At 44.9% G+C, this 144,179-nt stretch overlaps 1 protein-coding gene across 1 annotated transcript; it reads left to right on the plus strand.

Annotated features, from left to right (window-relative positions):
- Nucleotides 1-17,521: 17,521 nt before the first annotated feature.
- Nucleotides 17,522-109,305, plus strand: GABRA4 (gamma-aminobutyric acid type A receptor subunit alpha4). Its single transcript, XM_060246302.1, has 11 exons — nucleotides 17,522-17,638; nucleotides 17,942-18,060; nucleotides 47,869-47,936; nucleotides 49,538-49,758; nucleotides 49,868-49,950; nucleotides 50,347-50,490; nucleotides 56,300-56,452; nucleotides 75,007-75,266; nucleotides 107,609-108,470; nucleotides 108,560-108,837; nucleotides 109,181-109,305. Exons 1-9 carry the CDS (start codon nucleotides 17,556-17,558, stop codon nucleotides 108,152-108,154), a joined length of 1,677 nt encoding a protein of 558 aa, XP_060102285.1. The 5' UTR covers nucleotides 17,522-17,555; the 3' UTR covers nucleotides 108,155-108,470; nucleotides 108,560-108,837; nucleotides 109,181-109,305.
- The last annotated feature ends 34,874 nt before the right edge of the window (nucleotides 109,306-144,179 follow it).

Here is a 144,179-nt window from a genome sequence, read left to right on the forward strand (position 1 = left end):
AGCATGTGCAAGTGGAGGAGTGGGGAATCAAACCTGGTTCTCCCAGATAAGAGTCCACACACTTAACCACTACACCCAATTGGCTCTCCATAAGCTTCTTTGTGCTCTGAATTCAGGATATCAATTTTTTTTGATAAAAATAAAGGAACTTCCAGGCACGAAGAACAGAAATATGTCCTCAGCATCATGAGTCCAGCAGTCCAAGAGCCATGGAGCTGCTTCCTTCCAGACTCAGAAGCAATAAGTAAAAGAATGATAAAGTTGGAAGGGACCTCCAGGGTCATCTAATCCAACCCCCTACACATTGCAGGAAATTCACAAATACCTCCCCCCCACACCCCCAGTGACTCCTGCTCCATGCCTAGAAGATGGGGTGGTGGTGGTGGAAAACTTCTGAATCCCTGGCCAAACTAGCCTGGAGAAAATTGCTTCTTGAGCCCCAATGTGGTGATTGGCATTCCTCTGCAGGTGTAAGAAGGGGCCACAAGAACTGACGCAGCCCTTCCTGCCCTCCCTCTCATGAGCTGCCTAAGTTCACAGAATCAGCATTGGCCCTCTCGCCTCTGTTTAAAAACTTCCAAAGAAGAAGAGCCCACTACTTCCCAAAGAAGCCTGTTCCACCACTCTGTCAGGAAGTGCTTCCTAATGTTTGCTGAAAACTTTTAAAAATTTAATTTCAACCCATTGGTTCTGGTCCAACCTTCTGGGGCAACAGAAAAGAACTCTGCACCATTCTCTAAATACTTTTCTCTGAAGTTAAGAGAACACGTTTTGAAGAGTAATTTCCTCCACTTACCTAAGCAGAATGAGATTCAATATATGCCTGTTTAGATTTACAACAAAGTGGATTAAAGCACACCTAGAATTTTATATTAAATATCTTAATTGATTTTGCCTTGAGTATTCCCCCACCCCCTAGTTTTTGAGGCATTGGGTTGTGACTAATCCTGGGAAAACCAAGGTTTCCCCATAGAAATGCTGGGATAGGCTGTGCCTCCTATTAGTCTCCCAAATGACAGATTTCAGTGGAAACCAGAATTGGGTCTATGTGAAGAATCCCAATCAGGGCTTTTGTTGTAGCAGGAGCTCCTTTGCATATTAGGCCACACCCCCTGATGTAGCCAATCCTCCAAGAGGTTACAGGGCTCTTCTTACAGATTCTACTGCAAGCTCTTGGAGGATTAGCTTTCTAGTGTCTCCTCTCTTGGAATCTTGTATTTTGAACTTTGGGGATTTTGTTATTAGTGACCACTTGCCTTTGATTCTAACACTCAGAACAAGCCTTTTTGCCACCCCTTTCTATCAGCCTGTCTCCCCTACCTCTGAGCCAGAAACTTTACCTAAAATTGTATGGAATGACCATTCTGATCAGGTGACCTCCGCTACTTCAACTAAGATGTTTTTCTGATAGAGCCTCTATAATTGATAATATGGTTCCCGCTCTAAATATCTCAGCTTACAATACTCTGATTTCTCAGTTTTCTCAGTCACTCTGTATAAAATCAAATAAATCCAATTGTTCCATAAAAAAGAGTAATAGGGCCATCAACTCTTGGCTTACTGAAGACTGCAGAGTACATCAGGGGTGTGTGGTCTAATATGCAAAGCAGTTCCTGCTACAAAATGATACTGAAAACCAAACACTGCTGTCTCTCCCCCCGTTTATGAGTCCATCCTACATTCTCAAAATTTTTAGAATGCACAATCAAGCTGACTGCTGCTGGAAGTAAAGGATTTCAAGCACAAAGAAGTATGAAAGGAACATACATTTTTAACGGACTGAAGATTATTATGAGGCAGAATAATGGATTTTGAAAAAAAGAGGGGGGCTGATGAAAAGACAATAATCTGTGCTGGCACTTTGAGGACAGAGAAGTGTGAAGGGGAAAAGTTGGAGCAACAGATAGCCTGTCGGGCAAAGCAATTAATACATATTAATATGTCTAAGGAAGTGACATTCTTGCAGATTTGAAATAAAGAAATCATTCATCTTAATTTTTTTTTCTGCTTCAGGCTTGTATGGAAACAAGATGTAGATGGTAAAAAAAAAATAAGACAGAACAGTGATTTTAAAATGAAATATAGTTAAGTAACATGTTTCTGTGTTATCCTACTATACAGAGAAACAAAGTGAAAAGAACAAAGGCCACGATCCTGTACTCATGTACTAGAAAGGAAGTCACACTGAATTCAATTAGAGCGATTTCTGAGTAAGATTACACTGAAAAGCTGCTGGCTGATGAGCCTGTGGTTATAAAGTAACAGATATTCTAAAATGTCAAGGACAAGGTAACCAGGAAGACCAAAATGAAGGAGAGGCATCCATTACACCATTGGATATAGCAGGGGTCCCCAACCCCTGAGGCGTGGACCGGTACCAGTCCGTGACCTGTTAGCAATTGGGCTGTGAGTTATATAATTATTTCATTATATATCACAATGTAGTAGTAGTAGTAGTAGTAGTAGTAGTAGTAATAATAATAATAATAATAATAATAATAATAATAAGACGGATTTATATTCCACCCTCCACTCCAAATCTCAGAGTCTCAGAGTGGCTCACAATCTTCCTCCCCCACAACAGACACCCAGTGAGGTGCGTGGGGCTGAGAGAGCTCTCCCAGAAGCTGCCCTTTCAAGGACAACCTCTGCCAGAGCTATAGCTGACCGAAGGCCATTCCAGCAGTTGCAAGTGGAGTGGGGAATCAAACCTGGTTCTCCCAGTTAAGAGTCCACATACTTAACCACCATACCAAAATAAACTGCACAATTGTATCATCCCAAAACCATCACTCCCCCCCCCCCCCACCCTGGTCAATGGGAAAATTGTCTTCCACAAAACTGGTCCCTGGTGCCAAAAAGGTTGGGGACTGCTGGGATATGAAACCACTTGCTTTGGGTGACAGCTCTGAACTTGGTTGCCAATTGGAGGATGTCTGGATTTGATTTAGATATCCGGATTTGCCACAATTTTCCTGAGGGTTTTCCACAATGTCCCTCCGTTTCTGTTGTAGATAGATGTTTCTGTTGTAGATAGACCTCAAGCTGGTATCTTATGGCTGATCATATACACTTTATTCCCAGCAAGCTGGGTACTCATTTTACGGACCTTGGAAGGGTTGAAGTCTGAGTCAACCTTGGGCTGGCTACCTGAACCCAGCTTCCACCGGGATCAAGCTCAGGTCATGAGCAGAGCTTGGACTGCAGTACTGCAGCTTACCACTCTGCACCATGGGGCTCCTTAATAGGCACTTACATGAGAAAATTAAAAAAAAAGACGTGTTCTCCTTTCCTTCATGGCCTCAGGATTTATTTTTTTTTTTGAGAGGGAGCTGGTTTTGGCTGTCTTCCACTAGGCTTGTTGATACTTTTCCCTAACAGATACTTTTTTCTCACAGTAGTCTGATACTTTTTCCTCACAGAACTCTGTGGCAGTTGATAGAAATAGAGCCCATTATACTTGTTTGGCTGCAGCCCTTCGTTTGCATAGTCTGTCTCTGAGTTCTCTCTTTGTGGTCACTTCAGCGAGTAACAAATAAATTAAGAACATAAGAACAAATTAAGAACATAAGAGAACACATAAGAGAACAAATTAAGAACATAAGAGAACACAAATTAAGAACATAAGAGAAGCCATGTTGGATCAGGCCCATTCAGTCCAAAACTCTGTGTCACACAGCGTCCAAAAAAACCACCCCCCCAGGTGCCATCAGGAGGTTCATCAGTGGGGCCAGGACACTAGAAGCCCTCCCCACGGTTACCCCCACAAGCACCAAGCATACAGAGCATCACTGCCCCAGACAGAGAGTTCTATCTAGACCCTGTGGCTAACAACCACTGATGGACCTCTGCTCCATATGTTTATCCAGTCCCCTCTTGAAGCTGTCTATGCTTGTAGCCGCCACCACCTCTTGTGACAGTGAATTCCATGCGTCAATCAGCCTTTGGGTGAAGCAGTATCTCCTTTTATGCGTTCTAACCTGGCTGCTCAGCAATTTCATTGAGTGCCCATGAATTCTTGCATTGTAATAAAGGGAGAAAAGTACTTCACACATATTTCTCTGTGTTTCAGTGACATCTTTAAAGAGCGCCATTGTTTGATGTGCATTCTCTCTCCTGCCATCAGAAGTATTCCCATTTTATGGGGGTGCATGTATAGAATGAAGAATGTGTCATGTGATTCACTCAACACAATCACAGGCCAAATCTGAACCCAGATCTCAGTTTGAGGCAGGCAGTCACCATAGATCGTTTGTCAAGTCGCCTTCCTGTTATCTCTGTTGCTGTGTTTCTTCTTTCTCTTTTGATGTAGAATGTGGAATGTGTGAGTAACAATGCTTAGTCTGCTGCGTGACCAGAAGTTAACCCGTTTGGCCTTCTAGGAGATGGGAGATATCTTGGTACCAAAGTCGTTGCTCACTCCTTTGGATGTTTAGGTGAAAGCTATGTAGTGAATGTGTGTGAATGACCTGTAGCCACTAAATTTGAACTGTCTTCATGCCCTAAGTTCAGGTCCGCTTTTAACAATCACTGCAAGGGTATATAATCTGAACCTCTACCATTGATGTATTACTTTCGACACTGCATGGCAACAAGTCAGCATCCTGTATCCAGATCCTTACAATAAATGCTTATCTAATTCCCTGGAGAGTCATCTTTATTGAAGGAATATTGGGAACTTGACATTTTGTGATGCATCATCGGAGAAACTGGGCTCTTGCTGCTACAGTAGCTGCTTTCCCCCAATGGGTACAGAGGCTGAGCACCTGCTTTGAGCAGAGAAGGTCCTAGGTTCAGTCCTTGGCATCCCCAATTTAAAAAGATTAGGTAGTAAGCACTGTTCCCTCTTAGCTGAGTTAATGTGAGCTAGCTCACAGATTTTCAGCCTCTGGCTCACATGTTTTTGTCTTAGCTCAGGAAAAATGGTCCCAGAGCAAACTCATCTATGCAGTAGTGCACAACTTTAATTCCAGTAGCTCACGAAGAAGAATATTTGCTCACAAGCTTAGAGGGAGTATTGGTAGTAAGTGATGCAAGACCCCAGAGTCCCTGAAGAGTGTTGCCTGTCACAGGAGATCTTAATAGTGTTGGAAGTGAAGGGCATTGGGCTGTCTTGTAGCCTCGAGCTTCAGAGGGGTCTATAGGAGAGTTAGAGAGATACAGAAGAAAGGACAGTGTGTGTTGCTATCCCTTTTTTGTGCAGACTGCTACTCTCAGGGAATTTTCCTTCCAGTCCTGACACCTTCTTTCCACGCTATGCTGGGCCTTCTCCATCTTGGCAGCATGAGGGCAGGACATGCTCCCAGCATCTCTATCCATCCTAGCTGGTTAGGTTAGATTAGACTCCTATCCAATGTTCCCTCTAAGCTGCAGAGTCTTGTGAGCAAAAATTCTACGTTGTGAGCTCCTGGCATTAAAATTGAGAGCTACTGGCATTAAAAGTTGTGAGCGACTGCATCAATGGGTGAGCTAAGGCAAAAATGTGTGAGCTGGAGGCTAAAAAAATCTGTGAGCTAGCTCACGCTAACTCAGCTTAGAGGGAACGCTGCTCCTATCTCTACTCCATGCTGTCTGGAATGGTGTTCCTTACAATAGAGGACTCCTATTAGTTTTGCAAAGATAAAGAGGCTCCGTTTGTAACTTTGCTTTTTGTCAACACAAATACAAACCAGATAGAATCAGCTGCTTTATGTGCCTTGAGCGCTCTGCTAAAGCCAAATACCGCGTTTCTTTCCCTCCCTGCTGAGACGCTGCAACACAGTGCCGTTGTTTTGGAAGAGATAACATTTGCAAACACCACTCCATGCTGTAGCCAGCAGATGGTAATCAAGAGCAGATTGGATGGCCACCCTTTGAGAATTAAGCATAATACTACTGTGGCAGGCTGAGCGTTTGCCAAATGAAGTTACAGTTTACAAGTTCAGTGCTAAATGTTGGATTGCTCAGCTCTTTCCAGTTCACTGGAGTGCGTGAAAGTCTGATTTGTCTGTTCTATTTGAGATACAGACCTGTTCCCCGCCTCCCCCCCCAGACCTTTCCGTGCCCAAGGATGTCAAGTACTTTTATGTCTGTTGTCAAAGCAGCCACTCTGCTATGGAGTGAACTTATTGCCTGCCCTGAATGGATAGTATTGTTCAAACTGAATGTGGCAGCGTTCACATGCACCACTTACATCAGAGGTGGATGGGCTCTTTTAACTAAATGGCAGAGATCCCAAAAGGACTGCTGGTGGCCAAAAGCTAGACAAGGATCCAGTTTAAAAGGATTCAAGTTGGAGGTGATGTGAAAGTCCTCAGTCTGAGACCACAGAGAGCCACTGCCAGTCAATGTAGACTGTGCTGACTTTGATATGCACTCCCCACCAGTGTTCCCTCTAAGCTGAGTTAGCGTGAACTAGCTCACAGATTTTTAGCCTCTAGCTCACACATTTTTGCCTTAGCTCAGGAAGGATGACCCTAAAGCACACTAATTTCTGCAGTAGCTCACAGTTTTGATGCCCATAGCTCACAAAGTAGCATTCTTGCTCACAAGACTCTGCAGCTTAGGGGGAACATTGCTTCCCACCCCTATTATTTGTTAACTTCATCATCATCATCATCATCATCATCATCATCATCATCATCATCATCATCATCATCATCACATTTTATTTGTATCCCGCCGTCCCCGCTGAAGCAGGCTCAGGGTGGCAACTTCTTTGACCAATGGCCTTAAACTCAAGATAAAACAAGACAGTAAATACAAAACAGATTACAAATAATTTAAAACCAAAATAGACTACTAACAAGGAGGAAAACTAATAGTCATGGTCACAGACTTTGATATGTCAGTGGTTTGATTTACAGTATAAGGATCAGGAGGACTGATTAGTAGTATTCTGTGCAAGTAATCATGTGTGATTCAGTGTTTAAGGTGAGCCCCAGCAGTTCTGCCAGTTCCATAAAGATTGTGCTGGCTGGACCCAACTGGTAGAAATCAGGATAGGTCCACCCATTGCCTCCTCCAAATGTTGCTTAGTAGAAAAAGAGGTGCCAGAGCTCATTAGGATAACTTATTTGCATATTCCACACACTCCTGACATCACCGGAAGGTGTACTAAATCATATCAGCGCAGCATCTACCTTAAAATGCTTCTTGAATCCTAATTGTCGCCATAAAACCTTACTCCCATAATAATTTTTAAATTACTTTCTCCCATGTGGCCACAGTGGCATGATGAAGATTTCCATCTGTCTGCTTTATATGTTTTGGTAATTTCCCCATTTGTGCATGTGTGTATGTGTGTGTGTGGGGGGGAGAATATTAGAAGAGTTTGTCAAATCTTAAGAGTTCAGCAAAATTCCCACCGGGGGCTTGAACAATTAAGCCCAGAAGCAAATATTGGGGGGGGGGGGGGTTAGGAAAGAGCACAATAAATAAAGAGGTTCCAGAGCTCCACTCCTGTGAGCTCCTGCCCAAAACGAGGTCTGCCTCCTTCCATGTATAATATAGTGGGTTCCACATACAGAAGAGGCAAGGTGGTAGTGATAATCAGCTCTTTATTAGATACAGCATGGTCGGTGGCTGCTCTACAAAGACTGGAGAATGGGGCCAACTATATACAACTCAGGGTTCCCACGCAAGCATGTTATTGGTTCATTCAAACCAGCAGGGGCTCGTGATTGGTGCAGGGCAGCAGGGATTTGGATCCTGCTGCCCATCGTTCCCAAGTCCCCAAGCTCCATTCACATGGTTCCAATAAGCCAGGCAGGAACACCCAATTCAGTCCTCACTTGAGTCCACATACACAACACAAGCCATGGGGAGGGCTGTGGCTCAGAGGCAGGATATCTGTTTGGCACACAGAAGGTCCAAGTTTAGTCCCTGGTACCTCCAGTTAAAAGGCAGTAGGTGATGTAGCCGTTATTGTAGCCGTTATTGTAGCCATTATGATGACATTGTTTGGTTGGTAGACCCAGACCAAAGTGGTGGTTTATTTAAATATATTTTTATTATATATTTTCACTAATGTTAATCCAGGGCAGATAGTGGGCATTTTTGCACTTACCTTAAGCCGGAGCGACGTCCCTCTTCACCGCGCAGCGTCTGCACGGTTTTCGCACTAATTGCTGCGGAGCACCTGGAAGAGCCGCAAAGTCCTGCGGCTTTTGCGGCGCAAATGTAAACCGCCAAAAACCGGTTTTGAAGTTTTACTTCATGGGTCTTTCAAAGACAGAGATGAAGGGAAGTGGCTTGTTGTTGTCTTCTTCTGCATCACAGTCCGCCTCCCTTAGTGGTTTCCCATCCAATACCAACCTTTTTTAGCTTCCAAGCACCAACAAGATCAGGCTAACCTGGGCTATTAAGGCTGCTATTCAGAAATTAGCAGCATTCAAATATTCCTGAAAGTACACAAAGAAATGTAAGTATTTAGATAGATATGGTTACATTGGGGGATTATTTGCTCTTTATCAAGTGCCGTTTCAGAGAAGGAACCCAAGAATCAATCGTCTTTTTGAAAGAGACTCAGGTGTATATTCCTCATCACAAAAATAAGCCCCCCCAACCCCAGTTCACATACAAAGCAGATTTGGGGGGGGGAGGGGTTCTGACTTAACACTTTATAGGGCAGGTGGAGAACTGCAATGCTGAATACTGTTACCCCCTGAAAGACGATCTGCACATATTTAAAGAAGAAGAAGACTGCAGATTTATACCCTGCCCGTCTCTCTGAATCAGAGACTCAGAATGGCTTACAGTCTCCTATACAGGCCTCAGATTCAGTGGGAGCTCACAAAAACACAGCTCCTGAACCTTTCTGAGAGTTCCATCTTTTTGTTCATTGAATAGTATGTGCAGCTGCATAACAATCCCTGGATGAGCTCCACCACCTATTTTTCGACAAAATGACTGCTACTCCTATATCTTCCCCCCCACAACAGACACCCTGTGAGGTGGGTGGGGCTGAGAGGGCTCTCACAGCAGCTGCCCTTTCAAGGACAACTCCTGCGATACCTATGAGTAACCCAAGGCCATTCCAGCAGCTGTAAGTGGAGGAGTGGGGAATCAAACCCAGTTATCCCAGATAAGAGTCTGCACACTTTACCACTACACCAAACTGGCTCTCTTACCTAAAACCAGTACTGTGGGTTGACTAGAACTTTCCTCCCTTTTCTGTGTAGGGAGCTTTTGATGTCGAGAAAGGTTCAGTCATTGTCTGTCCTCTGATTTGCCAGCACTGTTTTCACCATGTTGTTTGGATGAAGTAGGTCCAACTCCATGAAAGGAGTGGTGTTGTTTCTCCTCATGGCTAGTCACATCCCCTGAAGTATTCCTGAAGTTTGATAGCTCAAATAAATTATGCCAACATAAATTATGCCAACATAAAACAGGGGTGAGGTGAGAGTTTGTAACTATTAAGAAGTCACCAGTTTGTTTTAAAAAGTCCTTTCCCTCATGGGTCACTGTACCTGCTCAAGCATAATAAAGCAATCTGCTTTAGTATGGGTAAACTAACCTGTGAGGGAAAGGGTTTTTTTTTTTTTTGCCTTTAGGTGGTATTCCTCTTTGAAAACAGGAAGCAGCAGCAGAACTCTCCGGCTACACCGATCCTTGGCAACTCTAGCCAAGCGCAAGGACTTCAGCTCCTTTCTGTTCACCTTCATGGTCTCTGATGGCACCTCCGCTGTGGCCTTTTCCCTTCGCTGCTTCAGAGCTCCCTGCCAGCCGTTTACCCAGCACCCGGCAGCCTTATGTGAAAACGGCAGAGGGATTGTTACTGTTGCTCAGGGCAACAGGAATTTATGATACGTTTTTACATCATAATTTAGAAGCCTGGAAAGGGGAACATTGTGTGCAGGAACAGCTCTCCCCGAGACTCCTCCCATCACCCTTGCTAAGCCCCCCCCTCCCATCTCAACTGCAGTCTATCACAAGTCAAGACAGACATTTAATAAACAGCTGGCGTGTGCTATATACCCTTTATGACCCCTTCCTTTCACCTGCCTCTTTCTGTTTTTCCATTTGCACCTGTTTCTCAACTATGGGGAAAAACACAAAGGAAATGATCCCAGGGTTTGTGACCCTCGGTCCATCAAAGTCAGTATTGTCTGCTCAGACTGGCAGCGGCTCTCCAGGGTCTCAAGCTGAGGTTTTTCATGCCTACTTGTCTGGACCCATTTTAGTTGGAGATGCTGGGGATTGAACCTGGGACCTTCTGCTTACCAAGCAGATGCTCAACCACCGAGCCACCATCCCTCCCCTAATGTGACAAGAGAGTAGAAACTGTTTTCCTGCTGAGTCATGCTGTCCACTTCTCCCGCAAGGAAGTTCTAGGACAGCTTCACAGCAGCTGTTTTCCCTGAAGAAGAGAGAGCTGTGTGTTATATTCAACAGTGTGTTGTAGTCAGGGGTCGTTCTGTGGAAAAATAGGTGATGAAGCTCATCCAGGGATTGTTGCACAGCTGCACCTAATATTCAATGGACAAGGTAGGTAGGTGGGAAGGAGAAGGGGGGGGGGTCATCAGAAATGTTCAGAAGCTGTGCTCCTTGTGAGCTCCTGCTGAATTCAAGGCCTGGTTATAGCAGGGCCAGATTAACAATTAGGCCAAGTAGCCACTGGCCTATGGGCCCCCAAGCCTTTAGGGGCCCCAGGGTGACTTCCCCCCCTGCTTGCAGCCCTCCCAACCTACATGTGCACCAGCAACTGAGCCACTCTTTGCCCGACTTGCCTAGTGTGGCTGCTGGCGTCATCACCAAGTTTGCCTCTCTCTGCCTCTTCCCTGCAGCGTTGTCAAAGGGGCTTTCGAGAAGGTGCCTGCAGGCTGCAGCAGGACTCCGACTCTGAGATAATTTGTGATTTTGACTGTCTAGGGGCCTCCACAGGGTTTAATCTGGCACTGGGTTGTAGTATTTTATTTGGGAACATACAGACAGAGCGCAGAGCTGGCACGTCACAGGCAAGCAGGGAACACAGGATGCTTTCATCTACTCAATTGGATCCTTGGTCCATCAAAGTCAGTAATGTCTACTCTGACAGGCCGCAGCTCTCCTGGATCTCAGGTAGAGGTTTTTCACATCCAGGGCCAGCCCTGCCACTAGACAAACTAGGCAATTGGCTAGGGCGCTGGCCGTCTGGGGGTGCCAAAGTGGGCACTCCCATGTGACTCGGCGATGTTATCCGTGAGAGGTGGGGGGCACTAGAAATTAGCCTTGCCAGTCAGTCTAGGGCTGGCCCTGTTCACAACACCTACTATCCACTCCTTTTAAGTACAGAAGTGCCGTCGAGTGGCAACTGACTTATGGCAACCTCAGCGAGTGGCTTGAAAAGTCTGTGAGAAACAGAGATGGCTTGCCATTGCCTTCCTTTGCAGAGCCTTCCTTGGTGGTCTCCCATCCAAGTACAGACTTTGCTTGCTTAGCTTCTGAGTTCTGAGGAGATTAGGCTATGCCCTGCTGCCTTCCATCTCACCCAATCCTTTTAACTTGAAATTTACCTGGAGACTGAACCTGGGACTTTCTGCATGCCAAGCAAATGTTCTGCCATGGAGCCCCGCCTAGTGGTAAACTCAAGGCTTCTTCTAGATCCAAAAGAAACACCCTTAAAGCATTAAGCTCCATTTTTTTAAAAAAAAAATGCCGTTTTTTTCTGTAGACCAATCTTATCTATACACACTAAGTTTGTCAGCCCTCCTGGATATTTTTATCTACCACTTTAGGAGGGGGTTTGGCATTCTAAGCGTGTACAGCAGTCGCTGTCCAAGAGCACTGACTGGCAATCAAGAGCTTTTCGTCCACTATCAGGAGCTAAGTTAAACCAAAACCTAGAGAGATGGAAGAACACAAGACCATGGCCAGCTCCGAAACCAGACTGCACCCCTCGTCTTCATGAGATGGAGTTCAGAACAGACCAGTTTCCATAGGTTACAAATGTGTTTTACGTGGAGGATCTACAAACTGCGCAGGTCAACGTCAATGTTTCAACCACACACAAACGCAGAATTACAATCACAAAGGAAAAAGTCCATCCAGAAAGGCATTTTGATGTGCAATACTGGCAAGAAAATGAAGATGACTGTGAGTCAGGCAGCCATATAAAATGGTGAGGAGTCTTTCCATTTTGCAAAATGGATGCTGTATCTCTGCAGTCATTTTCTGCCCAACACCAGCAAAAATGCTCTGTCAAATAAATTTTCAGTACAGTACACAGGTACACACACACATACACACATACAAAGCTGCTTTATACTGTCAGATTGATTGGCAGCAGCCATCTAGATGCAGGTTTTTTGCGTCACCTTCTACTTGGTCCTTTCAACCGGAGATGCTTGGGATTGAATCTATGACCATCTGTATTTGACATAGCTGCTCTTCCGCTGAGCTACAGCCCCTTGCCAGGTAGGGCTGAAGAGACGAAAGCTTCATTCAGGTTTAGGGTTAGAGCTTCACAGATATTAAACACTGGTATGTACATGGAATATTTGGTGGGAACAGGGGTGGAATTCTAGCAGGAGCTCCTTTGCATATTAGGCCACACACCCCTGATGTAGCCAATCCTCCAAGAGCTAACAAAAAAGAGCCCTGTAAACTCTTGGAGGATTGGCTACATCAGGGGTGTGTGGCCTAATATGCAAAGGAGTTCCTGCTAGAATTCCACCCCTGGGTAGAAACATCTGCTTGGAGGCAAATTGAGCATTGAATTCTGGAAGGAGCAAAGACAATAAAATATGCAAGGCCTATAGCAAGCTCTTCTGAAGCCATCACTTAAGACATCTCCAGTAAATTATGTGGAATTGTTTCATGTCTAGTTTTTGACATTTATTCTGGTAGATTTTTGAACAATATTGGTAAGTCCACTTCATCCATTTTTGAGCTGTGGTGCTAGAGAAGAATCTTGAGAGTCCCTTGGACTGCAAGAAGATCCAATCAGTCACTCCTAAGGGAAATCAACCCCAACTGTTCCCTGGAAGGTCAGATGCTAAAGCTGAAGCTCAAATACTTTGGCCACCAAATGAGAAGGGAGCACTCACTGGAGAAGATCCTGATGCTGGGAAAGACAGAAGGCAAAAGAAAAAGGGGACGGCAAAAGATGAGATGGCTGGACAGCATTACTAATGTAACAAACATGGATTTGAGCAGACTTTGGAGGATGGTGGAAGACAGGAGGGCCTGGCGTGATTTTGTCCATGGGGCTGCAAAGAGACGGATTCGACTGTGCGACTGAACAACAGCGACCACTTCATCCTTCCTTGTTATACTGTGACAACTACGAAGAGCTTCTGCATCTAGGAAGGGCAGATGATGATAACCATAAAAAGGTTTTGGAGGTGATGTGGATGCAGAAAAGATAGCAACAGAGATCAAGAGAATGAGAAACTTCTAAAAAAGATGCTTTTATTAAATGAGAGCAGGCTAGGATCAGTGCACAGGAATCAGCATCCAGTATGGATTAAAAAGGAAACCAGGTGCTGGTACCTTTTCTCTGTAAGAACATAAGAGAAGCCATGCTGGATCAGGCCAATGGCCCATCCAGTCCAACACTCTGTCACACAGTGGCCACAACCCAGGTGCCATCAGGAGGTCCACCAGCAAGGCCAGAACTCCAGAACCCCTCCCACTGTTGCCCTCCAACCAACAAGAATACAGGGCATCACTTACCCCAGACAGAGAGTTCCAACTATTTGTTGTTGTTCAGTCGCACAGTCGAGTCCAACTCTTTGCGACCCTAAGGACCAAGTCACGCCAGGCCCTTCTGTCTTCCACCATCCTCCAAAGTCTGTTCAAATTTGTGCTTGTTACATCAGTAATGCTGTCCAGCCATCTCATCTTTTGCTGTCCCCTTCTTCTTTTCCCTTCTGTCTTTCCCAGCATCAGGATCTTCTCCAGTGATTGCTCCCTTCTCATTTGGTGGCCAAAGCATCTATACCTTGTAGTTAATAGCCACAGATGGACCTCTTCTCCAGATGCTTACCCAATCCCCTCTTGATGCTGTCTATGCCTGAAGCCACTGCCACCTCCTGGGGCAGTGAATTTCATGTATTGATCATTCTTTGGGTGAAGAAGTGCTTCTTTTTATCCATTCTAATCCAACTGCTCAGCAAAGCGACAACGACTTCTTGTATTGTGAGAAAGGGAGAAAATGACTTCTTTCTCTGTCTTCTCTATCCCATGTATAATCTTGTAAACTTCTATCATGTCACCCCTCAGATTGGGTGATTCCCTGATTGGGAAGGGGGATATCACCATGTTAGGTGGAAAGGAATGAAGGTATCCAATTACCCTGCACCAGATCAAGTGTTCACTTGGTTTTTATGATGGGTTTAGGGATGCTCCATTCAGAAGAACCCTCCCCCAAAGCAATTCATACCATTAAATTGATGTCCATTATGCTGTTCAGCAACTAATTTTAGTCATCTGATGGGTGAGGACCAAAGGGAGGTGCCAATATGTTTCACAGCCTTTGCTCTGGGAGAGCCAGTTTGGTGCAGTGGTTAAGTGTGCAGACTCTTATCTGGGAGAACCGGGTTTGATTCCCCACTCCTCCACTTGCAGCTGCTGAAAAGGCCTTGGGTTAGCCACAGCTCTGGCAGAGGTTGCCCTTGAAAGGGCAGCTACTGTGAGAGCCCTCTCAGCCCCACCCACCTCACAGGGTGTCTGTTGTGGGGGGAGAAGATATAGGAAATTGTAAGCCGCTCTGAGTCTCTGATTCAGAAAGATGGGCGGGGGTTATAAATCTTCAGTCTTCTCCTCCTCCTCCTCTTTCTACACCTCCCAGTCTGACAACTGGGAGAACTGGGACTCTTCAAAAGGGCCATATCCAACATTAAGGCATATAGATAAAAAAATTGCATGCTACTGCCATGAATATTGTTGCTTCATTTTTTAATTTTTTTTGCAAAGAGAATAATAATGGAGTCCATATTAAACTCTGTATCTATAAGGCATTTTCTTGGGATTCCTTTTGTACCGCAATCAGGGCAGGTAAAAGCTGCAATATCCACAGGCTCAGTAAGGTCTTTTTTTAAAAAAAATAAATAAATAGTACTTATCTAGATGAAGTCCATTGAAAGACAAACCAGCAGTGATAAAACGAAGTAGATTTCAATTACAGCTTTAATTGTGTGTGTCTGTTCTTCATCCAAAGGGTTCAAGAAGGGCGCCTTCACAGGCAACAAGATCTGAAGTGTAATCTAAAAGAATTTAGAAGGCAATCAAAGTAATCAGACTCCCTTTCAATGGCAGGGAAAAATATGATCTGTTATAATAAAATGCCTGATGTGTACAGGTTGGTGAGGAAGGGACATATGAGTCATTTAAAGTTCTCTTTTCCCAAGACCCTTGCGACGTAAGATGGATGGACTGTTTGTGTGAACCCCTGTTGTTCCCTAGAGAAATCCAGCCAGCTCTGATTGCACTCAAGTAATTTTCTAAATAGATCTTGGAAAGTGGTGCCTAATCCCTTGGAACTATTTATTTGGGTCACCAAAATCGGGCTCGATCCTTACCAGAGGTTCTCGGGGACGTGTCTATCCAGAAGCCACCCTTTCTGTCACTTTGACATCTCTGTTCAGCGCCTAAGGAGCATTCCCTCCATTTGCATCCATTGGTTGGGGAAGGTAAATCCCCCCCTTCACCACTGCAATCCAGATGTGATTCCCCCTCCCCTTTGTCCAGCCCCCTCCTCTTTCATTTTCTGCTGGGATACCACCCTTAAAAGCCAGCCTCCCAGAGTGAAAGACACAACATGGGGAAAGGTGGCTTTTTTTATTTCCCTCCTCTCTTGTTGTCTTTTGTATCTCTCTCTCCTCTTCCTCCCGCACCCCTCCACCGCCTCCCAACAAAAGACAATCAAGATAAATGAAGACTTCATCACCAGGATCACACAGACTCTGGGAGGAAGGGGAGAGGGGAAGGAAGGCACATGCCCAAGGGAGTCACCAGAAAAGAAGGGTGACAGCCAGCCTGCGTCATTCGGGGATGGAGGGTTTTGAAACAGCCCAAAGTGGTCCAGTGGCCCTTAGGCAAGAAGGCTGGATGATAATAATGAGGGTCCCTGGAGGGCCACGGTGGTGAGGATGGAGGGAGATAAAAGAGGGGAGTCTGCACAAGCAAGCGAAGGGGGGAAAGGTTCGGGAAACGGACCAAGTTGGACTCTGCAGAGACGACACTCCCCCCTCTCCCCATGGCTAGGGCGGCGTCCTCTCCTCCTCCCTCCCAGAGAGAATTAACTAGTCCTTTCCCACCCGTGTTAAGGAAGCGATGCAACCACTGGGGGCCGGCCAGCGTGGCTTTCCTGCAGCCTGGGCTCCGTTGGATAAGGAGTCCGGTGCCAGGCTGGATTAGAAAGTCCATGTCCCGCTCTGGAAGGCTTTCCAGACTGAGACAGGCGAGCTGGACGCTGCGCACTCAGCCAGGAGAGGCAAGGAGCTTTTGCGAAAGCCTGCCGGGAGCCAGATCGCCTGCTGGCCCATTTGGGCACACGAGTCCTGCAGCCCCCGCGGGTCTAGAACAGAGCCAGGACGACTGGCCTGTGGATGGAGAAAGGGACTGCTCCGGTTTCACACCGGATCCTCCTTGTAAACGGCCCCAGAAGAGGCTGAAGCCCCCCACCGGCAAGGAAGGTGCTTCAGACCTGGAAGTCCTTCTTCGCTCCAGCGCAAGGCGGAAAGTTGCGATTCTTCGGATAAGGCGCGCTCTGCATAAGCTCAGAGGAGGGCGTTTCCCGGGACGCTCCGCGGCTTCTCCGGCTGCTGGGAAGCGGAAGGGTCGCTCCTTCTCTTGGGACCCCCTACCCCAGCCCCCTCCCTCCCCGCCCCTTTCAAGCTTGCTAAAAAAAAAAGGGTAAAAGGTAGTCCCCTGCGGAAGCACCAGTCGTTTCCGACCCCGGGGTGACGTTGCTTTCGCAACGTTTTCACGGCAGACTTTTGACCGGGCGGTGGTTTTGCCATTGCCTTTCTTCCCCGGTCTCCCTAGAGGTACCTTAAGAATCCTCCGCGCTCCACTCCCCCTCTCGCTCCTCTTCGCCCTTCCCCTGGACAACCCGGCCGGGGCTCGGGCCGCGAGCCGCCTCTCTCTCTCCCGGCAGAGCTGTGGGGCGGGGACAGCCGAAGGGGTAGAGAGAGAGAGAGAGAGAGAGAGAAGGCGGCCGGGGGGCCGGAGGAGGAAGAGGTGGGGTTTGCACGCCTGTTGCGGCGAGGCGGGGGGGTAAGACTCTCGGTGCGCGCCCCGTGCCTCGCGTTTGGGTACCCGGCGGCTGTAGCCCGGTCGCCAGGGAGGAGGGTTCGGCTGGGGGGGGGACCGGGGGCCCAGCAACCTCGCCCCCCTCCCTCTTTCCCCATCGGCGGGTGGCTAGAGGCGAGGCAAGGCAAGGCGTGCGTGTGAGCCGGTGGCGGCTGGCTCCCCTCCCTCCCCTCCCTCCTCCTCCTCCTCCACTCCACCCGGCTCCACTCCTCCGCCCGCCCGCTCCTTCCCCGCCTCCCCTCCTCCGGCGGCGGCGCGCTCTCTCGCTCTCCCCTCTGGACCAGGCGTTTGGCGACGGGGGGAAAAGGGCGCCCAGGCTTAAAGTATGGCCAGCAAAGATGGTCTCTGCCAAGGAGCCAGCGATCGCGATGTCTGCGGGGCTGTCTGTCGCCTTCATCCACTTCCTGTGCCTGGCGACCTGGTGAGTAGCAGGGCGGAGGGGACACCCCCCCCCCCCACACACACACCTCTCTCCTTCCCCGGCTTCCTTCTCTCCCCCTTGACAAGTTGCCCCGGGCTGGGGAAGCGGGAGCCCTTTGGGGGCCAAAGCCGAGCCGGTCGAAATCTGTGCCCCCCCCCCACTCCAGCCGCCCCCGCCCTGTTGGCAACGGTCTCTCCCCCCTGATCCTCTCCTCCCCCCCTCTCTTTTCCCCTTCCTATCTAATGCTGGGTTTTTGGGGGGTGGTGGTGGTATTTTTTTCTCTCTCTCTCTCCGGTCCTACAGTCTCACGGTGCTCCCGGGACAGCTCAAAAAGGAGGAGAGATTATGGCCGGAGAATTTCACGCGCATCCTGGACCGTCTCCTGGATGGTTATGACAACAGGCTGCGTCCTGGATTTGGGGGTATGGTCACTGCGTAGGGTCTGGCTTTCTGGGATGGGTCTGCCTGTGTGTCTTGTCTGACTGTGCTGGTGGTGGGGGGGAGGGAAGCCCCCCAAGCCGCACCCCGTGTCTCCTTAGGTAATGCTTTTGTGCCTTTGAAAACAAACAAACAAACAAAACCCTCTCCCCGAAGTCAATGATGATTTCTTGTTGACAAATTGCAGGGTTGTCGGACCTCCCCCCCCCCTTCTTTTCTCCCAGCTCTCCAAAATCTGATCACTCTGAGGGGGAGGAGGGAAGGGACTAAAGGGGAAACAGACTTAGATCCTGCTGGTCTCTCCCCCCACCCCAGTCCAGATTGTGGCACCCAAGGCTGTTCCTTGTATGCCCGGAGACGGCCAGGGTCGCCCATGGCTGGCAATGACAGCAGTGCCAGGACGGACGCACTTGCGTTCTCTTATACAGTTTCCAGCAGCTCTCCATCATCAAAATTCCGCTACAGCGAGCGATGAGTAGGAAGGAAGTTTTGCCACCTCCTCCTAGCCAAACTTACACAACCCTGCCTTGATCCCGCAACAGCTGCTGGACAGATTCAGTGCCAGCCGTGTGGGCCCCTGTCAAGTTGCCCCCCTTTGCAGAGAAAACCAAGAACTGCCTGTGCTCCCCCCCCCCCATGGCCCTAACCCATAGATCACGTCCATCATGGATAGGGGAGAACTTGGGAGGTGCTTGCCTGGATCCTGCCACTTTGGGGGCAGCAACTGGCTTTGGCATGTTGTCAAAGGAGAGCAAGTGCAGCTGCTGTGTCTCTATTAAAAACACTCCCGCACACTCCGGCACTCCAGCAGCGACAACGGAGGGGGGGGGGGGAAGAAAAAGCTTGAATTCTTGCACCTGCATCTGACTTGATCTTGGCAACTGCGCTCAGCATCAAAAAGCCCATCTTTTGCAGATTAGAGCAGCAGAGAGAGTGAATGCTCCTCTTTAAAAATAACAGCATCCCTCCTTCCCACCCACCTCGGCTGATTCGATCTGGAATATCTTTCTCCCAACTACTTGGCCTTTCGGATTACCTAACATCAGGCCTCGGATTCAGTGGGAGCTCATAGGAGCGCAGCTCCTGAGCCTTTCTGAGAGTTCCACCTCCTCCTTCTGATAGTTCCACCTCCTTGTCTATTGAATAGTAGGTGCAGCTGCATAACAATCCCTGGATGAGCTCCACCACCTGTTTTTCTACAAAATGACCCCTGCCTAACATCAGCCCTCCCGCCCCATCTTTACTTAACCCCCCACCCCAAGTTCTGTTGCCCCTGTTTATTCTTTCGATTTAGAAAGGGACTGGCCTAAGGAGGCAGAAAATTTGTGTGAAACCAAGGCCAGATTTATGGGAAAGGATACGGGTTTGGGAGATAACACTTCCAGATTGCCATTTAAGACCTGTGATGATGCAACAGGATTATTAGATCCTCCATCCTCCTTCCCTACTTTCATGATAAAGTTTTCAGGTTGAGTTTCAGCTTCTCCTTGTTGCTTGAGTTGGGTCTCTGTGAAAGTGTGGGATGAAGCCAGGAAGAGATTGTAGGGGGCTACTCTACAACCAAGATTGAGTGAAGACTTTGCCTAGGCTTGTTCTGTTGAAAACATTGTGCTCCTTTTCCTTAAGTGCTTTCTTGAGACATGTGATACACCTACGTTGGCTTCTGTGCCAGCAATTTCCACATATGCTGGTACCCACTGCAGGTATAAACCTAATGGAAAGCAATTTAGCTTGTATTAGACTTCTTTTCAACAGAATGAGGCTTTCTCTGAGGTCCATTTAATAACGTGGAGTATAGATGAAGCTACTTTTATCCAGGTTTTCTTGGGGAATCAGTTCCACCTTATGTTTCCTTTTGCTCCTCAACTTTCTGAACCCTTTCTGTCAGCTTCTCCCCAAGGTATGTGTTTGCGTGAAGATGTTACTTTCTGATCAGATGTTAGCTGGTCATGCATGTTTGAGGGTGCCCAGCTAGCTCCTGTCGGTTCAGGGGTGTGAGAGCTTTTGCGCTGAACAGAGCTCTCAGCCAAGAAACAAAGCTGATTTTCTGGGTCAGGATCTGAAGACTTGTGCTGTCAGGTCCGCATGGCCAAGTAAACTTTTGGCTTGTGGTTCTCAAATGACAGTTCTCCATATCCAATAGCAAACTGTCTTGGGAAGTGAGGGATGTTTCTAAAGCAGTTTATGATCTGTTTTATGTGGGGGGGGGGGAGTAAAAAATTCCACTGGGTGCCCCCCAGGCCTGTAGCTACAGTGGGGCTCAGGGGGGACAGGCCCATCCTTTCAATAACCCCTTCCAACCATATGGCCCCTCCATTGGAGGGCCCCCGATCTGTTCCCTTTGCTCACCACCACTCTGAACAAGTAGCATGATTGCTGCTGGTCTTTTTGCTTTTTTCTCTCCCCTTCTGTAACACAGCGTGCAGACCAAAGCGGAGTGGGAAGGAGAGTCAAGAGGTCTCTGTCTTTCTGAGAGAGAGACACATAAGGAAGGGGGGGGGAGCAGAGCTGCTGTGACTGCCCACGCGAAGGGGGTTAGCTTGTGGAACTCTGTGCTGAGAGCCCAGGGCCACCAAACCAAGTGGCCCCCCAGTCCCCCCAAACAACAAATCCCGCAGTGGGCCCCACCAAACCTGAAATCCTGGCTATGGCTCTGGTGCCTCAGTTGCCTCAGCAGCTGTGTTAGTCTTGCCCTGCGTTTGGGACCAAAGTGATTACATCACAAAGTGTTTCCATCACTTTAAACACCTGGGTAGGGCCATGGCTCATGGGCAGAGCCTCTGCTTTGCACTCAGAATGTTCCAAGTTCAACCTTGTGTGTTATTTGGTTTATATGATCGCAGCGAACAACTTACCATCTTCAGGTTATAGACTAGCCTACTGACCCCAAAACGTTGTTTTCTGCTGATCGGTTATTTTAAATTATGTATCTTGAAACAGAAAAGTTTAGAGGAGTACAAAATGGGGCTCCCATTATAAAATAAAACACAAATGCAATGTTATTTATCATAAATGACTAGAAAATGTTGGTGTCCTTCATAACTGTGCTCTCCTAATGAAATAACTATTGAAAGTTGGCCTCTGAAAAAGATGTTCGTACCCATTTTTCATCTTCCCAAGTTCTTAGCTGGATGAAAAGCAGGTCTTTAGAGTTTGCAAAATAGCTAGACATGGTCACATTCAGAATCCCTCACAGGATCCTTCATTTTTTATTCATTAGTGGGTTTCTGTGTAAATAAAATTAAAACAAAATTCATTCAAAACCTACTTATCTAAATGCAGGGCTGCAGTCAGACAATAGGAATAGTGCGATCTATCCCCACCTCTAATAAATCCAGGGTTGATTTTTTGGGGGGAGGGGGGAACAGAGAGTTTTGATCAGACATCCCACTGGAAACTACTTCAGCACATGCTCACCCCATGGTCGATCCATCAGATTACTGCTGTGTGATAGCTTTTCTCTTCATCATTTGTCTTCTGAGCATGCACATAAGTGCGTATGGAAAGCAGCGCTTCATCCTTCTGGCAGGATCACGGCAGCTGGTGGCCAATAGGATTACTGGTGGAGGCTCCTGGGATATGTAGTGCAGAGCAGTGTTCTCTCTAAGCTGAGTTAGCGTGAGCTAGCTCACAGATTTTTAGTCTCTAGCTCACACGTTTTTGTCTTAGCTCAGGAAGGATGACCGCAGAGTACACTAATTTATGCAGTAGCTCACAGCTTTAATGCCTGTAACTCAAAAAAGTAGAATTTTTGCTCACAAGACTCTGCAGTTTAGAGGTGCAGAGGGGGGGGAAGTGTTTTTGAAACTGTGTCGTGGAAGTTTTCTGAAGGAAAACACAGTCTCGAGAAGCTCTCTTTAGAGACACAGAGAGATAGATGTCTATAAGTTGTAAATGATACATAAACACACAGTGATTGATGGCCTAGGGGTGATTATGTGCTTATGTGCATGTCCCTACCTCATAAAAAAGGGGGTGGAAATGGATGGGAAAGTTCACACTTTCCAACCAGCTTAAGTTCAAACATCTAGGAATATGGGGGGAAAGCACTGACATCTGTAATGACCGGACTTTCCTCGGTGCCTAAGAACTCCTCTTTGGAGGTGGGTGAGAACAGGGTGCCAGTGAGTGGGGAACAGGAGGTAGATGTCGCTGTCTAATCATGTACTTTAAATCCAGAAGGGAGCAGCAAAAATTTCAGATCAAACTGCTCATCTGACCACAGCCTAGGTTTTCCTTCTCATGGATGCCCAGCAATGTGAGAGCGAATGTCAGTTGTGTGATCCTGAGGGCACCACTTGCTAATATGATCCAGTTGGTCCAAAGAGCAATGAACTTTCAGTGAATATTTTCAGATTCTTCTTGGTTCATTTAGGAAACAAAACAAAGCAAAACTGGTGAATATTTTGAATTGAATTGACCCTGCATGATTCAATATGTCTTCAAGAATGATCAGGGTATGTGTAAATCGTATCACTGAAAGATGTCTGCTGGGATGATCTGATGGCTGGAGGCTTGGAGGAATAATGCTGCACCATAAATATTTGGCATAAGTCCGGATGGAACAGACAGGAAAGCTGAGTTTTAAAACACTTAAAAGCACTTTTGTGAGGATTAACTGCAGCTCCCTGTAGAGCAGGGGTGGGGAACCTCCATCCCGAGGGCCATATACAGCCCTCGAGGTCACTTGGTGTGGCCCTCGAAGATTGCTGGATCAAACTGAGCCATGTGGCAGCCTCTCTGAGGCCTGGCTGGCCAGCCAGCGAGGATCGTGGGGCCTAGCTGCGCTGTGCAGCAGCCTCCCCAGGGCCCGGCAGGGATCACAGGGCCCAGATGTACTGTGTGGCAACCTCCCTGGGGCCTGGCTGGCCGGCCAGAATTGCTGCAGGGCCTGAAAAAGTTACTGTCACAGTTCAGTTTGCACTTGATTATCCCAGATAGTGTGGCCTAATATGCTAATATCAGGAAATGTGGTCTAATATGTTACTGAGTTCCTGCTGGGCTTTTTCTACAAAAAAGCCCTGGACCTATGTGTGTATGTGTATGTGTGTGTGGTGTGTGTGTGTGTATGTGGGCCAGATTAGGCTCTCCCCACATGACTTCAAATAGAAAAACAATTATTTGCATTAATTTTGCTGGCCTGAATAATTCTCCCTCGGCGGAATGCTGTTTTTGAAGTTGATAATTTTTAATGGCCCGCGAATGATGTTGTAAATATCCATATCGCCCTTGGCTGAAAAAAGGTTCCCCACCCCTGCTGTAGAGTGTAGGAACTTCTCTGCACACATAGGTTACCTTCTGAGACCTTCTTTGTGCCCCCACCACCACTGCCAAAAATTTGGTAGGGGCAACACATAACAGGGGCTTTTTAGAGGTGGCACCAAGACTGTAGAATAAACTTATAAAGGAAGTTCATATGCCTCCCATACTACCTTGCAACAACTTTTAAGGGGCAAGTTAAGATCATATTGTTTTGGCAAGCTTTGGAACTTGTTTGAAAGTATGCACAGCATGAAACTGATCTATTGTGGTCTGTAGCTATTCTATGAGATCTATTTCATCACCTGTAATTTGGGAAGCTGATTTTATTGTACTTTTTATGGATTTGTATGGATCCTTAAGGAATAAATCATTTGAAAAAGATGGGTTATAAACATTTTAATATAACGGCAAACTCCAGGCAGCTGTTAGGTAATGACTTGATTATAGATGTATCAGCAAACTTGAGTTGCCACATGCTATATAAAATGATGTCTAAGTCAGGTGTTTTGGAAAATTAAGGCTCATGAAATGGGATTTAATTTATTTTCCTTACCTGGAATTGAAGGAGAACTGAGAGGAAGCACAGGGAACAACGCCTCATACGTAAGCTGGAGGTTATTTATAATTCTTGCTTTTGTGGGAGAAACGTTGCCCAAGATGGTTTCCAGCAAAATGTAGGCTTGGATCCATGGTCAGTTTTCATCAGTGGAAGAGAAGGGGATGATCTACGAATCTCTTGCAGGCTCCCTGACCGTCCCCTGTGCCCTAGGAGCAGTGTTTCAGGATGCTCCGAAGGCTCACTTAGTTTTCTCTGGGATAGGCAGGAAAGTTCCATTTTATTGACTGACGTTCATTCCATCAGTGGGGAATTAAATTTTGGATCCAGCTCCATGGAATGCAATAAAACCAGTTTAAAAAGTAATATGAAGAAAAGCAGACCACATCATAAAAAGCATAAAAACATCGGATTAAACAGTATAAATGCATAAATCAGTATAAAAGCAAGCCATAAAAATGGCATAAAATATAAAAACTGCAGGAAACCAGGGTTAATGCAAAGTAAATGTAAAGGCAACCCATAAAAATGGCATAAAACATAAAAACTGTAGGAAACCAGAGTTAACGCTAAATAAAAGAAGAAGACCGCAGATTTATATCCCACCCTTCTCTCTGAATCAGAGTCTCAGAGCGGCTGACAATCTTATTTATCTCCTTCCCCCACAACAGACACTCTGTGAGGTGGGTGGGGCTGAGAGGGCTCTCAGAGCAGCTGTCCTTTCAAGGAACACTCTATGAGAGCTATGGCTGACCCAAGACCATTCCAGCAACTGCAAGTGGAGGAGTGGGGAATGAAACCCGGTTCTTCCGGATAAGAGTCTGCACACTTAACCACTACACCAAACTGAAGTCTAGAAGTCTAGGTAAAAAAAGATCAAAATAAGAGTGAATGCTAGATTGCATTGTTGTGTTTCTCTCTGTAGCTCAAATTAAAAACTGATTTTTTAACCCCCCCCCCCCCCCCCAAATTAAAGCTTATAAGAGAGTGAGCAATGCATGCTGATTTTTGGAGATAGTAACTCACTCCGTGTTGCTTTTTATAGCAAAGGTAGTTTTCAACTGAACTGGAAAGAATGCTTTTTATCATTTAATTGCATCATTGTGGATGTTGGTTTCTTGGACATACCTCAGAGTAATGGCAGTTGATTAATCATTAAAATATTTACTATCGCAATCAAGTATCCCCCCCCCCCTCTTGTTCTAGTTTTGGGCTTGTTTGCTAATAAATATTTATGGTAAAACTGACTCACTTTTTAGAAAGTGGGCCATTCACCAGTGGATGCATAGTAAACAAATGTCAGAAAGGAGGCTGAGATTCACCAGAAGAAGAAAAGTTAATGCTAAAGTTGTGTTGTGTGTTGACAAGCAAGAGAATATTTAATAGGGGAGCTGATTCACTCTCCACAGTGAAATTAGCTCCAGAAGCGTTCTTTACAAATTCCAAGGAGGCTGGTCTGATGTCTCCAGTTTCTGAAGTTACCTGAGTGCTGCAGGGATCTTGTTAAATGTAAAAAGTGTTTTCCCATCGGTATTTCCTTGACAATCCCAGCTTTTATTTCAGAATAGTGCATTTTATTTCTAAATGGTGTGAGAGTCCTTCATTCCACACCCACAGGGCTCTCAGCGAACAGTGTTTTAAAGAGCAGTGCAATAAAAATTACGATAAAAAGCAATATCATCGAGGAAGAATGAAAACAAGCCTCGTGGTCTTAAAAGCAGTGGACAGACACCCGGAATGTCTCGGTTAATCCTCTAAAGTGCAGGAGTGAGCTGATCAGACCAGCTTCCCTGGGCACAGTTCCACAGGCAGAATGCCAGAATGGCTTTTGTTTTATAACCTCCGCTGAAACTTTTGACAGCGGGGCACACAAGCAGTGTGCCCACCTGATGGTCTTAAGACATGAGCAGAAATACACAGGAGAAGAAGAGGCGCCACCTTCACAGTTCTTTGCTTGATCTAATAATATACTTAGCTAATAAATAATACACTTAGTTCTCAGAGCCACGAAGCTCCCTGTCCGAAGATTGTTTCTCATAGCTAGACCAGCTGAATCATATCAAGCAAGATGTGTTTTCCCCTTTGAAACTGGAGTTGTATAACCCAGATAACCCAGCACCATCCATTCGGTGTTAAGCTCAGATACATTCTGTTGATTTCAGTTAAGCATGGACTTATTTTTTTCCCCCTCTGAAATCAGTGGGGCCCTCCGTTTTGGCGGACTGTGCCTGCTTCAAGTTATGGATCTAATTCAGTTGCCCTCCCCCCCCCCAAAAAAAATAATAATTATGCAGCACTTTGTTTTCTGGATCAAGACCCCACCCCCTTTTTTGGACAAACCATCATAGACATGATGGATCCAAGTGAAGTCATAATTTCCTACTGAAATTTTCCTCTAAGGCATTTCTCCCCCCCCCCCGCCCCCCCACCCTTTGTCAGTAATTAGTAATGGAGTTTTCCTGGAGCAGGAAAGCAGAAAATGCTATTGGCTTTCCGATGGTTGCCTAAAGATGGGCTCCATCCAGATACAAAGAAAGTGAATTCTCTTTGGCTGTAGTCGAAATTGGATCAGACTTACTATAGATTCGGACTCTTTGCCTTAGCTTTGATCAGCAGTCTTCTTGACAACTTGTAGGGTAGAATCTAGCCAGTGAATGGGGTGTCCTGAGTGCTGTATGGCTTTTGAACAGAAATCATACGTTGAGATTGAATGGCAGAAAGGAAATACTGTGGTAAATCCTACAGGAAGAGATTTGAGATAGAACTTGCAATGACTTGTGCGGGGGTGGGGGGAAGGGGAGTGCTCAAAAATAGGTATCCACTTCAGAGTGCATGCTTAGGAGAACAAACCATAAGTGCGGATCTGTGAGTCTTTCCAAATGTTATGTTCATGTACCCACGGCTTTTTCGGTAGAAAAAAAGCCCAGCAGGAACTCATTTGCATAGTAGGCCACACCCCCTGACATCACTATTATTTCACATGAGGAGTTTTGTTGAAAAAGCCCAGGAGGGACTCATCTGCATATTAAGCCACACCCCCTGACACCAAGCCAGCTGGAACTGTGTTCCTATGCGTTCCTGCTCAAAGAAAAGCCCTGCATGTATCCAACTGTGCATACAGGGAGTAGGCACTCTCCGCAATGCTTCTGATATGCACAAGTGCCCCTTTCAGATCCCTGGGAGTTGGCAATCCTTGTTTCTGTGGCTATGAAGCTATGATTTATGAAGGTGTATTTTACTGGCTGCTAGATTTCTTTTTCTGTTTTATTTTCTGGTTCTCACATGAATAGCTTGAGCTTATGGTTTTTCATTCTACGCCACTTGACACTTCCAAGTACAAATGGAAAAGCACAGAATTTGAGAGACAAGAATTGTAAAGTATCAAAAGTATGTGTGGTTGCCATTTGATGGATTGGGGCTGAGAGGCAGAGAGAGAGAGAAAGAGAGAGAGTTGGTATTGTTAATTCAGGGCACTGTTGAAGTATTTCTTAATGCATATTGGTTTATCTCCAGATCACCACCCCATTGATTAAATGAGCCTTAGTCAGTTTCCTAAATAGAAAAAAGGGCTTTTTTTGAGCAGGAACACATAGGAACACAGTTCTAGCTGGCTTGGCAGCAGCAGGTGTGGCCTAATATACAAATAAGTTCCTGCTGGGCTTTCTCTACAAAAAAGCCCTGTGTGAAACAATGGTGGCTTCAGGGGGTGTGGCCTAATATGCAAATTAGTTCCTGCTGGGCTTTTTCTGCAGAAAAAACCCTGGGAAAAATACTCCAGTTGATGTGTTGCATAGGTGGTTGTTATAGTCAGTAGGATCTGAATCCACCAGTTTATCAGTGGGAAGTGGCACAGATTTATAGGGATTTTGCCCACAGATTTATTGATTTGGGCCTTTGAAAGCCTTCTGTATCCTCTCAACTGACTCATGAAGCAGCTCAGTCTCAGCAATAGGCACTGAATATAGGCTGTGGCTTATGTTGTTCAGAAATAATCCTTGAATGTAAATGCCGGCAGTATGCCCATGGAGCTGCCTTATATGGAATCAGACCTTGGGTCTTTCAAGGTCAGTATTGCCTACTTGGACTGGCAGCAGTTGTTCAGGATCTCAGACTTGCACTGTCTTCCATAGCACCTACCACCTGATCCTTTTATCTGGAGGTGCCGGGTATTGAACCTGTGGCCCTCTTTGTGACAAGTTGATGCTTTGTTACTGAGCCACAGCCCCTCACCTGCTTATTGTAAGGGTATCTTAGTGTTGACTCTTGAACTCAGTCCATTAGACTGAGAAGGAGCTGAGTGACAATCAACAACTTAAACCGTAACCTCATTTTATAAGGACAGCATGATTATTTTGAGCCAAGGATGCAGGCGTTCATGCCCTTAGGGTCTTCCATGGCTAGTGAAGAGTCAGATCTCAATTTCTTTAGTAAAAGAATATATTTAGGCTCAGTATTGGTTTAATGATGTACATTTGTACAGTCATTGACTCAAGATGGCTGCAGAAAATCCCAAAAGGCATAGGGACCACTCAACTAGCTCCTGCTTTTCTTCACATAATAATAAAAGTGTGTGAGATGGGACTGTCCTTCAGGTGTGAGACAAGTAAAAAATATGACATTGTTGGAATTTTGTGCAGTCTCTTGCAACACTGCAATTGATTTTGTGAGAGGATTCACTTAGTGCTGGTATGAAACATCTAGCAAAATTAAGTTTAAGTGTGGGCAAGGGAAAAAAGAAAACCCAGAGATTTTAAAAATAACAAAAAATGTTTTGAGTAATTCAGATTAGAAAGCCACAATTAAGTAAGGACTTGTGAGAAATTAACTAGGAAGTCAATTTAGTGGCTTATGGGCTATGGTGTTTCAATCCACTGACCTTCCTTTATTTTAGAGAAATTTTAAAAATATAACAACTATAGTCCCCCACCCCAGACTCAGGTTTTCAAACAAACAGCACCATTGCCTTTTGCATTCCATTCCTCAGGTTTTGCATTACCCAATGATAGATGGAATACCAAAGCTACCAAATACCACAGTTGTGACATTTATCGATTAGCCACATACACTCTGTGAAATCATCTGGATCTGAATCTCTGCTTCAAATGACAGTGCAGCCACAAACTCATGAGCCAAACCCAGTCTCATAAGCTTTGTTCTCAAGTCACAGTGGATGCGCATACAATTCATATACTGCATGCCAGGGCTTTTTTTGCAGCAGGACCTTCTTTGCATATTAGGCCACACCCCCTGATGTAGCCGATCCTCCAAGAGCTTACAGGGCTCTTAGTACAGAGCCTATTGTAAGCTCCAGGGGGATTGGCTATATCAGGGGTGTGTGTGGCCTAATATGCAAAGGAGGTCCTGCTACAAAAAAAGCCCTGCAGCATGCCCTTCCTTTTTCTTCAAACATGATGCATTCAGTAATTCTCACATTATGCTCAATGTTCACTGTATGATTCAAGCTTCATATGTATCCTGAGTTTCGTTTACAAGGTGAATACACATTGGCTCAAGCTCTGTTCACAATTTCCATTGAACGTACGTACAACCCATGTTCATACACACTAGATTTTTCTTTATGCATGTGTTGGGTAATTCTCATGTTAAATTCAATGTGTGTACAACTGAATGTGTGATTGAAGCCACACATTCACCCAGGGACTGGTCCCCAGTTTCATTTGTAAAGTCAATGCACTTTGGTCTTTCTTCAAGAGTGCACACATATATGGAGGAGATACGTGCATTCACTGTAACTTGTGTGAACAGGGCTATATTCCTATAAACGGGTATATGCATGTGCATGCAGGTTGCGTATGCACTCATGGCAACATGGGAGTGGGCTACAGCAGAGATCCCCAACTCCTAGTCTGTGGGCCGGTACTGCCTGTTAGCAACTGGGCAGTGAGTTGTATAATTATTTCATTATATATTACAATGTAGTAATAATAATAATACATTGGATTTATATCCTGCCCTCCACTTCGAATTTCAGAGTCTCAGAGCGGCTCACAATCTCCTTTACCAGTTTGGTTAGTGGTTAAGTGTGCAGACTCTTATGTGGGAGAACCGGATTTGATTCCCCACTCCTCCACTTGCACCTGCTGGAATGGCCTTGGGCCAGCCATAGCTCTCGCAGGAGTTGTCCTCGAAAGGGCAGCTGCTGTAAGAGCTCTTTCAGCCCCACCCACTTCACAGGATGTCTGTTGTGGGGGGGGAGAAGATATAGGAGATTGTAAGCTGCTCTGAGTCTCTGATTCAGAAAGAAGGGCGGGGTATAAATCTGCAGTCTTCTTCTTCTTCCTCTCCCACAACCGACACCCTGTGAGATAAGTGGGGCTGAGTGAATTCGCTGCAGAAGCTGCCCTTTCAAGGACAGCTATGCGAGAGCTATGGCTGATCCAAGTGAAGGAGTGGGGAATCAAACCCAGTTCAGTTCTCCCAGATAAGAGTCCACACACTTAACCAAACTGATAGAAATAAAGTGCACAATTGTATCATCCCGGAACCATCACTCCCCCTCCCCCGGGTTTGTGAAAAAATTGTCCTCCACAAAACTGGTCCCTGGTGCCAAAAAGATTGGGGACCGCTGGGCTACAGCGCTGTCCTGATTAGAGTTATACCCTTCTAAGTTCCTTGCAGTCAATGGGCACAGAGAGCATAACTCTATTTAGGGATGCTGTTAGCCTCATCCTTCCTCCCTCTGTGGAGGGGATAATAATACTGGGCCAGTCTTCCAGAGCTGTTGCAAGGACTGCTGAGACTGTGTGTGTAAAGCGCTTTCAGCCCTTGAAATGGGATACATAAGCAATAATTATCAGATTTATTACTGTTATTAAACATATTATGGGTAGACTAGGTCTATCACTATTATTTGTAGGATGTTTGCATACGCTGCAAGATAATTACAGGTGTTAGGTTATGAAAAACCCCAGGTATATGCTAGTTCCTGTGCTCTTTGTTTCTTTGGGAGGCAAGATATTTTCAAAGGTAATGTATGGCTTATGTAAGTCCCAATCACAAGCACTGTCAGCTTGGATTCATAGCTACCGCGTCCTCGTGCATCTACAGCCCTGACAAGACTTTCAAGTTTGCCTTCTCTTTGGTGAGATTTGCAAATTTGTAAACAGCACTCAGACACTTGTCCCCATCTTTTACATGCCGTTTTAATGGTGAGTGTGGTTTAACTACTCCCACTGATCACCAAAAGTTCTTTCCATCTGTGGACAGTGGGGTAAGAAGGGTTGCAGCCAGTGTTCCCTCTAAGCTGAGTTAGCGTGAGCCTAGCTCACAGATTTTTAGCCTCCAGCTCACACATTTTTGTCTTAGCTCAGGAAGGATGACCCCAGAGCACAATAATTCATGCAGTAGCTCACAACTTTAATGCCAGTAGCTCACAAAGTAGAATTTTTGCTCACAAGACTCTGCAGCTTAGAAGGAACTTTGGTTGTAGCAATGCTCACGTCTGTGTACCCAAAGAGGCCCATAATGTCTGAGTCCAGTGGGGAAGCTTGTGATAGTTTGATGCAGGGAAAGCAGCAACAAAAAGAAAGTCCTACAGCTCCTTTTAAGCAGCCCCATGGTGCAGAGTGGTAAAGCTGCAGTACTGCAGTCCGAGCTCTCTGCTCATGACCTGAGTTCAATTCCTGTGGAAGCTGGGCTCAGGTAGCCAACTCAAGGTTGACTCAGCCTTCCATCCTTCCGAGGTTGGTAAAATGAGGACCCAGCTTGCTGGGGGGGGGGGAAGTGTAGATGACTGGGGAAGGCAATGGCAAACCACCCCATAAAAAGTCTGCTGTGAAAACATCGTGATGCGACATCACCTCAGAGTCGGAAATAAATGGTGCTTGCACAGTGGACTACCTTTACCTTTTTACAGCTCCTTTTTGGCTCACAGAATTATTATAGGATGAACCTTCACAAACTAGAGCCTTCAAAAGGAGCTTTCACTAATTTCTATCTGAAGGATTTGTGACGAAAAGGAGAATCACTCTTTAAAAAAAAACACCATCATACCTACAGGTCAGTTTATGTTCTTAGCAGCTAGGCTCTCTTTGCCAGCTGGCTGCAGGGCTGAAAGGAAGGCATGAAAGATGTGGATTCAAACTCCTCTGAGCCAGTGGAGTAGCCTCCGTGAAGTTTCAACCCAATTATGGTGAGGCAAAAGAAATCGCTTGTGCGACTTCACATGCGCCTAGGATGTCCTTTAAACTGGGCCGTGAACGGTGCAAAGAGCTACAAGTGTTTAGTTTGCATGGCAGCACAATGTCCTCCCAGGCTGTGGGTCTCTGGCATGCTAATTAGACATACGTAGCTACTTTGCAAGAGTGGCAACATGATTTCCATGAGGTAAATTAAACAGGTAAATTAAAGGACAAGTTCTTGCTAGTGTCACATCAGGCCTCAGTCATTGGAGAACATGTCACTGTTGCTATGGAGACACAACTAAGAATTATCCTTGGCTTGGCTGTGTTGTACCACCCTGCTCTGACACTGAGATGGAGCGGGAAAGAAATCTAGATAAGTTAGTATGGTAACTTATAAAATGCTATTTTACTGTTATAGATGAAGTCCTGTGCCAAAATCTGGTGGTGGTGAAGGTTGAATACAAAGTATATAAAGATGCCTATACCATACTGGCACAGTGAGAAAAAAAGCCCAGCTTTCTGTAGTAGTTTATAATAAAGTACTATTGAAGCGCCATGCCCTAGTACTCCTGAAGGTAAACAGCTGCTGCCCAGGAAGTAGAGGATTATTTGAACCTAGCATTATCTATCCAGGTCTATGATTTGGGAAAAAGCCTTGTTTCAAGCTGGGCAAAAGGGCAGTTCTGACTTAGAGTGCTCAGGCTGCAGTCAGATGACAGGCTTAGCATGTTTTGGCCATGCTTTTAATTTTATAATATTTTTTGTTGCCAAAAATATTGTCAAAACATCCACTCATAACCCATTGCACCGCATGCTTACCCTGTGGTTGACTGTTAACTATGGAGCAATCAGTCGGCATCCTTTTTTTTTTTTTGGATTGCCTTTCACACATACACATAAGCGCGTGTTTGAAGCACCAGTTCCCTTTAGATCGCTTTGTAATCCCTTCTCCAAGTACTGTGATCTCATTGTTTCCTTTACACTTGTATTTCTCTGCCAGAAACATTCCCTTACGTGCCTGATCTTACTCCCTTTCCCACGCATTTCATCGGACTCCATGTATTTCTGTGGCACTGCCTGAGCGCATCTTGTACCTTTTCCTCTCCCCATAGAGTTTTCCTGCCAGAGCAATATTATGAAGTGGCTTGGGGTAAAGTTCCAGGGGCAGAATCCTGGCCACCAATATGAGAGCCTAAATAAGGACTATTTCCAGCACTGTTCTACCCCAAGAAATGGCAGAAGGGGTCATTTTTCTTGAATTTGTCACTCAAGCCGTGGGCTCCTGATCACAACGATGTATTGCAGCAAAGAATGATTAAACTATTTTGGACTTTTTAACCTTAGCTACCTAGAATCATAATACTTGAAGGACAATATTTTTCTTCCCAGGAATTCTAGCTAATAGTTCTTAAAATGGATAGATTATTGGTGTTTTTCTGGTTTGTTTGTTTTTTTAAACTGAAGAAGCAAAACTATTAACAGAGAGTGGGACCAGTGGGTACAGAATAGTAATATAGTAGAAGTCACTTAGAGAGCAACGAAGAAGGTCTACTGAGATCTCCAGGCCCCACCTGGAGGCTGACATCCCCTACCTGTTGTGGGAGGAATCTGGGTCAGGGTTGCCAGACCCTTTCCAGGGGCAGAGATTCCCCATACCCAGCTCCCATTTCCTGCTGCAGCTCAGAGCTGTGAAAGAAGAAAAAGAAATGACTATCAGGCCACCTCTGTGGAAAGTGTCCTTAGGATTGTACTGCAATCCATGAAAGTGTCCTTAGGATTGTACTGCAACAGTACAATCCTGAGCAGGGGCTTTTCTGCACACTCAGCTTACTCCTGATTTTCTTAGCAGTCGATCTACAAGCATTGGATTTGGTTAGGGCACAGTTCTTCTGCATATCTGCTGTCCATCTGCCTTTTTACAGTTTTGAAGTCTGTTTTTTCCCCCTGTACATGGCTTAAATAATCATGATTTTCAAGGGAAGGTGCTGTAATCATCAGTGACATGATTGCTGACATCATAGTACCCCCCTTTTTATTTTTTTAACACATGGTTATATCAATATATTGACTTTTTAAAAAGTCACTAAAAGCCGCTTTGTCCTTGTGGGAGCTTTATGCTCTACTGGTTGAAACTTGCTGGTGATCCCTGGCCCCCAAAAGGTCCAGTTGTCCTCAATGAGGCCCAGGACTTTTTTCAGTCCTGGCCCTGACTTGGTGGAACTGTCTGCGAGAGGACATCGGGGTCCTGCGAGATCTTCTACAGTTCCACAGGGCCAGTAAGGCAGAGATGTTCTGTCAGGCTTTTGACTAAGGATAGCAACAGTTGCTAAGCTGGCATCTTCCCCCCACCCCACCCCTTGATACAGCGTCCGGAAATCTGGATTGGTAGAACTTAAAAGGATGCCGTCAAGTTTACAGTTGCTATTTTAATTGATCTTATTGGTTTTAAATGTTGTATTTATCAATTATGCTGTACATTGCCCAGAGCCCAGCATTAGTTGAGATAGGGTGATCCATTTGCATATGCCACACGCTCCTGAAACCACCAGAAGGTGTACTAAATTATATTAGCTCAGCATCTACCTTAAAATGCTTCTTGAATTATGAGGCCAGTTTGGTGTAGTGGTTAAGTGTGCGGACTCTTATCTGGGAGAACTGGGTTTAGAAGAAGAAGAAGAAGATATTGGATTTATATCCCGCCCTCCACTCCGAAGAGTCTCAGAGCGGCTTACAATCTCCTTTACCTTCCTCCCCCACAACAGACACCCTGTGAGGTGGGTGGGGCTGGAGAGGGCTCTCACAGCAGCTGCCCTTTCAAGGACAACCTCTGCCAGGGCTATGGCTGACCCAAGACCATTCCAGCAGGTGCAAGTGGAGGAGTGGGGAATCAAACCTGGTTCTCCCAGATAAGAGTCCGCTCACTTAACCACTACACCAAACTGGCTTTAATTCCCCACTCCTCCACTTGCAGTTGCTGGAATGGCCTTGGGTCAATCATAGCTCTTGCAGAGGTTGTCCTTGAAAGGGCAGCTGCTGTGAGAGCCCTCTCAGCCCCACCCACCTCACAGGGTGTCTGTTGTGGGGGAGGAAGATATAGGAGATTGTAAGCCGCTCTGAGTCTCTGATTCAGAGAGAAGGGCGGGGTATAAGTCTGCAATTCTTCTTCTTCTTCTTATAATGATAGTGTGGCAGAATTTATTTTGGATTGGCCCTCTTTATGATCTTAACCATTCTCTTTATGAAATTAACTCTGCTCTTTATAAAATTGGCTACAAGAACTCTTTCTGAAAATCGCCATACTCTTATGAAATGGTGATGTCAGGAGTGTGTGGCATATGCAAATGAGATGTACAAATGAGCTTTGGAACCGCTTTTTCTACAAAATGACCCCTGATTATAATATATTACATTACAGTATCATATATTGATATTATAATATAACATATTATGATTATAACACAATTATTATATATTGATATCTTAGCGCCTTTAAAGATAATAAAGAACGAAACCATGTGACTTCAGAGCAGGGGGAAGAATATTTGATTTTAGCAATAGTCCAGTCATTGATGAGTGGGATAGAGGTGGGTAATGCTGGTGAAGAGGAGTAGCAAGCATGCACGTTTGTTGCTCAGTGCATTCAGGAGAGCAAAAGCCGTTGCTACTGCTCACCCACTCCTGGTGATGCTGCTGCCTTGGTGGTCAGAACAACCATAATCTGTCCCTCCTCTATTGTTTGACGGCAGACCAATATCTTTACAAGTGGACAGTGCATTTTCTTTGGCACTTAGGCCAAAAGGGCTGTCTGCTGTGGATATGGCAGGTACATAATAATGCTAACCAGGGCTTTGGGGGATTGCACTGACTGTGGGGACCTTTTTTCGTGACTATCTCAAGTCCTTAGGGAGGAATTGGTAGAAATCGATGTGTCCTGGCTCTTATTTTAACAGAAGAAGCACCGATGCTGACCAGTGTACAGCACTGTTGTACAGGCTGATGATACAATATAGGTAAAGCTATTTTGACACTCAAAAAAGCACTATTTGAATGTAAATGACATTATTAATAGCAGAGCCAAACAGCTGTGCTCTAAACAGAAGCTTCCCTTGCATCGTTCTCAGGGAACACGCACTTTATTGCTCCTTTTCTGTGTTACGCCTGTGGATCTTGTGGTCTCTGCCGTTCTAGATGCAGGGTCTGTTTCTAAAAGCACTTTTGTGGTTGATGTTGTATTCTTTTAGCACCAGTAAACATTTCCTATAGTCCTGGATTCCGGTGTATCAGGAAACCAATTGTGCATGGAGGTGAAATGATAAGATTTTCTGTCGTTCTAGAGATCAAAGAAAACAGCGACATGATAAGTAATGGTAATTGCAGTCACGCGTGTGTCATTACAGTTAGAACTTTTCAAAAAGGAAAAGGCAAACAGCCTTGGTGTGTGAGCCCTGAAGTGTGGCTGATCGCTCTTCCAGGCAGCCATCCAGTCCCTTTCAGTTGGCAAAACTGGATGACTCAGGGGACTGCAGATAGGATATGGAACTGTTTACTATTTACCTGAAAGTCATCTTTCTTGACTCCTTTCCCAGGTTAGTGGTGACTGAAGTTATTACCATCTGTCTACTGCTCAGTGACCTTGGCACAGTAGATGGTATTCTTAGCACTGTCCTCAGCGCGGACAGGTGTTCTGATCACGAACTTGGCCCCCATTATTACCTTTGGTTTTTTCCCCCTTAGCTGCTAGCTGAACAGGAATGAAGCAAATTCCTTCATTGTTTAGGGAAATGACTTTTTTTTGGATCCCAGAGTAAGGCAAATGTCAGAGATATGATGGTTCTCAATACATGTGTACTACAGCATGGGTTTTAAAATGTATTGCAAAGGATCCTCAGATGTATTGGAGTACAGTAGTGGTCAAGAGGGGAAGACAAGTTGACTCTAGTCATTATTTATTAGTTTTGGTTTACCCAGCATTGCTGCGAGAAACACCCCCCCCCCCCCAGTAATTTTAGAAAAATTTGTCTTGCGGTTTCTAGGAACATGGATTGAACATTACAGCAGTACTCTAGTCATTCTTCTTTGCTGCTGAGAAGGATTCTCAAGAATGTTTGCATATTCCATAATTCTGACAAGCTGGGCTTTTTTTTTTGTAGCAGAAACTCCTTTGCCTATTAGGCCACACACCCCTGATGTAGCTAGAGCTTAAAAGCTCTCTATTAAGAGCCCTGTAAGCTCTTGGAGAATTGGCTGCATCAAGGGGTGTGTGGCCTAATAGGCAAAGGAGTTCTTGCTACAAAAAACCCCTGCTGACAAGCAAATAATTTGTAAAAGTCATGGCTTTTAGGGTGGAAGCATGGTTCAGTTGGAGGGTCTGCTTTGCATGCAGGGGTGGGGGGGTCACCAATTTAGTCTCCATCATCTTACTTAAAACAACCAGGCAGTAGGTGATACGAAAGACCCTTGCCAGAGTTAGGATTGCCAGCCTTCCGGTGGGGCCCAGAGATCTCCCAGCATTATGACTGATCTCCAGACAACAGAGATCCAGTCCCTAGGAGAATATGGCTGCTTTGGAGGATGTCCTTTATGGCATTCTACCCCATTGAGGTCCTTCCCCTCCTAAACCCTGCACACTCCAGCTGCACCTTCAAATTTCCAGGAATTTCCCAACCCAGAGGTGGCAACCCTACCTGAGACTCTGGAGAGCCGCTGCCAGTCTGAGTAGACAATACTGACCTCGATGGACTGATGGTCTGATTCAGTATAAAGCAGCTTTCTGAGTGTACTTTAGGGTTGCCAAGTCCCCTGCATTCTCCAGCTATTGTACCATAGAGTTTCCCCAGAAACGCCTAGAGTGGCTGCCGCGCAACATTGCCGGCATGATGATGTCACTTCCGGGTGGTGTCATCATGCTGGCGCCGTAGGGGGAGGTTCCCCTCGCTGGCCCAGTGTGGGCTGGTGGGTTGGGAACTTCCCAGGTGGGGGAACCCTCGCCTGGACCGGGGGCTTGGCAGTCCTAGTGTACTTTGTGCTTCAAAGGAACATTCTAGCAGGTATGGCTACCATGATAAGTCTGAAAGATGGTGGACAATGTCTGAGGAAGCTTTTCTTTGTAGCTGTATCGGCCAGAAACTCGTTTAGGATTTCCAGTAGACAGGAGGCACAGTGCCTTACCTAGCACTTTGCTGTTAAATAATTTATGTAAAAAAACCCAGCAACTTTCCGGCTAACCGATTTATTGTTGATGTCATTGAAGAACGTTTCTGACTGTTGCGAAGTTGGTGAATAACTGGATTTAGCACGGGGATGTGTTTTGTTCTTTGGAACGTTTTCCTTTGCAGCTTGTGATTCATCCTCGACTGTGCCCACTACAGTGTGTAATGCCCCCCTACTATTTAGCTGACATTAAACATGCTCACCATTGAATCCGTAAATAGATCCTAGAACACTGAAATGCAAACAGAGACTTTGAGAAGGTCTGCTGGAGGGCAGTTGTTAACTTAATCAAACCCAACCGTGTTCAATGTAGGTATCAATTAATACCTGTATGTTCAGCAGTGTCTGTAGCGTATCTTGATGTTTTGTTTTTAAAAAGCACCTTGTCGTTAAACTATTTTCCGCATGAAACATGTTATTATGTCACTTGCCTTGGGTATATTAAGTTACAAGCCTAAATAAATTAGAGGATGACATGGTGGGTCCTGGCTGGATTATAGAGGGGAGTATCATCCTAATGAGCAAAAGGGAGTATCATCTTCCTAATGAGCAAAAGGACTGGCACCTGGGAGAGATGTGAAAGCTTTCTCCGAGGTGCTGTTAAGCAGATCAATTAAATCCTAGGAATTTTTCTCACTCCTCACATTTGCACACCTCAGAGACGGTTGACTCCCGTAGCATTAGTTGATAGACCTTAACATAGCACGTTAGTTGATGGATCTTACTGGAGAGACTCTTAACAGGACCATTCTAAGCAGGACCATCCTAAGCAGAGAAGCTCCCCTCTAAGTCCATCGACTTCATTGAGAAAGGTGCAAATTCTGCTTAAAGGAGGTTGCGCTCCTGGCAGCAACCAGTGCTGCCAATCCCCAGGTGGGAAACAAAAAGCAAAAAGCCCCACGTGAACCAGCTTCTATATCCAATTAGATAACAAGAAAAACCATTCAAATCTAAATAATTGTATTTAACCCACATATATTGCTTTCATTAAAACAACCATAATACTCAGTCCTTTGAACAAAAGGAAGCATTTACACCAAGAGTTCTTTTCCTTTATATGGTAAAATTGTCCAGCTTTTCCATGTAATCCTGGTGTGATATTCCAAATGATGATTGTCTCTCAATGGATGCAGCCAAATTTCCAAAGAGGAAAGGGACAAGGTTGTACTAATACCCTTGTTTCGCAAAAGCTTTTTCAAGCTATAAAAGACCTCTTAGCAGAGACTTTTTCAAGCTGCGATAAACCTCTTGGTAGAGAGCATATTCAAGCTGTAATAGACATCTTAGCAAAGAGCTTCTTCAAGCTGCAATACACCTCTTAGCAAATTCTTAAAGCAAAGGCAATCATAGCCCAAATGTTTTCTAACTGAACACCCAAAGGTGGGGGCAGGGGATCCCCCAGTTTGGAGACCTTTCCCCCACTTCAGGGTCATCAGAAAGCAGAGGGGGGAGGGAAATGTCTGCTGGGCACTTCATTATACTCTATGGAGACTGGTTCCCACTGGGTATAATGGAGAATTGATCTGTGGGTATCTGGGGCTCTGGGGGAGGGGTGTTGTTATTTTGAGGTAGAGGCACCAAATTTTCAGTATAGCATCTGATGCCTTTCCTCAAAATACCCTCCAAGTTTCAAAAAGATTGCACCAGGGGGTCCAATTCTATGAGCCCCAAAAGATGGTGCCCCTATCCTTCATTATTTCCAATAGAGGGAAAGTATTTAAAAGGAGTGTGGTCCCTTTATATGTGACTGCAAGAACTCCTTTTGGAGTTTAATTATGCTTGTCACAACCTTACTCCTGGCACCACCCCCAAAGTCTCCTGGCTCCATCTCCAAAATCCCTAGATATTTTTTGAGTCAGACCTAGCAACCCTAGCAGCAGCTATACTGTCTGAAGGATGAAGACAGCATAAGGAAAGAGCTTGCAGTCTAATTACCAAGAGTGAGGGAGACGTAAAGAGAAGAGAAGAAAGGGAGGGAGGTATTATCTGTGCTCTATCACTGAGTTTAATGCTACTTCTAATTTTGATTTGCTTTCTGGAAGAAAGGCAAGATATAAATTGAAATGCACATATATCACCCAACTAAATTCTAGGCTAGGGTTGCCAATCCCCAGTTGGGGGGCAGAGGATCCTCTGCTTTGGAGGCCCTCCCCCTGCTTCAGGGTTATTAAAAAGTATGGTGGGGGAAAGTCTGCTGGGCACTCCATTATACCCTATGGAGACTAGTCCCATTAGGATATAATGGAAAATCAATCTGTGGGTTTCTGGGGCTTGGGGGGGGAGCTGTTTTTTGAGGTAGAGGTACTAAATTTTCAGCATAGCATCTGTTGCCTCTCCTCAATGCCCCCAAGTTTAAAAAAAATTGGACTGGGGGCCCCTGGTCCAATTCTATGAGCCCCAAAAGAAGGTGCCCCTATCCTTCATTGTTTCCAAATGGAAAGAAGGCATTTAAAAGATATGTGGTCCCTTTAAATGTGATGGCCAGAATTCCCTTTAGAGTTCAGTCATGCTTGTCACAACCTTAATCCTGGCTCCACCTCAAAGTCTCCCGGCTCCACCCCAAAGTCCCCAGATATTTCTTGAGTCAGACCTGGCAACCCTATTCTAGGCACCACTATTCCATTTCTAGGTCCTCTGAATCAGAGATTACGCAGTTTATATGCTTGCTATGTTAGCTTGACTTCTTTTGCATAACTATTCAACAAGGAGAGTATGGATCCAAACCATGTATCTTCTGTGAACACAAAAGCAACAGCTCTGTATTAAGTATGTCTCAAAATTACTGGTGATAATTGACAAAGCAATGCAAAGATTGGGGGGGGGGGGGGCTATAAACCATTAAAGAAAAGTAATAAAAGCCTTTTAATAAAAAAATCCTAATTTTAGAGATCTTCAGGGAAATCTAGAAAATATCAGAAGTGCTTTTATTATTCTTAGAAGTCTACTTTAAAATGCTGATATTACCAGTTTTAATATGCTTGGAGGTGGTTTTGCCACGTTTAACGTTAATTAAACTTAAATTTAATTTTAGTGATCCCCCCCCCCTTGTTTCTTGTAAAGTTGTTTTAGTTTTTGAAGCACACATACGAATGAAAGGACTATCTTTCCTCTATGTACCTGTGTCTCTCCTTATAATATGGTTCCATAGGAGCAGTGGTCTCCTGTGATTCTTGCAGGTTTTCCCACTAATTGTTCTGACCCTCTGGAATGGTCTGTAAACAGAGATCAGAAGGACGTCTTTGTTGCTGGCTTTTACAAGAACCTGCAAACCTATTTTGTTTCAGAATGCTTTCACTTCGGTTATGTATAGGTGTAGTGTTTTGGTTATATTCATCAGGACTCTTGTGGCATCTTCAAGTTTAATAAGTTTTTATTCCAGTATAAACTTTTGTGATCTAGAACCTGCTTGGTTAGATGCACGTAGCGGTTCCTGAGGTTTTGAGGAATATTGTATTAGCAAATAATCTGTGTGATTGTTGGTTGCTGTTTTATTATTACTGCTTTCATGGAACATTTGTGTGCATACTGCATGGGGGAGGTTGTGGGGGGGGGAATATGGTTGCCAGCTCTGGGTTGGGAAGTACCTGGAGATTTGGGGGCGGAGCCTGAGGAGGGCAGGGTTTGAGAAGGGGAGGGACTTCAATGGGGTATAATGCCATAGAGGTAACCTTCCAAAGCAGCCACTTTCTCCAGGTGAATTGATCTCTGTTGTCTGGAGAAGAGTTGTAATAGCAGGTGATCTCCAGCTATTACCTGGAGGTTGTGCAACCAGAGAATGGCGGAAAATAGAGCTGGAGATTAAAGCTATACAAGTCTCCGTGAGAGCCAGCCTCACAAATAACAACACATTTCAATGATTTATGAAAAAGTAGAAATTTTCTTTTAAAGTCAACTGTAGACCTTGCATATAACAAGAAAGAACGCCTGTTCCATCTGTAATTTATTGCCAAGTCAGCATTCTTCCACCTGAAGCGGGCGAGGCAGTTGGCCCCCTTTCTGGAACGTCGCGACCTCGCAACAGTGATCCATGCAACGGTCACCTCAAGATTGGACTACTGTAATGCCCTCTACTTGGGGCTACCTCTGTGCCGGACCCGGAAGCTGCAGCTGGTGCAGAACGCGTCGGCCAGGCTACTATTGGGGCTCTCGAAATGGGAGCACATACGGCCGGGGCTGCGCGAACTGCACTGGCTGCCAATTACCTACCGAGTCCAGTACAAAGTGTTGGTTATTACCTTTAAAGCCCTATATGGCCGAGGACCAGCCTACCTAAGGGACCGTCTCTCCCCACATGAACCCCAGAGGGCACTGAGGTCAGTGGGTAAAAACAAAATGACCATCCCTGGGCCGAGAGAGGTCAAACTTAAAAATACCAGAACACGGGCCTTTTCAGCCGCGGCTCCTGCACTGTGGAACCAGCTTCCGGAGGAAGTGCGGGCCCTGCGGAACCTTGACCAGTTCCGCAGGGCCTGCAAGACCGCCCTTTTCAGACAAGCTTATACTGATACCAACTGCTGAGTTGCTTGGAATAAAGAGCCGCCATCCATAATACGATCATGGAACCACTTAAACTGGCAGAACCAGCGCCAAACAATTTTATTGCTGCCAGATACATTTAATACAATTTGAACTATGTATTTTAATTTAATTGACTGGTTTTTATGTTTAAAAATTTTAATTGTTAAATTTAAAGTTTTATCTATCTATGTTAATTGTTTGAAATGTTGTTAGCCGCCCTGAGCCGTCTAGGCGGGGAGGGCGGGATAGAAATAAAATTTATTATTATTATTATTATTATTATTATTATTATTATTATTATTATTATTATTATTATTATTATTATATGTGAGGCTGGTTCTCATCGTAAGGTTGCTAAATCCCCAGGTGGGGGCAGGGGATCCCCTGGTTTGGAGGCCCTCCCCCCGCTTCAGGGTAATCAGAAAGTGGGGGTGGGGGTAGGGGAGAGGGAAATGTCTGCAGGGCACTCCATTATTCCCTATGGAAACTGATTCCCATAGGGTATAATAGAGAATTGATCTGTGGATATCTGGGGCTCTTGGGGGGCTGTCATTTGAGGTAGAAGCACCACATTTTCAGCATAGCATCCAATGTCTCTCCTCAAAATACCCTCCAAGTTTCAAAAGGATTGGACCAGGGGGTCCAATTCTATGAGCCCCCAAATAAGGTGCCCCTATTCTTCATTATTTCCAATAGTGGGAAGGCATTTAAAACATGTGCAGTCCCTATAAATGTGATGGCCAAAACTCCCTTAGGAGTTCAGTTATGCTTACCACAACTGTGCTCCTAGCTCCATCCCCAAAGTCCTCTGGCTCCACCCCCAAAGTTCCCAGATATTTCTTGAATTGGACTTGGCAACCCTATTCGTAGAGGCTTGTATTGCTTTAATCTCCAGAATTACCTGGAGGCTGGCAACCCTAGGGGAGGAGCAAGGTAAGTAAATCTACAGAATAGGGTTTTGTCTATTAGCTTTTTTTGTTTTATTGGGAAAGGACTTTTGCTTCCAAAAAAGTTTTCTTAAGCTTTTCACCCAGTCAGTTACTGCATAAATGTGATCAAGTCTTAATTTATGAGATTGATTCATTTGGAAGTATTATGAGCGTGTGAGAAAGTTATGTATATTTCTTAGAGTTCCCTGAAGAAAATTTACAAAGTACATCGGACATTTTTCATTACATTTCAAATGATACTTCATTGGTTTGGCCTACTGTTCCTTTTAGGATTTGCAAAGCCCAGAATGGCTTAAGCCCCACATATCCTGTAGGAGATGAAATCTTAATTTTCTATTGAATTTTTTCCACCCAACAACAGGACCCGGGGTGGGCGGGCAGGCGACTCCCCTTCACTGGGGGTTCAGCAGCCCTAATGGTTGGGGAGCTGTGCAAGGCATATAGTAGTGAGGCTTGTTTTTGTTCGTAAGTGTTGTAGATGTGATTCTGTGCAGTTCACAAAATTAGTATCACTGTCACAGAGTTTGGTCCTCTCATGTTTCTATTACATTTTTTGAGGTCCATCAAGACGTACCAGGTTCAGATAGCAGGGCATTCTGGGTTCATGCTCTCCCTCTAAGAATGGAGATCTCTTTCTCACTGTGGACTTGCCAGGCCTGAGGATCTTTCTCAGGGCTTTTTTTGTAGAAAAAGCCCAGCAGGAACTCATTTGCATTTTAGGTCACACCCTCTGACATCACCATTGTTTCACACAGGGCTTTTATTGTTGAAAAAAGCCCATCAGGAACATATTTGCATATTAGGCCACACATGTCAAGCCAGCGTGAACTGTATTCCTGTGCGTTCCTTCTCAAATAAAGCCCTGATCTTTCTGAAGATTTGAAATTATAAACTTATTATGGATGCGGTATATTCATATCCCTGTAAAAGCAGAATTGTGTGTTGAAACATGCTTTGGTTAATACTGTCTTCAGTTTCAGACACGCATATTTGAGTCACAAGAGCTTTTAAAGTCTGAGCTGAAATTGTGTCTAGTATAGTAAGAGGCCCTCAGGGCTACTAGTGGTTGGTGGAAGTCTTTCCCCATCTTTGCCTTTAATATCTTAGACATGAGCAGTTAGATAACCAGGACTGTTGTATGGTAACAATAAAACCCTTGAGATTCTCCTCTTTTTACCTCACTGAAACAATGAATAATTTGGACAGAGTACAGTTTGCTAAGTTAGAGGGTGACAAGTCTATACTGAGCTGTGACTTTTACATCCATTAAGGCGTATAGTTGAAATTTTCTACCGTTTGTCAAGAACTGCCTAAGGATATGAGTACCACGGATCTTGACTGCTGAGCACCATCTCTTTTAATGTGTTCTTGTATAAGCAAGACTGACTGGCTTATGAGGGAATATGTGCTACATGATGCTTGTCCAAGATTATAAAGATGAAGCTGTAAGAAAATGACTGAAATTATCCCCTCATCCAGGACTGGGACCCTTCATAGCCACTTTTATCACCGTACAGAATCGTTTTGTATATATCGAACTCTCCTGAAGGTCTGGCCTAGTAAGCTGCTTGAATGGGAAAATAAATTTCCACTTGGGGTTGTCAGGTCCTAGGGTTGCCAAGTCCAATTCAAGAAATATCTGGGGACTCTGGTGGTGGAGCCAGGAGACATTGCGGGCAGAGCCGGGAGCAAGGGTATGACAAGCATAATTGAACTCCAAGGGAGTTCTGGCCATCACATTTAAAGGGACAGCACACCTTTTAAAATGCCTTCCTTCCATAGGAAATAATGAAGGATAGGGGCACCTTCTTTTGGGGCTCATAGAATTGGACCCCTTGGTCCAATCGTTTTGAAACTTGGGGGGTATTTTGGGGAGAGGCACTAGATGCTATACTGAAAATTTGGTGCCTTTACCTCAGAAAACAGCCCCCCCAGAGCCCCCGATACCTCCAGATCAATTTCCCATTATACCCTATGAGAATCGATCTCCGCTTAGAGAATAATGAAGGGCCCAGCAGACATTTCCTCCTCTCCCCCCTCCCCCTTTCTGGTGACTCTGAAGCGAGGGATTGGCATTTCTACTCACCAGTTGCTGCCAACTTCTTAAAAGTAACACAGACACACCATTCCTTTCCAATCGGAGACTGAAGTCTCCGGAGGAGGAAAGTCACAAGGTGGCTTTGAGGGCGGGGGCTTCCCCCCACCAGCCAGCTGACTGGGGGCAGGAAGGAGCCTGGGAAAGCAGAAGAACCCCCGCTGGGACCTGGGGATTGGCTAGCCTACCAGGTCCCCTTGCATGTCTGGTGGGGGGGATTTGGGAGGACATTCTGGGGGTGGGCAGGGATATCACACGATGTCTCCAATATGATGACATTACCCAGAAGTGACATCATTGCATTGGGGTTGTCATGCAGGGATGGTCTAATATTTGGGTGAAACTCTATGGTTTTGTCCACCCTCAAAACCATAGAGTTTGCCCAAATAGCAGACCATCCCTGGGCAACATCTCTGCTTCGGGGAGGGGCTTCCCCCACTGGCCTGCTGGTCCACAGAGGAAAGGAGCCCCCCAACTACAGAACTCCCTGCTAGGTCCTGGAGGCTGACCACCCTGTTTCCATTTGTTATAAAAGTGCTTCTACCACTCACTGTAGTTCAGGATTGCAAAAACAAATGGCCTGATAGGACATTGCCCAAACAAGAAATCCTCAGGGGGCATAACAATAGTTTCCCAATCTCAGCTGTGTCTGAATTCAACAGAAAAGCCTCAACAGATTTTTAGGAATGCCACATATCAAACTGAGGACCTCCTGAAAGGATTAGGAAAGTCCTGGACCTTATGACAGACACTCCTGCCATGGCATGGTTGGATCACACTTGGTGAGTATAGCGGATGGTGAACACCATCACCTGTGGTTTAAATTTGATCCAATGATTACGACTGGAAGGATCAAGCCGCTGCTATGAACTCTCTAAGATCTTCACGTGCTTCTATTTTCTTAACCATGTCAATGTGAAATTAATTATTGATGCCTTATGAAACTGTTTATGAATTATACTAGGGGTGGCCAAACTGTGGCTTGAGAGCCACATGCGACTTTTTCACACATATTGTGCACTCTCAGAGGATGAGGAGGAACTTAATGCAGGCTTATTCTCAAGTAAGTGTGCTTAGCATCAGGACCGCAGTCAGCCTCGGAGAAGGGGGGAGGAGGGGAAATAAGCAGGTTTGCAAGCTGTTCTCCTCTACCACAGAGGTTTCTCAGAGTCCTAGAGCAGGGAAAGAGAGTGCAAGAACTAGGGGAGCCACTGGAAGGAGGTACAAAATTAAAGAGGGGGATGCAGGGTTCCCCTTTAGTTTGATAGCTTTCGTAGGAGCTGTATTTACTAACCGTGGTGTCAAGGCAAAGAGATGCATAATGATGCAAATGGTGGTCAGCAGGGGTGGAATTCTAGCAGGAGTTACTTTGCATATTAGGCCACACACCCCTGATGTAGCCAATCCTCCTAGAGCTTACAAAACTCTTTTTCGTAAACTCTTGGAGGATTGGCTGCATCAGAGGTGTTTAGCCTAATATGCAAAGGAGCTCCTGCTAGAATTCCACCCCTGGTGGTCAGTAATTTATATGGTACATGTGTGTTTTCGTCTCCCACTGGTGCCAAAAAATAACTCCCTAATCTTTCCCTATGCTAGTCTTATGAGGACTGTTATTCCCAGGTGTTTTTTTTTAAGTCTTCTTCTTGCATGGTCATATTGTAAAGTGCATACATATGTATTTTATCTTTCTGTGCAAAGAAAGTATATTAAGAGTTTTAATAATGACATGTATGTAATATTCATGTTTTGTGGCTCTCAGACTTCTGACGTTTATTCTATGTGGCTCTTATGTTAAGCAAGTTTGGCCACCCCTGAATTATATCAGTGAAGCATAAGCAAACAGAATGGTTTGAAAACCAACATTATGCAAGAATTTCCAAGTGCAGCAGGCTTGGCTAGAAGAACATACTGCTTGCATGTTTTCCTCCCTTCAGTGCAATGAATTGTCAAAGTGACAACTGCTTAAGATGTGGCATTATTTGTCAGTGCATTTCCCCCCTTTTTGTTTAACCTGAAATGTTTCCATTTCCCTTGCTTGCTTCTTCTTTATACATTAGGTTCTGTTACTGAAGTCAAAACAGATATCTATGTCACCAGTTTTGGACCGGTTTCTGATGTAGAGATGGTACGTACGTTCTGATTACTTTTATTTTTGTGGGGTTGAGAGGAGAGGGAAAATGAACTCCAGTACAGAGTCATGCTTGGTTTGAATGTCTTTGTGCACTGCTGTCAGTCATGCAAAGTAGGGAAGATTAGCAGCAGCTTAATTTCCAGGCTATTTTTAGATGCAGCAGCCCCGGATTCTGGTCCTCCCATGCACGCTGGATTTAAACCAATGTAACACACTTGCTTGCAGCGGATTGACACCTGCTTTGGAAGCTTAAGCTGCCCAATACAGAATTCTGCACAAGACAAAAGAAAATAATAATAATGGTGAGAGTAGGTGCCATGGGTAAGGACCTCTGTTCAGGTCCCTTTGCCTTAACCAAATTCTGCAACAAAACACCAGATACTGTTACCTGCATATATCATGCAAGTTAAGCATGCTTGCTTGATTTCTGTAATTTCACATAATTTATTCTGCTTTTGCTAGCCCTAGAGAGAGAAGAATAGGAAGCTGTGCAGGACAGTAATGTCCCACCCCAATTGCTGGAAATTTTGTTCAGCATCTTCTCTGTCTTCTGAGCCATCATGATTTTTCTTTTTGTCTGAGGTGAACTTGGCCTGTTACTGCTTGTGATTAGCTCAGCAAGGTAACATTCCTGGACTCCTCTATCGGAGGTGAAATTGTATCAAACTTAGTGGGGCTGAGTTCTAAATAAACTTTGTTAGGAGCCCCCTACCAACAAATGTTATGGCCTTCCTGCTGATTTCTGTGAAAAGAACAGTTCAAAGCTGCCATCCTTTTGCATGTGCAGCTGCTCTCTCTCTTGAGGTTTTCAGCATCTCCAAATGCATCTTGGACCATATAAGGGTTCATATCTCTATTTGTCAGTCCTGTGACTACTTCTGCTAAAGGCCCCTAGGAAGGGCTTTTTTTGTAGCAAGAACTCCTTTGCATATTGGGCCACACCTCCCTGATGTAGCCAATCCTCTAAGAGCTTACAGAGCTCTTATTGCAGGGCCCTACTGTAAGCTTTTGGAGGATTGGCTACATCAGGGAGGTGTGGCCCAATATGCAAAGGAGTTCCTGCTACAAAAAAAGCCCTGCCCCTTGGACTTCCTGTTCATTTGGTAGCTGAATCAGAGACTATTTTGTGGAAGATCCACAGTCTCACCTTTGGGTTATCTCATCTATGTTTTATTACCTGCATATATACAGTATTTCATGGATTTTGCTTGGTATAAATAGTTTAGCGTTTCTAGTACATATCTGAGTCTGTCCATCTGTGGAGAAAAAATACCATGGATGTAAAAATCATTAACGTATGTTAGTAAATTGATCATTTTGTTCCCAATTCTGCTCTTGAGTACAAGTTTAATTGCGTGCTTCTTGCAATTCTATTAGATTACAGTAATTATTCTTGATTGATTTAATATGTATAGCAATTTATTTATATGACTAATGTGGAAAATTAAAGTATTAAGGAGTACATAGTTCAGTTTAATTGATAGAAATGTGTTTAGGGAGTTTACAGTTACCAGTGACTAATCTGTCCTTGAGGGATTTTTGTAGAAAGGCTATGCATATAAAACTACCTTTGTGTTACTTCTAAATTACTGTAGGAGTACACGATGGATGTTTTCTTCCGTCAGACATGGGTGGACAAAAGATTAAGATATGATGGTCCAATTGAAATCCTCAGACTTAACAACCTAATGGTTACCAAAGTGTGGACACCGGACACTTTCTTCCGGAATGGGAAAAAATCTGTCTCTCATAATATGACAGCTCCAAATAAACTTTTTAGAATTATGAGAAACGGCACCATCCTGTATACAATGAGGTATATGATGCATCTGTCTGTATTTCTGTACTTTCAAAATGGCGTAGACAACATTTACCACTGAGACAAAACATCTGTCAAAGATGTGATTCCATTTGTTTTCATGTAGGCTCACCATAAGTGCTGAGTGTCCCATGAGGTTGGTGGATTTCCCAATGGATGGCCATGCATGTCCTCTGAAATTTGGGAGTTGTAAGTCACTCTTATGAAATTTCACATGTTGTGACAGGGCTCTCAGCTTATGTTTTATGAGTGTGTATAAAAAAAAATGTCAGAGTTTAGCCAGAGATATGTCATTGTAATGTTGGAAAGCTTAGATCATTGGAAACCAGAATAAATTTTCCCACAGACTAACTATTATTAGACCAGATTTGGGTGGGTAGCCATGTTGGTCTGAAGCAGCAGAACAAAGTTGGAGTCCAATGGCTCCTTTAAGACCAACAAAGTTTTATTCAAGGTATAAGCTTGCACATTAAAGCTTATGCCTTGATTAAAATTTTGTTGGTTTTAAAGATTATCAGACCAATCACCTAAGGATAGCCCAGACAAACGTCTTATTCATGTGTTCTCTAACTGTATGTTGTTCAGATGCATATCCAAAGAGTGAAATGATTTACACGTGGACAAAAGGACCTAAGAATTCTGTGGAAGTCCCTGAAGAGTCTTCCAGTTTGGTTCAGTATGACCTGCTCGGGCATACAGTATCCAACGAAACTGTTAAATCTATTACAGGTAAGAATCTTATCAATGAGAGTCAATTTGAGGTGTGGAATTAGTGTTGTAATTCTGTTTTCAGTCAAATATATTGTTATAATTAATCCCAACTACCATAAGCAGACGATCACTTTTTTGGTCAGGTTGGTGTAGTGGTTAAGTATGTGGACTCTTAGCTGGGAGAACAAGGTTTGATTCCCCACTCCTCCACTTGCAGATGCTGGAATGGCTTTGGGTCAGCCATAGCTCTTGCAAGAGTTGTCCTTCAAAGGGCAGCTTCTGTGAGATCTCTCTTAGCCCCACATACCTCACAGGGTGTCTATTGTGGGGGAAGAAGATAAGGAGATTGTAAGCCACTCTGAGATCCTGATTCAGAGAGAATGATAGGGTACAAATCTAGTCTTCTTCTTTTTCTGTTCAGGCTTACATTAAATGAGATATTCTGTTGTTTAAAATATTGTTGACCCCCATAGGGAATCCATGCGAAGACTGTTGAAAATGCAGTCTGTAAAAGCCAAAGGTTATATCTGTTGACATATATCTGCACTGATCTTACTGTCTTGGTAAAATTTGTCATGCTGCAATTAACATGCAGATTGTCCTAATCAATCTGTATTAGAAATGTTGCCACAGGGAGGACACATAATAAAGTTTAACAAATATTACTGTTGACTTTCTGTAGTGCTGGAAAATAACCACAGGTAGCAACAGCAAGAGAAGCGGCAGTGTTTAAAGATCGGTGGGAATTTGCGGTTGTTTCTTTAAATTGGTGGCTTGGTTATGTGAATCGACTGCTTAGGATTCTATTCTTGGTACAGTTAAAAATGCTGTAGCAGAGATCATGACAGAATTAGGCAACAGAGGGAGCAGATGAAGCCGACAGATTTCTGAGTGACATTATTGATAGCAGGATGAAGCAATATTTTCGTAACGTATTGGATATTATCAGCAAGTGCGATAGCATTGATCCATCAGGGAGCAACTAGCCCAGATTCTTGTTCTACTCCTCAGGAAACCATCTCCATCAGCTTGGTCAAGATCTCAGTGAGCGCTTATAATCTGTTCAGCATACTAGTTCATGGGAGGCAGTGAAAAAGAATGGTCTTCACAACCAGATGGCTTTGCATTTGCTTCCCCTGTATTCAAATCCCTGGTTTAAAATTAAGTTTGAATAGCAGCCAGAAATGTGGAGTGATTATTTCATACTAGAATTTCCACCAGAAGGCTCAAGTTGTTTATAGCTTTCCTTTGTGTAGGTGGGTGAGTAGGGAAAGATGGGCGGGAGAGTGGCAATTAACTGAGCAATTCTAGCATGCTCAGTTTGGGGAGGTGAATTTGCACTGTGTGGAATAAAGACTGACGGGAAAGTAGATGTTCTGTCCTGCATGGTTGCCCATTAGATGATGATGATATTGGATTTATATCCCACCCTGCACTCTGAACCTCAGAGTCTCAGAGCGGCTCACAATCTCCTTTATCTTCCTCCTCCTCAACAAAAAACACCTTGTGATGTGGGTGTGGCTGAGAGAGCTCTGACAGCAGCTGCCTTTTCAAGGACAACTCTGCGAGAGCTATGGCTGACCCAAGGCTATTTCAACAGGTGGAAGTGGAGGAGTGGGGAATCAAACCTGGTTCTCCCAGAGAAGAGTCCATGCACTTAACCACTACATCAAACTGGCTCATTAGCGCAGTCTCATACCACTTGTGTCCTTCCAAGCTGAGTACAAACCACTGATGGTTTGGTCCACCAAGGATTCAATAAATGTCCATTTTGTGTTGCTTCACAAAAACAGGGATGGAAGGAGATGATTAAGTCTCCAGCAGGCTGCAACATGTATTTTGGGGGTTTGAATTGGTGATTCAGGCAATATCGTCAAAGAAGGCACGCGCTTTTGACTTTTGCTTCCTAAAACCCAAGCTCTCGTCAGAAGAGGCATTGAGAAATCCAAGACAAGAATTTCAACATCTTTTTAATGCTTCATTACAGCCACGCAGGGCCTCAGTTTAGATCAATAACTCTTTCACCCCACACTTAGATACAAGACAGGCAAAAGACAGATACCCTTCTTTTTCCATGGAAAGACTTAAGATTTGCGGTAGCAGTTGTATGAATTATATTTCACAGAATGCAGCTGTGGACATGTTTTTTTAAATCATTCATACAGACATGTGGTCATTCTTTGCATGCTAAGATCTCCCCCTGGTTTCCTTCCCCCTCCGTTGATATTTGAAGCGAATCCCACTTCTTAATTTTATGTCATTCATTTTCTCTCTTACTTCTCTTCTTTATTGTACTTCTCCGTCATGTCGGTCTTGATCAATGACTTGTCTAAATCGGCTTAGTCGTTTCAATCTTTCCTGACGCGTCTTGACACTTTTGCTATTACAGTGGCCTCTGTTTAAAGCCTGGAAGCCTCTAGGTGTGGAATACAAATTAGAACCCAAGGCTGAACTCTGCTGTTTAACTACCTCCAGTCATTATTTATGAATGATCTAGTGATATAAATGGCAGTGTGATTATAAAGATAAATGAAAAAAAAATTCACTAGCCTTTTAAAAATGTCTATTAATATGCCTGATGTTAGACTACATGGAACCATTCTTTCATTAAGGGTTTTAAAGGTAAGTACTCAGCATCACATAGTATTTTTTTATTATTTTAATTCAGTCACTGGTCAGCTAGAACTGCTGCATTCAGAACATCAAAAACTCATGTGAGTGTGATGGGACATAATTTGTGTGCTGGGTTGTATTTGGGTCTTCTTCCCGGAGTGTTTATTGTACAGGGGTCATGGAGTAGAGAATAGCAGCCTCGTAGCGCAAAGTGGTAAAGCTGCAGTACTGCAGTCCGAACTCTCTGCTCAACACCTGAGTTCAGTCCCGATGGAAGCTGGGTTCAGGTAGCCGGCTCAAGGTTGACTCAACCTTCCAGCCGTCCATCCTTCCAAGGTTGGTAAAATGAGTACCCAGCTTGCTGGAGGGAAAGTGTAGATGACTGAGGAAGGCAATGGCAAACCACCCCGTAAAAAGTCTGCCGTGAAAACGTTGTGATGCAACGTCACCCCAGAGTCAGAAACGACTGGTTCTTGCACAGGGGGACTACCTTTACCTTTTACATGGAGTAGAGATGATTCCCTCATCTCTTGGGAACAACTCCTGCCAGCTGAGTGAGATCTGGTGTGAGCTTCTGTGACCTCCTCTGCAGGTATTTTAAGTCTGCCATGGCCAGAGTCTTTTAGTATAACCCAAAAGGGCAATAGCCAAGGGCTCTTGGTTCTAAATGAGCCAAGCCAAAGGGCCCAGGGCCAGCTCAGAAAGTTGAAGTTCTGTTATATATCTGTTTGCCTAATTTGTGTGTGTGTGCTCCTTGCAAGCCTCTTTGAGTCCCCCATGGGGAGAAAAGTGGAGCAGAAATACTTAACAGTTTTGTAACTCAGACCTATTTCCCACTAGCCTTATGCCGCTCTCACGCTCCTCTCCTTGGCAGGGCTTCCATCGGATTTCACACTATCCGCCCCGGGGCTGCAACTTGCTCCGCCTCTTTTGCGCAGCAAACAAGATCCTCTAAAAACCAGTTTCTGTTTGGTGTGCAAAAAAGGCAAAGCTAGTCGCAGCTCAGGGCAGATAGTGTGAAAACTGGCGGAAGCCCCGTGGAGAAGAGAAGCGTAAGGGTGGGGTAAGGCTAGCGGGAAATCGGTCTCAGTTTGTTGGGACTGCCCAAGCCCTGCTGAAATGAATTGAAGTTACTCTACAACATGGTGCAGGTGCAGTAGAACTTATTTATTTATATTATATTTAACAAATTATATTTAACAAAGTGAATGTTTAAAGGTTTAAATGGTAATTTTATTTATTTTATCTTGCAGTCATAACCCTTAATCTCTCAAATTGTTATTATAGGCTCCTACTTGGGTCCTAAGCAGCCCCGTGGTGCAGAGTGATAAAGCTGCAGTACTGCAGTCCTAAGCTCTGCTCACGACCTGAGTTCGATCCTGGTGGAAGCTGGGTTCAGATAGCCGGCTTCAGGTTGACTCAGCCTTCCATCCTTCCGAGGTCGATAAAATGGGTACCCAGCTTGCTGGGGGGAAAGTGTAGATGACTGGGGAAGGCAATGGCAAACCACCCTGTAAAAAGTCTGCTGTGAAAACGTCGTGATGCGACGTCACCCCAGAGTGAGAAACAACTGGTGCTTGCACAGGGGACTACCTTTGCCTCTTTTTTTTTTCTTGGATCCTACAATGTAGGTTTTTGTTGGGATTTTCTACAATGTATTTCAGGGTTGTTTTAAATGATTGAAATGTCCTGGTCGATGACTGTAATAAACCTAAACTTGAACTTTATATTATATAATTTCTATTTATTTATTTATTTATTCAATTTATAAATCACCTATTCCCTATGACGTAAGGCACTAGGCGATGTGCAATCAATAGGCTGTGCTGTTTCAGGGTTCAATGAGGTTAACATTGATTGCCTTTTATTTCCTTTAGTTTTATTGATGGGCCCGTTAAATATATCCACAGCTAAGCTCGTGGGTGTCACGCCAAACAGAGAAGCCTTGTAGGTGGAAGCCTGACTCATAGGAGAGAACCAATGGGGGCAGCACTAATCATGATGCTTATCTGAAACTAATCTTATACCAGGTCATATCATTGCTCCATCTAGTATAGTATCATCAGCTGAGATTGGTTACTGGATCTCCAATGTCTTAGACAGACAGTAGCTTCTACCTCAGGTCTTTCATATAGAGATACCAGGAGCATGTGCTCTGCCACTAAGCCACAGCCTCTCCCCATAGGATTTGCAGTGGCAGGTGTTGCAATTTGTACAGGTAGCTGTTGTACTGTGGGTGAGTGGATGGGGTAGGGAAAGCAGCTGACAGCACTGGGAAAGTTCCTTTCCCAATATCATTGTCTTCTTCTTCTTATATCCCCCCTTTCTCACCAGTGAGGACTCAAGGCAATTTACATTTTTCTCCTCACCTCCATTTTGATCATCATGTGAAGTACATGAGTCTGAGAGTGTATGATTGGCCCAAGGCTACCTAGCAAATTTCCATGACAAAATGAGGGTTCCAGTCTGGATCTCCCATATACTAGTCTGGCATTCATACCACACTGGCTCTCAGGGAATAAATGGGACTTGCAGAAGACCACATTGGTATAGTTCCCATTCTTTTTCAACGGTGTTGACATATAAGAAATTCTCAGTGATTTTTGCCATGAATCAACCAATATTTGATGAAAAAAACCCCTCATTTTGGTAGTTATGAAATAAAAACCTGATTTTCTTTAATGAAAGGAAGAACCTTTCCCTGATGCAAGTGTTCAAAATAAAAAGCTGGAGTAGTAATTATGTGTTATCCAGATGCTACAGCGCAGAAGAATAACCAGAACAGAAGGCTAATAACGTTTGTGATTTCTTCCTCACCAGGATATAGCCACAAGATTTTTTTAAAAAAATGATATATAGAAGCATATGGGATGGCCAAACAGTGCCTAATTCCCATTTTACATTCAGCATCCTGGATAAACTTCAGAAATTCATTAACTCCCCCTTGACTCATTGTGGTTTTCACTTATTGTTACATTCATATATCCTGCTGTTCATTCACAAAGCTTTATGTAGGGCTTACAGGAGACTATTCCATCCGGAGCTCTGACCGAGCTGCAACTGACTGAACTTTAATAACATAAGCGCATCATGTGCTTTCAGGCCAAATAAATACAATGGGGGGTTGTTTTTAATTTAATACAGGGCACTTTGAAATGGATGAAGGATTACTTGTAGAGCACAAAACATTACCTTCTTCTTCTTTTTTTTGTAGGGGAATATATTGTTATGACGGTGTACTTTCACCTCAGACGGAAAATGGGTTATTTTATGATACAGACATATATCCCATGCATCATGACTGTGATCCTCTCCCAGGTTTCATTTTGGATCAATAAAGAGTCTGTTCCTGCCAGAACTGTTTTTGGTAAGTACAGTGGATATCTTAATTGTATCCTTCATTTTCTCTATAATTTTGTCTCAGTTGTTAGCATAACTCTGCTACTACCAGGGGCGGTAGGGTAAGGAGGGAGGGAGGGTAGTTGCCTGGGAGCCCAGGGCAGCATTTTGTATCTCCCGTGGCACCCCATAATGGTCAATATATGGGGCATGCTGGGAAGAGGGGGCAGGGTGCTGCCCCCAAATGAAAGGATTTACTTTGCCTGCAAGGCTCAATGGCAACCATTTACACAGCATAAGAAAACATTAAGGGGTACAATGGTGGGGACGCAGTGCTGACTCTAGAGCACATGGCACCCCAGGCAGGCTCCCTGGCCCCCACCACCCTCCCTCCCTCTGCAGCGCTGTGCTCCATTGCGCCCCCCTGATCAATCAGAGGTGCGTGCCGGACGATGCTGGGCCCTACGGCTTCAAGGCATCTGGCATCTGAATGGTCTTTGAAGAGAGACTCTGGAGGAGACTTCGCCCCCCCTCCTTCAGAGAACTGGAGCTTCCTCCAGCTCTCTCTTCAAAGAACGCTCAGCTGCCAGCTACCTCGAAGCCGGTAGTGCCGACCCTCATGATGGCACACTCCTCTGATCATGCAGGAGGGCAGGTGGAGCGTGGCGTGGCGGAAGGGAAGGGAGAGGACTGGTAGTGGTGGCTGTGGTGAGGGGAAGAGGCAAATTTAGGCATTTGTGTTGGGCATCGGGAGCCCAATTTAGCGCCCCCTCCCAGCGCCCTAGGCAACCGCCTTGTTTGCCTAGTGGGCAAGCCAGCCCTGTGAGGACGCCACTGGGGAGTGACTGCTGCTCTTTGTAATTCCATTTCAGGGGTGGGCAGAGCACATTTTTCTTGGACTAATTGTTCCCACTGCCACACATTTAAGTCAGATACTGTATCTGGATTGGGATTCAGCTGCCTCCCTCTGCAGTTTGCGTCCCGCAATGGAGCGTTAGCCATATTGGGAAAGCTCTTTGGATAAATCTGAGCAGAGCCAGCAGCGAGTAGCTAATCTGGAGTCTCGTTACGTTTTAATGTCTTTCTTGTATACAGTTATCAACCAGACGAAATGGTGTTCCTCTTTGTGTGTTACATCGTGCAATGCATGTTTGTATCTTTGCTGCTCTCTCAGTATTGCAGCCCATTTACTTTGGTTCATTGAGCTTAATGAGAGCCACTGAGTGCACAGCAGGCCTCGGATTCAGTGGGAGCTCAGAGGAGCACAGTTCCACCTCCTTCTTCCCACCTTGTCCATTGAATAGTAGGTGCAGCTGCATAACAATCCCTGGATGAGCTCCACTACCTTTTTTCCTACAAAACGACCCCTGGTGCACAGTATCTGGAAGGCCTTGCTCTGAGTCCTGCTACTAGGTCGTGGTAGGATGTAATATACTGAATTATGATAAAGAGACAGATCTCAGGTTGTATCTATTGTGATCAGTACTGGGCAGCTACAGCAAATAAAATTTGTTTCAAAGGGAAGAAGAAGAAAGAAGAAGATTTCAGATTTATACCCCGCCCTTCTCTCTGAATCAGAGACTCAAAGCGGCTTACAATCTTCCATATCTTCTCCCCCACAACAGACACCCTGTGGGACTGAGAGGGCTCTTACAGCAGCTGCACTTTCAAGGACAACCTCTGCCAGAGCTATGGCTAACCCAATGTCATTCCAGCAGGTGCAAGTGGAGGAGTGGGGAATCAAACCTGGTTCTCCCAGATAAGAGTCCTCACACTTAACCACTACACCAAACTGGAATATATTTATTATATAGTGCACAAATAATATAATTTTATGGTGCACCATATTAATGCAAATATAAGTCCAGCTTGTGTTAAACAATGTGGGAAACTAGGGGATTACTTCCACTGCTGGTGGACATGTGACTATAGACAAAACTTTTGGGGAAAAAAATAACAGAACATATATTCTTAATTACAAATACATACTTATCTTTAAACCCTGAAATATTCCTATTTGGCAAATGATTGGACCCTGCAAAAGACAAAATAAAGTCTGAAAGGATACATATTTTAATATCTGCAGTGTGCACAACAATTGCTGCACATTGGATAGATAAGTTTCCTCCAACTCTCTTAGCTTGGCAACAACACCTATGAGAGTATTTTATAATGTCAAATATCTCCGTGCAGACCCAAAACGCACTTTCTGAGAAATATGAAAGTTTTTTCATTGCTACTTGGTTTCCCATAGTTAATTAGTGAACCGAACAAGATATTCTTCCATGCAGGATAATCTACAAAAAAAAAAATGCTGTATTTTTAGTTCTACCTATTCAGAGATTTCTGTTTATAATGTACAATTGAAAACACTTACCTATGTTATTTTATGTACCTAAACATTAAAAACATAGGGCCTGACTATCAGGCTATATTAAGAATCATCAAGAATAAACTTTACATAAATTGCTATAATTCCCTATACAAAGCTAATGAAAATATCAAATGACCAGCATATAGGCATTTCGGCCACAAAAGTCCTCCTCAGCGGTCAGTAGTACACAACCATCTGGAAAATGACCAGTGAGGAAAGCCTTTGTGGCTGAAACACTGATGGTCTTCGGATATTTTCATTTGGTCATTTGATATTTCCATCAACTTTGTATAGGGAATTATAGCAATTTATGTAAAGTTTATTCTTGATGATTCTTAATATAGCCCAGTATTCGGGCTCTATGTTTATTTTGTAATTACATTATCATTTACATCATATAATAAACATATTCCCATCAAATTGGATTTGCTGTAGCTTGACCCTTGATATTTTGGGTTGAGTTTGTTTCCCCCCGTCTCCTTTGTTTGCTTCGGTTCTGGACCAACTTCCTCAGTGCACTTCCCCCAAGTTTGAAATCCTCTGAAGAGCTGAAACTTAATCTGCTGTTGTTCCTGTATCTGTGCTACCGCCTCCCTTCATTCCTAGAACCTTCCCTCATTCCCAGAAACTGCCAGTGCTGCAGCCTTTGTTAGGGTTGCCAAGTCCAATTCAATAAATAGCTGGGGGCTTTGGGGGTGGAGCCAGGAGACTTTGAGGGTGGAGCCAGGAGCAAGGTTGTGACAAGCATGACTGAACTCCAAAGGGAGTTCTGGCCATCACATTGAAAGGGACTGCACACCTTTTAAACGTCTTCCCTCCATTGGAAATAATGAAGGATAGGGGCACCTTCTTTTCGGGCTCATAGAATTGGACCCTGTGGTCCAATCCTTTTAAAACTTCAAGAGTGTTTTGAGGAGATGCATTGGATGCTTTGCTGACAATTTGGTGCTTTTACCTAAAAAAACAGCCCCCCCCCCTCCAGAGCCCGAGATACCCACAGATCATTATACCCTATGGGAATCGGTCTCTTTGGGAATAATGGAGTGCCCAGCAGACATTTTTCTTCCCTCGCTTTCTGATGACCCTGAAGCGGGGGAAGGGCCCCCAAACCACGGGATCCCCTGCCCCCACCTGAGGATTGGCAGCCCTGGCCTTTGTATATGTAGACTTGCCCTAGCCCAACTAGCCAGTTTACTTGATGCAGATAAGGCACTACACACTTTGCAGTTCCTAGGGGGCTGTAGAACACACTGGGAGATGGCAGGGAAAGTGTTGTATGTGCTGCCTATAGATCAGGCTCTCTGATAAATTTGCAGAGATGGTGGAGTTTTGTAGCAGGAACTCCTTTGCATATTAGACCACACCCCTGATGTAGCCAATCCTCACAGGGCTCTTACTACAGGGCCTACTGTAAGCTCTTGGAGGATTGGCTACATCAGGGGTATAAGAACATAAGAGAAGCCATGTTGGATCAGGCCAATGGCCCATCCAGTCCAACACCCTGTGTCACACAGTGGCCAATATATGTGTGTGTGTATACACACACACAAACACACACACACATATATATATATACACATACATACATACTGTGGCTAATAGCCACTGATGGACCTCTGCTCCATATTTTTATCCAATCCCCTCTTAAAGCTGGCTATGCTTGTAGCTGCCGCCACCTCCTGTGGCAGTGAATTCCACATGTTAATCACCGTTTGGGTGAAGAAGTACTTCCTTTTATCCGGTTTAACTTGACTGTTCAGCAATTTCATTGAATGCCCACGAGTTCTTGTATTTTGAGAAAGGGAGAAAAGGACTTCTTTCTCTACTTTCTCCATCCCATGCATAATCTTGTAAACCTCTATCACGTCACCCCGCAGTCGACATTTCTCCAAACTAAAGAGCCCCAAGCGTTTTAACCTTTCTTCATAGGGAAAGCGTTCCAAACCTTTAATCATTCTAGTTGCCCTTTTCTGCACTTTTTCCAATGCTATAATATCCTTTTTGAGGTGCGGTGACCAGAATTGCACACAGGGGGTGTGGTCTAATATGCAAAGGAGCTCCTGCTACAAAAAAGAAGCCCTGCTTAGCATGATGAAAACACCACCGTAGGCAGAAGATTTTGTTGACGTTGTCTATGTGTAGCACATCTTTTTACGAGTTCTTTCACTGAAGCCCCGTTTGCCTCATTATGAATTCATATTTTTTTTTTGTCTGTCTCAAGAGGAGGCCTATTGAGGGGAACAGGAGAGTTGCCCAAGTAAGCAGCATGCCCTCAGGCCTGAATGTATGCCAGTTTCACTGATATTGTCTCCATTTTCCTCCTTGCCTTGGTGAGAGCAAATTGAAAAAGCAATTAGGAAAATCGATTGCTGGATATTAGAATGAAACACATTAAAATGCAATTTGCAAGAGAATGCTAAAGCGGATGCTGAAAGTGAAGCAGATGAACCGCATGGAGGCAACAGACAGGGAGCCAAGGTGGGGCAGGGGGGCCTGGATACCTGACAAAAGAGTGGAGAAGAGAGAAGTGGCTAAAGCAGTTGGCTAAAGAAGGTATTTGCCAAAACCTCCGTTTTATCTTGCATTGGAGAAGGATTAGTCAAACAGAGACCATTGCGCTAAAGCACCTATTCATACATTCTGGAGGAATGAATTGGAGACGTTAGGTTGAAAGCTAGTGAGACCCTAAAGGAGAAACCTTTCTGTTAAAATGAGAAATCTAAATATGTGTCACTCATCCCCACCCCCATATTCTCTGGCTGATTTCGCACTGACCTTTTACTGGCGCGACCACCCTCCTCACGCCGGCGGATCTGCAGGGATTTCGCACCAGAAGCGCCGGCGCAGCCAAAAGAGCCGGCAACTTCCGTCGCGAAACCAGCTCAAACGGAAACCGCCAAGAAGCAGGAAAACGTTTGAGCGGGTTTCGCGACGGAAGTTGCCGGCTTTTTTGGCTGCGCCGGTGCTTCTGGTGCGAAATCCCTGCAGATCCGCCGGCGTGAGGAGGGTGGTCGCGCCAGTAAAAGGTCAGTGCGAAATCAGCCTCTCTTTAAAAAAAAAAGGCATTCATATCCAGGGCTTTTTTTGAGCAGGAACGCACAGGAACCCAGTTCTGGCTGGCTTGGCATCAGGGTGTGTGGCCTAATACGCAAATGAGTTCCTATTGGGCTTTTTCTACAAAAATGCCCTGGCTATATCTAAAACAAACAAACAAAAGCTACCTTTTAATAGGAGCAACCAAACCAAAATGACACAAAGCTGTGAAAGCTTTTGAGTTCTTCAGGAATGGTCATCATGATTCAAAACATCATGGACCATGCCAGCCTGCAGGTGGGACCTGGGGATTCTCCAGAATTACAGCTTATCTCCAGGTTACATAGATCAGTTCCTTTGGAGACAGTGGATGCTTTGGAGGGTGGACTCAAGGGTTTGGGGTTTTTTTTGTAGCAGGAACTCCTTAGCATATTAGGCCAAACACCCCTGATGTAGCCAATCCTCCTGGAGCTTACAGTAGGCCCTGTACTCAGGGTTGGCTCGCCCACTAGGCAAACTAGGCAGTTGCCTAGGGCGCCGAGAGATGGGGGAGGCAAATTGAGCTTTCGCCCCCCCCTCCGGTGCCCCAGGCAAGCGCTTAGTTTGCCTCCCTTCCCCCTCCCCACCGCTACTGTGGCTGCCACTAGCCCCCTCCGGGCTGCCACCGCCGGCTGCCCCCCCCCTGGGCATTGCCCCGCCGCCCTCCAGCACTCTGCTTGCCTGCCCACCATCGCTAAAAGCAGCAGCACTCTGCTCACTCCCTTCCCCCAGCTTGCCACAGCTAAAAGGAAGCTCTGCCGGCTTCGCAGCTCGCGCCTATACGTTTTGCCTCTTAACGAAACACTCAGGCGCGGGCTGCAAAGCCAGCAGAGCTTCCTTTTAGCCACGGAGAGCAGGGGGAAGGGAGCAAACAGAGCACCGCTGCTTTTAGTGGTGGTGGGCAGGCGAGCGGAGCACGGGGGGCAGGACGCGGGGGGGTGTGCCTGCCTAGGGCGCTGTTTGCCCTAGAGCCGACCCTGTCTGTACTAAGAGCCCTGGAAGCTCTTGGAGGATTGGCTACCTCAGGGGTGTGTGGCCTAATATGCAAAGGAGTTCCTGCTACAAAAAAAGGCCCTGGATCCAGTAACCGTGCACCCCACCCCCCACTGGTGGTGGACCTGGCAACCCTATGGAATGAAGAAGAAGGTAATGATCTCATGGTCTTGCCTTCTAAGCATCCTCTGTAAATCACTGAGCAGGCCAGCAGATTTAAAATGCCACTAGTGTCAGGTTTTTAGGAACACATCTTGGCCTTCTGGGAAGGTGTTGGGTTGCACTCTCAGCCTTTTGGGAAGAGGCAAAAATAATTTTTAAAAAGGAAGCCAGTGCTGATTGTGTTGCATATGCCTGCCCCCCCACAGGTTCACAACCTGTTTGACCAGAAACTCATTTATTATTTTACTGAAGCTTCTTTTCCACATCCAAAATCCCCCAATGTGTCCTGGCCCCACTGGTGGACCTCCTGATGGCACTTGGTTTTTTTGGCCACTGTGTGACACAGGTTGTTGGACCGGATGGGCCATTGGCCTGATCCAACATGGCTTCTCTTATGTTCTTATGTACCGTGGTATACAGTAGTATCAAACTAAAATGAATATATAAACTGGATAAATTAAATAAGCAGAGCAGATAAACATCAAATAAACATCCAGTCAAAGATGGCTTCCCTTAATTACCATTCATTTAATTTTCTACTATCATAATATCACAGGTGTTCTACCTCAACAACATTATCCAGAGTTATTCTATCCCTGGTGATCTCCTAGGGCTCCACAATGACAATTCTCAACTTAGGAATTGGATATTTTTTTCAGATGCGTTGCTAGATCGCGCTCTAATCCTAAAATCTAAAGTAGCCCCCTGGTTCAGACTAATCAAATCTGATCATCTGAGATCCCCATACCTGGTTAATATCTCCAAATTTAACATCAGAACATCTTTCACAGCTCTCTGCTTTCAGACTATGCAGACAGCTCTGTTAACTGGTCAATATTCCCACATTCCCAACAGAACAATGTTTTTGCATTTGTGGTTCACCTATGATAGAGGACCTCCCCCATCATATTCTATCGTGTCCACTCTACAATGCCCCCAAAATTAAATTTCTGTCTGGAGTACTAACCTCCTTAAAAGCACATTCAGAAACTGAAAAGATTATATTTCTGTTGTCTGACAATGGTGCTTATGTGTCCTATAGAGCAGGGGTGGCCAGTGGTAGCTCTCCAGATGTTTTTTGCCTACAACTCCCATCAGCCCCCCGCCATTGGGCAGACTGGCTGGAGTTGATGGGAGTTGTAGGCAAAAAACGTCTGGAGAGCTACCGTTGGCCACCCCTGCTATAGGGTCTCTCTGTTTGCACTTGCAGCTAAGAAGATAACAGCAAGAGTAATTGCAAGTGCTGTAACTTCTTGAGGTTGGCCTTTCTGGAGAACTTTTAAAGTGTTAATTTGAAACGTTGTTGTTTAGTTTCTGTTTTGTTTTGTAGCGGCCAATGGCTATGTACAATAAACTTTTGACTGACTGACTGACAGTCAAAGATGGAAGGAAATCCTGCCAATGAATAGAAAACTTCTTCCCATCCTGAAAGAGATGGAGAATAAAAAGGCCTTAACTGCATTAAAATAAAAACATATACGCACCCCATCAGTGTACAGTATAGACTAGATTCAACATGTGTTGATTAATTCTCATGTTACATTCAGCACATGCTGAGCTCAGTGTGTAATTTAAACCCCACATTTATCCAAGTACCAGTCCCTGTATTCATTTCTAAAGTGAGCCTGTATTGGCTTTTTCTTACAAGTAGATGTACATATGTATATGTACAGTAAAGAGCCCCATAAAGTCGCAGTACTGCAGTCCTAAGCTCTGTTCACAACCTGAGTTCAATCCCAGCGAAAGCTGGGTTCAGGTAGCCAACCTGAGGTTGACTCAGCCTTCCATCCTTCCGAGGTCGGTATAATGAGTACCCAGCTTGCTTTGGGGAAAGTGTAGATGACCACCCCGTGAAAAGTCTGCTGTGAAAATGCTGTGAAAGCAACGTCACCCCATAGTTGGAAATGACTGGTGCTTGCACTTTTATATGTACAGTGCATTCACAGTAAAATGTGAACAGAGCTAGTGGTGCAGTGGTTAAAGTGTTGGATTAGAATCTTGGGAGACCCAGGTTCAAATCCCAACTCAGGCCAGTCACTTTTGTCAGTCTACCTCACAAGGTAATTCTGAGGTGAAACTGGAGGAGGGGAGAATGCTGTGCATTGCCCTGAGCTCCTTAGATCAAAATACACCAGATAAACACAATGTGATAAATGGGTCCACCACAGGGAGATAGCTTCATGCCTATTGCATGATGGCTAGGAAATGAAAAGGGGCTGGATTCTAGGTGCGTTGTGATGTCTTGGCAAGGCACTAATGCCTGGTTACAGTGGGAATGGTGGCAGAGCTCTCTGCGAGTTGTGCGAGACAGCAGGGCTTTTTTTTTTGTAGCAGGAACTCCTTTGCATATTAGGCTACACCCCCCTGATGTAGCCAATCCTCCTAGAGCTTAAAGTAGGCCCTCTGCTAAGAGCCCTGTAAGGTTTTGGAGGATTGGCTACATCGGGGGGGGGGGGAGTAGCCTAATATGCAAAGGAGTTCCTGCTACAAAAAAAGCCCTGTGCGAGAGTGTGTTTGTGTGTGGGAGGGTTAATTTTAAAAATCCTGCTGCCTTTTGTTGTCCCCTCAGAGAAAGCTGATGACCACTTTGCAATGAATTTTTCTGTGCTGTGGTGAAAGCGACACATTTGCAGTAACAAGCCATTTAAAGGAATAATTTGCTAGTCAGCTTTGTGTTCCGAAGTATAAATGCTACCAAAATACTCTAGTTTCTATGGAAATTTTCTAGCTAGCAGCCTTTAGCTAAGTTTGGAAAATTCCATCATTCACAGAAAGGCAATTCAGAGCTTGGTTTTTCTGCCTTCCCCCAACTCAAAATCCATGGAAGTTTCAGGTGCCTCTGGGCTGGGTTTATCTTGCTCTATTTCAGGGGTGGCCAACGATAGCTCTCCAGATGTTTTTTGCCTACAACTCCCATCAGCCCCAGCCATTGGCCATGCTGGCTGGGGCTGATGGGAGATGTAAGCAAAAAACATCTGGAGAGCTACCGTTGGCCACCCCTGCTCTATTTGACTTGGGAGAAGCAGGGCATGAAGAAGTCATTCCACCTGCATTTCTCTGTCTTCAAGCAGATGTGAAGATGCTCTTTTTGTTTCCCTTTAAGTGCTTCTGAACACCCAGCAGTTTTTGTATGGCTGAAAAGGTTTCTGTAAAAAGCTATGATACTGCAGATGCTAGAATTCCCAATCTCAAGGTGAGGCCTGGAGTTCTCCTGGAATCACAACTGATCTCCATGGTACAGAGGTCAGTTTCTCTGGAGAAAATGGCAACTTTGGTAGGCGGACTCTGTAATATATCATAGAGTCTAGGAGAAACAGGAGTCCTAGAGTCACATCACACCCATGCTGGGTTCCTTTCCCTCCCTCAAGTCCACTTTTCTCAGACACCACCCCAAAGTCTCTAGGAATTTCCCAAGCCAAAGTTGGCAATCCAACTTGATGCACCTCCCCAAGGACTAATATGGGTCAATTTCAGTTAAAATAGATATACTTGGTCAGGGCTGCCATTTTTGTTTCCTGTGAAAAGTTAGGAAATGAACAGGCTTTCTGAGGAAGGGATGGAGATTTGAGCATGCCAATAGGAAAGAATGAGCTTGTTTTTATGCATTCTGGTCTACTTCTCCCCACCCCTACTCCCATTTTATTTCTATGTAACAATGGAAAGTTGTCAGGACTCAGAACTAGTTGGAAATGATCTGACTTGAGAACTTTTTCTTTCTGGAATGGCTGCTGGTTTCAATGAGGAAAAACTCTTGGCTGAGGGTGCTAATTAAATTGTGGAAGGGGATTAAGGAGAGGTGGGGCAGATCAGGCATTTTTTACATTCCTGCCCCATGCACAGGGTCTTGTAGAAATTAATGTGTGTAGAAGAAGAAGAAGAAGATATTGGATTTACATCCCACCCTATACTCTGAATCTCAGAGTCTCAGAGCAGTCACAATCTCCTTTACCTACCCCCCCCCCCCCCGCCACAACAGACACCCTGTGAGGTAAGTGGGGCTGAGAGAGCTCTTACAGCAGCTGCCCATTCAAGGACAACTCCTGCGATACCTATGGCTAACCCAAGGCCATTCCAGCAGGTGCAAGTGGGGGAGTGGGGAATCAAACCCGGTTCTCCCAGATAAGAGTCCGCACACTTAACCACTACACCAAACTGGCTCTCACCTGCCAGATCTCACCTGCCATTTTTTATTTTAAAAACGTAGGCCTGCCTCCAGGGGGGACCCCTGGAATTACAGCTCATCTCTAGACTACAGTTTCCCTGGAGAACATGGATGCGTTGAAGGGTGGACTTTATGGCATTGTACCCCACTGAGGTATCTGCCCTCTACGGGCTCCACCTCAAATCTCCAGGAGTTTCCCAACCTGGAGCTGGCAACCTTACTCTTCCCCATACCCTGACAGTACATGGGTGTGGGAACCTGATAACCCTACCTCTAACTTCCTGAAATTCTTGTTTTCAGACCACACTTGGAACAGGGTTTTTTTTTTCAAACCAACCCTTTGGTTGGTGCTGTTAATTTGTTTTGTTTGCATTTGGCTGCTTTCCCTTCCCTCTTCCACTGCTGTTGCAGGTAAGGTTGGCAGCCCCCAAGCGAGAGCGGGGGATCCCCTGATTTTGTGAGCTTCTGCCTGCCACCAGCGAGGTGGCGAGCAGGGGAAGCCCCGCCCCAAACAGTCATGACCCTAGGGTTTGATAAAGTCTAGAGTTCCACAAAATAGGAGTGAAATTACAACAAAAATACTGTGGAAAAATAACTAAAGAATCCTGAAAGTACTTAACAATTCTAATAATTATTCAGTTGTGATTCACCAATATTACAATAAAACTCATTACATGCTGCAAAAGTTCATAAATCTCAAATGCAATGTGCAAGGATAGAAATAAAGTTCATAAAAGATTTTCAGTTCCTGTGTGTCAATTTCTTGACTTTAAAGCGCTCAATGACGTTCACCTGACTCCACGGGAAGAATAAAGTGCTAGTGTGGTTCGAATTTCGAATGCAGACGATTTAAATTTTAGAAATTATTTCTTCACTCTTGCAGATGTTATATTGAAACTTTCATTAGTTGTAGAAGTTCTTAAAATAGTGGGTCATGATAAGTCTCTTGACAGTAAAGCTGCCTGTAATACTGTTTCAGATTCCTTTATCTAAGAGACACCTCCCACATTCCTGCAACCAGAAAGCAATCAAACTAACATGTGTTTCATCCAAAAACAATGTATCCAATATATTTTATGCTATTAAAATTCTAACAACTCACCAACATCCAACGAAACCCTTCTTATAGCACTAGCTCTGGAGAAAACTCTCAAAAGTTTCCCCTTACATTCTAACCTTTATTAGCGCAATTAGAAACAGCCATTTCATCAAAAGGAGCTGGAAATCCTGAGCTTCTCACAGTTCAAAAGTATTCCAACTTATAAATAGCAAGATAAGTCTAAAGCAGAATTTAGACCCCAGGGCTCTAGTGCATTCATTTTAAAAATAAGAGCAGCCTCTTCCCTAAGTAAGAGCTTTTTCACACGGCCTAAGTATTCCAGTATGGAAGCTGGTCAGTTACTGAACAGTAACGGGTTTCTGCTGGCATTTCAGACAAACGCGACTCAGTAACTGGCTGCTACCGGAATACTGTCACCTTTTCACACAGTCCTGCGGCTGTCCCAGTAGTGAGGCATGCCTGAGTCGCTGCTAACAAAGAGCAGCTTCTTCCAGTTTTCAACACCTCCTTCTGGGTTGAAATTGGTATGGGGCGCTGTGTGAAATGTCCAGTATCTAATCCGTGAGCAGTTTTCGCGCCCTTTTGCGTCAGATCTCCAGCTTTTTAATTTTTTTGTTGGAACGTCTTTTAAGATCGCTATAGCGATGTCTCACAACAGCACCACCATAGGGATAGCTGGGCTCCATTGAGATGCCAGAGATCGCCACCACTGAAACTTGATAACAGGTGCCCCATTGGAAACACAGTTCACGCGGGAGATCAGGGCATCAGGCATTGGTCTGTCACCTCTCGCTATCATTTCCATGCCCACATGGGAGTCAGGGGAATGTGATTGGTTTGAAGGTGACTCTGAGGCACAGTTTTTTTTTGGGGGGGGGGGCTGTTGCCACCTGGAGAGGGGTTGCCCATAGGGCAGCAGGTTTCGGCGGGAGAACAGACCAACAGTGATTGGTGAGACAGATGTTACTAACTCAGCCTGATGTGCACCCATCCATGCGACTTGTGCCAAACTGCAGCAGGTATAAATGTCCGGGGGGGGGGGGGAAGCCACAGATTTCTGTGGGTTGTAGTTGGTGAGCAGATTGTCTGGTTTAATAGGTTGGTGAGTGGTTTGCCAGGAACTGTGAGGAGGATGAGTGGGTCAAGAGGTGTAGCTTGGAGTGAGCAGGAGATTCTGGATTTCCTAGCAGTATGGGGAGATGATGAAATCCAAGAAGCTCTGCAGACATCCCATAGGAATTATGCTTGCTATCAAAAAGCCTCAGCAGAGATGGCCAAATGTGGCCATGACAGGACAGCAGAGGAATGTAGGAGTAAAACCAAAAGTCTGAGAGCAGAATACAGGTGGGTAATTGCACATAATTCCAATCCTGGAAATAAAAATGTCACATGCCCCTTTTATAAGGAGCTTCATAGAATACTGCAGGGGGGAGGAAGCGTTAAGTCAAGAAGGCTGTCTGCCATCACCTTTCTGGGTGATCAGCCATCAGACCATGGCAGGACTGTGGGCATGGATGGGTGCACATCAGGCTGAGTTAGCAACATCTGTCTCACCAATCACTGTTGGTCTTTTCTCCCGCCGAAACCTGCTGCCCTATGGGCAACCCCTCTCCAAGTGGCAACAGCCCCCCCCCCAAAAAAAAACCTGTGCCTCAGAGTCACCTACAAACCAATCACATTCCCCTGACTCCCGTGTGGGCATGGAAGTGATATAGACAGGTGACAGACCAATGCCTGGTGCCCTGATCTCCCATTTGAACTGTGTATCCAATGGGGCATCTGTTACCAAGTTTCAGTGGCGGCAATCTCTGGCATCTCAATGGACCCCAGCTATCCCTAGGGTGGTGCTGTTGTGAGACGTCACTATAGCAATCTTAAAAGACGTTAAAAGAAAAAAGCTGGAAATCACGCCGGTGGGCAAAAAAAGGTGAGAAAACGGCTGGCGCTGATGGAAGCGAGATAAAAGCGGAACAGTGTGAAATGGCTCACTTCAATCATGGAACCCTACCCGAAAAAAACCAAACCATGTTCCTGAAAACTCCCATCCTGTCTCGTGTTACTGCAAGGGGGTACAATACCGATTCCCTTCCGGTTTTCACTGGTAAGCATGAAAAGGGCCTAAGATCTTTTGAATCTTGTCTTGAGTTTTATTTACTCCTTGATATTTATACAAAGCACAACTTATACAAAATCTCATGTCCCTTTCAGTATGGTTTTTGGACATAAAATGTTCCGTGAGAGGAGCTTCTAAATTTTTTAAACGAAATCGAGATTGGTGCTCCAGGATCTGGACCCTTACCTGTTTTGTAGTATTTCCTATGTAAATTCTTGGACAGCCACCCAGGATTGCGTACATGACATTGCATGACAAACAGGAACTAAAATGTCTTAATTTAATTTTTATGTTACTGGTAGGGTGTACAAATTCTTTAGTTTGTATCACTAAAGGGTAGACCTTGCACCTGCCGCAAGGAAAATTTCCAATCACTGACTTAGTGCTGGCTTGTTCATTACTCATGTCCTTTTTAAAGTCTGAATGTACAATTAAATCCCTTATACTGTGGGTTCTCTGAAGCCCTATATAAGGTTTAAATTCACATCCTGGCACGTCACTCAACAGGTGCCAATGTTTATTGATAACAGATTTGATTTTATTTGACAAAGGAGTGTACCAGAAATATCTGGGGGCTTTGGGGGTGGAGCCAGGAGACACTGGGGTTGGAGCCATAAGCAAAGTTGTGACAAGCACAATTGAACTCCAAAGGGAGTTCTGACCATCACATTTAAAGGACTCACACACCTTTTAAATGCCTTCCCTGCGTTAGAAATAATGAAGGATAGGAGCACCTTCATTTGGGGCTCATAGAAATGGACCCCCTGTTCCAATCTTTTGATATTTGGAGGGCATTTTGAGGAGAGTCATCAGATGCTATGCTGAAAATTTGGTGCCTCTATCTCAAAAAACAGCCGCTCCAGAGCCCCAGATACCCCCAGATAAGTTTTCCATTATATCCTATGGGAATTGATCTCCATAGGGAATAATGAAGTGCCCAGCAGACATTTCCCTCCCCCACCCCCCGTGTTTCTGACAACTCTGAAGTGGGGGATTGGCATCTCTACTCACGAGCTGCTGAACTTCCAACTTCTTCAAAGCAACACAGAGCAACCAAAGGTTCAAGTTTACCTTTCCTATGCAAACGGCCTCTGAAAAGATTGTGCAACCAACGGAGGGTCTGGGCTGCTTTCACAGCCACTGGGAGCAGCCATATTGTTCTGCCTGCTCCCCCTGCTCCCATTCAGCCTTAAAGACACAGACACACTATCCCAAGAGGAAGCCTTTCCAAGCGGAGTCTGAAGCCTCCGGAGGTGGAAAGGCACATGGTGGCTGTGGGATGGGGCGTCCCCCTGCCAGCCAGCTGACTGGGAGCAGGAAGGAGCCTGGGAAAGCAGGAGAACCCCCGTTGGGACCTAGGGATTGGCAAGCCTACATGACCCAGTGCGACGTCCCCAATGTGATGACATGCTGAATTGATGTCATCATGTCAAGGATGTCACATTCGGCAATGTCGGCTGCTCCCCATTCCTGGAAAGCTCCCCCCCCCCACCAGTGAGCCCCAGAGAGCCAGCAACCCTAGTTACAGGCTTATAGTTGTAACTTTGCTTTTATGGGTTTTAGTTTTCAGAGTCTTAATTTTAGCATAATGCTTTTAAGTATTTTTCCTGTTGGATTGTATCTGCTATGGAATCTTGTTTATTTGTTTGTTTACCTTATTTATAGCCTACCTTCCTCACTGGGAATCTTCCATTTTGTTGCAGCACTGGACTGTGTTACTTCAGTTCAGGGCTTGTTTTGTAGCAGAAACTCCTTTGTGCATATTAGGCCACGCCCCCTGATGTAGCCAATCCTCCAAGAGCTTACAGGGCTCTTCTTACAGGGCCTACTGTAAGCTCTTGAAGGATTGGCTACATCAGGAGTGTGTGGCCTAATATGCAAAGGAATTCCTGCTACAAAAAAAAAACCCAAAAAACCCTGCTTCAGTTATTTCCCATGAGGGCTTATGTACTCAAATACCCACATAGACTACTGGACTGAAGAAAATTACCTCTGGACAGGACCTGCTTTGTTAGTTTTCTGACTGCAGTGCATTTCCCCATAGGACAGCATTAAAACAATCAGGTAGAAGGTGATGCAAAAAGTCCTGTGCATGAGACCCTGGAGATCTGCAGTGAGTTAGTAGACAAAACTAGCCATGATGACCCTGGAGGTCCCTTCCAACTCTATGACTCTATAATGAGTGGTCTGACTTAGTATAAGGCAGATTCATGTGTTTGCACTAATCATTGCTTGTCTTGCTGTAGGGTTTGAACTGTGCCAACTGTTTAAGTCCAAGTAGATAGTCTCCTGCAAGTCTTTGGCCCATTGTTTCAGATACCAGAAATGTGACTGGGTACCTGCATGGGATGCCTCATGTCCCAATAGGCAGTGCTCTGTGGATGTAATTTTGGTTGTGCAGTTGCACCTGATCTGTGGATCAGTTTGTGCTGGGTTTTTTTTTGTAGAAAAAGCCCAACAGGAACTCATTTACATGTTACACCACACCCCCTGACACCAAGCCAGCTGGAACTGTGTTCCTGCTCAAAAAAAGCCCTGAGTTTGTGCAAGATTCAGACCTGGATCGGTTTGTGCAAAATTCAAGGATATAGTGAGCCTTGTCTGAGTTGATTGTATTCTGTCCTGATTCAAGCTACAGCCTCAGTCCAGGCTCTGTAAGTGGATTGTTCTGTGTCATTAGACCTATAGTACAGATCTGTTGGGAGAAACACTATATTGTTGTATTCGCTCACATATTGCTGTCTCCTCTGTCACTTTATTGAAATGTACAGTCTCTCATATTATTTTAAAACCAATATGGAGTTCATTCTTCTTTACTGTTGTCTGGCGAAAAAGGGAGGGGGGGGAAGCGGTAAACAGAATCTGGAATTGTTATCGTTTGGAGTTCTGCTTCAGTAGAACCTTTTAGTTTTGCAGTTGTAAAGGCCTGAAAAACACCATTTGGTAGGAGAAGGCATTTGCTAATCTGGTGTTGAGGGTGAGATGAGTTACGATGAAGTTGGAATTCTAACACAAAAGTAATGAGCAGATGTCGTTGGGAGCAGCTACAAACAAAACACAATTCGGCTTGCCTGCAGAGCTGGATTAAAACCTGTGGAGGCCCCTAGGCAATTGAAATCTTGGGGGGCCCCTTGCAAATTATCTCAGAGTCTGAGTACCCGCCCCACTGCGCATGGCTCCCATTGCAGCCACCTTCTTAAAAGCCCCTTTTACTAAGCTGCAGGGGAGAGGCAAAAAGAGGCAAACTTGGTGACAACGCCAGCAGCAGCTGCACCAGGCAAATTGGGCAAAGAGCAGTTCAGTTGCTGGCTGCGCGTGCAGGCTGGGAGGGCTGCAAGTAGGGGGAAAGCTGGCTTGGGCCCCCTAAAGACATAGAGGCTCATAGGCCAGTGCCTACTTGGCCTAATTGTTAATCCGGCTCTGCTTGCTTGAACCCATGCAGTAGCTCCAGTTCAATGCAAAAATACAAAGGGAATTAAGGATTATTGTTTATTGTGAATGATGCCCCCCCCCATGAATTAATTCCTGTGAGATCTCACAGACGTTAAATAGTTCCTGGAAGAATGAATGAAACATACTGAATGATTAGCATCTTAATTGCTGTATATTTACACAGTCTACTTACTGGGCTGTTAAATAAGAGTTTTGGGGTTCATTAAGACATGAATTACTTGAAAAATACACTGGGTTTTATAAAACTGTTCAAGTGGGGTCTAAATGAGCATGGTGCCTGTGCAGAGAAACCTTCAGATAAATGGGGAGGGCTAGTCTTTACTGATACACTTAAACTGATCTGTCAGGACCATAGGAGTAGGCTTGCCAATCCCCAGGTTCCAGCGGGGGTTCTTCCGCTTCCCCAGGCTCCTTCCCGCCCCCAGTCAGCTGGCCAGTGGGGGGAAGCCTCACCCCCACAGCCATCATGTGCCTTTCCCCCTCCGGAGGCTCCAGTCTCTGATTGGAAAGGCTTCCGCTTGGGATGGGGTGTCTGTGTTACTTGGAAGAAGTTGGCTGCAACTCATGAGTAGAGAGGCCAATCCCTCACTTCAGAGTTGCCAGAAACCAGGGTGGTGGGGGGGAGGAGAACATCTGCTGAGCACTTCATTATTCCCTATGTGGAGATCGATTCTCATAGGGTATAATGGGGAATTGATCTGGAGGTTTCGGGGGCTCTGGGGGAGCTGTTTTTTGAGATAGAGGCACCATATTTTCAGTATAGTATCTAGCGCCTCTCCCCAAAGTACCCCCCCCAAGTTTCAAAGTGATTGGACCAGGGGGTCCAATTCTATGAGCCCCAAAAGAAGGTGCCCCTATCCTTCATTATTTCCTATGGAAGGAAGACATTTAAAAAGGTGTGCTGTCCCTTGGAGTTCAATTATGCTTGTCACACCCTTGTTCCTGGCTCCACCCCCAAAGTCCCCAGATATTTCTTGAATTGGACTTGGCAACCCTGCATAGGAGTAAGGATCATATGGCAAGGACCACACCAGTGTATATGGAGTATACATTGACACACTTTTACATAGCTTCTTTCTTTCCTACCCTTTTAGGGTCTGAGGTGCCCAATGCATAGGTGAGCGTGAAATATGATTTTGTTCTAACTGCCTAAATACAGCAACCAATTTTGCTTTGTTTCCTTTCTTTTAAAGGAATAACCACAGTTTTGACTATGACAACTCTAAGCATCAGCGCGAGGCATTCCTTACCCAAAGTTTCCTACGCCACTGCCATGGACTGGTTCATCGCGGTGTGTTTTGCATTTGTGTTCTCGGCCCTGATTGAGTTTGCGGCTGTCAACTATTTCACTAACATTCAAACGGAAAAAGCCAAAAGGAAAGCTATGAAATCCATCCCCGAATTTCCAGCAAGTCTCATGCAGAGGGAAAATTATGCAGAAGAGGCACCCACGGTATTTAGATTTAATAACACATTAAAATCTTACTAACACAGTGGTCACCAAATGTGTATGGGAGTCTAGTGTCAGATGTTGGCTGTAGCTGAATGGGGTGTTTGTGCACCAGCTGACATTTCCATTCAAAGAGAGAGAAATAAAGAGAGGGGACCAAGGCCATGGAAAGCTTTGAAGGTAAGGAGGAGTGGGGTTGAGCAGTCAGCAAACCACTGGAAAAGCATAAGGGTTGGTGTCACATGGTGAGGATATGAGACATATTTTGGCAGCAGAATAGTTGGTCAAGGGGAGGGAGGCTGGAGGACCAGAGAGGAGAGGGTTACAATGAGAGATATGTGGAATACGAACTAGAGCTTTTGCTGAATCAGTACAGGGAAAGGGCAGTATTTTTCCAACACTGGGCATACAAAAGCAAAAGAAGCATCAAAGATAAATCCAAGATTTCATGGTGATGGCATAGGTGGATGGTGACATTGTCTATGAATGTGGAGAGTGTATGAAGAGAGAAAGGCTTGGGGGAGATGATTGGTCTTGGACATACTGAGATTAAGTTGGCAATAGAACATTGTAATGGAAACATAACAGACAGCTAGAGATGTGCAACTGGATTCAGAGAAGCTGTTCAGGGGAGAAATAGAGCTTGGAATCAACAGCAGGTGGTGGTACTTAAAGCCATGAGATTTGACATCACTCAGAGATTGTGTAGAGCGAGGAAATGGAAGACAGCCAAGAACTGGTCCTTGGGGGAAGTCCAGCAGAGAAAGAAACAAGATGGAAACAATGAATGAGAAATAAGTCAGGTAGGAAACAAACCTTCTGAGGACAGAGTAATGCAAACTTAAGATGTGAAAGGATTCAAGCAACAATGAGAGGTCACTTATATAGAAGGCAGCAGAAGATGAGGACAGTGTAGAGACTTTGGATCTGGCAGCGACATTGGAACAGGCTATTTCAGTGGAATGCAGAAAGTGGATGCTGCAGTGCAGAGGGTGAAGAGACAAACTGGAAAAGAGGGTGTTCACGGTGGGACTAAGTGGTTTGGAGCCAAGGATGGAAGGGACTCACTTGGTAGCTGAAGAAGGAGATGGACCAGTGGATGGCTTTTGGGGAATAGGAGAAATATTGGCATGTTTAAACATAGCTGGGAAGTAGCCAAAGTAGACTTGGTTGATGATAAAATGAAGAGGAGGGAATCTGTAATGTACTGGGAGACGAGACGTGGTAAAGGCATTGGTCTTTAATCGCTGGTACATTACAGAACTGGGGAACACGCGGCCGGGTCCGCTAATATATACATGCACCCCGGATCAACCCCCCTGCTGGCCAGCCCAATCCTGGCCAGTTAAACTTCCCGCGCTTGGTCTTGATTGGCGGTGACTTTTCCCGCGCTGCGCCAGGTAACCCGAGGACGTCCCGGCTTGCGCGGCGCGGGTGCAGAGTCCGATACTCAACACTCCTCCCCCCTTAGTTTAAACCACATAGTCCCGGAGGTACTCCGGTGCTCTCCGTTCCCGTGTCGATCTCCTCGGGGTCGCTCTTGGTGCGGAGGCTGGTTCCGTTGTGGGCGATGCTGCTTCTGGCTGCGGGATGTTGGGGTCTGTTTCAGGCTCCGGCTCTGGTTCGGTGTCTCTGGGGGCGTCATAAGTGGGTAGGTCCTGTATTGGCGAGCGCCCTTCCGGACCTTCGGTTGCCCGTGGTTCCCTATTCCCTACCTCCTCTGTTTCTTCGGGTAGGGTGCGGCGGCGCAGCTGATCTATGTGCCGCCTTAGTACCTGGCCCCCCTCGGTGGTCACCTCGTATGACCTGGAACCTGTCACCCTAAGGACTCTCCCCGCGACCCACTCGGGACCGCTTGCGAAGTTCTTCGCGTATACCGGGTCACCCGGAAAGAACCCCCGCACCGCCTCCCGGACCTCTGGGGACCCGCGGACCTCGGGGGCCCGGTCGGGGTGCAGCCTGTCTAGGCGTGTTGTCAGTTTCCTCCCCATAAGCAGTTCTGCGGGGCTGGATCCCGTTATAGGGTTTGGGGTGATCCTGTTGTGGAACAGGAAGGCTGAGAGGCGGTGGTCCCAATCCCCTTGTACTATTCTCCCCAGTGCTTCCTTGGTGGTCCGCACCATCCGCTCTGCCTGGCCGTTGGTGGCCGGATGGAAGGGTGCGGATCTTATGTGTCGTATGAGGTACCTCTCCGTGAACTCCCGGAATTCCCGGGAGGTGAATGCAGTACCGTTATCCGTCACCAGGGTGTCTGGGATCCCGTGCGTGCATAGGACCCTCCTGAGTGCCCGGACGGCTGCTGCTGTGGAGGTCGAGGCTACTGGAATCACCTCCAGCCATTTTGTGTAGGCGTCCACAAGTATAAAAAAGATTTGGCCCTGATACGGGCCTGCAAAATCTAAGTGGAGGCGGGACCATGGTCGCCTGTTAGACTCCCATCTGTGGACCGGGGCTGATGGGGGATCGGGCCGGGATTCTTGGCAGGGTTGGCACCTCCTCACCCACCCCTCTATCTCCTCATCCATGCCCGGCCACCACACATAACTACGGGCCAGGGCTTTCATCCTCACGATGCCCGGGTGGGTCTCGTGGAGGTCTTCCAGCACCTGCTTGCGCAAGGGGGGGGGGGAACCACCACCCGGCTGCCCCAAAGCACACACCCCTTGTGGGTTGATAGCTCGTCCTTCCTGGACGTGAATGGCCTGAACGCGTCTTCGACTTTGCCTGATGGCCACCCCCTCCCCACCCAGTCCCTGACCCGTGCCAGGATGCGGTCCCTCCCTGTTGCCCGAGCCACCTCCGCCGCGTGCAGGGGGCGCTCGGGGAGCGATTCAATGAGCATTACCCCATGTGCAGGGGCGGGATCCGGTTCTGTCATGGGGAGCGGCAGGCGGCTGAGGGCATCGGCGTGTCCCATGGCTTTACCCGGGCGGTGGACCAGTTCATACGTGTAGGAGTTCAGGAACTGGTTCCACCTCAGGACCCTCTGGGATAGGATTTGGGGGGTCTGACGGTCTGGAGCTAGGAGGCCCAGGAGCGGCTTGTGGTCCGTGGCGATGGTGAAACGCCTACCGTAGAGGTAGTCGTTGAACTTGTGCACCCCCGCCACGATCGCCAAGGCCTCCTTGTCAATTTGAGCGTAGTTCCGCTCCGCTGGAGATAGAGTCCGTGAATAGTACGCGACTGGCACTTCCCTCCCGTCCGGGAGTTGGTGCCCCAAAACCGCTCCTACTCCGTAGGGGGAGGCGTCGCAAGCTAGGATCAGGGGTAGGTTTTCGTCGTAGTGGTGAAGTACCGCGTTAGAGACCAAGAGGTCCTTCACTGCTTGGAACGCCGCGGCTTGGCGTTGGCCCCAGACCCACGGGGCCTGTTTATCCAGCAAACGGTGCAACGGTTCCGCTACGGCGGCTTTGTGCGGTAGGAACGTGTGATAAAAGTTCAACAATCCTAAAAAACTCTGTAGTTCTGCCTTGCATTTGGGCGCAGGAGCCTGGACTATGGCCCTGGTCTTGTCCGCCGTCGGGTGTATCCCCGCCGCGTCCACGGCAAACCCCAGGAACTCCACTCGCGGGACCCCTAACAAACATTTCTCCTTTTTGACTCTCAGCCCCGCCGCTTGGAACCGCCTGAGGACCTCGCGCAGGCGGCAGCAGAACTCTCCTTCATTGGGGGCGGCGATTAAAACGTCGTCAAAGAAGGGTTGAACTCCGGGGATCCCTTTCAGGAGAGAGTCCATTATGCTCTGGAATATCCCCGGAGCCACACTGACCCCGAACTGCAGCCGTTTAACCCTGAACGCGCCCCTGTGGGTCACGATCGTCTGCGCCTCCGCTGTCTTAGCGTCGACCGGCAGTTGCTGGTATGCTTGTGCTAAGTCCAGCTTCCCAAAAACCTTCGCCCCGGCTAGCGCTGCTAGGACGTGGCTGACCACCAGGACTGGGTAGGGGTTGTCTTGTAGCGCCTTATTGATCGTGCACTTGTAGTCAGCGCAGATCCTCACCTCCCCATTGGGTTTGACGGGCGTTACTATGGGGGTTTCCCATTCCGCGTATGTTACCGGTTCTAGGACGCCCTGGGCCGTTAGGCGGTCCAGTTCTGCCTCTATTTTCGGCTTAAGGGCGAACGGGACGCGCCTCGCTTTAAGCCTTATGGGCCTGACCATTGGGTCAATCGGTAGGGTGATGGGCGGACCCTTATAGCTCCCCAAAGACCCATCAAAGACCTCGGGGAACTCTCGGCAGACCCCGTCGAAATTGCTTGCCTGCAAGTGGTCCACCCCCACCAGCTGGATCCCCAGGGGATTGAACCAAGCCAACCCTAGAAGTGTGGTCAGTTGGCGCTTGACCACTAGGATGTCCAGGGGCCCTCTGAAACCCCTTCTTTCCACATGCACCCGGGCCCACCCCACGATGTGTACTGGGTTCTTCTGAAAGTCCCTCAGTACGAAGTCCGCTGGCCTCGTTTGAAGGCGGCGGTGGGGGCATAGTTTCTTGAGGGTTTCCTCCGAAATGATGGAGATGGAGGAACCCGAGTCCACTTCCATGGTGCAGGGGGCGCCCTCAATTAGGACCGACATTTTGACCTTGTCTGGGGCCGATAGGGGCAAGTTCAATACCTGCAGAGTGGTGGATGCCGTCGTGTGGGTGTCCAGGGAGTCGTGATGCGCTGATGGTTGTCGGCGGCTGTTCTTGGCCCGGCAAGCCCGAGCGATGTGGCCCGTCTTTCCGCAGCTGCGGCAGTCCAGGTTGCGGTACGGGCAGTCACGGCGCTCGTGGGGGTCGCCGCAGCTGGCGCACCTGGGACCGGTGGTGGCGGTGGCCCTCTCCGTCGCTCGCTGTCTAGTGGGGGCCCTTGTGTCCGTTCTTTGGGGCCGCCGGAGTTGAAACGCTTCTCCCTCTGTTCGGTCTTCTGGCTCCGTTTCCCCTTGGTGGACTGCTTCACCTCGTGGCTGGCCGAACGCCTTGGTGGCCCTCTCGAAGGCCGTTGCCTCGTTGAAGGCTTGTTGTAGCGTTAGCTCCTCCTTCGCGAAGAGCTTCTGCTGCAATCGCTCGTCGCGGAGGCCCCAGACGAAACGGTCCCGCAGGGCTTCGTCCCTTTTGTCAAAGTTGCAATTTCCGGCGATCTGCCGCAGGGCCGCCAGGTAGACCGCCGCTGTCTCCCCCGACTTTTGGTCCCTCTTGTGGAAGAGGAATCGGCGGGCGACGATGGACGGTTGGGGTGAAAAGTGGCCCGTGAGGAGCCTCACGACATCCCGGTAGGTCCTCTCCGTCAGCTTAGCTGGAGCGGAGAGACCTCGTGCGATCTCGAAGGTCTCTTCGCCACAGACGCTCAGCAGGACGTCTCTCTTTCTCTCGTCATCGTCGATCAGGTTCGCCCGCAGGTAGCACTCGACCCTTTCGGTGTAGGTCTCCCATCTCTCGGGGTGCTCCGGGTTGAATTCCGCAAGATGGCCCGTCGTTACGCTCGAGTTCGCCATGGTGGCGGCGGGCTGCCCGATCCTGCGGTCTCTCGCCTTCCTCGTCTCCGGCCGGACCTATCTAGATCCCATCCTCGTCGCCAGTGTAATGTACTGGGAGACGAGACGTGGTAAAGGCATTGGTCTTTAATCGCTGGTACATTACAGAACTGGGGAACACGCGGCCGGGTCCGCTAATATATACATGCACCCCGGATCAACCCCCCTGCTGGCCAGCCCAATCCTGGCCAGTTAAACTTCCCGCGCTTGGTCTTGATTGGCGGTGACTTTTCCCGCGCTGCGCCAGGTAACCCGAGGACGTCCCGGCTTGCGCGGCGCGGGTGCAGAGTCCGATACTCAACAGAATCGATGTGGGGGAGATGTTGGGAGAGACCATGTGAAGGGATTGAACAAGGCTGACAGGGTAGTCACCTTAGCAGATGAAACAGGAGAAAGAATAAAGGATTGATTTGACAGATGGGAAGGGAATTCTGGAAGAGAGGAAAGAAGGAGAGAGAGAGTTCAGAGTAGATATGTTCTTTTTTAAAAATCAATTCAGTTATTGAGACTGCTTATTCACAAAAGGTCTCGATGCAAATGGAAACAGTCCAAAATAAGCAGATGTACAGAGTTTCCTTTTAAATTTAATGTAGCTCAATTTGTCTAAAGAAAATTACCCTTCTTTAAATTGTGATTGGAGAAGACCTCCAAATGAGAAATTTTTCTGTATGATGGCAACTCAGCTAATTGAGGCTGACCCAGAAATAAAACTACATAATCAAAGTGAAATCACGCAGTCAAAATTTGCCATTGGCTTAGGCATATTTTGCTGATGGAAAAGTGTTGTTAAATAACTAATAGATTATATTTGCATTATTTTGCAGTTTTAGAAAAACTCAGTAAACCATGTTTACTCAAAAGGAAGAAGACCCCAAGTGTAAGACAACTCCCCTAAAAAGAATGCTCTACAAAGATATTTTTTAAAAATTACCATAAATAACTTTAAGATCACCCCCTCTTTTCCTTAAGGTCAGACATAGAAAGAAACCGTACTTTTCCTTTTGATTAAATATAGAAATGGAAATTAATTTGATTTGGGGCATATTTGAATAATGCAGCCCACTAGTGCAGACTACAGTCCAAGGCAGGGCAAACTTTAGGATTTGGGTGGAAGACCATCTGGCCAATGCCATGTGTAAACAAGCTTTAATCAAACTATACCATGTTCACATAGAATTCAGGCTGCCATGTGATATTTGCTGAAACCAGAGGCTAATTGAAGTAGAAACAGGATTTCAGTCCTTGACGCTTGTTTTTGTTGGACAAGGGACTTGGAGGGGCTTTGTCACTTCCAGCTGATCAGGAGAAAAGCCAAGTTTGCTTTGGCGCTTCTAGCAGCAGCTGGATTTGCAGAAATCAGCAGCTAAAGCTTTTCCGAGAACAGAGACGAGGTTTTCCACCAGCTAATATCTGTGCAGTGAACAGTAGCTAGAGCCATCTGCAGATAATTTGGCAGGTCTTTGCCTGCCAAAATAATTGAATTGCACGGTGAAATTTGAGCTTTAGCTGCAGGTGCTATAAACAAAGGGTTGGATCCAACCAGCTATTCTGTTCATGAAATCAAGTGGAGGGGTCTCTTTTGGCCACCCAAAACAGCTATTCTGGGTATCATGGGACCTGCATGGACAAAAGTCACATGGAATTGGGGCTATAGTAAGGAAGAGAATTTGGCAAGAGATCAGGGTGCCTAGATCCAACCCAGTTGTTGTTTTTTGTACTATGATTGGTTATCAGTTCAGCATTTGGAATGTACTGTATGGTAACAGGCAGCTTATGTATGACGGATTCTGGTATCTAAGCCTGCAACAGGAAGTCCCCCAGTGTCATAGTGTTAGCTCTGGGATTTTCCCCTCTGATTTGGGCTAGGGGGAGGTCTTAATGCGATATTTCTCTGAAGTGCTGCTAAAGTTATAATACATTAACCTCTTGAGGAAAATGAGATTGATTCTTAGGGCTCTGCCTGAGCCCATATGCAATATGTTCCTCCTCTCACCCACCAGGCGAGAAGACTGATGGCATTTTGACCTTATGTGTCTGGTAAGCAAGTGGCTGGGTGAGATATTTACAGAATCCGTGTGCTGGATTTTGCACAGCTCTCTTACTGGAAAGGGCAAGCCACAACAACCTTCCTGTCTTACTTAGAAGAAGAGGAATCTGTTGATTTTAGTAGAGCTCTATACACACATTAACCTCTGTTTGATCTTGAAAACAGCTCTCGCAAAACAATTCCTGCAGTGGGCCGTTTCTGAAGAAAGAGGACAGTTTGTTATCAATATGAGAGAGCATACCATTTAACAAAAGGCACCCCCTTTATTGCAAGGTATCACCATACTTGGAAAGAGTCCACACACTTAACCACTACACCAAACTGGCTCTAAAAGTAAACAATAGTTTCAGAGAGCAGCCATGTTGGTCTGCTGTAGAAGAGCTAGATTTAAGTCCAGTCGACCTGAGAGACCAACAAGGTTTTTAAGGTATACACTTTTGAAACCAAATATAACAAAGGGAGCTTTGACTCAGTGGGTTTTTTGTAGAAAAAGCTCAGCAGGAGCTTACTTGCATATTAGGCCACATCGCCTGGTCTGGGAGCATGTGGCTGCTGCATGATGGGTTGGGCCAGCTCCGCTCCTGTGGGCTGCGGCAGGAAAAAAAAGCCCTGTTTATACTCCAAAATCTTGTTGGTCCCTAAGGTACCATTGGACTCCAATCTGAAAGTAAACAAGCCCAGTATTTTGATAATCAAATTTGGCTTGGCAAATACGTTTAGTAAGTAAAGCTATTTGAGAATAAGTTTTAGTCAGTTAATTGCTGTGATTATTGAACTGCACCTGGCAGTATCTTTGTTGGTGTTTGCCTTTTTAAGAAAGCAATCATTCAGTATATAAATTTTATTGTAGTTTTCTCTGGGTATGGTTCCATGCACCTATAACCCTAACTTGGTCTGTGGTCAGACGAGCAGTTTAATTCAATATTGTTGCTGTTTCCTTCCAGATTTAAGAATGGGAGCAACATCTGCCTCCCATTCCCCAGTTGTTGGCACCCCATTCTGACCCGTCTTCAAACTAGAGTTTTTTGATACCAGGGAAAGTCTGATCCTTATGGAGGTCAGCACTTTCATCCACATTTCCAGCAGTCTGAACTCCCCTGTTGCAAAGTCAACCAACTTGGGAAGTCTGAACCTTCTCTTCCATTTTCTCCTCTTTTTTTATTCAGTTAGCAGTGTTCACATAAGTGGACCTTCGTCCCAGGGTTTTGAATCACTGCTTGCACATTTCTGCACCCAAGCAATCTGTCAGAATTGGGGAGTTGTTTTTGATTGACAAATCCTCCCCACCTCCAACCCCTGTCTCCTGTTTCTTTGGTCTGGAAAGTTGTGGAAATAGGAAAGTTGTGGAAATAGTCCCTAGTTAGGCTCCCATATTTTTTCATCTTCAGAGTTGCTATTTGAGAGCAGCCCATGATTTACTCAAGAATAAATGTACTTAAGTCAATGGGGCTACTCTCATGAAGATCTGCATAATGTTTACACTCCCCTCCCATCTATTCCAAGGAAGAGAGGCACAGCAAAGGAGGCTGAGGGGGCCACAGTACTTGGCTGCGGGATTGTGGAGCATGCTTGAAAGACAGACCAAACAAAGGATGCCACCCACTTCATGACTGGAGTGCAGCAATAATAGTTCAGAGTGTGTGGTGAAGCTGGTTTGGGATATTTGATCAAAACTTCCCATTACAAAATAAAATGGTGTAATTACATGCATGGCCAAACCATGCCTAGCATGTTGTTTGACCGCAGCTTTGGTATGAGATTCATGTGTATCATTTGCTAAACAGTAAGGTACAATTTTCCTCACCTGTGGGCAGGATGACATCCCTCACCCCATCCCCCTGCTGGGACATAGAGAGGACCTGGCAACCCAAGATCTCCTGGCCCCACCTGGAAGCTGACAGCATTATCAGAAACCATATCTAGGTTTGGACCATCTGGAGCCTCTTGAGAGAGCTCTGAAGAGCATGTTGGGACCTGGAAATCATTAAAAATATTCCTGGTTGCTTCTGAAATAACTTTCAAGCGTGCAATTAACCCATCTCCCATTTTCAACACAAATATATACATTTTCCATAACATATCAACTATGTGAATTTTTTAAAATGGCCAACCAATGCAACAATTTTTGCTAATCAGTCCTGAACCTGTAGTGTTCACACTTGCTTTGTAAGATAATTGAAACGTGGTAACTTTACTGCAGAAGTTATCCTATGTTGCCTCTATAAGCTCCTCGCTTCACCACAAAACCAACCAGCCTTTCTTGCAGTTTTCTGGGTTTCCTTTTTTAAAATTTGTCCCCAGGTGCCCATAATAGAACAGTGTCGAAACAATGGTTTGCCACACTGCTTTTTTCTAATTTGTTACTTTTTAAAAATCGTTTGGCAGCAGTGAGTGAGTAACTGGTGCCTAGAAGCTAGAAAATCATGCAAAATTCATAGACCTGATTCTCCTATCCAGCCACATGCGATTTGTTCCCTGAAATCAGAATAGATTATGTAGATGTATGGAAGGGTTTGCTTGGACTGTGAGCACTCTCAGACTCAAAATTGTTTTCTTTTGTGGGGTGAACCTGTAAGCAGTAACGGGCTTACAGAAATTAAAATTTGTTGCCTTTGAGGACAATTTTTTAAAAAATCTAGCTTGGGAGCAAAATGTCTCGGAGGATCAGTGGGAACACATGATGGAACTGTTTACATTGCCTTTCAACTTTTGTATTTCTGGATGAAACTTGCACTCTACTGATCGCTGCAGTAAAATTTCTGTGTGATTTTCTCAGTCTCTGTTTGTGACAGCACAGCACAGCAGCCTGCAGAAAGCCGGGAGGGTTGCCAACAGGCCTGGATTTAAACATTCTGTCCATAGATGCTTAGTATGTTGAAATGGGCAGCTGAAGTTTTTCCATGGCATTCACTTGATATCTAACTAGGGTTGCCAGGTCCTGGCTTCTTCCCAGCAGACTTTGGGCGGTATTCCTGGAGGGGGTGGAGACTTCTCCAATGTGATGATGTCACTCAGAAGTGAAATCATCACATTGGGGATGTGCCACCGATTTGGGGATGTGCAAACTCACCGCTTGGACGTCAGGTGCCCACCACCCTCTCCAAAAGCATTTAAAGGGATCCCTTTAAATGCTTTTGGAGAGTGAGGGCTGTGCATGCTTGAATCACCACTTGGGACTCAGGCACATACAGCCCCTGCTCTCCAAAAGCCCTTTAAATGTTTTCAAAGGAGTGGATGCCTCCTTTTCCTCTCCTCCTGTCAGATTTAAAGGGCCCTCTAGCTGACTGGAGGTCATGTGCTTCCACCAAGCAGCTGGAGGGCCCTTTAAACCTGGTAGGAGGAGAGGGGGAGGGTTAGCCATGAATGGCTGCTGTTGATGGTGGGGCTTGGGATGGGGCTTCCCTGGTGACCAGCTGGCTGACAGCATGCAGGAGCCCCCCAAATCAGGGGATCCCCTGCCCCCACCTGGGGACTGCCATCCCTATAACATATATAGAGCAATGGTTTCCATCCTAGCTGGCATCCTCCTTTGCTCTCTGTACTTTCCCTGTCCCTTCCCCACCCCTCCTGTGCAGAGCAGTTGGCAGTCTGAAATTAGGAAATAACTAGAATTTGCCGCTTGATTCTTTTAGACTTGTAGTACGATTGTCATTTATATGTTTTATTCTATCTTTGATGTTTTTATCACTGTTGTATATCACCCAGAGCCTTGCAGTGGCAGGGATTGGGCAGTCCACAAGTTTAAATGATGATGATGATGCCTCTATTAATGGGATGGGGTTGTTTTTCTTCAGGACAGCTGGCAACCTCATACTCTGGTAGATGCATGTCTTGCTTTACGGCATGGAGGTTATTTTGCCCTTTTGGTTATCTTAATCCCCCCCTCTGTCTTTTGTCCCTCATATCTGTGTCAAAACAGATCACCTAGGAGAGCGTTAAATCAGTTTTCAGATTTTGTTCCAGGGTGTCTCTCTCTCTGTCTCTCTCTCTCTCTCTCTGTCTGTCTCTCTGTCTTTCTCTCCCTCTCTCTCTCTGTCTCTCTCTCTGTCTCTCTCTGTCTCTCTCTCTCTATATATATATGGGATGGGATATGTGTGTTATGTCTTCAGGGAGGGAATGGATCAGTACTGGAGGCAGTAGTGGTCATATAAAGACTATGTTTATTGGAACACATGAGCCAGCTAACAGAACAGGCCGCAGTTAGGTTCAATAAGTCTAACTCTTTCTTCAGTTATAGTTAAAACACCTGAGGCTCTCCTTTCTAGAGAGCCTCTGGAAGTTGTTCTTAAAGTAATAGTACCAATATACTACAACAGGCCTTCTGATTGCCTAGATTTCAGCCCCTGTTCCGACCATGCAGCCCCTGGGGGAGGGGGAGGATCACCACTGTTTCATGCAGTGGAAGCCAGTCACCCCCACATGCTCCCATCCACAACCCGAAGTGGGAGGGTCCGCAGAGGGTGGATGGGGAGCTGACCAACCCCCCTGCTTGGGGTCTCTCCCCGTGGTTCCTCAGTAACCTATCTGGAATTCCTTAATGCAAATTTCAGCAACGGTGAACAAAGTACTATATGAAAGGTAGCTTTCTCAGCACTACCAGTTTTCCTCTACGATGATCACAGTGTCAGGTTATTTACAATTCAGTTGAAAAATATCTTAGGAGATAAGACTGGGAAAGAAAATATCTCTGTCTGAGACCTTGCAGGGCTGCTTCCATTCACGATGAATAATACTGGTTAGATGAAGCAATAACTTCTTGACTCAATAAAAGATAGCTTCTTATGTTATCCTAAAACTTACAGACAATTCTTAAGGATTTTTTTTTGTTTTTTTGCAGTGCAGTCTTATTCAGAGATACGCCTTTTGTAAGTCCACTGACTTCGGTAGCTTAGGATGTCTCTGTCAATTGCTGTTTGGGAAATGTAAAAAGTGTGTTCTTTTAACAGAGGAAATGATGGAATTAAGGATAATGTTTGGGCATTTCCTGAAGGTGCTCAATTTGCTGTCAGTTTTCCTAAGAAAATATAAGAAATTTCTGATATTTTACTCTTAAAAATCTTAAGAATTGCTGATAAATGTCAACAGCCACCTAGTAAATGTCTGTGGTATGGACATACAAAACACCAGGGCTTTTTTTTTTTTGCAGCAGGAACTCCTTGGCATATCGGGCCACACACCCCTGATGTAGCCAATCATCCTGGAGCTTACAGTAGGCCCTGTACTAAGAGCCCTGTAAGTTCTTGGAGGATTGGCTACATAAGGGGTGTGTGGCCCGATATGGAAAGGAGTTCCTGCTACAAAAAAAAAAGTCCTGCAAAACATAGTAATTCACAGGAGGTAGTGTTTTTGTCAACGGTCTATGTATACGTTGGAAGCTTTTAAGTATTTACTGGATACCTGCTTGTCAGAGATATTCTAGCTGTAGATCCTGCATTGGCAGGAGACTGGACTAGATGACCCTGGTGGTCCTTCCAGCTCTGAGATTAATTAAATGAATACTTGTCTTATCTTTTGCACAGTTTCACACCCACCCCTCCCTTCCCTATTCACTCACTTGCACACAAACCATCCCACTCATCTTCCCAGCAACAGGGAGTGGAGAGAAGCATTGGGAAGCTCCAGCCAATCTTTCCAGCTCTTAAGACAGACCTTTGCAATTTGTGGCCCATGAAGTTGAATGAGTATGAGTGTACTAGGCATGCCTAGTAGCTCTCTAGGGGCTCAATAAGCCTTCTTGTTATTTTCTGGCTGTGAAGGACTGCAAAAAAAGTCAAGCACCGTGCAGACCATAATACGTGGTGGGTTAGCAAATTGCACAGGCTGGCTGTCACAGAAGAAATGGTTTAAGCTCCACTTCCTGTCACAATCCAGAGAGGCTTATAAAGTACACCGTGACCTAGTAATGCATCGCTATTGCAAGAGAGATGAGAATATTGGAGCACAGTGATGACAGAAACGGAATCATACCTAACAGAACAGGGGAATTCTAGACTTCTCCCCCAGATTTCAAAACCTGAAGATGCTGGCCTAAATAATCAAAGAAGAAAGTGAGCTAGTCAGGATTTATGTTGGGAAATATTGTGTTTAGTTTGAAGCGCACGCTGAATCGTAGAAGAAGGCTTGCTTGAAGCTGACCTACTTTCTAAACCAAATTCCCCCGGTCTGTAGGAGATTACCTGAAAAGGAAACATTTTACTGTGACCCTGATTCACAATAAAACTTCATTATTTAAAAGCAAAACAAAACTGTACATTGAAAAGGAATTTATTGGATGAACAGGATCATGATTCTCATTAAAATCCCTCTAAGCAGAAGTGAAAATAGATATCATTCCCACCAAACCTGCCTCTGTTACATCTGTCTTCCTGGTCCTGAACTCTTTCCCAATCCATTGTTTGCTATCTGTAGGTAGTACAGAAATGTGTTGATGTTACATCACAGTTTTTCCTGGACAAAATTGGAGAGACACTGGGTGGGGGCGGGGATGTGGATCATTGGTGGCCACCCACCCTCCAGTCTTACAGTCTCTGAGCCTTGGGCAGATTTTGTCCACTTGTTTCCAAGGCAAAAAAGAGCCCTGTGGTGCAGAGTGTTAAAGCTGCAGTACTGCAGTCCTAAGCTCTGCTCATGACTTGAGTTCAATCCCTGGGTTTTCAGGTAGCCGGCTCGAGGCTGACTCAGCCTTCCATCCTTCCGAGGTCGGTAAAATGAGTACCCAGCTTGTTGGGAGGAAAGTGTAGATGACTGGTGAAGGCAATGGCAAACCACCCCGTAAAAAGTCTGCCATGAAAACATTGTGAAAGCAACATCACCCCTGAGTCAGAAATGACTGGTGCTTGCACAGGGGACCTTTCCTTCCAAGGCAAGCAACTGTAATGTGTTGGGTGCGGTCCAGTCAAAGATAATTATACTTAGAACCCATTGATTGCAATGGAAAAGAGAGCTTAGCATATCCTTTGTGCTTAAAATGTTTATAAGAAATGAGGCCTACAACACAAGAGCTGTCCTGTTGGACAAAACTAGTGGTCTGTTTAGTCCAGCATCCTGTTTCACTTAGTGACCAAACAGTTGCGCTGGAGGGCCAACAAAATAGACATAGAGGCCAAGGTGTCCCTTTCTGCTGTCTTTTAGCACTGATTAAAAATTATATTGCTTCTGAACATGGAGATTCTGTTCCTAGTAGCTACAAATGGATCTGTCCTCCACAAATCTGTTAAATTCTCTCTTAAAGTGATTGACACTTGTGACCACCACTGTGTCCATTGGCAGTGAATACCACAGCTTTGTCTACCCCATAAATATTTGTATCATCATCCATCACAAGCGTCCCCAACCTTTTTGAACCTGAAAGCACCTTTGGAATTCTGGCACTGAATGATGAACACAACGACAAAATGGCTGCCACACAGGTAAAGCCAACTACAAAATTTTGGGAAATGAGGCCATGTATGACTCCAATAGTAACTCTTCAGCATTTCAGGCAAAAGTTCTGTTTAACAAGATGCCTGTTAGAGCATCTGCTGCCAAAGCTTTTTAAAAATCTACAAAGTCAATCAGATCTCCAATTGCCAATCAGAAGCTCTTCTGGCCCTGTAGGGTTGCTAATCCCCAGGTGGGGAAAGGGGATCCCCTGGTTTGGAGGCCCTCCCCTTGCTTTAGGGTTATCAGAAGGTGAGGAGGGGAGGGAAATGTCTGCTGGGCACTCCTATGGAAACCGATTCCCATAGGGCAGGAGTGGCCAACGGTAACTCTCCAGATGTTTTTTGCCTACAACTCCCATCAACCCCAGCCATTGGCCATGCTGGCTGGGGCTGATGGGAGTTGTAGGCAAAAAACATCTAGAGAGCTACCATTGGCCACCCCTGCCATAGGGTATAATGGAGAATTGAACTATGGGTATCTGGGGCTCTGGAGGGGGCTGTTTTTTGAGGTAGAGGCACCAAATTTGCAGCATGGCATTCAATGCCTCTTCTCAAAAGACCCTCCAAGTTGCAAAAAGATTGGACCGGGGATCCAATTCTGTGAGCCCCAAAAGAAGGTGCCCTTATCCTTCATTATCTCTCATGGAGGGAAGGCATTTGAAAGGTGTGCGGTCCCTTTAAATGTGATGGCCAGAACTCCATTTGCAGTTCAATTACGCTCATCGCAACCTTGCTCCTGGCTCCACGCACAGTGTCTCCTGGCTCCACCCGCAAAGTCTCCAGATATTTCTTGAATTGGAACTGGCAAGCCTATGGCCCTGGTCTTGCCCTTGGTGGCACCAGGAAAGGGGAACACTGCTCTATTTTGTACTCCCTCAGAAATATTATTGTCTTAACTGAAAAGCTCCAGACTCTAGCCTTTCTCAGTAGAAGACTGCACCAGCCTGGTTGCTCTCTTCTGTACTTCCCCCAACTCTGCAATATCCTTTTGGTAATACGGTGACCAGAACCATACACAGAATTCCAAACAAGACCGTAGATCTGCACACGGCTATTACAATATTGACTATTTATTGTCATCCCCTTTCCTACGAGTTCCCATCACAGAATTAGCCCTTTTTACTATTACTGAGTAAACATGTTTATTGAGCTATCCTCTACTACCCCAAGATCTCGTTCCCTTTCAGCCTTTGCTAGTTCAGGCCCCATAAGCATACATTTAAAGTTAAGAAGGCATGGTGAAATTCTCCTTGACATTGCAATGCCTGAGATTCTGGCTTTTTGGTGCTTGCTTTGGGTTCAATCCCACCAGGTTCCTTTCTTCGCTGGTGCAAGTGGGAACCTTTTAACCATAGAGAGGGAAAAACTAGTCTGGAAATCAGGGAACCTGCATGGACAAAAACCTCATAGATGTGGGATGCAGTGAGGAGTAGAGACAGATGGGAGCAGGCAGAAAAGCTGCCCTCTGTCCTGAGAGAAATCATATATAAGTGAGTGATGCCAACATCAGGTTATGCAATGGTAAGTAATACTCTAATTGCAACATGGTGAAATAATAGACGGGGAAGAGGAATGGATTGTATGGTATAGTGTCAGATAGTAAAAGTGCAAGGGATTTGTTCTGCTTCCTTGGTGAGTTTAGTTTTAGAATTAATGTAGGCCCTTGCAGAAAGCTAATTTTGCATTTATACATAATAATAATAATAATAATTTTTAATTTATATCCCGCCCTCCCCGCCGAAGCAGGCTCAGGGCAGCTTACATGGCGTAAAATGCAGACATTACAATAATACAATAATAAAATACACTAATTACATAACAATTATATTCCTCAATTAAAATATACTATTACATTAAAACCATCAATTAAAACTATCAAATTTAAAATCAACAAATTAATTCGGTGCTACAATTTTGATGTTACTCACATGACACAGTTTTTACATGACGACGGTAAAATAATTCCACATTAAGAAAACGCCAGCTGGAAGAGGGTGGTCTTGCAGGCCCGGTGGAACTGGTTAAGGCTCCACAAGGCCCGTACCTCTTCTGGTAATTGGTTCCACAAGTGGGGAGCTGTAATCGAGAAGGCCCTTTCTCTCATAATTTTCAATTTGGCCTCCTTCAGCCCAGGGATTTTCAGTAGATTTTGTGAGCCAGATCTCAGTACCCTCTGGGGAACATATGGGGAGAGACGGTCCCTAAGGTAGGCAGGTCCTCGGCCATATAGGGCTTTAAAGGTAATAACCAGCACCTTGTAACAATTCCGGTACACAATTGGCAGCCAGTGAAGTTCCTGTAGCCTGGGCTGTATGTGCTCCCACTTAGGGAGTCCCAAGAACAGTCTGGCTGCCACGTTCTGCACTAGCTGCAGTTTATGGGTTCGGCACAGGGGCAGTTTCAGTTTCAGAATATTTCAATTTATATCCCGCCCTTCCCGCCAAAGCAGCTCAGGGCGGCTCACAACATATAAAATCTAACATAAAATTTGGCTTTAAATACATCAATTTACAACAATGGCTTTAAAAATGCATCAATTTAGACAATTTAAAACAGTGAAATAATAAAACATAGAACAAGCGATCTGCCAAATGATACACTACAACCTTCCATAAAGTTTCCAATGTCAGTTAGTTATAGGCCAGCCGGAAGAGGGCTGTCTTGCAGGCCCTGTGGAACTGCCCAAGGTCCCACAGGGCCCTCACCTCTTCCGGCATCTGGTTCCACCAGCAAGGTGCCATTACTGAAAAGGCCCTGTCCCTGGTGTCCCAGCCCCATGTAGAGGGCATTACAGTAGTCTAACCTCGAGGTGACCGTTGCATGGATTACTGTTGCCAGGTCATCATGCTCCAGGAAGGGAGCCAACTGCCTCGCCCGCCTAAGATGAAAAAAGGCGGATTTAGCAGTGGCTGCTGTCTGGGCCTCCATTGACAAGGAAGCTTCAGTAGCACCCCCAGGCTCTTGACCTTGCACGCCATTTCCAATGGCGCACCATCAAAAACTGGTAGGGGGATTTCCCTTCCCAAACCGCCACATCTCAGGCAAAGGACCTCTGTCTTCGCTGGATTCACCTTCAACCTACTCAGCCTGGGCCAACCTGCCATGGCTTGCAACGCCAGGTCCAGATTTTCTGGAACATTGCCAGGCCGGCTGTCCATCAGTAGATAAAGCTGGGTGTCATCAGCATACTGGTGGCAACCCAGTCCATACCTCCGGGCAATCTGGGAAAGGGGGTGCATGTAGAAGTGGAACTACATCGGGGAGAGGACCGCCCCCTGAAGCACCCCTCTGGGACAGTTCTTCCCCAATCATCACCCTTTGTCCCCGACCATCAAGGAAAGAGGAAAGCCATTGCAAGGCCAGCCCCTGAATCCCTGTGTCGGCAAGGCAGCAGGTGAATAACTGATGGTCAACCATATCAAACGCAGCCGATAGGTCTAACAACAGCACTGCCGAATCAATTCGATCCAGATGCCGCTGGAGATCTTCCACCAGGGCGACCAGCACTGTCTCTGTCCTATGGCCCGGGCGGAAGCTGGACTGGTGAGGATCTAGGATGGAAGTGTCTTCCAGAAAACTCTGCAATTGTAATGCCACTCCCCTCTCAATAATTTTGCCCAAAAAGGGCAAATTTGAGACCGGCCAATTCGGTCGGATCTGATGTAACCTTTTTTCAGGAGGGGGCAGACCACAGCCTCTTTAAGAGGCGTTGGAAAAAGACCCTCCAAGAGGGATCTATTTACGATGTCCTGTATAGGACACCTAAGCTCCCTCTGGCAAGCTTTAATTAGCCAGGAAGGGCACGGATCCAGATCACGTTGTTGGGTGTACAGTAGAGAGGATTCTGTCAACTTCCTCCAAGCTGAGTGTGTTGAAGCGATCCAGAATTGAACCAGAAGACAGGCACGGGGCCTTGAGTTCACATACTGTATCCAATGTGGCGGGGAGGTCATGGCGGAGCGACGTGACCTTGTCTGCAAAAAATTTCGCAAAAGCCTCACAGCCTATCTCTAATTCCTTAGCATTTGGCCTGCCTTGCTGCAGTGTTGTAAGATTCCGAATCTTCCTAAACAATTGCGCCGGGTGCAAATTTGCAGATGCAATCTTGGCCGCAAAGTAAGTTTTCTTTGTGGCTTTGACTGCCATCTCATAGGACCTCATAAACTCTCTATAAGATGTTCTAGTCGCTTCGTCTCGAGTACGCCGCCATTGCTTCTCTAACCGTCTGAGTCCTCGTTTCAGCTGTCGCAGCTCCAGGGTATACCACGGGGCCAGCTTAACTCAGGGGCGCAGAGGGCGTCACACGATCTCATCAATTACTCTGGAGAGCCGGCCATGCCAGGAGTCAACCAGATCATCGAGAGAATCGCCAGGGGGCCAGGGATCCTATAGAGCCACTCAGCGTCCATCAGACTCCGTGGGCGAGCCAAAAAAAGCTTGCCACCCAAACGGGTGTGGAGTGGAGCATTCACACAAGCCTTAAGGGCAAAGTGTTCTGACCATGGCACCGCCTCCGCAATTATATCATCCACCGTAACCCCGGCCACAAAGATCAAATCTAACATTATAAAACTTCCATTTGTTCTAGCAGAACACTAGATGCCTAGACAAATATTGGAGGGAAACATCACCATGCCCCGTTAAGGAGTATCCTGGGCCATCAAGCTAACTTTTGTTTGAAATATACTGTTGTACTAGATGAAGCCTGGAATTTCAGCAAAATAATTCTTATGTCTAGAGACTAGATGTTTACCAGCTCAGAGTGATCATTCTTAAATTTAAGGCTTTGAATGGCTTGGGGCTGGGGAACTTGAACTAACTGCCTAGCACTGTGGTTAGATTCTTTCTCCTATACTTTGCTCTCTGTATCCCTGTCCATAGAGATGAAGGGTGGTTTCTCACAAGAGATTTGGCCTGACCTAGGAACGCCTCCCATTCAGTTCAAACACACAGGTTCACACAATCACATCTGCCCTCCAAGCCCAACCCGTTCCCAGCCAGTCGCCAGATGGCTTCCAACCACATTTGAAAGCTACCTGGATCTTCCCGGTATCACCCCCCCTGAGTTGCATTCAGCTCGCACAATCACCGGCTGTCTGAATGAGCCTGTGTGACTCATGGGCGGAAGAGCTGTGTGATCGCGCCAAGCTGTTTGCAGCGCTGCTGGGTTTTTTTTTTAACGAGGCCCTCTCGGAGATGCACTTCTGTGCTTCCCTGCATTAGCACACACACGGGGGACTTTTAAAGAAAAATCACCCTTTCAGCAGCGGTGGGTACTTGAGTCGCGCTAACTGTGTGAACGCGCAACCACCCACAGCTGCCGGGATTCTGCCATTTCAACAGCAGCTGTCTGATCCCTCTAAAACGGCCCTGATTGGATTGGGGTTTTTTGCCTCAGGATTCTACCGTGTCGATTTCCCAGTCTGAAACCACCTGAAGTGTAGCAATCATAGGTAGGGCTTTTTTTTAAGAAGAGGCACCTTGAGGGAATGACCCTCTACTGTCTGTATAGGGTTGCCAACCTCCAGGTGGTAGCTGGAGCTCTCCTGAGAGGAAGGGAAGAGAACTCAAAGCTGAGTTTGGAGAACAGATAGGATAAGAATAAAATAAATAAATAATAATTGATTCCTTTATCCTCTGTGGAAAAGAATCTAACTCATAAGGGGCTGTGTGTGAGGCCAGCTTTCTCCATGACATCCTGCCTTTCCACTTGCAAGGTGTCTTACTTTTTAACACATAGGCACTTTCAGATAGGCAGCTCCCTACCTGACCGAGCTACGTACAATTTTTCCCACACATCTGGGCTGTTTATAAAAACTTTATAATAATGCTTGGTATAGCTATCTATATCTATCCGTATAATAATAAACCATGCCGTATGTCTTTTGCCTGTTCCCTTTGTTGCATAATTATATGACTCACTTTTGTCATTTCGGTGATGCTGATTAATATGCCAGCAAAATGGTTGCTGCAAATCTCAACTTTTTGCTAGGATGCACAGTTCCGGTTCATGCTAAATACGCAATCTGACTTCACTGAAGTGCAAAATTGGCTTGCTTGTCATAAGCTGGTAATACATGCAAAACAATCTAATACTTTCTTTTCTGGCGCAAGTGGAGGATTATGGAAGCTCAGAGGATTTCTCTCTCTCTCTCTCTCTCTTTCTCTCCAAAATTTGCACTGCAGATGAACAGCTGTTTCTATCGGGCAAAACCTTGTTAAAAATTGAATAGCTGGGATTGACTCACACTTCAGCAGCAGCACTTTTGTGTGGTGGCAAACAATAGCACCAGAGAATATAGATGGGGGTAGGCTAGAAACAGTGAATGATCTATGAGTTGGTTTTTTTTGTGACAGATCAGTAATGCCTCCCCCACTCCCCACTCCCTGGTCTCATCAAGAAGAATTTTGTACCATACGGAAAACCACATAATCTTACTAAATAGAACTGCCATAATGTTTAACAATAGATTAGACAGATTTGCAGCAAATTATGCCAACGGCAGACTCTCTTGCATTGCACACGGTCAATTTCATGTGCTTCCAGTTGGAAAGAGATGGCCGTGGCATTAATTACAATATTTATACATGCCTGCAAGGACGATTGCCTGGTTATCCCACCTTTGCGCTCCCAAAAGAGTCATAATGGCTCTGCAACTGTGCTTATGAAAAGAGCGACAAATTGAGAAGTCAAAGCCTTGTCATTTCTGGGCATCAGCCCCCCCCCACCTCCCATCTCTTTCAATGATGCCATAACAATATTCAGAACATTGCGGCTGTCGTTTGGCAGGGCTAAATTCAGAAGTCAGCTGTGCTCCAACAATACCACTTGCTCTCTACCTGAAATTGAGGGCAGATGGGCAAAATGTCAGTGGACTGCTCTAGCAGATGACATCTCCCCCCCGCCCCCCCAAATTAGGCTGTCTTTGATAGAACAGAATATTTGTGATTCTGTTTCAATCAAAGCACATTTTCATTTATACACAACTCATATCAGTTTCAGGGAGGGGGTATATTAAAATATGCTCTATTAATCAGAAATGCCATAATTACCACACTGGTAAACAAACAATACTAATGTTTTAGGCAGACATGCAAGAAAACTCAGGAGTCTCGTGGTGCAGAACTGCAGTATTGATGCCATAACAATATTGCCGTATTGCAATATTGCAGTATTGCCGTCCAAGCTCTGCTCACGATCTGAGTTCGATCCCAGCAGTAGCTGGACTCAGGTAGCCGGCTCAAGGTTGACTCAGCTTTCCATCCTTCCGAGGTCAGTAAAATGAGTCCCCAGCTTGCTGGGGGGGAAGTGTAGATGACTGAGGAAGGCAATGACAAACCACCTCGTAAAAAGTCTGTCAAGAAAACGTTGTGATGTGATGTCACCCCATGGGTCGGTAACAACTCGGTGCTTGCACAGGGGACTACCTTGACCTTGACCTTACTAGAAAACAGGCTTCTCCTCCCCTCATTATTTTCTTCCACTGGTATGAACATATGAAGCTGCCTTATACTGAATCAGACCCTTGGTCCATCAAAGTCAGTATTGTCTTCTCAGACTGGCAGCGGCTCTCCAGGCTCTCAAGCTGAGGTTTTTCACACCTATTTGCCTGGACCCTTTTTTGGAGATGCCAGGGATTGAACCTGGGACCTTCTGCTTCCCAAGCAGATGCTCTACCACTGAGCCACCGTCCCTCCCTCTCCTTGATAGCTCAGCTTGTTCCATTCACACAGGGAGTGATCACACAAGAGATTTGGCCTGACCTAAACACACCTCCCCCCCCATCTAATGTGTGCAATCACAGGCACACATCCGCCCCCAAGTCCCGCCTGTACCTACCTCGTCTGAGGGTGGGCTGGGACCAGATTAAATAGCTATCATGGACTTCCTGGTAGCCAACCTCTAAAACCTACACAGGGTGCATTTCCCAGCTGTCTGAACAACTGAGCATGTGCTGCACCCACCCTGCACCCAGCTGGCATGCGCATGAGCAATCTGAATACTCGTCTTGCATGTATGCGGCCCGTGCTTCTCATGGCAGCAGGGCGGGGGCTGTGTGATTGCCATGGCATGGGTCAAAGAGAACCAGCTTTTTCAGAGCCAGGATACTGGCACACCAAATCTCTTGTGTGATCTCACCCACAGTGCATCCTGAGTAGCCATAAAGATAACGAGGGCCGCGGTCACACTCACCATTAAATCCATCCCTAACCCGTCGCTATTATACCCCGCAGCTTTTTTACAACTAATTTACTGATCAGACATCCCTCCATCCTTCAGTTCTAAGCAGTGTTGGTCCCGTCGTTGGTTGATCAGAGGTCTCAACCGGACCTCATTTTTTGAGATGGCATTCCACACTTGTGCAAGCGCAGTACCGTGGGATATTGTGCTTGGCTCTTTTTTTTTTTTAAAGGTGCCAGAAAAGGTGGCCGATCTGCGCCCCCCCCCCAATTAAACACCTGGAAAGGAAGGGGAAGCCCAGGAGTTCTCTTTGCTGTCTCTCCGCCTGGTGGGGAGACAGCAAAGGTGGGTCATCTTCCTCCCCCCCATTTAAACACCCCACCATGGTGTTTAAATGGGGGGGAGCACGGCAACTCTCTTTGCTGTCTCTCCAACTGGCAGGGAGACAGCAAAGGTGGGTGATCTTCCTCCCCCCCCCCCATTTAAACACCCCGACATGGTGTTTAAATGGGGGGGAGCACGGCAACTCTCTTTGCTGTCTCTCCGCCTGGCGGGGAGACAGCAAAGGTGGGGGATCTTCCTCCCCCCATTTAAACACCCTGCCGTGGTGTTTAGATGGGGGGGAGCACGGCAACTCTCTTTGCTGTCTCTCCGCCTGGCGGGGAGACAGCAAAGGTGGGTCATCTTCCTCCCCTGGCAGGGAGACAGCAAAGGTGGGCGATCTGCCTCCCGCCCCATTTAGGAAAGGTCCCCTGTGCAAGCACCAATTGTTTGCGACTTTGGGGTGATGCTGCTTTCACAAAGTTTTCACGGCAGACCTTTTATGAGGTGGTTTGCCATTGCCTTCCCCGGTCATTACACTCCCCCCCCCCCGAAAGCTGGGTACATAAGGTCGGAAGGTTGGAAGGCTGAGTCAACAATTGCTAGTGCAATGATATCATTTGGAGTGGGCTCTTGTAGGGAAGCAGATGTGCGCTTGTGACGAGTCGGCTACAATGGAGCGTTCAAACATAGAAAGTACACGCGGGAGTTGTCGGAAGCATTCTTATTCCGGATTTAATGTACTATCAAAAAAGTCCGCGTCTCAGTCGTGGCAGTTCGGGACATGATCGAGCCAACGACCATTGCCAGATGCTGATGTTTGGACAACAGCATAAAATCTGACATGCATTTGCCTTTCATCCATGTCCATCTCGTCAGTTTGTGTGTGTCTGACCTCGGCCCAGAATACCTTTAATAGCCATCGGCTGTATTTCATTCCCCTGATTTTTAAATTCTCAACCACATTTAGAATTATCAGCATTTTTGATTTTTTACCATTTTGTCCCTCTGTTTTTGAAGTGCTTGTTGCTAAAAGTGCCATTGACTTTCTCTGTGCATGATAGACTTTCTCTATCCATGAAGAGTATTTTTCTTAGCTATGCATAGCAGTAGTTTCATTAAGGGCATGAGTTCTTCTTGACAAATTGCATCTGCAAAAAGTTAAATTAAAAATTGTTCAGCAGGATCTGTATAAAAAGATGCATAGCCTGTAAGAAGAATAATCCCAGAGGTATCTGGAAAAGTCCATCCCCTCATGAAGGTTCATCCTTTGCCACAAATTTTGTTGGTCTTTAACAGGGCTTTTTTTGTAACAGGAACTCCTTTGCATATTAGGCCACACATCCCTGATGTAGCCAATCCTCCAAGAGCTTATACAACTCTTAGTTCAGGGCCTATTGTAAGCTCCAGGAGGATTGGCTATGTCAGAGGGTGTGGCCTAATATGCAAAGGAGTTCCTGCTACAAAAAAAGCCCTGGTCTTTAAGGTGCTGCTGGACTCTTGCTCTTTTCTACTGCTCCACAGGTTCTGGCAGTAAAGAATCATTAACTTCCATGTTACCCTTTAGAGTTTCACATCTGTTTAAGCTTTGCAGTCGTTTGTAGACATTCTGCATCCACAGTTCCATACATTGCACTCCAAATGTACATTCAGTTGATTTATCAGGCATTGCAATGTGTTTAGGATGTTAAAAATGCACTTGCCTATCCATAGGTCAGAAGCAACCCATGTATGGAGAAAAATAAATGGTATGCCGGTGTCTGACAGGGCTGCGCATGTTGGAACATGAGTCAGGCTTTTATATCAAATTGACTCATCAGCTGCCTGCCATCCATATCATTGTCTCTTCTGCTCTTGAACAGTGAATCCAACCTTTCATTTATTAATGCTGCAACATCTCCAGTGTGGACAGAAAATGGCAATTAGCAATCACTGAAAGGTGGAAATAGGTAAATGAAGAAATATGCCAAAACAAAAATGATTTGTTCTGTGCAAATACAAACCCTTTCCCTCGGACCTACTCCTGAGCTAAACAGTGGCTTCTCCCTCCTCCTCCAAAGACAATAGTTTCCCCCTTGTTTCTCAGAGGACCCTCAATGAGAACATTGGTAATCATGGACAAGCTTTCCTTCCAGAAAGCTGCCCATCATAACCATCCTTCTCCTGTGCCTTAGAGAGTTCTGATTCTTCTACATCACAAGGTTCCATGTGCCCTCTGAGATACACACACACACAAATAGAAACAGAGAAAGAATGGACCCTTGTGACACTGTCCATGCCAGATCTTATATGGCCAGTTCCTCATTTCCTTCTATCACCTTTTGTGTCAAGCTGATTAAAAAAACATTCAGACCACCACTGAGGTATCTAACTTTTCTCCCTTTCTCACAATGCAAGAACTTGTGGGCATTCAATGAAATTGCTGAGCAGTCGGGTTAGAACGGATGAATGGAAGTACTTCTTCACCCAAAGGGTGATTAACATGTGGAATTCACTGCCACAGGAGGTGGCGGCAGCTACAACCATAGACAGCTTTAAGAGGGGATTGGATAAACATCTGGAGCAGAGGTCCATCAGTGGCTATTAGCCACAGCTTATGTTGGAACTCTCTGTTTGGGGCAGTGATGTTCTGTATTCTTGTGCTGGGGGGGCACAGTGGCAGGATTTCTAGCCCCACTGGTGGACCTCTTGATGGCACTTGGGTTTTTTGGCCACTGTATGACACAGAGTGTTGGACTGGATGAACCATTGGCCTGATCCAACATGACTTCTCTTATGTTCTTATATTCTTAACACTAGCCAGCGATCGACTGTATCAGAAGTAGCCAGTAGGACCAGGAGGTATTTGCCTTTTCTATCTGTAAATGGATATGATCCACCAGAGCCACCAAGGTGGTTAGCTGTGTTAGTCTGTCTGTAGCAGAAGATAAGAGCAAGAATCCAGTTAGCACCTTAAAGACTAACAAAACTTGCGGCAGTGTGTGAGTTTTCATGAGTCACCACTCCTTCAGATGCAAGGCCACCAAAGTCGTCCCTGTCCTAAAGCCAGTCCTAAAAGCAGATTTCAATGGGCCAATGGCAGATTTGTTATCCAGATAGTTTCTTTAACTGCTCAACGACTACCCATGCCAGATTGGTAAATTGATAGGAATGTGTAGTTAATTAAAATCATTAGTCCTTGGATATCTACAACAGCCAAGGACATCCTAGAATATACAAATCCAAATGGCTAATTTCAGTCATAATGGCAAATTTAATTTTTGGAAATTAAATAGGTTGGATCCAACCACCTTTTTGACTGGCAAAAAAAGGAGAAGGGAGTCCCTTTTGATAACCCAAAAATGATATGCTGGACATTATGTGACCTGCACTGTCATAAACTATTTAGGACAGGGATTGTTATAGGGAGAACTGAGCAAGATTGAATGAAATTGCTGGTTCAATCAAACCTAGACTTGAGGGGAGGGGGATGCAGTAGAAAATATTCCCATTCATTGCAGCCTCCTAGTACTCCCATGGGTTCAGATTTCCATCAGTTGTAGGAATCTGTCCCTTGCAGGTAGAGGATACATTCTGTGTGATTGTTATTGGTTGGTTCTTCTGTAAGGCTCCTAATTTGAGTGATAGAAAGAAATGCATAGGACATCTAATTCAATCCTTCCTCAACTCTGTTCATTCTATTAAATGTCTGCTCATGCTGCCCTAGCTGAATTCTCTGTTATCCTTTCTGACTGTCCATACTGCTTGTTAAATGAAAACTTTCCATTATTCACTGTACCCAATCCTACAGCTCATACACAAGTGAATAGAAAAGGAAAATTTTCTTACCCTAGAGGGCAACAAAACAGATATGGAATTCATGCAGGATATTAACTTTGCTCTGACCTCCTCTCCCTGAGCAGTAATATTTGCTCACAAGAAACAGAAGTGGGATTGCTAACCAAAAGTATACATATAGCAGTGTAGAACACATGCATAATATTGGTAATAACATTTATTGAAATAGGTTGATTGTATTTGTTTGTGGGGTGCTGTCAGATTTGCATTTTGTTTGGTACATGGCAAAAGATAATTTTTTTGGGTCACCACCCCCAAGGAAATGGTGACTTGGAATACTTTTCAAAGGTGCCAGATGAATCTCACTGTTGGACGTAACACATCAGGGAAGGGGACTATTTATTACTCTATCCTTACCTCTCTTCCATGGGAGAGATCCAATTGGCAGGTGAACCTAGGGTTGCAAGGTCTGTGTTGGAAAATATCTGGAGACTTTGGGGGTGGATCTGGGAGAAGTCAGGGTTTGGGGAGCAGGGGACCTCAGCATGGTACAATGCCATAGACCTGGTACAATGCCATTTTCTCCAGGGGAGCTGATCACTGCTACCTGGAGATCAGTTATAAAAGCAGGAGATCTCCAGGCACCATTGGAGGCTGGCGGCTGGCAAATGCCAGCTGGAGATCAGTTATAAAAGCAGGAGATCTCCAGGCCCCACCTGGGGGTTGGCAACCCTAGGTGAACAACAGGGGGACCTGCTCTTTCTAGCTCCACTGAGTGCTGATTCCAGCAAGGCAAGTGAAGATAAGGTGGCTTCTGCCTTCAAAGTCAACCTCCTCAGCTTTCCTTATTTTCTCTTTTTTCTCTATCAATCTAAAAAAAATGCATTTATGGATCTTTTAAAACATTTTACAGGTGTCATGTGTCAGCTAGGGCTCAGCAACAGTGAGCACTCCTCAGAAGAGGAGAGGCCCTGCATAGCCAACCCAAAGCCAACTAGCAGAAAAATGGGGTGCAGGCATATGAGCACTTACAGCAAAAAGCTGGTTGAGAATCTCTTCTACTCTCCAGTTCTGATTCAGCAGACAAAAATCAGTTAGCTGTTGCCAGCTCTCCAGGCTCACCTGCACATTTGGAATGCTGCAGAAGAAAACTGAGAACAAAGTTACAAGCTAGGAGGCAAAGTGCACATCACTTGGCTTGATGCCAGCTGCGTGTTGATAGTAAAGATGAGTGTTTACAGGACAGTTCCTGAGAAACTGGCTGTTTGTGTGATGTTTGGGTGTGTGGCTATAAATAATGTTAATATATTACAAAGGCAATCACAGTCACATAAACCTCTCTCTCTACTTAATGTAGATTATAAAATCATTGCCACAGAATTGGCAGAAAGACTAATAAACATATACCAGATTTAATACACATGGATCAGACAGGCTTTGTACCAAAGAGGTATATGAAAGATTATTTATGATTCATAATAGATGCAGTTGAATTTGTAAACAAGAAAGAAAGAAAGAAAGAAAGTAGCGGTTTTTTTTCTGGATTCAGATAAAGCATTTGATAATTTAACATGGCCTTTTCTACTGAATGTAGTTCAAAATATGGGCTGTGGGCCTGAATTCTGGAACTGGATGCAAGACATATACTTGAACCAACAAAGATTTTAATAAATAGAAAATTATCAGAAGCAATTTCCATCAAGAAAAGGAACATGTCAAGTATGTCCCTTGTCACCCCTACTATTTATTCTAACAATAGAGACTTCAGCTACAAAGATCAGACAAGACACCAGAATCAAAGGAATGATGTAGAATTTAAAATGAAAAGCTATGCAGACTATGTGGTTCTTAGATCCCACCTGCTTGCAGTATGTAATAGAATGCATTGAAGAATTTGGATCATTCTCAGGATACAAAATCAATAGGAAGAAGGCAAAAATGATAACAAAATTCTTAATCCAGCAACATGAATGAGATACTATAAAGAGTATAGAATGCACAGGGAATAAATGTGACTGGGCAAAACTGTAATCTATTTTTAAAAATTTTTTCAGAAGACTTGGAAATTGATAGAAGCAGATTTATGTAGATGGGAATTTTTTTTTTAAATCTCATGGCCGTGAAGTATTTCTGCAATCAAAATGAATGTACTGCCAAAACTAAACATTTTATTTCAAATGCTACTTCTACATATAGAAGCAAAAATACTGATCGAGTGGCAGACAGATACATTTATTTGGAATGACAAGAAACCAGAATAAGCTTTAAAATATTACAAGATGAGGAAAAAAGGGTTAGCAGTTTCAAACATGCAGTTATATTATCAAGTGTCAGGCCTGTTTTGGATTGGGGATTGGATTAAGACCCAAGACTAAGAATAGTAAAACTTGCATTAGCAGACCTAGATGAAGATTTACACAATCATTTATGGATTAAGAAATCAATTGAAATGATCATAACACAAGAAAAGAGTTGTATAATTAGAGATGGACTTTTGATAATGTGATCTACATGCTGAAATTTATTGAGCCCTCCAAATTCTCCGCTTATGTCCCCAGTTGAAACTTATGATAAGAATACAGGAAATAAAAGTGATTTTTTAAAATGTACAGCAATATGGTAAATACTCAGGGGGAGGGGGTCAAGTCCTGGCAAGGTATTAGAGATAAAGGAATCAGTACTCAATCATTAATGTATCAGCTTCAAGACTAAAAAAGACAATCAACACAGAAGGTGGAAGAGTTTAAACAGCTGATTATAAAACGAAAAGACCATTTACTACAATGGATATACAAGTTATTGCATTAGTTAGAAACTGGAGAAGAAAAGTGAAAAAGGTATGATTAAATGGATGCAGAATTTTAGAGAGCAGATACGTATGCATCAATGGGAATAATAATGGGAAAAATAAATTAAGTTTACAGCCATCCAGGCATTTAGAGAAAACTGGTACAAAATGGTTTTAAATAATATATAATTGAGAATATTGAGAAAATAGACAAAAAACCACAAAGGAAAACAAGGAAATGTCAAAACATAGATACAACCTTTCATCATATGTGGTGGACTTGTAAAAAAGCAAAAAGATACTGGAAGGAAAGACATGGAAAAATGCAGAACATATTAGAGGTTAAATTCCACATGGAAGCTAAGAATATGCTATTAGGTATACTACCTAATAAATTGCCCAGAATTTTGCAAAAAAAAAATACAACTACATGGTGACAGTGGCAAGAATTTTCTATGCAGCGAAATAGAAATTAGACGCCTGTCCAAGCTTAGAAGAATGGGAAAATAAACTTGCCAGCTATGCAGTAATGGTGAAATTAACAGCCTATTTGACAAACAGATCTATTACAAAATTTGAGGAGAGATGGATTGCATATTATGTAAGCAGGAGACAAATTAAGAATGAGAAACTTTCTTAAGAATTGTGTATTAATGTATTGCAACCCAGAAGCAGAATGAAAAGTTTTGGATATATATGCATATGGAAGTAGATTTTGAGCAGAAACATCTTCTGTTTTCTTATTATGAGATATATAATAAATTTTCCTTTGTACTTATATATTAAAATAATGTCTTAAAAATTACAATGCAGGGGATGTTAGGAAGAAATATTTTCTGTTTTATACACTGGGTGATATGTAATTATCCTTGATGTATGCCATTATGTTATATAATTCCTCTTCTCCTTGGTTTTCTAAAATAAAATAAAATTATATGTCAGGGTTTTTCTCCTTGGGTCACAATCCATTTCACCAGGCAGAAGAAATGCTTAGATGAGTTATTTATTGGTGTTCATTCAATTAAGGGTTCTTTGGATCAGTGACATTCAAATTTGAGCCATTTAGCCATGGTAGTTGTGAATATTAAGGTCAGTTATTTTGTACTGTTTCCCACTGGGATAAGATAAGTATTCTCCAGTGCGAGAGTCAGGCTGTGCATAAATAGGTTTTTTTTGGGGGGGTGGGGAGGGGAGGTGGGCATTAATCAGGATTTATATCCAGTTTTGAAATTCTTTGCTTGTAATTTACACTCGACACATTCTAGGGCTGACTTCTGGTTAGATCTGCTTTAGAATTGCTCTCTCAGAGTTGTGCTAAAAGTCAGCCACACACCTAGGCTGCTTCTACTCATTTCAGTGTGGCTTTTGCTGCTGGGAATTTTAGAGCAGGGTTTCCAGCCTGTGGGTCAGGACCCAAAGTGAGCTACAAAGCCTCTGATAGTAGCAGGCCAACTCTCCTTAATAACAGTTCCTGCCCTTTGCATCCTTCTCTTTCATTCCTTCTCACCAACTTCTCATGTTCTCATCCTTCTTTGTGACAATAATGGGGAGAAAAAGCCCCCTGGCAACTAGTAACTTCATATTAGTAGCTGATAAAAGAGGGGAAGGGGTGGAGAGGAGGTGGGAGCTGTTTAGCATGCCATGGAGAAAAAGCAGAGAATAGAAAGAGACATGTCCACTCGTGAGCTGTCTTGATGCTGCTCTAGGGCTGCCAAGCCCCCAGGCTGGGTGGGATTTTCCCCGCCCTGGAGGTTCCCAACCTGCCAGCCCACAACGGGCTGGTGGGGGGAACCTCCTCCGACGTCACTGGCACAATGACGTCACACCGCTCTAGGCGTTTCTGGGGAAACTCTATGGTTTTCCCAGATACTCTAGCAATTTGGGAAGGTAAACTCTATGGTAGAATAGTCCAAGAGTAGTCAAGGAAGGAAGTTAGGTAGGTAAGTAGATGGGCAAGGGGGGAGGGAAGGAGAGGTGGAAAGAAAGCAACTTAAACTTCAAATGTATTCTCCAAGCCACTGGATGGCTTGGCTTGGAGAAGTGATTTAAAGAGATAAATGTTTTCTCCACACTGGCTGACGGGGCGATGCGGGCTTTGAGAGCCACATAATATCTGTGAAAGCCTGAGCCACAGCTTGGCCACCCATGGTCTAAACTGCAGGACTGTGCTGATGTTTCACACTCAAGAACACTCTGTGTTAACACTATGCTGAAGGTTATGGCCAGAATGAAAATGTATATATATATATTTTTTTTAAAAAATAACTGCTGACATTGTCCTTTTCCCCTTCCAGAGTACAGACTCAAACTCAAACGTGAGGAAAAGAACTAATACTACAGTACAGCCAGAAGCTGAGAACATGAAGCGAATTGACACAGGAAACAGTTCAATGCCACTTCCTACAGTAACTCCTACAGTAACTCAGGGGCCTTCGGAGGTTATGCCCCGATCTCCTTCGGCATCAAGCCCGAACCCATTCAGTCGCATTAGCTTTTCAGAAACACTGGCTTCTGCGAGAGCGACACCTTCTGCCCCCCCTTCAACCCCAGTTCTAACTGGATACATTCCTCAGCAAGCCACCGCTGGATCTCCAGCGATCCACCATTTGCTTGGATCTAGACTGGAGCAGATTCAGACAACAGCAAATGCTTTGGGATCATCTGCAAAACCGTCAGTCGTCAACCCTCCTCCAGCTCCTCCTCCCTCAAGTTCGGGCACCAGTAAGATAGACAAATATGCACGCATTTTGTTTCCTGTCACTTTTGGAGCTTTCAACATGGTCTACTGGGTGGTGTATCTATCCAAGGACACCATGGAAAAATCAGAAAGTCTAATGTAGTTTTGCTGCTATGTAGTAGGGGGGTTTTTCTGGAATTTCTTCTTAAATACCTTTGAATGCAGAGTTTCTTCTTTTAAAACTATTTTTTAAAAAAGAAACTGTTGATGCTATTTTTTAAAAAAACACACACCTCTGTGCTCGTTTTCCCATGGTAAAGGGCAGATGTTATTAGGTAAATTAACTTAGCAAAGAGGGGGGAAATGGGGGTATGAAACTGTCTTCCGGGCATTCCTCAGACGGCACTCCATTCAGACAAAATCCAAGGGGCCATTGGGGAGAATAAAGATGAGGTGCAGACCAGTTGCAGAGTATACAGGTAGATCCAAGTGGGCACACGAAAGCTTACGTTCTAAATAAAACTTGGTTGATCTTAAAGGTGCAACTTGACTCCTGCAGTGTATACAGGTGTGCAAGAGATACAGTCTGGGAGAAATCTGTATTTTTGTGGTCTGCCTGGCTACCACACTATATGCTCTGATCTGAGTCATGGCAGCTGTTGACCTGGACATTCTTTAGCCAGTAAAGTCCTTCCATGATACAATGCATGATGACTGGTAATGGATGTGGGGGTGGGGGAGACCATTTTTTCACTGAGCAGTTATATATGTCAAATGCACAAGTTACTATGGATCTGAACTAAGGATGGTGGGTCTTAAGAAGCCTTGGGAAAGTTCTTTTAAACTGTGATTGCACATACTGAATAATGCACTTTCAGTGCACTTGCCAACTGGATTCTGCTAGTTCACAGAAAGTGCATCGAAAGTGCATTATTTAGTGTGCGTGATCGCAGCCTTTGCCTAGCAAAGTTGGGATATGACCAATGTTCCCTCTAAGCTGCAGAGTCTTGTGAGCAAAAATTCTACTTGGTGAGTGACTGGCATTAAAGCTGTGAGTTACTGGCATTAAAGTTGTGAGCTACTGTATATATAATTATTGTGCTCTAGGGTCATCCTTCCTGAACCAAGGCAAAAAAGTGTGAGCTGGAGGCTAAAAATCCGTGAGCTAGCTCATGCTAACTCAGCTTAGAGGGAACACTGGATATGACCCAGGCAAATTTAAGCACTTTCTGTGGAACCCATGCCACTTTAAAAATGCTTTACATAAGTTGGAAAGTGTACCCTTGTTAAGTAAAAACGGGCTTTTCCTCTTGTCGAAACCCACCTGGTAGTAATATTATGCCGCATCAGGTGTATGTACACCATGAACAATTATGTTTTGTATTTATATACCCTTTCAGATCCAAGATCACTTCCCCTTCCCCTTCAACTATTGTTTTGAAGCGTTCCCAAAGGAAGGGATTTTCCTCCTTCACTGTTTCCGTGCATGTTTTTTTTTGTGTGTGAAATAACTATTTTACATTCATTTATGTGAATACTGAACCAGAGTTCGGTCCTGGTTCCAGAGGAATGGAACTCTGTCTCAGTGATTTAGGACACATTCATCGCTTACCATGGCAGTGTTAGAGCTACTTTTCATGGTTCTTAACCCAGCACTCTGGTGAGGTGTATATGGAGGAGCTACAGGGGTCCCGCACGAATGTTGTCCCGATGACCATGGGATTAGATTATAGTGATGTGACTCCTGCACCACTGTGACAACACAAGAAATGGATATTTTTTTTTGTTTGAATTCCACTGTTTTAAGTGGTTAAAGTGGTACAACCAAATCATAAGACTTGCAGCACTGGCCCGTAAGCGCTTAGAATGGGGCTACAGTCAGCTACGTCCGAGCAAATCTAGAAATGTGAATTTATGGTAGTTTTGCTGCAACATTGTGTTGAGATCATATCGGAGTAAATATTTAAGATATTTAGCAGGTAATCCTTGGGAAATTTATTTTGAATAGTCTTACAGCTCAAGGTACTTACTTTTTTGCATTAGTACTGCCTGTGTCGCTCTAATTTAACATCTCTGTAATCCGCTGCACCAAGTTTTGTTTGAAGCATAAAATGTTATCTCTTCTTGTCTCCTCTTATTGCTGCATCTTGTTTGGACTGATCTTTGATTCTTCCCACTTCTTGTACTTAATTTTTCCCAGGTCAGGTGTCATCATGGTAGGGAAGCAACTTGCCAATCTAGTGTTCAGCCTGCTGCTCTGGAATGCAAGATGGAAAACTGGGTACAGGCCATAAGAAAGGGACCTACTGCTACCAATCCTTTTGTTTTTTCCAAACCAAATTGTTTAAAAGAGTTCCTTTCCAGCCTGAGGAAGGCTACTACCCACTGCATCCCGAAATACAACCTCAGAAGTTAGCCTTGTCTAGAGCCGGCTATAAGTGCAAATGGCCATAAGCCCTGCTAGAGGCACTGAAAAAAGACTTTACCATTAGGCTCAGCAGCTGGTGAAACTAGAGGACCCAGAGTTGCATGGGGAGGATGTCCGTGATATTTACAGTACCCTCTGAGCTCTTTGACTTTAATGGGCTTAGAATGATGTACCTATGCATAGGTCTGAATTGTTAAACTAGTTAATGGCTTGGATCCTGCCTGAATTCCCATGGGTGCCTGAAGGGGTGGACCATTTTCTCCCTCCCTTGACAGCCCAAAACACAACCTGGAATGGTTCTTCTAGAGGGTAGGGGACCCCAAGAAACGGAGAGGAATTTTAAGCCTCCCATGGAAGAAGAGGATTGGAGAAAATCCCCCTCCTCATTGCATCTGTAGAAATCTAGATGAGAGCCAAGGAAATATTTGTAGCAGAGTCATAAGTTTGCTTTTCCTCTTGGTCTCAGGATAGGCTAGAATCAGATGTAAACATTGGCAGCCGTAGGTAAATGAGAGCCCATTAGGGTTGCCAATCCCCAGGTGGGAGCAGGGGATCCCCCGGTTTGGAGGCCCTCCCCCCGCTTCAGGGTTGTCAGAAAGCGGGGGGAGGGAACTCTATTATTCCCTATGGAGATTTATTCCCATAGAAAATAATGCGGAATTGATCCACAGTTATCTAGGGCTCTGGGGGGCCCCTGTTTTTTAAGGTAGAGGCACCAAATTTTCAGCACAGTATCTAGTGCCCCTCCCCAAACTATCCCCCAAGTTTCAAAACGATTGGACTAGAGGGTCCAATTCTATGAGCCCCAAAAGAAGGTGCCTCTATCCTTCATTTCCCATGGAAGGAAGGCATTGAAAAGGTGTGCGGTCCCTTTAAATGCGATGGCCAGAACTCCCTTTGGAGTTCAATTATGTTTGTCACAGCCTTGATCTTAGCTCCACTCCTAATGTCTCCTGGCTCCACCCCCAAAGTCTCCTGGCTCCACCCCCAAAGTCCCCAGATATTTCTGAAATTGGACTTGGCAAACCTAGAGCCCATGCAGATGACCAAACTAGAGTTGCCAACCTCCGTTTGGGCCTGGAAATCTTTAGCTTTTACAACTGATCTCCAGCTGGCAGAGATCAGCTGCTGTGGAGAAAATATTAATAAAGACAGTTCTCAGTATACAGTAAGATCCAATCACAAAAGCTCACTGGAATAATCAGTATAAAGATATCATAATATCTATATTATTTAACAACAAATATAACAATATTACTTTCAATGCAGCTAAGAAGTCCGTGAATAATAACTTGGGGTGGTGTCTGAGAAAGGTGGACTTGAGGGAGGGAAAGGAACCCAGCATGGGTGTGATGTGACTCTAGGACTCCTGTTTCTCCTAGACTCTATGATATATTACAGAGTCCTCCTAACAAAGTTGTGATTCCAGGAGAACTCCAGGCCTCACCTTGAGATTGGGAATTCTAGCATCTGCAGTATCATAGCTTTTTACAGAAACCTTTTCAGCCATGCAAAAACTGCTGGATGTTCAGAAGCACTTAAAGGGAAACAAAAAGAGCATCTTCACATCTGCTTGAAGACAGAGAAATGCAGGTGGGATGACTTCTTCATGCCCTGCTTGTCCCAAGTCAAATAGAGCAGGGGTGGCCAACGGTAGCTCTCCAGATGTTTTTTGCCTACAACTCCCATCAGCCCCAGCCAGCATGGCCATGACTGGGGCTGATGGGAGTTGAAGGCAAAAACATCTGGAGAGCTACCGTTGGCCACCCTTGCCATAATCCTGGCCGTACTGTCTCTTTAAAACAGAAAAACTTTCCAGTCCATTCCACGTTGCAGCTTCTAAGACTGTTTCAAAACACCTGCTAATGGTCACCAAGGCCCCAAAGTGCAGGAAAGGGACAGTGAGTCCACAAGGAAAAATATTCAATAGAACTGAGAGTTGAGAGTACTCGCCAAATCTAGACCTTGATTCGCAACCTTCATCTGCTCTCTCTCTCTCTCATATTCAAAAAATCTTTCCATGGAGCCACAGTATAATAATCTTTAACATAGGATCAGTGCATGTTCTTCTCTAGTCAAGTCTGTCCCCAGCTCTAACTGCATTGAAAGTAATATTGTTATATTTGTTGTTAAATAATATAGATATTATGATATCTTTATATTGATTAAACCCATGGAGAAAATGGCTGCTTTGAAGGGTGGACTATGGGTACTGTGCCCTGCTGAGGCCCCTCCCCTCCCCAACCTCACCCTCTCCCAGCTCCACCCCCAAAGTCTCCAGATATTTCTCAACACAGACCTGGCAACCCTAGACCAAACTAACCCAAAGACACTCTGGGATTACTTGGTGACCTATGTCATTATGTCAAGTGGTAAGGAGGATTCTACCACACACAGTGTAAATGTATACTAGCAGGGCTTTTTTTGGAGCAAGAACGTACAGGAACGCAGTTCTGGCTGACTTGGCATCAGGGGGTGTGGCCTAATATGCAAATGAGTTCCTGATGGGCTTTTCTACAAAAAATGCCCTGAATGCTAGAATTGAGAAAATGTGATAATTGGGTTGTCTGCATCCATTTCTGGGATCATGTGGCTGTCCCACTGGAACCTTGGTAACCATTTTGAGTCACATACAGTACCTATGAAGCTGTTAAGATCAGAATTAGCATTATAAATACCACAAATAGTGTTCATATAAAGAAGCAATGCCTATTTATTTTATTTATTTAAAACAGTTCTGTGCCACCTTTCTACCCAAGGTGGATCCCCAGTGTGGTGAACTTCAAAATATTTCAACATGAAAGCATTTTAAATAAAGTATGTTTAAAACAATTCAATAAAAAGAAACACAACCCTTTCTTATAATAAACACTTCTATCCAAAAATTCAGGAAAAGTCAAAAAGCAATAGTACTGTTTACCATTTATATAGTGCTTTTTGAATAGTTAAAATCTCAAGAGAAGAGAAATGGCAACTGAGCTTGTTTGGTGTCTGTTACAGAATCCACAAGCAATGCAGTGATTATGCTTTTCTTAGAGGGGTGGTGGTGGTGGGGGGACCCTTTCCTGTTATGTTGCTTCGTAATACATAATTTGATTTTCCTTTTAGGCATGTTATCTTTCAATATTTTTCTACAGCAAAGTTTTCAAAGCAAGCCAGTAAAGCTCATTAAAAGTTGTTCTGCTTCTGAATTCAAACTGTATTCTCAGTCAATTTGAAGCACGTAATGAAAGAACCATATAGCTCCTTTTTTTAAAAAAAAAAATGTGAATTCATCAGATCTCAGAAGAGGAAATTCTGTGATGCTGGCATTAGAAATCACTCAGTTTAGCCAAGGGTTTATACAAAGTGTAATGTGAACCTTCATTAAAACAAAACAAAACCTTGTAAATTATACAATATAAGGCTCTCAGTTCTCAAAAGTGCCTCAAAAGTCATGTGATGAATTGGGGCACCAGTAGGCACTATTCATGAACATTTTTATGAGGGGGTTGTACCTATCATCACTGTGATTTGTGCATCTGCATAAATCAAAGTAACATACATAGTGCTGATTCTTGTAAATGTCATTTCCCCATTATGTGGCTGAGATATGAGACCAGAAAGAGCTCCTATGACATCCTGAAGTATACATATGAAGGCTGCTACATGTGTGAACATCTGGTATCAAACTATTTTAAAATTCTTACTTAGTACTGGCCTCAGTCCATCTATAACTAGATGAGACTTGATCCCAACAAAACTAATAGAAGAAGGTAATAGTGACCTGTTGCAAATTGTTTATTTAGGATTAAACTCCATTGAACTCAGTGAGTCAACGGAATAATCAAGCACACCTATTTATTCATTTAGGATATTTTTGTCCTGGACAGGTTTTTGGCTAGCTGGCTGTTAATCTCCCAGATCTCTGGATCCCCCTGCCCTTTTCTGCTTCTTACAATTCCCTAGGATTTTCTGCAGTGAAAGTAGGCATGAAGAATTAATTCAGTTTCTTTGCGATCTCTGTTTGGCAATCCTTTCATCTCTTTGCCTTCCAAGAGCTCCATTACCTCCATGTCCAGTTTCCCGCTTATATTTATTGGAATTCTTATTGCTTATCTTAATGCTTTTAGCAATGTGTTTCTATATTCCCACCTTATCATTGACTTACATTTGTTTTGCTAGTGGCTGTGCTGTTTCTCGTTCACTTCATTTGGGCAAGGCTTCCATTTTTAAAGACGCCATCTTGCCTTTTATTGGTGACTTCCTTGACTTGGCTCGCTAACCATGCTGGCATCCTCTTAGATTTGGTAGTACCTAATCAGTGGTATACATTCTCTGACCTTCTTTTGTTGTGGATTTCAATAATTTTCAAGAAACCTGAAGGGCTCTGACATTTAATCCCCCCCCTTTCAGCTTTCTGTTGAATAATTCCCTCATTTTTCAGTTCTTATCTCCAAGCACATGTGATTATATTGGACTTTTGGAACAACCTTCCATTGGTAATGGATCAAACAGTTCCCTTCTCCTAAATAAAAGTTTTTCTCTAGGAAACCCCCTCAGTGGGGTTTGAATGCCATAAATTCCACCCTCCAAAAAAGTCATTTTCTCCAGGAAAATAGTTTCAGAGGGTAGCAGTGTTGGCTTGTCAGAATAGCTAGTTTCAAGTTCAGTAGCTTAGAGCAAGGTTTACCAAACTCCCCCCCTACCCCCTGTGGCCCAGTTATTTTTACACTTCTCCTTCATAACCCACTAAAATTTGGGGGTGGAGCCAGGAAGTTTTGGGGTGGAGCCGGAAGACAGGAAAGCCTGTCTCTTTTTTCTGTAGAGGACTCCAAGGAAAGCGGGGCTCAGGCTTTGCAGCCTGTGTCACTCTTCAAGCCTAGCTTTTATCTGCACAACACAGAGATGTTGGATGGAAGGAAGGAAAACAGAGCTCAGGCTTTGCAGCCTGTGTCAGTCTTCAAGCCTAGCTTTTCTCTGCACAACAGAGAGATGGGAAAGGAAGGAAGCAGAGCAGAGCTCATGCCTTGTTGGAGGCAGGGCTAGCTTTGGCTTTTCTTGTGACCCGGTATTGAGGCTTCCGTGGCCCAGTACTGGGTCATGACTCTGCAAATGGGAAATGCTGGGTTAGAGAACAAGATTTTGGGTGTGTGTGTGTAAGTTTTTGGAAGCCAAAGCTCCCTTTGTTACATGTGAGTTGTAATCAGGGCTTTATTTTGTAGCAGGAACTCCTTTGCATATTAGGCTATACCTCCCTTGGTGTTGCCAATCTTCCAAGAGCTTACAGGGCTCTTCTTACAAGGCCTACTGTAGGCTCTTGGAGGATTGGTTACATCAGGGGTGTGTAGCCTAATATACAAAGGAGTTCCTTCTACCAAAAAAAGCCCTGGTCGTAATGGAGATTGGTAAGTCCTTATAAGGATTCAGGATCTAAAGACTGCAAGATCTCTATTAACACTCATATCTGACAAAGGGAGGTTTGACTCTCAAAAACGTATACCCCCAGAATCTTGTTGGTCTCCATGTGAGCTGATGTGCTGTGAGCTGATTCATTTTCATTGCAAGGACTTTGTCAGCAGAGCTATGAATAATGGGTTTGGGGGAAGAAAAAATACTCTATGTATGTGCTTTGCTCATTGTTTAGACCAAACTGGAAGAGAGGCATGGGAAATTCTTAGAAATCTAGATTCTGTCCAGTGGAATCGCTCCATTGATTTCTGTAGTCTGGAGATCAGTTGTAATTCTAGGAGCTCTCCAGGCCTCACCTGGAGGTTGGCAACCAAGGTTTTAGAGGTGATGACCATTCTTGTTTGAATCGATGGGATGACTAAAGCACTAGTCATTATTTCTAGTTACGTAAGGTCGGTGTGCCCAAACACAGCTCATTGGTGTGGATTCCTTTTATCATTCTTCTTCCATCAGAGGTCATGTAGACACCTGGAAACAGAAGAAAATATGAGACAAGAGATTCAATGTGTTGTGTACTATTACAGTTAAGTTTTGTTTTCATTTTTGATCTTATCTGGATTTTTTTTTTTAAAAAAATCAGTTGCTAATGATATGGTTTCAGCATGCTCACAGTACGTTTTAACAACAATTCTGTATCGCTGTTGTCTTCTGGAGTGAACATCAGAAGCTGCTGTGTTATGCAGCAAAGAAACAAGATATAAGTCTGGTTGTCAGAAAGCACAAAAGGTGTTTCTTTTTAAGTCGCTGTTCTTTATAAGCATGTTTGTACATTAAAAAAAAAATGAGGTGGCAGGGGGATTGATGGAGGAAGCAGAAATCTGCATGAATTGCTCAGCTGGGTTGCAGAGTTCAGTCACTGCACCTGTTAAAATACAGTAACCTGGCTTGTCTCGACTCTAATGATGACAGCTCGTTGTCCTACTGGGTAAGAACATAAGGAAAACACAGAGCTTGGAAGTTCAAATATTTTGCTTTTAGCCACATTGCAGCTGAAGGGCTTATGAACCTCATCACCGTACCAATTAATGTCAGAATCTGCTTCCCTGGCAGCTGTGAGCTGATTCATTTTCATTGCAAGGACTTCGTCAGCACAGCCATGAATAATGGATTGGGGGGAAGAAAAAATATTCTATGTATGTGCTTCGCTCATTGTTTAGACCAAACTGGAAGAGAAGCATTCTTGTTTTCTGGTGTTTTTTTTAAAAATAAAGATATCTAGGGTTGGAGACAGACAATAGGGTTGAAAAGTTGAATGTCGTACATTCAAAGCGTAGTCTGTTCATCTTGTACATGCTTATTTTATATATCCTTATGTTGCCTCTGATCAAATAGATTTCGCTAGTTTTCAAATTAACCCCTCCCCTAAAAATCCTATATTTACCGATATCGATGAGTTTATACCAGGGCTTTTTTTGTAGCAGGAACTCCTTTGCATATAAGGCCACACCCCCTGATGTAGTCAATCCTCCTGGAGCTTACAGTAGACCCTGTACTAAGAGCCTTGTAAGCGCTTAGAGGATTGGCTACATCAGGGGTGTGTGGCCTAATAGGCAAAGGAGTTCCTGCTACAAGAAAAGCCCTGGTTTATACACACCTTAGGAAATGAGACTTCTTTTAGAACCCCTCTAGCAGCCACAGGGAGCAATCCTAAACTTGTCTACTCAGAAATAAGTCCCATGTTACACAGTTGGGGCTTACTCTCAGGAAAGTGTCTTTAGGATTGCAGTCTTAGGGCGGGATCACATGAGCGATTTGGCTCACCATAGCCACCCTTCCCTCTGGATGAAATAGGTGCATTCACATGTGCACATCTGGCCCCCATGCCGCTTCCACCCGTACCTCACATCCTGTGATGTCTCCCACACCATTTAAAGAGCCGCCAGGACTTCCCAGGGGCAAACTGCTGACGTGCTTGCATGGCACATTTCTGGGCTGTCTGAAAAGCCAGGGAGCGGCATGCATGTGTGGTGCTCATACAAGAGCAGTCTGAACGTTTCTCTAAGTACGTGTGTGGCCTGTGTCGTGCAGTCTGATTGCCACAGCATATCTCTTTCTGGGGCAGGCTCTTAAAAACTGAGAGCCCACCGTGGCAAATTCCTCATTTTATCCCACCCTTAGGCCGTTTTCGCACTCACGTTTTACTGGCGCCACGACCCTCCTCACGCCGGCGAATCTGCATGGATTTCGCACCAGAAGCGCCGGCGCACCCAGAAGCGCCGGCTACTTCCGTCGCTAAGCCAGCGCAAACGGAAATCGCAAAGATGCAGGAAAACGTTTGCGCTGGCTTAGCGACGGAAGTAGCCGGCGCTTCTGGGTGCGCCGGCGCTTCTGGTGCGAAATCCATGCAGATTCGCCGGCGTGAGGAGGGTCGTGGCGCCAGTAAAACGTGAGTGCGAAAACACCCTTAGTCTCTTTCAAGCCTTTGTTTAGGTAATCAGAGGTAATGCGGAATTCTACAGAAAGTCTTTCCATTGCAGTTAACAAACTGAAAGCTAATTTTCAAAATACCTGTTGCATTTGAAAAATACGTGCTGGTCTATTACTTCCTGTGCTGTAGGAATCATACCAAAAGTTGGCAAATTTATATTCTGATGCAAATGATATTCCTCTTTAAAAAGGGAAGACCCTAAACTCCTTGAAAGAAGGGTGGGATGAAAAGGTGGTAAAAGAAACATAAATACATTCAGATGTGTAGCCATGTTGGTCTGAAGTAATAAAACAAAGTTTGAGTTCAATGGCACCTTTTAATCTGTTTTAACTGTTTGATTGTTTTACTATTTATCTGTTAGATTGCCTATTGTTAGTTTTAATGGTTTACCATGTTGGACTCCACCCTGAGCCCACCATGGCAAAGGGCAGACTACAAATTGACAGAAATAATAAATAAATAAAGGCCTACAAAAGTTTAATATACATATAAGCTTTCATGATATTATAGCCAAAATTAAACTCTGTTTAATTGAACCCAAACTCTGTTCTATAAATACCCTCTTAAGTTTCAGGATCTGTGACATTCACAGTCTATATTTGAAGCTTTTATTTTTAATTTCTGGTGGTTACATAGAGTTCAGCTGCAACTATAAGAAACTGACCAAAATTAAATGTCAGTTACAAATTTTGGCATGAAATGACATATGACTATGAAGTATGTATTCTCACTTCCTGGAAATTAAAATGTTCCCATTTAAACTTTTGTAATGAAAGTTCATACATTTTAGGTGAACTCTATTTCTGTGAAAATCTGTATCATTTTTTTGTGTGGAAGGATATATTCTTTTATTCATAGTCAAAACTGTTAAGACTGTCAATGATTATAACCTTGCTGACATTTTTTGTTATGGAATTTATGCTCATGGATGGGAGAAAAACATTTTCTATTTCTGTTTTTCAAAGCAAAGGAATGAACCCTGCCCCCCACTTATTTAGAGGAAACAATGAATGAGCTGCATGGAAAGAGAAGTGTGGGGGGTGGATTTTAAAACACAAGCAAATCTACAACTTACCCTGCCAAAGTAAATAGCACTACCAGGAACTGGTTCATAATTGCATGGAAGGAGAGGGTTAAGCCCCCCTCCCCCGGGGCAGCAGCCCTGATTCAGGTTTGCCTCTCTGCAACTGTGATGTACAGAAGAGGCAAGCGATCCAGCAGTGCCCTTAGTGGGCTTATTGTTATCCAAAGCACTTGTTTCTATCCTTAGATATCAACGAATCATGTTCGTTTTTGCTATGGTCTTTATCTGCTGGAGACAGGACCGAACTAATCAGTCTTTGGGTTTTCCAAGTTACAGTCCGCGTTTTAAAAAGACTGTTACGCCGGACTTCATTTCCCCCAGCGATTTGATCCACCAAGCCCAGGGACTTCCCAGATTCTTCATCATGGAGATTCAGCCAGGCACAAACAGCACCTGTGGCTTAGCAGAAGAAAGGAATCAGGTCTCATTCACAAAAGCAAGTTCATTAATGACATTTTCAAGAGCCACCTTAAAAAAACCTTGCATGTGCATATTCATTCATAAACACACACATAAAGATAGTACAGCGGTTCCTCAGTGGAACAGGCTTCCTTGGAGGTGGTGTGGGCTCTCCTTCCTTGGAGGTTTTTAAACAGAGGCTAGATGGCCATCTGACAGCTATGAAGATCCTGTGAATTTAGGGGGAAGTATTTGTGAGTTTCCTGCATTGTGCAGGGGGTCAGACTAGATGACCCTGGAGCTCCCTTCCGACTCTGTGATTCTATGAGGTTATGTAGAGTTTAATCTGAAGGTTTAGAATGCTGGAAAAACTTTATTAGTGTAAACTATTACATAGGATCCAGTCACACAATTACAGACTGGGATGAGCGCCCATTGGGATGGTTGGTCCATTGCCAAAAGAAGAGCACAACTTGAACCCATGGAAATGATTTGCATGGAAACAAATGTTTGATAGTCCCCTTTTTAATGTGCTTACCTGCTTATTTATTCATTTAAATGTTTGTACCCCACATTTCTCCCCAAGGGGTTCACAAGAAGAACCGTATAAATAAACCAACCAACAGAAATATGTCTTGTCTTGGGCTGATTGATCCAAGGGTACTGGTCGCAAGATAGAGGTGGATAGTTTGGGCATGCAGCTTAGCTCAAATGCTACTTTAGCAGCTGCTAATTTGCTGCCCCGTGCCACAGAGTGGTAAAGCTGCAGTACTGCAGTCTGAGCTCTCTGCTCACGACCTGAGTTCGATCCCAGCGGAAGTTGGGTTCAGGTAGCCAGCTCAATGTTGACTCAGCCTTCCATCCTTCCAAGGTCAGTAAAATGAGTACCCAGCTTGCTGGGGGGAAAGTGTAGATGACTGGGGAAGGCAATGGCAAACCACCCCATAAGAAGTCTGCCGTGAAAACGTTGTGATGCGACGTCACCCCAGAGTCGGAACCGACTGGTGCTTGCACAGGGGACTACCTTTACCTTTTTAAATTCGCTGCCAGCAAAACCTCCCACACTCCCCATTTCCCCAGCCCAAAATACTATTGGCCACCTGGAGTCTTTAATACCTACAAGGAAGAGGGAAAGCTCATATGGAGCTCAGCTAGTGGTGGCTTCATGCCAGCAAGATCGTCCTCACTTCCTCACCCCCCAAATAATAGAAGCTGCTTTTTTTACCCCCCCCCCAAACTGATCTAGCAAATAAAATCTGCATAGCCCAGCATTGCTGATGCTGACTAGCACTTCTCGAATGTCTCATGTAACAGCAGTCCCCAGTCCTGTCTTAAATGTGGCAGCATAAAATAGTAGTCATTAGAATGAAATGAGTCCCCTTCAAATCCTGAGCGAGATGACTGCTGTCATTTTGAAATATTCACCTGACTTTTTTTAAGTAAGCTCCCTGCATATGTAGACAAGGAGCAGAATAAGCTGTGATCTTTTCCTCCTTGATCTGTTGCCTTTTTCTTATTTTTTTTTAATGTGGGAAAGTATTCAGATCCCATCACAGGTGGCACCTGGAGGTGGCACAACTTTCAGGTGGCACCTGGAGATCTCCTGCTGTTACAGTTGATCTCCAGATGGTCGACATCAGTTCCCTTGGAGAAAATGGCTGCTTTGGAGGGTGGACTCTATGTTCTGAGGTCCCTCCCCTCCCCAGTCTCCAGGTATTTCCTACCCCGGTGCTGGCAACTCTACTCCCACCCCCCCACCACACAAAGATCAAGAGTATCAGCCTCGTCGATTTTATGTCTCGAGATTTCAACAGTTCATTCTGCCTTAGAGAAGGCCTAACTGCTGTTGCTTACACCTGGAGCTTTATACATACAGAGCAAGTAAAGAGGAAAATGAAATACATGTACATTCCCTAGAAATCTACCTCCCCCCCCCCCCAGTTTTACCAAACAGTTGTGTTTCTGGAAAAGAAAGTTACAATATTCTGCAAACACCCCTAGAAGAAACTTGGACCAAATTGGGTTGTTGTTGTTTTTGCTAAACCTCTCTCCTTACACCAAAAAAGTAAGTATTTCTAAAACTGCCAAAAAGTAGTTAAAAACAACCAAATCTAAGAAATGCTAGCACAATACCTACCACTATAAAGGGGCAATCCATAACTTATTTAAAACGTTGGACACATGAAAGTGATTCAGTTGTCCTATAAAAAGCCAAACTAGTTCATTTATTACACCATTTACATAATTTCCCTCTGCACCGTTTTCTCCTCACAACAAGCCCCTGAGACAGGTTAGTCTGAGAATGGGTGTGATTAAAAACTGACTCAACTAATCCCAAAAGTTGCTATAGAACGTTTAAATCCTTATGTACTAATTAGGAAATCAGACTTACAGGGTCTTTGAACAGGAAAGAAACTAAAGTATTTCTAAAACTGACTTTTAAAATGCAAACTTAAATTGTTTTGATTCTGTAGGAAGGCACCTATATGCATTATATGTGGAAGATGGAGTTTCTATGGCTGCAGGGAGTGGGGTTGGAGTTGGAACATAAACTGCTAACACTCTCTAACAGAGAGCCAGTTTAGTGTGTGGACTGTTATCTGGGAGAACCGGGTTTGATTCCCCACTCCTCCACTTACAGCTGCTGGAATGGCCTTGGGTCAGCCATAGCTCTCACAGAGTTGTCCTTGAAAGGGCAGCTGCTGTGAGAGCCCTCTCAGCCCCACCCACCTCACAGGTTGTCTATTGTGGGGGGAGAAGATATAGGAGATTGTAAACTGCTCTGAGTCTCTGATTCAGAGAGAAGGGCGGGGTATAAATCTGCAGTCTTCTTTTCTTGACAGGGTGCTATTAACACCAGCACCAACTGTTAAGAGTTTAGGAGTGGTACTGGACACCTCTCTCTCAATGGAAGCCCATATTGCCAAAGTGGCATTTTTTCATCTCTGTCAAGCCAGGCAGCTGACTTCCCTCCTGCCTCACTCGGACCTGGCCACATTAATCCATGAGGTGGTCACCTCCAGATTATACTATTGTAACTCAGTCTATGCTGGCCTACACTCGAGTCTGACCCGGAAGCTCCAATGGGTCCAGAATACGGTGATGTGAGTCCTGATGGGAACGCCATGGATGGCTCATATTCAACCTGTGCTGCACCAGCTGCAATGACTTCTGGTTGAGTACTGAGTCAGATTCAAGGTTTTGATTATGACCTTTAAGACCCTGAGTGTTCTGGGACCAATGTATCCATGGGACCGCCTTCTCCACTATGTTCCTGGAAAGGCATTATGCTTTGCTGGTCAGAACTTACTGATGATCCCCGGTCCTAAAGAGGCCCAGCTGTCTTCAATGAGGGCCAGAACTTTTTCAGCCCTGGCCCCGACTTGGTGGAACGCTCTGCTGGAAGACTCCAGGGCCCTGCAAGATCTTTTACAGTTTTACAGGGCCTGTAAGGCAGGAGATGTTCTGCCAAGCGATGGTTGCCATGTTGGCACCTCTCTCCTTCGCCCCTATTAGGGGGGTCCCCCACCCCCAACGGAATGTCTGGTAATCTGAACACATAGCACTTCAATGAGATGCCATTGGGGTTTGTCATTTGTTTTAATTGAACTGGTTTTTTTCAATTTAAATATATGTTGTACATCTCCCAGAGCCTGGCACCAGCCAGGATGGGGTGATTCATTAAGTGGAAGAAACAAACAACCAAACAAATAAATTTCAGCATTTTAAGAGTTCAAAAGACAACTTTGGAAGTTTTATCCAGCACCTGCTGTCTTCTATTATTCTCAAGCACATATTCCTCATGATTTTTTTTTTTAAAGAAAAAAGCAGGAAACAACGGCAACCTCATGCCAGGAAATATCTTACCTTGCTTGAATCTGAATTCTCCACACACTACTAGTCCTATTCCTTGATAGGAAAAAGCATTCACGATCGGTAATGGTGAAAGGAAGCCCATTGTTAAGCAAGCTGCCCTAAAAATAGGATTTTGGGGAATTTAGAGTGGAGAGCAATCTGCCTTTTAGCGAGAGCAAAAACCTGTTTATACAGAAGGTGTCTGCTTTGGAACTTACCCAATAACGAGACAATGTAATATAATGTTAAAAGGTTTATTATGAAATAAAGACAAACATACAAGAGTGTAAGGTCACACAGCACACATACAGTCCTAATGAAAATAAGATAGAAATTGACAGGGGTACATAAACGGATTGACAAACAGGGTAATAATTACCTATCGTAGTCTTCAAGGAAGGCTCCAATGGTGACAAAAAGGAGATGGGGGATGGACCCTCAACTGATCAGGAATTGAGGGCATATCTAACAGTGGGATATGGGGTACTGTCAGATGCACACGCGTGGGGAGTTGAGTCAGAGGTTATAAGGACTACCTTGAGCCCTTAGGGGGTAGGAGGTGCAGGGGTGGATGACAGGTGGTCAGCTGATACATGACCTCAGGAAAAGGGGAGGCTCCACAGTGACCATAAGGGCTGGACTTGTGCGGTGGCCAATGGCCAGTTTATTAGGGGCACCTGATTGTATACCCATACCTGGCCAATGAGTGGACCTGGCCCTGGTTACCTGATTGGGCTTCCAGGTAACAATGAGCAAAAGATGGAGGCTCAAGGGTGACCATTAGGGCAAAGAATGGGTGAGGGTATTGGGGTGGAAGTGTTTAACAAGCTATCAAACTTATCTAAAGGTGACAATCGAGGGACAAATTGCTACCTAAGGTGACACCCGATCTTTACAAAGAAGTCTGGCTCTAGGTGAAGCTGTTCTTCCTCTTCTTTACATCTTTACTGGCACCATCCTTTGTCTTGGGTTCTGTTAGACAAAAGCTTAGGCAGTCTGGCAGGATCCACGCTTAAGATAAGCTTGGTTGCCTTATGCAAAAGTTGAAGCAGCTGTTGGATATGTGAGTCTCTTGCTTTGCTGTAATGGAGTCAGGAAAACAAGATGGATTCTGGTGGTGTTAGCCTTTGGTTCATGGAAACAGGCTGGAAATTGTTTGCCTGTACAGTTCATGGTGGCGTGGCTTCTTCCACTGCAACGGCTGAGACTGTGCATGCAAGGAGTGGCTGGAAGCTCATCTGTAGTTCTGACTAACATCCATCCAGAGATGTAGAATGCTGCTGCAAAGCTGAGGCTTATAGTATCCACATAAGCCTCAGAAACCGTGGGCAAAGTCCACTTCTTAGAGCTGTGTGAGTCAAAACTCCAGGCACCCTGGCAACCATACTGGTGACCACGATGTCCATGTGTATGAAAAGTAGGGGGCTTTTTCTTACACCATCCCACCTCCGCTGACATGAATCAATCCATATGGTAGACGAGGACAAGGTACCTGATTTTGTGAAAAGCCAATAAAAAGTTCAGGTAGGAATAATGCTACGCAATCTGAGTGAGGCAACTGGTTGTTCCTTAGCAAGAAACTGTATTAACATATAAATGAGTTGGAACACTGCCGTATTTATTTATTTATTTAAATTTCTAACCAGCTCTCCCCAAAACAAAGAGTGACAGATGGACACACCTGGGAAAGGACCTGGTCAGGAGAAAGGGTGTGACAGGTCCTTTCCTGTATAGATTGACACAGATGAAATAAACTTTCACATATTCCATCTAGATCTCCCTAATGTGTTATCTGGGCTAGATCTTAATATGCATTTGGGGGGCATTCAAAATAGGTACCAGAAAGTAAGTATAGAATACTATATTCAGTATACTGGAGAGCCAGTTTGGTGTAGTGGTTAAGAGTGTGGACTCTTATCTGGGAGAACCGGGTTTGATTCCCCACTCCTCCACTTGCACCTGCTGGCATGGCCTTGGGTCAGCCATAGCTCTGGCAGAGGTTGTCCTTGAAAGGGCAGCTGCTGTGAGAGCCCTCTCCAGCCCCACTCACCTCGCAGGGTGTCTGTTGTGGGGGAGGAAGGTAAAGGAGATTGTGAGCCGCTCTGAGACTCTTCGGAGTGGAGGGCGGGATATAAATCCAATATCTTCTTCTTCTTCTACTTCAATCACACATAGTCAGGGGTGGAATTCTAGCAGGAGCTCCTTTGCATATTAGGCCACACCCCCTGATGTAGCCAATCCTCCAAGAGCTTACAAAAAAGAGCTATGTAAGCACTTGGAGGATTGGCTACATCAGGGGTGTGTGGCTTAATATGCAAAGGAGCTTCTGCTAGAATTCTACCCCTACACATAGTAAAAAAAAAAAATTAGTGGGTTTTAAAAATGATGAATCAAGCTTATTATTGGAAGCTGAATGCAAACATTCAGTGCTGGTCATCTGAACAGAACCACAGAAATCTAGAGAGGTAAAAATTAAACTGTAAACTTGTTTTTGGTATTGTGCCTCTTGTTACCTTACCTGTATTATGAACATCTGTGTCTTTTGAAGAATAAAGGCATCCATCTCCAAAGGGAAAGGTTGTGCAAAACTATCATATTATATTCCAATGTATGCCGCTGATGTCAATAAAATACTATATTGTGAGAGTTCTTAACTGGTTGTCATGTGACTTGACTCACTTTTGTCAGAAAGAGTGTGGACATCTTGCTGTGGCTAATGCACAACATGGCCAGGGTTACAGAAGCACAAAACCCCAATTTTTCAGCTTGTGCCCTGTTTGCTGATTGAAAACAGAGTCATGATTTTAAAAGGATTGGTTTGATTGTTCATTGATTCATTTGTGGGTGTTTAATAGGTAATTTCACCGTATCTCTTACTAACCATGCAGTCTGCACAATTGACTTTTAATGCACGTGGGTTCTCACCTCACCTCCTCTATCCTTGCTACTTAACTGGTCTGCTCAGCAGGCAATTGTTTAAGTAGACAATTAGATCACTCACAAATCATATAAATTAGTCATCAATAAACTCTGTGTTTCGATAAAATCCTGCCTTTCAGTGTTTGGCTATGCCGTCCTTAAGGATGCTAATGACTGCCGATTAGTTTGACTGAACAGCGTCCTTGCCCACCTGCTGTTTTGGGAACATCTGAAGCCAACCAATTCATCAGGCATTCCCACCTGATTGCTACCTTGAAATGTGGTAAGCTTGACCATCAGATGTGTTCACAGTGAAATCGGCAGCATCTCTAACCAGGATGTGGAGATGTGAGTGTTAATGTCAGTTCTTTTCCGTCTGTCTCTTTGTCATTGCGTTGATAACTTATAGCAATGGAGAAGCTGGCCTTTGGTCTTCCAGGTCATAAACAAGAGCTCACAGGGCGAGCTATCAGAGAGGAAGAGCAGGGCTATTCATGTAGGGATGATTTGTTTTTCAACACATGTTGAAGAATTCTGTGGAACTAACAAGTTAGCTTCAGTTGGCCATAGTGTTTTCAGTGAGACAAAACTTTGTCAATCTACAAGGATACCTAGGTCCAGGACCAGATCTACATGTTTTCTGATGCGGGGGTGGGGGGTGGGGGGGGGGAGATTCAAAAATGATGCCCCCTTATGGGTCCATTCTATCTTATGGGCTCACAGAATAGAATGGACTCCATTCCTAATCTGGAGCCCCCCCTTTGGCGGTGCCCAGGGCAAGCACCCCCTCTGCCCCTCCCTAGATCCGGTCCTGCCTGGGTCATTTGGGAACAGATTTAGCTGCCAAATCAACAGTATCTCTGAATCAGGCCTGTACAGTCTGTGGCCAACAAGGTCAAATATAGATGCAGCAAGCTTCTCTGTTCAAATCCACCTAATTCCCTTCCTTACTATGGTCCCTATTGCATATAACTTTTGAGCAGGAACGCACAGGAATGCAGTTCTGGCTGGCTTGGTGTCAGGGGGTATGGCCTAATATGCAAATGAGTTCCTGCTGGGCTTTTTCTACAAAAAAGCCCTGTGTGAAACAAGGGTGGTATCAGGGGGTGTGGCCTCATATGCAAATGAGTCCCTGCTGGGCATTTTCTACCAAAACCCCCCTGACTTTTCCCCATGCCAGTAGCCTGATCTGGGAAAGCTAACAGGGTCAGCTTGGGTTGGTACTTGGATGGGAGACACAACGTCTCTAGTCCTGAAACCCTATTGGGTTGCTGTAAGTCAGTTGTGCTTTGATGGCACTTTCCACAACCACCATGATCCCAAGCATTGCTTTTTGAGGAGTGAAAAGGGACCCTCTGCTCCATTTTCCCCTTGCAAGCAGAAAAGCCAGTTGGATTCCACCCATATATTGTATCTGACGAGGTGCTTAACAAGTTCCTGAGCTGGTAGTCCTAACAACACCAGCTATTCTTCCCAGCAACTTAACAATAAAACAGTAGAGCCCATTACACTTGTTCTAGGCTTCCAAGGAAGACTGGTACAAGAACGCTTGATGGGATACATGTTGTCTGGAGGTCTGTTCAGAATATACCTGCTTACTGTCTCTCTAAAGGTACCATTCCCTTCTATGGAAAGATTAATGAAATGATATCTCCTTTTTTAATGTATTTGGTCAATGATTGTAGAAATAAACTATGTATGTATGTATAATTATACTATTTTGAGACCATCATCATAGTGGGGGCCTGCTGTGGAAATAGTGATCCAACTTCCACTGATGGGTCTTCTTGGGGCTGAGGTAGGACAACATTTCTCCATCCTGATTGGCTCTTTGCTTTATGTGGGTCTTATTCCAGTCACCAGACTGATGAGCATTGTTCCTTTTGGTTCGCTGGGAGTAGCAAGAAGGCTCCCTGAGATGGCTCCCTTTTTAGTCTGGCTGATTTCAGCAACCCAACAATTAATTGCTCCACATTGTATTGTGTATGGACAGATAAGAAGATGGGCTTCATCAGTGAGATGATGAATGGTAAATTGTTGCATAATTTATTGAAGTGGCATGTGAGCCCACGAGCATCCTAATATTCTTGTCAAGATGAAACTCGGTACATTAATCAGCTAAAAGCTAAACAAATTGGGCTAGTCCTTTGACTGCAAATGAAACATGTAAATGGGCATTTTCAATATTGTTCTGAAAAATGCTTTTCCTGTTAATTGTCATTTCGGCTTTTCCACTTTATCTTCTTTTGTGCCTAAATATCAATGGAAATGTAGAAACAATGTTTTGCGCTCTTAGGTTTCCATCCTCGGCACACATGCTGCTGCTGTTAGCTATAGTAGCCCCACAATGAGTTCCCCCTCCACTCGTTTGTGGCATAAAGTGCAACTTACCCTATATTCAAAAGCCGCCATTTCCTCCCCACCTCCCCCTGGCTCCAGAATATTGGCTATCATTGGTTGGAAATGTAGAGCTTGATGTCTGGTTGAGCATAGGCTGTCTTGCATATGTGTTACAGAGGGCTGGATGCAGTCAGAAACTTCCTCTTTCAGAGGTGGGGGGCTGAAGATTTCCACTAATTCCTCCAGCCCACTGCAGACCTACGACTCTCTCCTGCGCACAGCTGAACCCCAGACACAACATTACAGAGGACATTTGGGGCTGCACTGATGAAAGAGGAGAGGCAAGGATGTCAGTCCACTGATGGGGAATCCTTACCATTAGCAGATATTTTTAGGGGATCTGAGCCAAAGTATGGAGGGCCACCATGGTCTATGTACACTATTTCTGCAGTAGCGAAATTCCCCGCATTGACGCTTTTAAAACTGTGCATGATGTGAAATCCGCAGTAGGTTTTTCCTTAGCAAGTGCAAATTCTCACTAAAACTGGGGATTTAAAAAATGTAGGGTAAGAAGGAGAAAACTGGCAGCTTGAGGCAGCAGTGTCCTGGCTCAGAAGAAAGCCAGCACAGTGGAAAGTGACCCCAGGGCGGTCAGACAGTGTGTGCCCCACTGTTGAGAGAGGGAGGGGCTGCACATGCTCTGGAGGAGTGGTCAGACAGTTCAAGCATTTGAGAGGCACTTTCCAGGTTCTCCCGGACATTCAGATGGCCAGGGAGGGCAGCAGGGAAGAACTTGGGAGATCTGCTACCTCTTAGGAAGTGGTAGCTTTTTATGCCACTCTAGAGATGCTAGGGGACAAGGTATGAGAGCAGGTGATTGACAGATGTGCGGTTCCTGAGGGAACTGCGGGATTCCTGGCCCCCTGGCAATTCTTTCGATGACCTGGTTGAGTCCTGGCAAAATCGGCTCACCACGGCCATTGATGAGATCGCTCTCCGTTTCCCTCTGCGCCCTTGTTCAAAGATGGTGCCATGGTATAACACGGAACTGCGGTTGATGAAATGGAGGCTCAGATGGCTAGAGAGGCAGTGGCAGCGTACTCGTGATGAAGCAACCAGAACATCTTATAGAGAGTATATGAGATCCTATGAGATGGCAGTCAACGCCACAAAGAAAGCTTACTTTGCGGCCAAGATTGCATCTGCGAATTCATACCCAGCTCAATTATTTAGTATTATTCGGACCCTTACAATTCTGCCACAAGGCAGACAAAATCGTAGGGAATTGGACATTGGCTGTGAGGGTTTTGCAACCTTCTTCGCAGATAAGGTCTCATCGCTCCCCCGCGACCTCCCTGCCACAACCTAAACAGTATGCGAGCTTGAGGCTCCATGCCTGTTTTCCGGATCGGCTTTAGACAGTTTTACAACTCTCAGCCTGGAGGAAGTTGACAGAATCCTCTCCACAGTGCGCCCAACAACGTGTGATTTGGACCCTTGCCCATCCTGGCTGATTAAAGCGTGCCGGATGGAGCTTCGATATCCTATACGGGATATTGTAAATAGATCCCTTTCTGAGGGGCTTTTCCCAAGGCCTCTAAAAGAGGCAGTAGTCCATCTCCTCTTGAAAAAACCAACATTAGACCCGGCCGAATTGGCACACTATCGGCCGGTCTCAAATTTACCCTTTTTGGGTAAAATCATTGAGAGGGCAGTAGCGCTGCAGCTACAGAGTTTTTTGGAGGACGTTTCCATCCTAGACCCACACCAGTCCGGCTTTCACCCAGGTCATGAGACGGAGACAGTGCTGGTCACCCTGGTAGATGATCTTCAGCAGCATCTAGATCGAGGCGGGTTGGCAGTGCTGATGTTGTTGGACCTGTCGGCAGTGTTCGATATGGTCGACCATCAGTTGCTGGTCCACCGCCTTGCCGACGCAGGGATTCAGGGGTTGGCCTTGCAATGGCTCTCCTCTTTTCTTCTCAGCAGGGGACAAAGGGTGGTGATCAGGAGACAATTGTCCCAGAGACATCTGCTTAATTGTGGGGTGCGTCAGGGGGCGGTACTCTCCCCGATGTTGTTCAATATCTATATGTGCCCCCTTGCCCAGATTGTCTGGAGATTTGGGCTGGGTTGCCATCAGTATGCTGATGACACCCAGCTCTATCTGCTGATGGATGACCGGCCGGCCTCTGCCCCAGAAAATTTAGTCCTGGCGCTGCAAGCCATGGCAGGGTGGCTCAGGCTGAGTTGTCTGAAGCTAAATCTGATGAAGACAGAGGTCCTTTGCTTGTGGTGGTCTGGGAAGGAAAATCCCTCTAACAGCTTTTGATATCGGCGCCCAAAGTCAGAAGCTAGGGGGTGCTACTGGAGCCCACATTGCTAATGGAGGCCCAGATAGCAGCCACTGCGAAATCTGCCTTTTTCCACCTTAGGAGGGCACGACAGTTGGTCCTCTTCCTGGAGCGCAGCAACCTAGCAACTGTGATCCATGCAACGGTCACCTCGAGACTAGACTACTGTAATGCCCTCTACATGGGGTTGCTCTTGTTTCGGATCCGGAAACTGCAGTTGGTGCAGAACACAGCAGCCAGGCTGTTATTGGGTCTCTCTATACAGGAGCACATACAGCCAAGGCTGCGGGAACTGCACTGGCTGCCAATAGTGTTCCGGATTCGCTACAAGGTGCTGGTTATTACCTTTAAAGCCTTATATGGCCGAGGACCTGTCACCTTAGGGACCGTCTCTCCCCACATGTTCCCCAGAGGGTACTTAGATCTGGATCGCAGAATTTACTGTCAATCCCTGGGCCGAGGGAGGCGAGACTGAAGGCTACCAGAGAAAGAGCCTTCTCAATTGCTGCCCCCCACTGGTGGAACCGACTCCCAGAAGATGTAAGGGCCTTGCGGGACCTTGCCCAGTTCCGCAAAGCCTGTAAAACAGCTCTATTTTGACTTGCCTTTAGTTAAACTACAGTATAAGTAGATGCCCAATATCGCTGAATGTAATGGTACCAACACTAACACCAAAAATTGTTTTAAATTATTTTAAACTTTTAAATTGTTTTAAAATTGTTAATTGGTAATGATTGTTAATTTTGTATGCTTACTGTTTTATTGTTTGGGTTTGATTGTTGTTAGCTGCCCTGAGCCTGCTTCGGCGGGGAGGGCGGGATATAAATACTAGGAATGAATGAATGAATGAATGAATGAATGAATAAATAAATAAATAAATAAATAACTTTGCCTATTAATCCATCTGGGGGCCTTCCCTGTGTTGGCTCTAACTGGCCATCTGAGCCCAGTCTAAAGGTTTGTGCCTGATGAGGAAAAAACTGCTGCAGAAAATTTCACATAATGCACAGTTTTAAAAACATCAGTGTGGGGGAATTTCACTACTGTAGAAATGGTCATAAACCTTCACTTTTGTTGTTTGCATGGGACTCCAGAATTGGAGGTTTTCTAATGCCTGGCATAGCACTGTAGGTGATAAACAGGATATATATGGTGTAGTGGTTAAGTGTGCAGACTCTTATCTGAGAGAACCAGGGTTGATTCCCCACTCCTCCACTTGCACCTGCTGGAATGGCCTTGGGTCAGCCATAGCTCTCCTAGGAGTTGTCCTTGAAAGGGCAGCTTCAGGGAGAGCTCTCTCAGCCCCAGTGCCTCACAGGGTTCTGTTGTGGGGGGAAGAAGATAAAGGAGACTGTAAGCCACTCTGAGACTGATTCAGAGTATAGGGTGCGATATAAATCCAATATCTTCATCATCATCATCATCATCATCATCATTGCCTTGGTGGGTCAGGCATTATGTAAACTACATGGTTGGTAGGTTTATTTTCCTAGAATGGTGGACAATTGCCTATCCTTACGTTAAGAAAAGGTGTGCCCCAATTCCGTTCAATATGAATATGCATGCATGCCTATGCATTTCAAGAGCTAGATTTTCTAATCTTCCCTTCCATCTTTATATGAGTTATCCCTGGGGTATAAACTGCAATCAACCTGAACCAATGATAGTTAACAACAACTAAATCAACACTACATAACGGCTCTATTTAAAACCACCCTGGCATAAGAATATTGAGTCACAATGACACAAAGCAGAGAGAATTGAGTCACAATGACACAAAGGCAACTTGAAATAAGCATACCTTGATCAAATCCTTAAAAGGTGGGAAGGGAAGAAGCTGGACAGATATTCTGAGACAGAGGAATTCCAAAGTCTGAGTGTCATGTGTGCCTGCTATCACTCAGATGGTGATATCACAGGGTAGGGTCCTGATACCTGGAGTATAATGCAAGGTGTTATGTGAGAAGGCTGTCCTAACTCCCAGGGCTTTTTTTTATAGCAGGAACTCCTTCAAGTACTGATGTGGAATTGTTTTCTGTGGCCCCAGAAGGTAGGACCAGAACCAATGGGTTGAAATTAAATCAAAAGAGTTTCCGGCTCAACATTAGGAAGAACTTCCTGACCGTTAGAGTGATTCCTCAGTGGAACAGGCTTCCTCGGGGAGGTATTTGTGAGTTTCCTGCATTGTACAGGGGGTTGGACTAGATGATGCTGGAGGTCCCTTCCAACTCTATGATTCTATGATTCCTTTACATATTAGGCTACACACCCCTGATGTAGCCAATCCTCCAAGAGCTCAGTTGGCCCTGTAATAAGAGCCCTGTAAGCTGTTGGAGGATTGGCTACATCAGGGCTCTTTTTGCAGAAGGAGCTCCTTTGCATATTAGGCCACACCCCCTGATGTAAACAATCCTCCAAGAGCTTCCAGGGCTCTTCTTACAGGGCCTACTGTAAGTTCTTGGAGGATTGGCTACATCAGGGGTGTGTGGCCTAATATGCAAAGGAGTTCCTGCTACAAAAAAAATCCCTGCTAACTCCTATCTAAATAAAATATCCGCAGTTAAAAGTAAATATCTGTACTGTTCTGCATAGCTTGCTGGCATTTACCAATAGGCTGATTTTCTGATAGGGTTCTTGTATGCTCAAAATAGTTCCCTGGTACACAGATGGTTTCCCCTTCATTTATTACCCAGCTTTCCTAAAATTCCACATGGGAAGCATCTGCATATTAGAAGGGAAGAGCTGTGGCTTTGTGTCAGAACATCTGTCTGTTTTGTACACAGAAGATCCCAGATTTGAGAGCCAACATCTTCAGTGAGAAGGATGAGATAGCAGGTAATGTGAACCGATTCTGCCAGGGATCTTGGAAAGCCCCTGCCAGCCAGAGCACATGGCCTTGATAAGACCCATAGTCTGATTTTCAGCACGTCAGCTTCCTGTTGTCCAGCGCGTTTTTTTCAGCAGGAATGCTGGCTTGGTGTTATGGGGTGTGGCCCAATATGCAAATGAGTTCTTGCTGGGCTTTTTCTACAGAAAAGCCCTGTGTGAAACAATGGTGAAGTCAGGGGGTATGGCCTAATATGCAAATGAGTTCTTGCTGGGCTTTTTCTACAGAAAAGCCCTGCACGAAACAATGGTGATGTCAGGGGCTGCGGCCTAATATGCAAATGGATTCTTGCTGGGCTTTTTCTACAGAAAAGCCCTGTGCGAAACAATGGTGATGTCACAGGGTGTGGCCTAATATGCAAATGAGTTCTTGCCGGGCTTTTTCTACAGAAAAGCCCTGTGCAAAACAATGGTGATGTCACAGGGTGTGGCCTAATATGCAAATGAGTTCCAGCTGGGTTTTTTTCCTATAAAAAAGCCCTGCTGTTGTCATATGATTTATCTAGAAAGGGAGCCGGACCAGAATCAATGGTGTCTGAGGCATGTCCTTGAGAGCCACTTCATAAATAAAAATTCAACAGGGGAAGTTTTCCGGAGGACAAAGCCATGCCTATCAGCTGCTTTTGCCATTAAGGACATAGTCTCCTAACATAAAATGCTGAACAGGTTTCTGTAGAATAATCCATCTGCTGCTGTACTTTCTTTTTGGTCCAGCATTGATTTATTGGTTTACTGAATGTTGTAATATGAGCCTGAATGTGTACATATTTGTTTGACCTCTGAAGAAGACCATTTTAAGACGAAATGCGTCAGGTCAAGCGGTTTCCCATTGTGGTTGTATGATTTTACTATGTAAGGAGGCTAATGATGGGCCACTAAATGCTTTCTGTAATAAATACATGTATTTTTGGTTATGATTTTATTTTAAATTCTGCTTTTAATTTTTGGCCCTTATTGTATATTAGCCTTTAGGTTCTCGATTCCAGTTTTGAGGTTAGGTTTCTTTCCCCTCTCTGTTTCTCTTTTGATGTATAAATGTATAGCATTAATTTGTAGGGAGTCTCCAGCTTGAGGGAAGTAATTGCATTCTGCCCTGTCCTCCCTCTGTATTATTGTAGGAAGTGCCTTCCTGTTCACAGCTTTCAAGGGAAGTTGAAAAGGATGCTCTGGAAATCTGTGCTATCCTCCCGATATAGGTTAATTAGAAGAAGGTGAGCAACCTTGTCAGAATGCATGTAGATTTCAGATGGGTTCCCTCTGGCAATTTCAGCGTAATCACGTTCTGACAGCTCGAGAGTGGGATGTGAGATGAGGGTTTGCAGGGATGCAACCCAGAGATGTAATCTGAAGGATGTAGGAAACGAGAACTGGACCAGGTAAGGTTTTCCCAGTCCCTACTTGTCTCCCCCGCCCCCATCTCTTCATTCATCCTCTCCTTCCTGAGCTTTCCGATATCCTTTATAGATGAAGTCTCTGCCTGGGGGTGGTGGGGAGAGACAGTGTGGTGGGAAAACCTGGTAGTAGAACCAAGGCGGGAAAACAGGAGCACCAGCTCCAGTTACAACCTGAACAGAAATGAGAAGCCCAGATTGTATGTAATGATAGCATGCATTAAAATACCATTATATTTTGTGCTTCTTTTTCCTTTTGGAATAGACCCTTCCTACGCTTCAGACAGAAGCCCAATATTTACTTCTGTGGAGGCTTTAAGTGAGGGCAGGTAGGACAAGCACCCTGGATCTAATAGGCTTCAAGAACTGGCCCAGTAAAGACCATTCCTCCAAAGAATTCTACTGTTTGACCTACACCCGTTCCCCAAGCTAAGGGTGTAGAGAAGCACCGGGAAAGGACAGTGGAAAGGGAGGGACAGTGGCTCAGTGGTAGAGCATCTGCTTGGGAAGCAGAAGGTTTTGGGTTCAGTCCCCGGCATCTCCAACTAAAAAGAGTCCAGGCAAATAGGCGTGAAAAACCTCAGTTTGAGACCCCGGAGAGCCGTTGCCAGTCTGAGTAGACAATACTGACTTCGATGGAATGATGGTCTGATCCAGTATAAGGCAGCTTCATATGTTCATATATGAAAGAGAAACCTCCTGTGCTTGATTAGAAAGAGCCTGTCAACATCCGTTAAGCATGTGACCTATCGCTTTTTTAAGGGAAACAAAAGACATAAGTGACCTGTTATGTGGGAGGTGGGGGAGGAAGAGTGGGAAATAAGGATGGAGAGATGTAAAACAATTACAGAATCTATGGGGATCTTTGAAATGGGAAGAGGAATCTGGAGAGAATGATAACCTAATGCCACCCTGATCCAGCCAGTGCAATGACTCCAAGGATTCCTCTCACACCCCACCCAGCCACAGCGGATCATAGGACTCAACTGAACAGCCTCATCGATTTTCTTCCTTTCCTGCCAACACCCCTCCTACTGGGTCTGTCACTGACAAGGACAAAAATCTAAAGATGAGACTTTACTCATATTTTCTTAGAAGTCACCTTAGAGTTAAATCTTCCACGGGAAGGCATGGAATTAGTCTTCTTTGGACATAGAACTAACAAATTACAGGACTGTGGGAAACTACTGATCCAATTATAATGATAGTTTTCTGAAGCAGGCATTGATTTGGAGGGAGAAACACTGAACAGTTTATCATAGTTGTTCCAGATCTATTTGTTTAAACATATTATTGATATGCCTTCTTTCTTGTATACTGAAGTGAGCAATGATTTTATACAGCCCCTCTCTTCTGTAATTCTGTCTTGGTCTGTAACATCTTTTGCCTCTCAAATACTATGTTGTTTGAGAGACACAGACGTAAACGTTGGCTATAGATATGAATTATGGCAGGCTAACAATTATTGGGCAGTTCCAGAATGTGGAAACACAAATCCCTTAGGCTAAAAAGTATTATTACAGTTTATCTTCTATATAGGAGTAAGTCTCAAAGGGGGAGGAGGAAATGCAGCAATTTGGAGATGTGTACAGTCAAGAGTACTACAAGCAGGTCAGTATTTCAGGGTGAGCTGACTCCAGATTGTTTTTCTCGAGTTTAAATATAATTCACTGTGGACATCCCTAGTGCAAAACTTTAAGGTCTGCGGTGAATTGTCAATAGTTTCAATTTAAAGTAGTGATTATGGTGGGGTAGAATTATTGTGCAGCTATTAGCCACCATTTTCCTATCCTGTTCAGTATATTGTTCTCCAGTGGCTATTTCTTTAAACGTATTAGTCAAATGGGAGATCACATCTAACAGGGCTCCCCCCCCCCCAGAAAAAGAGGTGCCAGAACTCTCAAGATGAACCAAAAAAGCTAAAGCACACAGCCCATAGCTGCAAAATATTTACTGAGAATGGTAAAAATACTGAATAAACACTCTACCACAGAGCTAATGAATAATCTGTTGAGCCTTACACAAGCTTAGCCAACTCGAAAGTAAATACTGATAGCAATAGGCAGTAATGGCGCTAGCACTTGTATCAGGATCAGTAGCTCCTACTTCCGTTGCTCCCATAAGTCCTACTTCCGTTGCTCCTTACTTCTACTCCTACTTCCGTTGCTCCCATAAGTCCGAATACTGGAGAATTTCATAGGTTGAAGAAAATATCTCAAATTTCAAAGTCCCATAATTGTGAAATGACAAACACGGCGCAACGGCACACCGGTAAAAAGCCGTTTCCCGGATGGCTTCATCAGGCGCATGCGTATTTGCAGGGACAAACGCCAGCATTTCAGTCTGACTCGAACATTAGTGATTATTTCACAAGTTTACATTGTCCCTGCAAATTCGCATGCACCTGACGAAGCCATTTGGGAAATGGCTTTTTACCGGTGTGCTATAGGAATGGCTGCTCCTGATCCTGATAGAAGTGCTCGCGCCATTTACTGCCTATTGCTATCAGTGTTGACTTTCGAGTTGGCTAAGCTTGTGTAAGGCTCAACAGATTATTCATTAGCTCTGTGGTAGAGTGGTTATTCAGTATTTTTACCATTCTCAGTAAATATTTTGCAGCTACGGGTCGTGTGCTTTTGCTTTTTTGGTTCCATTTTTTACATGGTCCCCTTTGTTTGCATTTAGAACTCTTAAGAGGGCAATGAAGGAGAAACACATGGGTGCCCTTCATAAACGTTTAAACATTTTTTGAGAATGTTGTTTTCACAAAGATGTTCTGGAACACCATTCCACCATTCCCACCGAAAAAAAGACCTGCATCTTACAGTTAATACAGTGCTCAGAATTTTATGTATTTATTTATTTACGTTATTTATACCTCACCTTTCTCCTCAAAGCAACTGATGTCATTCTTCTCCGTTTTGTCCTCCATTTTATTGGCTTAACCTACAGTACACTGTACTGTTGGTTAAGTCAAGAGTTTATGACTGGTCCAATGCCACCCAGCACACTTCCATGGCAGAGAGGGGATTCAAACCTGGGTCTTCCAGATCCTAATCTTTCACTCTAACCACTACCCCTTACTGGCAGAAAATGATGCCACTGGGTATCAGAAAACAAAATCAAGGCAAATAAGATTTTTCTCTGTGTTGGTGTGAGGGCATGTGAAGGCCACTGTGAGTAGAAGTGAGGGAAATTAAAATCATTGAGCACATGTTTTTATAAAGTTGTTGAAAAGGGAAAGCATTGAAACAAACATGAAGCTGCTTTATACTGAATCAGACCATTGATCCATCAGGCTCAGTATGGTCTACGTAAAATGGCAGTGGCTCTCCAAAATCTCAAGCAGAAGGCTTTGACATTGCCTACTGCCTGATCTTTTTTTAGCTGGAGATGGTGGGGATTGAACCTGGGACCTTCCTCATGCCAAACAATTGCTCTACCACTAAGCCATGGCCCCTCCAACAAAGCTGAAAATTTCTGTGATTATTTTTGGTTCAGCTTTGGTTCTGAAAACTTCTTTTGGAGTACACAACCACTTCTTTCTTTGGGTGGCAAACAGGGCTTCCTTCCCCGCCGCCCGGGAAAGTGCACCAGAATAGAGTTTTGGAACTTCTTCATGGAAACAAAATTCTCAAAAAATGTTCATGAGGGGCTCTGGGGTAGCATGACGGTCTTTGATCCAACAAAATATGTTAAAACACAGTTGCTTCAAGGTCATCATTCAGCACCAGGCACCAAAAGCAAAACCAGAAAAAGAACTGAGGAAGTTGGTGACATGTCTAAAATTTGGAAACCACTTTAAAGTAGAGGTATGTCCATAGAGCATGAAAATGTTGTTTCAAGGAATTTCATTTGTTTCTCCCTCATTTCCCTCTCGAGAGTTCCAGCACCTCTTTTTCCAGAAAAAAAGTCCTGCTTGGAAAGATCTGGAAGAAATGGACACTCTCCCAGGATACATCTCTTAGAAGAATGCAGAGCAGAAAGAGAGGGGAAATATATCTTCACTATCAAAGTTTGTTTTCATAGCTATTTCTATATACATTCAAGCAGCTGTTCCAGGATTTTCTATGCACAGTAATTGCAAAATAATACACCAGATATACCACTGTGTTGTGATAGAAGTGCAACAAGAAATATAATTAATAATAGCAGCTTCTATGTGTCTGCAATATAACCCATAGGCAAGGCTGTTTGAATGTCCCAACGCTCACCCTGCACCTTAATGATGAACAAGTTTTCCAAGGTATAAGCTTTTGAGAGTTCCTTTTGTCAGATTTGGCAAAGGGAACTTTGACTTTCAGATGGTGGAATTCTTGTTGGTCTTTGAGGTGCTTCCAGACTTACTCTGCTGCTGCAGACCGACACTGCTCCTTACCGGAAACAATCGTCCACCCTGAAACAGACTGGTGAGGAGAGAGTGTGTTTTCCACAACTAGTTTTATTTTGGTTGTTTAATTTCCCTCCTTTATTTTTTTTAAAAAGGAATTATTCTGGGCTGTCTTGACCCATTTTAGCTGCTGCTGCTGCTGTCATCGATAACAGCTTCTGAGATATCCCCCCCCCCCTAAAAACTCCGCAGCAGCAGACCTTTGATCATCTTGTTTAAATCCTTTGGGGGGATTCTTTTACCACCACTCCCTCAGCAAAGCTTCTTGTTAAGCCTGTCAGAGAGTTTTAGTTTGAAAGTTCTGCTGGTGACTTTACCTCAGAATTCCCAGAGTAATTGCTTTTTTTTTTTTTTAGAGGAACCAGAAGAACCTTGAGAATATTTGTCTTCTTCAAAACCAGTTTGCCATAGGCACAACGTTGCAATAAAGAGAAAAAGGAGGGACCGTATAGAAAGGAGTCCTCGTGGTTTCAGCCGTCTCGCACTTCGTCACCCTCTTTTCTCAGTGTTTTTCAGAGCTGTTACAACATAAAACCATTAGAACAACGCTCATACATATATGGTCCCTCCTTTTTCTCTCTATTGCAACATCACAGTGGAACGTTTAAGGACTCCACCCTAAAACACTTACTTATGGACTTGGTTAAGGCTGGTTCCTATGTAGAAACGTTTAAGTGTATAATTTGGGGGACTACAAATACCTTATTGGTCGTTTGTTCTTCATTTTGTCTTACATTTGCACTAAATCAATAGCATGTACACACAATGAGAGTGTGAATATTTATTGTTGACCGGTGATTTTATTATTTTCCTATTTACACACTGGTACCAGTTATTTATATTGGTTGTACCTTTAGCTGCATGACACATGAATCTGCCTTACAGTGAGTTCAAGCTATCGCTGCAAACTGGCAGCAGCTCTCCAGGCTCTCAGAATGAGGTCTTTACACATCGCAACCTATCCCAGCCTTTTAAGTAGAGATGCCTGGGATTGTCAGGATATGGGCACCAGGGTCTGCTTCCGAATTGACATGGAGAGTAGTTTTAAACAGAACTGTGTAATCCCTGGACCACGCTGCCCCACCTTCACATTCTCATCGGGAAGGTTGCCCCTTTCTAGCTATGTGTCATCATGTGCCTGCTGATGTAGTATGGCACACTAAAAGCTTGATTTGTGCTTCAGCCACACACTGCCAGGAATGCCAGGTAGCACCAGAACGGTGGTCTAGAGCTTCTGTAAACTAGAGTGAAGTTTTTTTTCTAACCCCCTCTCCCTTTAAATCCAGTCTTAGCCTGTTTTGTTTGCCACTACGCCTATGAGTCAGGTAGTTTATCATTTCCCATCTCATTTCATAGACTCATTGGTATGCATGTTCAGTAGGTTCCTAATGACTTCAGTAATAGGAGGAATAAAGAAGATGAAAACTCTTGTGCTGATTGTGATGTAACAGAATTTATAAACCAGTGCCTGTAAATTTATTGTGGCTAATCCTCCGAGAACGAGGAGAATCACAATTGCTTCAGTAAACCACCCACGCTAAGGTTTTTTGAGTCTGCTCTCTCGAATAGCCGGTCCCTAACAAATGAGTGCTCATGCGGTTATTTCTACCTAGTGATCCTGGCAAGCATTATTTCACAGCCCAGTAATGAAGTCTTCCCCAGAGTTTTTTTCAGTGGTGGAATCTTGCCTGGAGAATTCCATTCCCCTTCAGGCTAGCTTGGTAGTTATCCAACTATACTTTAGGTATCAGGTTAAACATTTCTTTTTACCTACTTTTAATTAAGGAGTTACCAGTACTAAGGTTCATAACTAAGAGAATGCAGACAGCAGAAGGATGCATCATATGTACCCACAGTGGAAAGCAATTTCCTCTGCAATCAATGGACCTTGGTTCCAAGAAAACCCCGTCGGAATTAGCTTGTAAAAAAAAAAAAGCACTAGTACGATGGCTACATTTTGTTTCATTGTGGTACAGTGCAAACAGGGTTGACAGGTCCCTCCTGGCAACAGGTAGGAGATGGGAGAATTTACCAGGAAAAAGAGTAAGGCCAGGGCTGCATCACAAAGGAAGTGATGACATGGCACAGCAATGTTGCTACAATTCTCCGGTATTTGGTCAAAAACTCTATAGTAAAACCAGCTCTATGGTAGAGCATTAGCCCAGACATCTTTTGTTGTTGTTCAGTCGCACAGTCGAGTCCGACTCTTTGCAACCCCATGGACAAAGTCACGCCAGGCCCTCCTGTCTTCCACCATCCTCTGAAGTCTGCTCAAATTCATGTTTGTTACATCAGTAACACTGTCCTGCCATCTCATCTTTTGCCGTCCCCTTCTTCTTTTACCTTCTGTCTTTCCCAGCATCAGGATCTTCTCCAGTGAGTGCTCCCTTCTCATTTGGTGGCCAAAGTATTTGAGTTTCAGCTTCAGCATCTGACCTTCAGGGAACAGTCTGGGTTGATTTCCCTTAGAACTGACTGATTGGATCTTCTTGCAGTCCAAGGGACTCTCAAGATTCTTCTCCAGCACCACAGCTCAAAAGCATCTATTCTTCTGCGCTCGGCCTTCCTTATGGTCCAGCTCTTACAGTCATACATTACTACTGGGAATACCATCGCTTTGACTATTCGGACTTTTGTTGGCAGGCTGATGTCTCTACTTTTTATTATACTGCCCAGGTTCGCCATGTCAAATGTCTTTTAATTTCATGGCTACCGTCACCACCACCAGACATCACTGGCATGATAATGAAACTTCCTGTGCAACACCACTGACATGGGCTGGCCCTTCCTCTTTCTCCTGGTAAGTCTACCTGCCAGTCATCTGATCTATGGCTGGGGGGCAGTGCCTGGTGGTGGGAGACTCCCCACCTTTATGGGGTGGGGTCTGGCAACCCTACATGCAAAAGATGTTATGATCACTGCCTTCCATTTGGTCTTAACCCTGGGAGATAGCACCATAGAACAGAGAATTAGTAGCATATAATAGGTAACAATGAATCTTTTATTGGCTATTTCATCTTATAACCACCTGGGCTGCTAGCAAAGGTGGGAGAGGTACAGTTCACTGAATGGACAATGATAGAATATTTGAAGATCTTGCAAAGATTCACATGGGAGAGGCCTCCTCGCATGTCTCTTTAACATAGGAGCAACACCTTCAAAAATGAAATAATGGGACTTGTGAGACCCACACAGATGAAAGCCACATGGATGCCAAACAGCTAAGGTTTTTTTGTAGCAAGAACTCCTTTCATGCTAGGCCACACCACCCTGAAGTAGCCAATTCTCCAAGAGCTTACAGTAGGCCCTGTAAGAAGAGCCCTGTAAACTCTTGGAGGATTGGCTACATCAGGGGTTCCAAAGGAGTTTCTGCTACAAAAAAAGCCCTGCAAGTAGCAGCGAGGAAGAGAACTGGTCAAAATTGAATGAGAAAGCTGGGATGATTCTATCCAATAATAGGTTTTTATTATTGCTTTTATTGTATTCTGTATTTATTTCTGCAAACTGGTATACATTAAACTAATAAATACACTTAGGCTTCCATTCAGTATTCTACTGCAGCCATTGTTTTCAGCCATATTCCTACATCCATTGAATTCTTGCTTGTTCTTAAAAATCCTAAGCGTTTTGTTTTTCTAGATTTGATCAAATCACCTATTCACCAATACTCTTTGAGCAAGTCACTTGCCTCTTGGAAAATTAGTGTTCACAGTTTTAATCTTTCTATCATTTCCACAGGGCTAACTTTGATAAGATTCATTAGTCTTCAAAAAGATGCTGTTCACTTCTCCACAGGTAGCTGTTAAATCCGAGATATACGTCCCATTATCCATCTAGTGCAGAGTTTTCAATCAAGCCAGGGCTGACCCTGCTTGGAAACTGATGAGATCAGGGTAGAACTTCAAATTTACTCCACAAATAGGGGGTCTGCAAAAAACACACACACACACATTATTTTTCAGGTTTGGATATATCGAACCCTCAGAAGGGACCTCTTCTCCGGTTGGTGAGCGGGAATCCTTTCGCGCCAAGGAACCATCCCTGAGCAGGGGGAGAGGGGGGGGTATTGGTAGTTGGTGATTCGATCATTAGGCAAGTAGACAGCCGGGTGGCGAAACCGCGTACTGACCGTATGGTGACTTGCCTGCCTGGTGCGAAGGTAGCGGACATTACGCGTGTAGTAGATAGACTGATAGACAGTGCTGGGGAGGAGCCTGTGGTCGTGGTGCATGTTGGCACCAACGATGTGGGGAAATGCAGTCG

The sequence above is a fragment of the Heteronotia binoei genome, chromosome 9, assembly GCF_032191835.1.
Source record: "Heteronotia binoei isolate CCM8104 ecotype False Entrance Well chromosome 9, APGP_CSIRO_Hbin_v1, whole genome shotgun sequence".
In the NCBI taxonomy this organism is placed as follows: Eukaryota; Metazoa; Chordata; class Lepidosauria; order Squamata; family Gekkonidae; genus Heteronotia; species Heteronotia binoei.

Coding starts and splice junctions, on each gene's coding strand:
- GABRA4 (XM_060246302.1), top strand. CDS start 17,556: ATGGTCTCTGCCAAGGAGCCAGCGATCGCGATGTCTGCGGGGCTGTCT. Junction 49,951..50,346: donor TCCTCTGAAATTTGGGAGTT/GTAAGTCACTCT, acceptor TATGTTGTTCAG/ATGCATATCCAAAGAGTGAA. Junction 56,453..75,006: donor TCCTGCCAGAACTGTTTTTG/GTAAGTACAGTG, acceptor TTTCTTTTAAAG/GAATAACCACAGTTTTGACT.